Genomic DNA, 127,431 nt, shown 5'->3' with positions numbered 1-127,431 from the left:
ACACAAAGCTAGGTGGCGGTTTCCTTTACCTGTGTTAAGTGCACCCCCACTTCTTCATCATGTCTCCATAGCCATCTTCCATCCAATCATATCCTCACTAGTTGCCATGCAAGGTCATTCACATATAATAGCTCACACGGTAGTCATATGCACATCTTTACCCCAGCGCCTACATGATAAAATATTCAATGGAAGCGAGTTCCCCTCAAAAACCTTACTCTACCACCTAAAATATTTCTCACCACGGCGTCTATTCCCACTTTTTTAATTATAATAGTAATCCCTTCTTATATTCTAAATAGAATACTTAAATTATTGATGCTACTACAAACTATCAAAACATGTTAAATGTAAAAGTTATTTTTTAGCATATTAATTCAATTAAAGACCTTCCCACCTCATTTATGATGAATGCTTTTTTATAGTATATTGTCAGGAATATGAGTTATCTGATAGAATGTTCAACTCATTAATGTACATTAAAAAATTATGAAGAAATATATTTTTTTAAACTTTAATTGGGATATCATATTTTTGATTAAATATTTCCTGTCATCCTTGAGATAATTATAAAAAATTTGACATGTCGGGCCATAATTTTGTCAGACGATCAAATCCGTCTCCAGGGTAACTAGAGATAATTTATTGCCTTCCTCCAGTACTCATCAGGCTAAAAATTAGTTCTGATGAGATATTGAAAAAAATATTATTGCATATATTTTTAAGATACAATAATTATCATGAATTAATTTCACCTATTTTTCTTCTGCTCTCATTTCAATTTTTTTAAATGAGGGCACATTGGTCGTATCATTTACGGGAACAGTCGCCGAAGGATCCTCTAACCCTTGAGATCTGGTAAGGGTCATGATTAACTCAATATTAATTTTATTAAACCACAAATAGACTTTTATAAAACGCAATTAATTACAAACTATAAATATTTTATTAAACCATAAAAATAATAGATTTTATAAAACGCAATTATAAAAATTTATAAACATATATATAAGATGACGATAAACATAAAAATTAGTCCCTTTTATAGGGAAATAAAGTAATAAATAAAATTGGTGCAAAGCAGGGACGTTCTTGCAAATATGTTGTGTTCAGCGTCTACATGACAGGATTTTCATTGGGTGCAAACCCCCCTCAAAAACCTCTACCCCTTAAAAAATTCCCGCCGCCTTGAGGGCCATATTTTTACTTTATTACCCCTTTTTATTTTAATTATGGCACTCCATAAATTTTAGAAAGAATTTAAATTAGGTAACTACTATCAACCATCAAAATATTGTGAATATAAAAGTTATTTTTTAGATCATAAATTCAATTAAAAACCCTCTCATTTACAACGAATGCATTATAATAGTATATAGTTTGGCATAAATATGAGTTTGCTGAGAATGTCTAACCCTTTTAAATTTCATCTAAAGGGATGGCACAAAGTTTTATTTGGGAAATAATGTGTACGATTTTGTGCTATATATAGGTTTGGTTGGTGAATTAGCAATATCATTGTATTATTAAATAGGTCTACAATTTAATTTTTGCACCAATATATTTTGCCTTATTTCATCTAAAAATTTAATAGATAACACCCCATTAAATTTATCCTAACCCCCCGCCCATGTAAATACTGATTGTAAGTTTTATCTTACATAACTAAGGATAAAACCGGAACTCTAATTATACCTCCGAATTTAAGACGATCTCCGGAACGTAAATATCTAATTTATGATTAATGAACACCTTAAGGAATCTAAAAGTATGAAAAACCCTTAAAAGAAAAAGCGAATCAAAGGGACTTAAGAAAACTATATTTAATTTTTATGTATTTAAGGCCAAATATAAGAGGGATAAAAAATACTACTTTTAATTTATATGTATTTTTAAAATTTTATTTTGATAATATTGATATTGGTATAATTTTTTAAAAAAATGATAAAACTCTAAAATATTAAAACAACTATAAAAATATATAAAATTACTAAATAAAAATATATATTAAGAGTATCGAAGGCCCTAAAAATAGCTTAATTTAATAATTAAAATATACCTAAAAACAAGTATAAATTTCCAATTGAAGTTTTTGGTTTTAATATTATTTTAGTGTTTTATCATTTACCATATCAATATTATTTATATGTATTTAAGGCTAAACAAAAAAAAAGGAACTAGTTTAAAATAAGAGAAACCATATTTAACTGATACTAATTCTATTATTTTTTTAAATAGAATTTAATCGATATTCTGAATTTTAAAAGAATCAATTAAATCTGAGAAACCATCCATTGACGGTTTATTGTCAAAAGCCATAGATTAGATATAATCATTTATATCTCATTTTGAATCTAAATATAATTAAAGATTGTGCATCTTAATACATTTAATTTAGCAACTTTTTCTGTATAACCATAAAATTTAACCTTTATTTTCAACTTTAATAAAAGATGAAAGTTTGTTCGTTGTGTTATCCATATTCATAATAATAGCATCTTCTGATTAATTGCCCGAATTAGAATTGGAAATTGTCGTAATATTCACACCATTCCTAGTCACACCATCCGACTAATCCCTTTAATTCTTGTACTTTTTGTAGATGAATTAAATTAATTGAAACTTGTGCTTGCAAGTGGTTGGAGGGGGGGGGGGTCTATACAAGTTATAAAATATTAATTTTAAAAATTTTCAAATCTTTCACTTCTATTTTTTTTTCTTTGGGTTGTATTTCCCTTTAAAAGATTTCATTCGCCAGCGATGATTCCTTTTCCATATTTTGATATATGGGTCTTGAATCCTGAGGTCCATTAAATTCGACAAATTATTTACTCTTAAACTCGTTCGTTCATCTGCAATCTGCCATAATCAAACTCATAAGATAAAAGTCCTTTTCACACTCGATTTAAGATAAATTATCCACACAGCCAATGAATTTTAAAATAATTTATTAGTAATATCTTTGTTACATAATCGTAACGATTTATTTTTTTATTGTGTTAATATATTTTTTCGTTTTAGATAATGAAGGTTTAAGGCGATCAATTAAACTTTTATATTAGAATAAATTGGATATAGAAAACGTTATTTTTATATGGTATATACTTACATAATTGATTTACTTTTGATATAAAAGAGATTTTATATTATAAAAGATAATCAGTTTTACTTTAATCGCATTTGGTTTTATACTTGTTTTATTAAATAAATATACCATTTTTGCATGATTAATTCTTATTTAAATCCCTATATTTAAATTGAGCTAAATCCCTACAACTAATACCCAGTCTGTAAACCCATCCCCCTCAATACAACGACTATCGAAGCATTATCATTCCCAAATACCGACGAACTCAGGGTAAGACCTTTTCCGATTGTCTTTAATCTTCGTCAATATGTCGAAGCCCATCATATTCATTTAATTTGAAATATTGGCATAGTCATATATTTGTTGTTTTACCCCTTACAGCCTCTAGATTTTTAGGCCAATTTGTACTTATCAAAAATGAATTTCTAAAATAAATGATTTTAAATTTATTTAAGTAATTTACTTCCATTTTCAAAGCAATCCATTAGACGGGACTGCAATGATGCTTTCTAGAGAAATTATAAGTTGATCTATTTAAAATTTTACTAGTTTGGGAATTTATTATAATGGAATCATTTAAAATAAAAGGGGAATTTATGAATCAAGAAAAATCTGGAAATATTTACCTGCATACAACGTCTACATGAAAGAGAGGAAGGGCAGGATTGCAGGGTAGGAGCGATTTGCCTTTAAATTTTCAGGGGGTAGGGTAATGTATATCACTATTTATGGATTAAAGATAAAAATAACTGATAAGAAATTTTAATTTATTTATAAATATTTATTTCTCATTCATTCACAGATAAAATTTTAGTACGGTTTAATTTAAAGTAAAACACGCTTGTTGCTAATATTTGGAATAAGGTCAATAACAACTAATGGTAACTCACTGAATCACGGGGAAATTTTTAATATTATTTATTTTTTAATTTAAATTTTAAAAAAATAATAAATAAATCTAAATAATTAATCAATTTATTAGAATAAATTTTTTTTTTGTGAAAAAAGGTTGATATTTCAAAAACGAAATAGTTAATTATTAGATTTTATAAATTAAAAGTAAGCACTTGTTTAATTTGGTTATCGTTGGGTTTGAAATTGATAAAATTAAATTTAATTAATACTCATATATATATAATATTGTTTTCAGTTATTATAATTTTATTAAAATTGTATCGCTCAAATTATTCAAATACCAAATTAGAAAGTTTTAGCTAAATTTTTATAATTAAAATACGACTTCTCCCTAGCCATATAAACAAAATTTTTTTAAAAAATTTAAAAAATAAATAAATAAAAAAAATAATAATAAAAATTTTCCCGTGATTCAGTGAGTTTAAAATTTTTAATAATGATATGGTTAATCAAAATGGCGTCCCCAGCTGTTTTCATTGATTTACACTTTTAATGAATGCATTGTCAGTCTAGGTATTATTATATGTCTTCACCTCCACCCTCTCGCAAAGACCATCCCAAGTAAAGGGTTTATTATGACCTTTATACAATAAAAAATAAAGCCATACTATTTTTCTTTTTTAATATTTTGCATTCTGGTTTTCAAAAAGTTACTCATTTCATTTCTTGATTTATTACTTTTGGATTTATTAGAAGAAGAAGAAGAAAAAGCACTACCCACACCAGGTGGCTAGGTCACAGAATCTAATTCTTATATTTTATCCAACAGAATTCCAATAAAGTAATGAGGAAAGTTATTTATACCTTTCAAAAAAAGAAAAGAGCAATGGCTTTTGAGAGCCTCTAGACAAATTTATTTTAAAGCTCTCAAGTTCTTATAGTGTAGCAATTTTTTGCAACAGGATCCTACAATGAGACGTATCGATTCTCGCCCAACCAATGCTTTTTTGGAGTAAAACTAATCCCCCTCACCAAACCCAAAGAGAACTTAAATCCAATCCATAGGCACTCTCTTCAGGAGATTAGTATTAATACCACATTTCTTCAAATCATCTCATAAAAAAAACACCAAAAATACTTATAAAACCATAATACGGTCTACTTTCATTGAATTCTTTATTACTGGCTCTGCGTGATACTTTAGCCACATTATAATTCCTACGCTTACCCTTCTCGAAATACGAAGAACATAGACTCTCATCATCAAAGAGTAATCCAACAATTTTATTCAATCTTGGAATTCTCAATTTAGTAAACCAAATTAGAAGTATCTGTCAGCTGGATTAACATTGGTTCATAGATGACGGAATTGTGGTAGTCTCGAAAAATGTTGTTAATTTGCTTGGTCGTAAAATTTAAGACCCAATTATATGCTCAGGCCTGCTCTAAGGACGGCCAGGGGTTCAGATCTCGGGTGTTTGGGGTTCGCGCTCAGAGCTGGTTTGGTCAATTTTTTAAATCCAAATCCCGGATCTGGGTTTTACACAACTAACTAATTAACAACAGATCTCGAAGTGATAGCTAATGTCAAAGAAATTTTTCTAACGGATGGGCTAGATATAGACCTAACTCACAAATGACAATACAGAATTTTGTTATCTTACCTCTTAATCCCCTCCCCAAGCTATTAAGCCTTAAATGATGAATGTATGGATTTTATTAATAAATAAAATAAATACTATAAATTTTTGAAATAACTACCTTTTGTATATAAGTTTGGATTTTTATTTTCTTCTACTTCTTATTAAAGGTTTTTTACATATCGTATAATTATAGTTTCGATCAACAGTTTGGGTTCAGACGACTCCACAAATAGAAATGATTTTGGTTTTTTAAAAAAATAGTCTTCTATATTCAGATCAAGTTTATGAACCAAGTGGATTCTATTTATTTTGTCATCCAAACCGAAAATAAACCCAATTGGTTGTCAACATAATTAGAGTTCTAATGTTTCTAAAATCGATCTGAATGCAACCTGCGGTTTGTAGGGCAGTCATAACCCAGCCCACTTGACCTTAACTATTTACAAATATGAGTTTAAGATATACAATGACAAAAAGGTTTAATGCGATTAACTTCTGCAATAAGAGCGGATCTCGTAAGCGTCAAGCGCAGTGGCGTAGCTACGGGGGTGGTTTTCGAGTTTGGACCCCTCCCAGACCAAAAATTTATTTTAGTTTATACGTTCAAAAGACTTAAAAGTGATTTTATATCAATTATATTTTTCTGGTTTTGATGTTTGTGGAAGGATATTATATTACTATTGAAGTTATTCTGGATAGTATTATTATAAAGTCATTGAGAATTATATACTAAATTATAATAACATATTATTGATGCATTTAAAAAATATATTTATTATATATTATCGAAGATATAGTTATGATTTATAAGATAAACCCGGCCGAAAGCCGGGCAAAAGGGCCAAAAGCCCGTTAAAGGGGGTCTGGGGGGCGAAGCCCCCCAGCTTTTATATATATTGACCTCCTCTAAGGAAAATTCCTAGCTACGCCACTGGTCAAGCGGGAATATCATCTATATCTCTTTGAAAATATTGGATGCATTTTACTGATCAAATTCTAATGTCGCTTCGTATGCCGCTTGATTAGGTTAGAATTTAAATGCTAATACGAATCTTTTTAATAACTCGAATACTTTTGGCAGTTGAGTTTCATCGATGTCACTTATTTTGACTGCGACATTAACGCTCGTGTTTATGTTCAATACGGCCAGCATTTTGAGATCTTGTTCACTAGTCACATTATTATTTGTTACCAAAATGGCCTGAATTATGATAGCTAATTCCAATTCATCCACTAGTAAGATATTTTTGATATTTTTAATGGCTAAATCAACACCATATCTAATCAGCTTAGATATATACAAGGCATCTATATCGTTAGCATTACCAGAGATAGTTTTATTAGACACCTGTGGTGGAGCCGTTTTTATCCAATTGCACGGGCAGTATTCCGTGGATATGAAAGCTGATTCGCAAGTGCGATTCTTGGGTATCGGTTCCAGGAAACTAATACCCTTGGTAGTATCTCTTTCACGATCTGATACGGTTAGAGAATATTTGTTCTTACCCTTGGTAATCTCGTCGAATAAATTGAGCAACGTTTTATGGAAATCGAAAGCCGTTACTAGACGTTGGGTGTTGATTCTAAATATGGTATCATTTTGATCGACATCTGTGAAGAAGTTATCGGGTGGAATGGCTAGAAGGGAAAGCATGCGATCCTCTAACATTCCTAATTATATTTAATTAATATTTATAAAAAAATGTATATGGGTATAATTAATCTTACCATCCAAAGTCTGTTTTGGTGACCCATATCTTAAACCGTGATCACCGAATAGGAAAAGAAAAAAGTTCTTTAAACGACCATTTTGTATCAGGTCTTCAAAATAATCGTACAAAAGGTCATCTAGCACACCAGTCCTTGCATGTCGGAGTGCGTATAGCGAGTGATAAATTTGAAATTGAAATAGGGTAGATTCGATTTCTCCATTTCTTCCATCAATGCTTTGGAGTAGTCTAGTATCATTTCGACCTCATTTTTACCATATACAGAACAGTATTCTTGAGATGCTATCGATCTCATCAATCGTTTCCATTCCAGAGAAAATGGCCGGAAATAAAAATGGAAAGGTGGTTTATAAAATCCTTTTTTCCTAAAATTATAAATCGCATAATAGGGATCGTCTTCTAAGAAAATGCTGTAAACGGATTTCCTTACGAGAAGTCATTATCCATTTGATTTGATATTTCCTAATCAGAAGGTGGAGCATAATAATAGCCATTAAAATTGAAATACCACATGAATATGGTTGCGGTTATGATAAAAATCATAATCTTTTTTTAGATCGAATCCCAGAAATTTTGTTTAAATATTCATTTCCCCCCATAAAATATCGGAAGAAATTTACAATAATTTAAAAGATAAATATAAATATAGATTTATAATACTAATGTGGCCACAAAATTTTGATAAAAAAATATTTAAAGAATGGAACTAATAAAGTTTAGTGTTGTTAAACGGCTCATTTTGGCCGATTTTTTAAAAAAGGCTAGCTCAATATTTTAGCCAGGAAAATATTGCCTAAGCCTCGAGATTTCGTTTTTATATGTCTATACCTTTGTTCCTTCTATGATCAAAATTTTCAGGCTTGCTTAATATTTTTCTGGATAAAATATTGAGTTAGCCGTTTTTTAAAATTGGCTCAAAACGAGCCGTTTAACAACATTACTAAAGGCCTAAAGCCTTTCAAAAAAAAATATAAGTGAAATAAGTCATTCAATATGCCACCCTTCCACAAGCAAATTCTTCCCGACTCCTAAGATTCAGTATGGATTAATAACCCTATTATAAACTTCAGACAATTTTGCCTAAAAACTTGCTCCGTCTGAAATCCTTCTTTCCTTTTTAATTTTATATTAAAAAATTATGAAATAATTAGTGTGAGTAAAGTAAATCAAGAATAGTTTAAAGTTTAATGCAATATTGTGTATAGGTTTCCTATACATGCTTGAATACATTTCCAGTCTAATGATATTTTTTTATATTTAAAGATTGCTTTCAATAAAGATTATAAACCGAATATTTTAAAATTCTAATGGATTCCATATCCCCATATGTACATAAAATAATACATTTTTTAATTATGAATATGAACAAATAAATGGTATATAAAGTTGTATAAATATTTTTGTTTCACTTTTTAATTTTATTTTTATAGGCTATATATATTTTTAACAATATTTCGAAATATTTGTAAATAAAATGAATTTTTTATTATTTCATCAATCGATCATATGTTTTTTGTTTTTGTTTAAAAAATTATTGGATGAATAACAAAATAAAGACTTTTGTGTGCATGATTATGTTAATTTTTAATTTAATGATTGATATTAGAGAAATATTTTTAAGCTGAAAAATTATGGATTAATATTACACAATTTTTTCCTTTTTATTATTATTTTTCCTTTTTATTTTTTTAAATAACATTATTTAAGTAAATTTGGTGAGTCCGATTTATTAAAAGGCGATGTTATATGTATTTCTAGTCGATCCTGGCAAAATAATCACATTTGATATTAATTATGCCTTTCAACCGTAATCCAATAATATATTTATTAATTTCTGAAATATATATATATATATAATCATTTTTTTTAAACATTAAAAACTAATAGTCAAATCTTATTCAAATTTTTATAGGGTCAGGTCACTTAAAAAAGCAATATTTGAGGACTATAAAATACCTGAAGATAAACAGATTTTGATAGTCAGTGGTGGTATAAGTTTATCTGACAATGCAAAAATATGCACCTATTCTGCAGGAACAGTAATTATTTTATAAATATATATACCATAAATTGGATCAAATATTTCAGGATTCAAATCCTATATTTCTATTCAATAAAATATGCATTGATAATCCTATTTCTGCTGAAAATGATGATGAATCTGACAATGGTTTGTTATTACTATTTTATATTTTAAAATATTATCTTTATATTTGATAATTAATGGTTATGATTAGAAATTTTGGATATCAAAGAAAGAGTGCAGGGTTGCTTGTTGTTGGAACCTAGCTTTAATACTTTAACTGCCCGAACACAATTAGCTCAAGTATATTTTTATTTATAGATTATATCTTTGATTATTAATATATAGATATACAATTTCAATTTATATTTTAGAATATTGTAATGTTTAAAATATTTGTAAATTTTTTTTTTGACAATCTCATGGATGATTATACAGATATACACAGCCATAGCAGGGGGGGGGAAGGGGTAATCTACCCCACCCTTTTATATTTACTTTTTGTGAATATCATTTTAAACTAATAAAAAATATCCTCCTTACCCCCTGTCTCCCAAAAATGTATGCATATATCTTAAACAACAATTTGAAAGAAAAAATGGCTAAAAACATATTTGCAAAATACTACTTCACAAAATAGATTGAATTGTTTTGTGTTAAATATTCATTGGGAATTAACACCAGTTAGCTCTGAAATAATTAATGAATAATCAAATTATAAAAGAAAATTAGATCTAACATTATTACTACATTTTTGTATTAATATATATATATATATATATATTATTTTATTATATTTTTTACAATTTAATATAAATATATTTACTATTTGCCAGACTTAGCTTATTTCTTGATACCACCTCTTGGTGGTAACCTATTTTATACATTTTAAATTATGATAATAAATTCTATTTATTAGAATTAAACTCCTATCCTATAAAATAAAACTAAGTCAAGTTGAATATAATATTTGGTACATGACTTAGTAAAAGAGATTAAATTTTTAATAATCTAGGATATCCAATTTTTAGAATGTTTTTTCTCTTATTAGCTGATTACCCATTGTTCCCTGCAATAATTTGCATGACAAAGGACTATTTATAAAAATTAATGTAAATATTATATTTCAGAAAATAATGATGACATATATTTTAATTTTTTAATGTAGCCATAGTTTTTTTAACCATTTAAAACATCTAAAGGGGTCATTATCGATTTATGGGTAGCATCCATATAATTAATGATCATCAGAAGATAAATATTGCAAGAATAGGAAATCATCATAATAGTTTTTAACTTTTAACACTAGACATAACCTGATCTTATTACAAAAATTATAATTTTATATTCATTTATGCCAATTTCTTATTCAAATTATTGATTTAGTTTTTAATCAATAGCTAATTATCTTAAATTTACCAAAATATAAAAATGTCGTTTTTTGCTCTATTAACACCTAATATTCTTGGATAATATAAAAGCTAGTAAGTTCAAATCTGAGCTAGCGATAGCCCGTCTAATCCTCCTATACTAATTTTTATCAGAATTGCAAGGCTGAAAAATGCAGGATTTGATTTGAAATGGCCATTTATATGATGAAATGTAAAAATATACTAATAAATAATACCAATACCAAAAATAATAATATAGTATATTTATCGAAGAAAGCAAAAATAATTCATCAATATTGTAGGATTTTTTTACAAGACTGTTATCAAAGGAGGGAGAAAAAATATTTACATATTATTAAAACAATTTTTATACATTTATTATATTAATATGTATATCATTTTATAACGTAGGAAATTTTCTTGTCGACTGTTCCCTTTTAATATAATTTTTTTTTTCAAAATCGACTGGGATGCCCCATAAATTGCTATTAGCCAGCTCATGTAGTTAAATTATGATTTACATCTATTTTGATGTTTAATAAGCATGTCCGAGGAAACATCGTATATCAATATGATTTGTAAACTTTTAGTGTTTGTAATGGTGCTTAGGTATAGTTGGTGCAGAAAAGTTACAAATCGCGTTACTTTTCAGGAAGCGTTACATTATATAATTTAACACTCTTATAACCTTCCATTTTAAAAATTTAACTAAGAAGCCTCTGTAATCGTTATATTTGTTACATCCATATTTATTTCCTTAACTAATTGTTGGAATTCATACTTGTCAGTGTGATAATTAGGAATTACGACAAAATTCCATTTTAAAATTGAAATTTTATTTTTACATCTAATATATGTTGTTATAATAATTTTAAAAACTTTATTTATATTATTATATATATATTTTTTTTTATCTGAAATTAACAACGAATTTTCTCACCGAATTCATGAATTAATGTTATTACACATTAATTCCTAAATTCGTCGAGAAACTTGTTGCTATTATTAGTGAACTAGGACACGAAATTTTGGAATTAGATCTCTGTAAGCCTCCCGGATGCTTATCTCAGGCATAATTTAAAAATAAAAATTGGGCAGAGCATGAGCATAAAAATGGGCTTGGGCAAAGAGAAAAAATTGTATTCGTCAGCTGTGTGGGGGCGGGACAAGTAGGCCGACATGCCTAGACGATATAATCGAAAAATTCTACGTGACGTTTTCTATAATTCGAGTCATTTTATGAATCCCCTTAACTAGGATGGTTTTTTTTTAGGATGTTCATTCCAGAGACTTTTATCATGGGGGTGGGGAGGGGGACTATATGACAATAAGAGGAATTGAAATTGAAGAGGGGGTGGCTATAGGTATTGTTTTTTTTTGCTAATTTTAATTCGATCAAGTGCCTGGTTGCCTGGTTCGGTTTACAAATTTCTTAATTTTCTATCCCCCCCCCCCCCCCCACCGAATATTTTTTATATCATTTGGCTCCAAAAAAATGATTGGATAAGAAAAATGTTTTCTTTTCATTACTATTTTTTAAAAAATTATAAATTTTGACGTGCCAGCCAATACAAATAATCGATTCATACTAATCACGATTATATAATTTTAAAAAAATTTTTATTAAAAAAATATTTATTTCAGTAGCATATTTAGGGGGTTTGCTTTTGGGATAATTTTGTAGAGCGTTGAACGTTATTGATTTTCATTTAAAATATAAGCGTCATGATGTATTTTTTTTTAAATGGCGCTTGTGGTGCAGTGGGTGAGTGCATCATACATTACCTAACCATATAGATCTGTGTTCAAATACAGCAAAGCCAACTACTTGGGGTTTTTTGCTACGGGGTATAATATATAGAATATCTAAAGCAATTGCGTGATTCCGTTTATATATATTTAGATATAAAATAAATCTTATTGTTTAGTAAATGTGATCGTTGTTTAAGAGATTGCTATTTGATTACTAGAGGTAAGAGGTGTGATCTTAATGAATTTCTATCCCAATTTAAAGGAAATGTTGGTTAAATCAAAATTTAGCCCTTACCTAAGTATTGCAAGCCTTTTTTGCCATCCTATGATAGATGAGGTGTAGGTAGAATTAATCGAGTTAAATATCTTGAATTTAAATGTTTTCTAAATATGGACTAAATTGAGTTTTTTAACAACACTTGTAATAATCAAATCCATAACCTCTGCTTTGTAGTTTAATCTAGGATCACTATTTAATACTGATTTTTTTGCTATCGATTTTATATATATAGTATATATGTATATATATAAAAAGCCAAATTTAATTTGTTTTTATAATTATTTAACCAATTTAAAATTGAACCTTTAATAATATCTAATCTATCATTATTATCATATTTAAATAAATTAAAATTGATATAAAAAATATATTTCTACTTTTGTTCACAAACTAACTTATTATTTCATTTTTTAATCATTATTATCATTTTTTTGTATCAAAATTATTTAAAAAATTTTTTATTAATTAAATTTAAACGGAACGAAGAATTTCTTTCTTTCTTTCTTTCTTTCTTTCTTTCTTTCTTTCTTTCTTTCTTTCTTTCTTTCTTTCTTTCTTTCTTTCTTTCTTTCTTTCTTTCTTTCTTTCTTTCTTTCTTTCTTTCTTTCTTTCTTTCTTTCTTTCTTTCTTTCTTTCTTTCTTTCTTTCTTTCTTTCTTTCTTTCTTTCTTTCTTTCTTTCTTTCTTTCTTTCCTTCCTTCCTTCCTTCCTTCCTTCCTTCCTTCCTTTCCCCAATATATATTGTAAGGAGATAATAATCCCGAGGTGAAAATTCCCCAGAAGCGACAAATGGCACAGAATTCCCTCCCAACAAAATTTTTTTTCGAAATTGGGGAAAAGATAAATAACCCGTAGGAATTTATCTATCTTCGCCGTAAGATTTGGTTTAGAATGCCATTAAAATTTCTTATCCTTTAACTGGTTAGTTTTCTTTAGCCTTTAGAAAATTATTAAATATATTAATCGGGGATTAAAATGGTCTCTTCACATATTTTTTTTTTGTTTTATTCATTTTATTAAATATAAAAAGTATTTAATGTTGACATCAAATATCATATCGAATATGAATAATATAATAAAATTATGCAAATATTTAAAATTAAAAAGTAAAATGCTTCTTTCTTTTTTTTTTGACGAAGTTACATGTTTTTATAGTATATTTGCAAAATAAAAAATGAAAATAAGACAGAAGGAAAAAAATCACATAATAAAACTAAAGTAACTCCTCTTAGTATAAAAAATAATTAAGAGACCGCGATCCCCGAAAAAAGACCGGGTTGTTAACCGGTCTAGCCCTATTCCGGTCTAAGATCGAGAGGATTGGGCCGCTGACCTTCATTACTCTGCTCAGTATTATAAACACCATTATCAAATTTTTTAAAATGATATTTTATTAAATTTTAAAATTTATTGATTTAATTATTTTTTGGGGTAGAAAATGTCATGTATACCTTTTTTTTAGTCCATTTTCTCATTTATTTCTTTCCGTTTCTTTTAAACATTGATTAACAGAGGCTTCTGTAATTTTCATACTTAGAAGGTGCTAAAGGAAGTTTTTCTTTTAAAATATCGGGGTAAAATGATTTTTAATAAATATTGATAAAGAAAGAAGAAAAAAATAGATAGAATGGAAAGAAATAAAAATGAAAAGAGAAAGAAATAAAAAGAATGAAAGAAAGAAACTTATGTATATAATTTTTAAAGCAATTGTATAACAAAGGATTTTTTTAAATCATTTTTTTTCAAATTCTCATATTTATAATTAAAGTAGAAATAGTTTTATTTGATCGATGATATATTATTTTTTTTAAGGTTATCTTGATGCACTTCCTAAATCCTTGCTAAATACCTACACTTTTTGTCGGCTTTGCCGGCTTCGAAAACGGTTAAACCGAATTTATTAGTCGGGGTTGAGTTGGTATTAAATACGGTTGCCGAATTTATTATCCGGAATTTGACCACCTTCATAAAAAAATTAACCAAATTTTCTATCGACTCGAATTTTGAGACATGGAGGACTGGCAACCCCTATTCCCATTCGTTTGGCGGAGTCTTTGCACGCTAATTTTAGGGTTCTTAAATACACGAGAAGGAACGATAAAATATCAGGGTTTAAAAAAAATAAAATTATAGAATTAAATCTAATATTTGTTTTATAAAAAAAAAAAAGAAGAAAATTGACAAAAAAAGGTAGGGTAAAGTAGCTTTACTCTCAAAAATTATTTATTATAGAAAAAAATAAATGAAATGCACCCAATTTTATAAATATAAAACTTAACCTTAACCCAAATCTGGAGGGAAGGGGGGGGGGGGGTGGGGTGTACGTGAGTGCTCGAGTCATCGAGGTAAATCGAAATATGAGAATTGGGTTTAGCGATATTCATGGCTATAGTCGGAATAAAAATTTCTTACTTGCATGGACTGCTCATTTTCCCCCACTGTAATCTCGCCATTAAATTTTTGTGTATTTTTTATTTTTTACATAAATCAGTATTATATATTATACAACAAAAATACGAATCAAATATTTGCATTAGATTCATATGAGTGATCTGTATATAACCGGCCCGGCTCGTCCCGGCCGGATGTCCAACCCGGCCCGATCCCGAAAGAAAAATTATTTTATTCGTCCCGAAAAGCCCGAGACCGACCCGCCCGACTCGATTTAAAAAAAATATATTAGGCCCAACCCAGCCCCGACCGAAGTTTTTTAAAAAAATAGGCTCGGTCCAAAACCCCTTCGGGTCTGGTGCGGACCCGGTCGTGATTTGCTGATCTCTGATTCATATTCGATTCGTATATTAATAATTCATTTTAGGGTATAATTAAGTATGAATTAAGCGGTTAATGAAGATTTTTTTTTTTTTCAAAGATGTCTTTGTCTTAATCAAATGTTACCTTAAAATGCCAAAAAAATTTTTTATAGATTGGTCTTTTAAATAAGTAAATCCTTTGTAATTTTCGTGCATAAAAAAAAATCTTTTCAAAGATTGAAATCACAAATATATAAAAAAAAAGATAAAATTATCTGATAATCAGATACCGTTCCGCGCACGGTTTGTTTCTCTTTGAATCCGGCCGGATTTTTCTCTTTTAATTCGACCCGTTTTTTCTGATTAACTGTTTAATAATCCAGCTGGTTTTTTTTCTCGAAACAGCTGGTCCTTTAATATAATATATATTAACGTATTTATTTATTTTTGTTTTTTTAAAAAAAAAATAAAAATTTATAAAATTCAAACGGGGTCTGAATTTTTTCAAAAATGCAATAAAGGGAAGAAAATCTTAAATTTCAAAACTTTTTTATTTTTAATCTCTATTTTCAATGTTATTGCATTAAAATTTAAATAATATTCAAGCAATTTATTTTATTTTATTTATCACAAAATATTCCAAGAAAAAAAAATGAGTAGTCATGTGTCACCTGATATTGTTTTTTAAAAAAACATGTTTTTGAAATTGATGGCCAAAATACTTACGATTAGTTGTTGCTAAACGGGCTCCATTTGAGCAGATTTTTTTAAAAAAGGGCTAACTTAATATTTTAGCCAGAAAAATATTGCCTAAACATCGAGATTTCGCGAATAGATGTCCAAGACCTCTGTGCCCATCTATGACCAAAATCTTCAGGTTTGCGTAATATTTTCCTCTTTTTTCTTTCTTTCTTTTCTTTTTCTTTCTTCTTTCTTTTCTTTCTTCTTTCTTTCTTTTTTCTTTCTTCTTTCTTTTCTTTTCTTTCTTCTTTCTCTTTTTAGAGAAAAGGATAAAATTTTTGGTCATGATTGGCACAAAGGTGGCGATTTTAAAATTCGGCTCAAATCGAGAGCCGTCTACTTTACAACTAACCCAAAATTTGGCGCCAAAAATCTTTAAAGAAATTCAAAAAATGGAAGATTTTTTTGACAAAAAAAAACAGATTGAGCATTCCTCGAAAAAAATCTTTTAAGTTTTTTTTTTCTTTTTTTTTGATTTTGAAGATATTTCAAACTCTGACTGGCAACGGAAATTTTTATTTTTATATCTTAGACGAATAAAAATATTCAAATACTGGCGATTTATACTTTAAAATATATATATATTTTTTTATCGACTTAAATTTTACATCTACATAATTAGGTGTTGTTTAACGGTTCGGTTTGAGCCGATTTTTAAAAGCGGGGGCTAACTCGACATTTTATCCAGAAAAAATGGTTGGTTATGGATGGCACATAAGGTTTGGACATCTTTTAGCGAAATCTCCGGGCTTAAGCAATATTTTTCGGGCTAAAATATTGAGTTAGCCCCTCATTCGGAATATTAGAAAACATGAAAATTCGAAAGCATGTATACGCTTTTATATATTTAGACCCCGAAGTTCTTGTGAGCCTTGGGGTTTTCTTCTAGAGTACTCACCTCTAATGGTTACGCTACGCATAATTGAGTTTAAATTTTTTTTTATTATTATTATTTGATATATGAACCAATCGAATGCGAAGAACGCACTTATTATTCGTGTTCGTTTTTGAATGGACCTATCCTGGCTAATTAACACTAGAACGTATGCCCATTTTATTTTTAAAATATAAGCCAATTAAACGTAATCATTTATTTTTTTTTAAATAATGACTATTTTTTAAAGCTTCGAATCGATTTGATTTATCTAGCTTTTGTTCCAAATCAATAATTTTCCAAAAATAATAATTTAATATATTTTTTTTTTATCAATAATAAATTATACTTCTATAAATCCACCCTTTAAGGCTTTCTATTTAAAATAAAAAACATATTTATTATTTTCTTGTTTCGAAATACGTTTATCGTAATATCAAATAATATGATGAAAGAAAAGAGAGAAAAGAAAGAAAGAATAAAGAATAAAGAAAGAATGAAAGGAAGAGCAAAAAAAAACTTAAGAATTCAACTTTCCCATTTTAAATAACGTTTTCTTATTTAGATTTAAGGGCACAGAAGTCTTTGTTTCTCAATTTTAAGACTTCCCCACCTTTATAATTTTAAATAGCTTAAGCTTCTGCGCAGCCTTGCTATCCGCTTTTGAGGATATATGAAATATTGTAGGGAGAACGGAAAGATGTTACGCGTAGGCCTAACGGAGAAAGCTTCACTGATGGCTTATAAATGTAAGGGGGGCATCCAGAGTATTGTTATACGCCTCTCAACCTCAAATAATTAGTTGAGCGAAATTCGTGGAAAAAGGGATAAATGAAGTTAAGAAGAATGTTAGATAAAGAACTGAATAAATTTCCCCTAGACCCATCATTACATTTTTGCTAGGTTAACAATAGTGCTTTAACTCCGCTAAATTTTTTATCATTTTTTTAAAACCATTGCGAACACACAGTGCAACACTCCAATTATTGGTGGTGCATAATATTTTGGGTTCTTCTTTTTTTCTCATATCTAGCGATTCTATCACTTAAAAAATATTTTAATTGTCGTTCTGCGCATTTTTTGTAAGTATATCGACGAGATTTCAAAAACCTATTTGAAGAAGTGTCAATCAGCCGTGCACGATCAGCACTTGATGCAACAGGCTTGGGCCGCCGTACTGGCCAATCTCGAGGACAGTCTTTCAGCCTTTCGTCGGCGTTCCACATATTTTCTAGACGTCATTGCGAATGACGGATTCGGAGATGCGTCGCATTCTTCCCGCGACACTAATTTGCCCTGCGCCAAATCTGGTTAGTTTATTTTTCAAACATTTACTAAATAATTTATTTTGATACCTTTTCCATATTACTATAATTGTATTCAAAATACTCTAATACCCTTAAAGCTCGAATTTTCCGGCGATTTTTCAAGTCGCGTCTTGTCGAAAGAGCTATCAATGCGCTAGGAAAAATTCCGAAGAGCGAATCAATGACCATGCTGGAGTATGTGGAGCGGCGTCTGGCTGATGCCGGTGTCACGATCACGGCGACAAACGTTCAATTTCTTCGGCAAGGCACCGAAACCGCCAAGCAAAACAACTCTTCGCTCGATAAAAACGCCAAAGAATTGGACTTCCTTGACGATTTACCGAATAAGGAAAACGTCGAATTTTATTGTGACTCTGGCGGCGAGAGGATAAAAACTTTGCTAGCCAGCTGTCTCTCAGATTTGTCATCTATGAGCCTCGGGACTGACTCAGCCCAACTCAAGATGGAGATCACTCTAACTCTCGATTCGGCTGATAACGAGCCAATGAAACGGATCGGGGGGTTAGAAAATAGACTTTTTGGATTAGAGCGCTTAGTAGCCGAAGTGGAAAGACTTTACAAAGACCAGGCCGAACTAACAAGGGTTTATATACCATTATAAAAAAAAAGATTTTAATTTATTTTTTTATTGACAATATAAATTGAATGAATATCTTTAAAAAATAATTCGACTAAAAGGGCTTTATCCAGAATCAGTACAGAGCCAACAAGGAAAACGATCCTTCCATTTTGCCCGACCTTTGTTCTAGTCACAAAAGACAGTTATCCTTCATGCTTAAGCAATTCTCCCACGTCAAGGAACTCACGCATAAATCTTTCATGGCCAAACGCGAGCTAGCCAATAACATCCATTCCAGATTGAAGTACGTTTGAATGTATATATTCCTTCATTCCCGTAATTTATTATTCGAGGTACCACATGCCCCACCCGGATTTGTACAAAAAATGTTCGGCCCGGATTTCTAAATTTTCTGCGGGACCCGGATTTTTTAAAAATAAAATTTTAGGCCCGCCCAGGGTTTTAAAATATAGAAAGGGAGAAGTGAATGAATGGGATGTGTTATTCAATTAACACAACAATATTTTATTCTTTTTATTTCATCCATTTATTATATATATAAATATATATGTATATATAAATATATATGTATATATATAGTATATTATATTTGCGTCATCAATATGTTTTTTCCGGCGATGTGTTATTTTTTCAACTTAATTATTTTTTGAGCGCTTTTTAAATTTATAAATTCAAAAATTCGATCTTACCGTAAACGTGTTTCAGCATGTTTAGAATACCTATATTTTATGAATCGTAGACAACTTTGCCGTTAAGAGTCATAATCTACGGAAAAACTGATATAAATTATATTGGGTTCCAGAGTTCGTGGCAAAAATTGTATGGATCTCATAGAATAGGTATTCCAAACAGGATGGAATACATTTCTGGTAAAATCAGATTCGAGCTCAAAAAATGACTTATAAAGTTGAAAAAAAACAACGCATTGCCGCTAACATATAATAATCGCGACCTGAAATATTCGACCCGGGTTTATTTAAAAAAATTTTTTACCGCCCGGTTCATGTACTCGATCTTAGGCTCGGACCTAAAGGTCTCTGATTTCATTTCCCCCATTTGTAACCATCTTCCATTCTTTTTTTTTTCTTATTTCTTTCATTTTTTTTTTTGCTTTCTCTGTTGTAATTCTTCATTTGAATCGTATACTCCGATAATATAATTTCCAGTTTTTCGAAACTCAAATCTATTTTTCGTTGGTTTTAAGTTCTTTAATAGTATTTTTAAACTTTACGTCATAATTTTTTAAATTTATTGTTTTTTTTTAAAGATTAAGATCGTTTAAAATATTCTAGATTAGATTCAGATGTTTTTTTTTCTTGAAATGAGGTTAAACAATTTAAACAAAATGCGGGTTCGGTTTATTTTGCCCAAGTTTCTAATAACTTAGAATTCATATAAAATTTAATCTTATAGTTTAATAGTTTTTTTTAAAAAAATCTCTAAATCGCAAAATCTATTAGTTAAAATATTATTTTTTTTTTTTAAAAATGCTCCCTTATTGCCAGTAACATATTCAAATTAATATACTATTTATTTTTTTTAAAGTATTGGTTTTTTTTCTTCATTTAGACTGTTTTAAAATATTGTCTTAACCGTTCGGTTTGTTAAATAATTGATTAATTAGTTCTTTTAATGTTTTTTTCTCTATTGGAATAGGAATATGAAAATGTTATGTGTAATGTCCCATAAATATCTAGTTTAATTTTGCGTTATGAATGGTTTAAAGCAGGGTTGTGCATTTAACCGGTCAAATACGTTTCTGTCAATTGACCGATCGGTCAAATATGGTAAAATACGGTCAAATGTGGTCAAATTCAAATATATGTTTTTTTAAGTTAATATTAACTTTATTTTGAATATAAAGTAAAATGAATCTATAATATTAATTTTTTAAATTCATTGTCATTCAATAACTAACGTGTAGCTATCTGTAGCAGTGTTTTGTTCTGATTCATATTCAATATTATCATTTTCTTTAATATTTTTTAATCAATTTTCCTGATGTCTTAGATCTTCAATCGATTTCTATTTTCATAAGAATATTAAAACAAATCGAACCTATTTCTTTCTAAAGAAGTAGAACTAGGAATTGTTAGTCTCTTAATGAGCAGGGTGGACAAAGTTTAATCTATTAACTAGAGGTCGGAATAGGTTTCTGGAAATTACTACTTTCCACATAATTTGCTATATTAAACATGCTATTTTTGCTTCTGAAATTAATTCTATCACTTAAAATATTTTGGTCATCACTACCTTGTAAAATAGCTAATTCTTGAATTATATCATATACTTCATTAATTTCACTACTAGTGAGTTCTCCTCTTGATATTGTGGACACAAAAAATAAGCAAACATTGTGTTCACATGTATTTATATTTTATAAACATATTTTTAATTTATTTTTCCTTTAAAATTTTTTGAGTATTTGACGGTATTTGACAGGTCAAATACTTCTCAGGTCAAATACTTCTCAGGTCAATTGACCGGTCAATTGACCGAATTTGACTGGTCAATTGACCGACTTGCCAACCCTGGTTTAAAGCATTGTCCCGGGTAAATTTAAAATAAATTTATATGGCCCGGCCCGTATACCTGTGCAAATCTCTCGTACACATACATAAAACACTTTTCCTCTTCAAAAATAGATGGGTATGTTTTGCCTCACGCCAGTTGTGTTCGGTCGACGCAAAACTTTCCGCCATGTACGTGAAGCTCCGGACTTTTCGCGTGAAATGTCAGTTGTTGATGGATATTTGTCACTTGCCCGTTACTTGCCTCCTGTATTCGGCCGAACGCGATAGAAGGAAAATGTTCGACCGAACCTTGAATAGTGTCGAGAAATCGTTCTGGCAGGACGAGATGATTCCTATAACAGCCAAGGAACACGGGAAGAGGGAATACTTCGAGAAAATCATAAGTAAATTCTTATTGATAATACCTATATCTTCTTAGATATCATCCTTAAAATAATGTAAGAACATTCGAAATTCACCAAATTAAAGTTATTTTACGTTGACCAATTTTCTGCTAACCGTATGTTATTTAAAAATATATTTATATTTCTAAAATCTACCATTTAATTATCAAAGGTTTCGATTTTATTTAGGCTTTCAGGAAAAAAGTCCATTCGAATATTGGTTAATTTTCTAATTTTTCTAGTGGACTTTTTCCTTATACATTATAAGCAGAGTCGAAAAAGTCCCCCCCCCCTCCTTAAAAAAAATAATATAGCAGAGAAAAATGCTGTTTCGCCCAAAAGTTCCAAGGATAAAATTTAATTTAATAGTAATTGGCCAAATTTAGTGATAAATGAGCAATTGTAACAATAAATTAGAAAATGTTATAGTAAATTGAGCAAAATTATAAGCATAGATTAGCAAAATGGCGTTTCCCCTAAAAGCGCCCTAAAGAACGAAATTTAATAGTAAATAAGAAAAACTGCAATAGCAAATTAGCATAATGCCGTTTCGCCTAAAATCGCCGTATAGTGCCAAAAGGACTATTAATATTAAATAAATGAGCTATTGCAATATTTAATGTGACCCCAACTTATCCTAAATATTATCTAATGGTGGCATTCCATCACACAATTAACCCCACACTGGCTAAATGATAAATACAGCCCGAAATAAAATTCATGCACTATTGTTATAAATCCAAAAAAAAAATGGATGTCAATTACAACAATAAGTTGTCAATTTTCAAATTGATTTTTTTGTTGTACTTATAAATTTTACCGATATTTTTTAAAATGTGACGGTAGGAGAGAAAGAAAAATGAAATTAATATAAGAATCCACCAAAAAAAGAGGTTATTTATATGTGATTATTAAATATTAAATATAAAATAAGCATCTGTATCTTTCAAAAAAATGAAAAAAGATACAGGGTTCTTTTGAAAATAAGAATCCTAGATACACGTACTGCTCAACTCTGATTATAAGACTCATTGGGAAATTTTACTGGATTTTTTGATATATTAATCTAAGCAATGTAAATATTGACCAAATAAACTAGATGTATTTATTTTCCGGTCAGTTTTCAATATGCTATTGAACTCTATTCAATTATTTTATTGGAATTGATATCATATCAAGTTGTATATATACATCCGTTATTACAGAATAAAATTAACGATTTTATTAGGTTTTTGAAGACGATTAATTTTTTGAATGAAAAATTTGACGAATCGGATGATTATTTAGATCTGGTAAGGCCTATTAAAGCTAAAAATTTATTTGTATTTGGGCAAAACATATAAATTCAATTTTTTTGTTTCAGTGAATGACGCATTAACCCGTCAAATTTTTCCGCCTTTCCGTGATAGCAACACAGCTGTGCATTTCCACCGCGAACCACATTACCTCCCTCCTACTTATCCCCTGGCAACAAACCGCATCAAAACCGGATATTTGGGATCGGATTTGGATAACGAATACCTCAACCAACTTGACTTTGAGAAAGTTATGAGAAGTCTGAAAAGGGTGGACTTTGCCCCACTCTTAGTTTTTTACGTGGGGAATGATATACCCGACTACTTAAACGAGGTTGATGCTCAAAACCTAGAAAACGTATCACCGAATACAGATTCCCCGAATCGTCTCGATCACGACAAAATTCTGGAAACAACTCTCGTTTACCCCTTTAGCATTTTTCGATCTCTATTCTCTGCCGATTCTGCCTCCCGTTGCGCTATCATCACTGACCCGGTAGATCGTCGCCTACCTGCGCTCGCGCTAGCGCTCACTCGTTATAAATACCAAGCATTGCCCAAAAACACTTTCCCGAAAGGTCTATCACCCACTTTCTTAACAGCTGGGTTTAATAATGAGAGAGTTGGCTCGTGTAGAAGCTCGTCCTGGCCTCTCATTTATCGACGAGCAGAAGGTGGAAATATTCTTCGCTCCCTTTCGACGAGCTGTAGATCTAGTGCTAATGATAATTCTCCCGAGACTCTAAGAAAAATGCAGGCAACAAAGCAATCTCGTTCTTTTTCTCTAAATCAATTACATCGTCATTCACTCGTAGAGAACTTCGCTCAATCTAAAATCATAGAATTCAAACTGGCGTGTTGCCTGGCCAAGCTTAAACGATTGAAGAGCCAATGTTTCGCCGTCAAGCACGACTATTCCGATTGGTTGAAAGTAGTGACGGGACCTGAAATATCAAGGTTAACGGAGGAGGTTATGAGAGCAGTGAGCGGGTTAGGAGCCAAAATGGAGAATAATTTACAGGTGATTATTACTCGTGTTCTTTCTTGATATCAAATCTTTAATGAATATAAATATAATACTTGAAGATTTTATCACATTTCTTTTTTAACGGGTAGTGTTGTATTGTGATTATGTATTTTTTGAGAGAGTTAAACCCATTCTTATAGTGTCAATCACGAATTTTCGGATTGTATGATATACCACGATATAATGTTAATTTATGGTTGTCTAAAATCTAAAGGATTCTTTTGTTTTTTTTCTGAAAAGTAATCACATAATAACTTTTCTAAGTTACCTTATATAAACTCATCATTTTTATTTAGTGCTGTAAACATTTCTAAAAAAATCGAACGCGTTCAAGTTCATGTTCCAAAAAAGGAACGCGTTCACGTTCATAAAACCGTTCAAAATTTTATGATAAATTTTTTTAAAATTTAATTTAATATAAATAAACTTATATTTTTTAATACAATATATTTTAGCCATGTTAAAAAATAATATAGTTTTATTTTGATAATATAATTTATAAAAAAATTTTCTTATTAAATTTTAATAACAATTGTTTTCAAAATGTTTATCTGATAGACAGGAACACTTGGCAGTTAATACGGCATTAGCTAAACTAAAAACGCGCTCTACAGGGGCAGATAAGGGGATTGCTGTATTATACTTAATAAACTGCTCTTTTAACGTGGAGAATTAATTAAAAACATATTGTTTTGTTAATTGCAAAAAATTGAGATAAGTTTTCCTACTCCAATCCATTCTCTACTCTCGACAAAAAAAAAGGACATCTCGAAAATAACAGTTTTCAAGGGTTTTAAAAACTTTTTTTTCAATAACGCTATAAGTTTATTTTTAATAGGTTCGTTCTGTGGACGTTTTATCCATGGCCATTGAAGTTTGAATATTGGATGTATAATTGCAGAAAGAACATATTGATCTTTATATATATGTTCAAATCTTTAAAAAAATAAAATATATGTAATTAATTGAGAGTGATAGGTTTAATACCTTTTATTAATACGACGTCTATCAATGGTTGACCGTATTTGAGGCCACTAATTTTTTTAATTTTAAAATAACTATCGTTATTGTTGGGGTCAAATATCCCAAATGCATTATTTCTTCAAATTTAATGATTTAACTTAGTTATATCATATAAAATCATAATTAATATTAAAATCAAATGTCGTTTTAAATTGGAACCTGAAGATTTTGACAATATAATACCTTTTGGCCACATTTTAAACTTGGTAAGCATTGGATTAGTTTCTTCACTATAGGATGTTAATGTATAACATTTATCATATTTGGCCATAGTAATGATAATTCATCTGATTTTGGATTTTCAGAATCAGATGATAAGGATTAAATAATAATATCAATGCTAATGCTAATCTATTAAATTAAAATATAAACAATAATATTCAAATTAATGAACTATGTGTTAAAAAAATTGAAATGTGAAAAGGAAATACACAGCCAATTAAAAAATATAAATAATACATTTTTTAAAAAAAATTCTGAAATATTAAATTTTTCAAATAAATACAAATAAAAATATTTTTAAAATTGAACGAACGCTAAATTCGAACGCGTTCGTCATAAAAAAGGAACGCGTTCATCATTTTTTTCAAAAAAAACGAACTTCGTTAATGCGTTCAACAATATTTTTATTATACAAAATAATTTTACCATTTAAAAATTGTAATCAAAGGGATTTAAATATACACAATATAATATTTCCTTGAAGAAATATAACGCTTAAATATAAAGTTAAATTAGTATTTTATTAATTGAACATAAATAGGTTTTTTTTATGGATATAGAATAACCTAATTAAGAGGCCATATGTGAGATATGAAGGGCATGTTAGTTAGAGGAGGAATACATTATTTATTTTGTAAATATTAAGTATTGGCAACTGTCAAAATATATAAAAAAAATAGTCAGGGAATCAAATTGAGATAACAAAAGAAGAAATAAATATTTTTAATATAAGGTGATAATCTTAAATTACCTGAAATTTGGGAAAGGATTTTTTAATTATAAAATTCGCGTTTTAGCATTATGTCAACCATATATATATTATTCGAAAAATTCAGTAAAATATGTATTTTGTTTTTATATTTATTTTTATAATTTTATTTAAAATTGATTGAAAAAGATAACAAAATTATAGTTATGAAAATAATCTCAAAAAATAAAAAATTATACAAATTGACGAATTCTCAGTATAATAAAATTTGTATAAATTTTTTTTAAAAATAAATACTTTAATTAATCATATAAATAGTTAAAATTTGATGTTAAACTTTTTTTTTGTTGTTAATTTCAAATTTAACATAAATAATTATATCTAAAAAATAATATATACTAGTTAAAAGTGACCGACCTGAAAAAAGGTTACGAGCAATCTTTACACCAACGTACGATCGAGATGGAACTACGCGAGGCCGCTATAGAATATTCGGCTTCTGCACTCCACCGTCAAGATAAATGCGCCAAACCCGCTAATTCTTCTAATTCTTCAATCTCCAATGGCGAAATTCCTACACATAAGCAGCTGATTTTTCCCGCGCAAGTTATTTAAATTTTTTTTATGAATGAATCAGAAGATAAGGTAAACGTAGTTTTAAAAGGAGGTTTAATATAAAAATAATTTAAAAATTTAAATTAATTAACAACATCGATCAATTTTATCAGGTCGACGGACCCTCGGAAGAGGAAAATGGCGGTCGCGCGATGGAGGAAGAAGAAGATGGGGAAGGAGAGGGTTACTACTTCGAGGACGATTTCGATTACGGGGATGGATGCTTGATACACATAAAAAACAATAACCACAACATTTCTCATAACGAACAGCCTACTACTGGGTTATATACCTATAAGAATATCATTCTTATATTATTAAGCATCATTTAGCACGCTGCTTATAAAATTTTGGTTTGTAGGAAAGAGTTTTTTACTCACTTCGAATCAGGGACGCAGTTCAAGGGCATTTTCTTGCCCCCTCCCTCGTTCCAACCCTGAGATTAAAAATGTTTACCGAGGTTTGCATAACCAAATATGATTTTTTTTACGATGAACTGGAAGCTTGCGGGGTCTCTTTCCATTCCCTCGGTTCCTTTAAATAATGCCACTTTTGAAATTTATATATTTACGATTTTTTTGGATTGTAATTTTACGATGATTTTTATTTGTAGCAATTACCACCTACCTTTCACGATACCACATCTGAAGTCTCACAGTCACTCAGATTCGGAACCCGTCGATCATGGTTGGGACAAAGGTCGGGTAGGCCCGGAAAATCTCTACATCGAGGAGAGTGCTTCAAGTCGTATGGAAAGGAGTGCTGAACAGAAATTATTGGATTGTTCCACTGCCTCCCTCATGTTTATATCTTCCATGGAGGATCATCATCAAAAACAATCTTCTACTTATCCTGATTTTATAGGTATAAATATTTATTGCTCAACTTATGGTACTCCTTTTTCTATCAATTTGATTCTAATTATATAGGATAACTTTTATTGGTACATGAATTCCTCTTATGTTCTGTGGGGGATTTATATTTTGAAAATTCTTTGCATTCTCATATTTATTTGAATGATTTTAGAGGAAAACCCGAATAACCAACTGACGGATATACCGGATACGATTTCAACGGATATCGCCAATTTTTACGCCCTGCTACCTCAGTGTCCTCCGTATCTCTCATCCTCTTCCGACCCCGTCTTTTTAATAAACTCTTTCGCAGATGAAGAGGAGGAAGTTCGTATACATCCTAATCTCGTCACAATCTCGAACGTTCCCCTTAAGACATTTGACGATGACTTATTGAATACTAATGGCAATAACCTACATATCTCGTCCATAAATGAAGTCAATGCTTACCCATCTTTGACAGATGCCGCAGTAACTATGTGTCACGATTCAAGTGACATACGAAATGAAGGCAACGATACCGGCGAAATATACCTTGATTCCTCTCACTCTCTCAACGAAACTCACCATAATTCGGAAAATTTGTCACTCCGCGCAATTCAAAATTACGCGCATTTCTGGATGTCCACTCGTCTCAAAGACTATTTTAAGCCCGCCATGTTTTACGGGTGTGGTTTCGGGTTTTTGGACTGTTCCGAAATATCCTTATTCGATTCAATATCAGATTACGTAGAGCGCCACGTCGATTCTATGTTTCACTCTTCCATCTTGCTTCAAAACATGGACGTTTTAGACATTTTTACTAAGACAGTGAACGACGTGTTAGACATCGTTTTGACGATCGTTCAACATATTTTCGGTCACAAAGTGCCCCTCGCTGATTCTAAAGCTGTCGGTAAACTTATAAACATATATTTCTTTTTTTTAAAAAAATATTGACTATTATTTTCTTCCTCCATTTTTATTTATTATATATTGATCGAATTATAATACTTATTACATGGACAATAACACAAAAAGATGTAGAAAATGCCCAAAACATTGATTTTTTTGGGGTAGGTGAACCAATGATCTCACTCTCTTGGCACGATTTGGTACACACGGCAACAACTTTCTCCTCTCCTGCCATCACTGATATTTCGGGATTTTGTCGCGAAAAATTTCTCGCTCAACTCGCTAGCAACACTTCAAAGTCGGTTATATTACTTCCTCCGTTAGTAAATTTTCCATACTTTTATTCAACTTTAAAAATTTTTATTATCTTTTAATTTCTTTAAAAATACCTAAACCCCCCTCCCACCCCCCATTCCCTTATTTAATTGGAAAAAGTATCTATCAAAAATTATACCTTAAATATTTTGGATTTGAATATTTTTTTACATTTGTAAAAAAATGACGTTTTCGCGTTTTTACAGCATATCCCTCACCGACTCCTTGAATTCTAATAATTTATATTCTGAAATCAATGTCAACATGACCAGAAGTGAGATGAATTTGCTTCCTTCTATCGTAAAATCTTTGCACAGTCCGCCAACCACTAATTCTCAAGTTCACGCACGTTCTACTTTGCCCAAAATTATTATAAACAAGTTTGTAAATATATATATTTTTTTCCTCTTTATTACAAAAAAAAATTATATCCTTCATTTTTTCAAAATTCAAAGACAACGATAACTTAAGCTGTCTTCTGATTTCATTTATTCTCGATATTTATAGGATAAGCAGGTTTTTAACTAGGATATTCTATATTAGTTTTTTTTATTTCAATTCCTATTTTTTTTTTACCATCCCTAATAATATGTACGTCGTTTACTTTGTTGATATTTACAATTCTTTATTTATAAAATTAAATGAGTGGCATAATTAAATCTAACCTCTTACTTTTTTGAGCTGTTTAGTCGAAGATAGCTGGCTGTTTGGAAATAAGTGGTACCCGATGATGTATATTTACTACTACATTGGCGATTCATTCTTCAAAGGTATCCATACATATGAATCAACTGTTGCGCCATTTTGTGGTTTTACACGTCGACTAATTGTCCTCGAAGACTCGTGAAATTAATTATATATCATAAAAAGTATAATAGGGTTCACGCGAATCTCACTTATAATAATGTTAGTTTATAAATAAGTAGTATGAACTCATATATCATAATTGAAACTATAAAATAAAGATAGATTAAATAGCATCATTTTATTAAAGCACAACCACAAAATGTCGCTACTGCTGACTTCTATATTGGGATAATTTAAAATGCATTTAATTAATGAATCGCATATCAAATATATATATATACATCATTGGTCGAACTATGACACCGCCATAGTTATTTACCAAAAGTTATATAACTCGTATAAAATAAATTGAATGGGATGGATTTCAAATTCCGAATAATATAAATTTGAGGATGAAATAGGGGTACTAGGATTTACTCAACCATTTCAAATATTTGCCCAATGGATCGAGTTTTATTTGGGTAGGGACGGTTCGTTTGGCTGACAGGAACTTTCATTTTTAAAAATACTCTTATTTAAGAGTTGGGCTTAGAGAAAGCGGCCCAACCATTTTTTTTCGTCAAGATGAATGGAATAATTTAAACTTTCATTTGGAGTAACCACCCGTTAATTTACCTGGGAGTCTTGGAATTTCTTTTAAACCCGTGGAAAAGGTTAGAGTATGTTCAAAGGTGGTTTAATATAGCAAATTGATCTCGTGATCCAATATTAGCCATACTAGAGTCCACGAGATTCGGACTTCGTTAGGCATTTGATATAATGAAATCAATCGGGAGGGGAGGTCTTACCGGGAATTTTTAAAATTTAAGACGCGAAAGCCAAATATCGTTTTTATATGCAACACCTATTATCCGGCTTTATTGTTAAACCTTTTTTTTCTTCAATAATTATTAGTTTAAGCGCAGGAGACCATTGCCTATTTTATCGAGACAGGCGTCACAATAACCTGTACGTGGCACTTTGTCTGGATTCGCAGGTCTATTTCTTGCATTCCGATTCTCATCACTCCTTCGTTTATCCGTTGTCATCGCCACCCTCTGATGATAATTATGAATCTTCTACCCTTACCCCCCAAACTCTTCGAGGATTGGAGGATATCGTCCTGGGCAGGATCGAGAGCAAGGAGTACTGCTTAACTAAAAAATGTCCCAATAGATTCGGTTTGGATATCGGACAAAAATTTTACCGGATTAGGGCGACACCCGTCGATCATCACGCCGAGTTTTCCGAACTTTTCGATATGTTACATAGGTTGTTGAAAAGTGTGGGGGAAAGCTTTGAACCAGTCTAAAGAAAGAAAAATATCCTTCATTTTTTTTTCTTTTTCTTAAACTCACTTATACACCCTTAGAAAATAATTGGACCCAAGACCCAGTAAAAATAAACATAAGCTCACGGGTGTTAAATTGTAATCAAAAAATATTTTATTTTATCAAAATCGAAAACAATTTTTTTAAATAATAATTATAATACTTATTGTATATAATATAATAATTTACAAGCATACTTTTTTTTTAAAAAAAATATATAATATATTTTAAAAAATTTTAATATAATTTTTTACGTTTATATTTTTATTATATAAATTATGATTTATAATAATAAAATAAACTAATCTATTTTTTTTAGTTTTAAAAAAAAATATAAGAAAAAAATGATATAGAAATATGGGTAAAATATAAGTAATTTATACAAAAGATTTTCGGTAAATAGAGGACAATCGCTGCTACTCGCTTACCATTTTTTTGAATTAATGGGTAAACTTGGGTGGGAGAGGGGTTAAGGAAATTGCACGATAAAGGATAGGTGGATCTAGGACTATGGTAAAGTTTGGATTCCATTTTTTTAAAAGGGGGTGGGGGGGGGGGTCTGCTAACTTTTTATCACTCTTTTTTGTTTGGGGGTCTGCTAACTTTTTTTATCACTCTTTTTTGTTTAAAGCAAATTAGAAAAACGTAACAAACATGGAAAGATTTTTTTTAATGTAAAAAGAGGATTATCAAATAAATGATTGGATTGAATATTTTTTAATAAAAAATGAATAGGAAACAACTTTAAATACAATATTTATATTTTAATAAGGACTTGCATAATGGAGATGTGATTTTTTTAAAAAATTTGGATTATTAATTAACTATGAAGACGTCAGGATAATTTTTTTATATAAAAAAAAGAGGGAGGACTGGGCAAAAATTAGTAAAATATGATTCATTTGAAATGCGTTGTAAAGAGAGAAGGGATAGGGGGGGGGGGCGGGGGATTTAATAAAAAAATATAAATTCAATTTTTTTTATAGAAAAATAATAAATTACGATTTTAATATTATATTCATTCACTCATATAATAATTAATAATACTCGTCTAAGTAACATTGTTTATATAAAAAAAAAATAATTATTCGAATATGGAAAGACAAAAAAAAGTGATTAAGCGTGTTTTCTTTCTTTTAACTTTGAATTTTTCTCTATTCATTTCGGAGTTTTTTTTGATATATGTTCTAATTATACCCGCGATTTATCGGCTCATCTCTAAAAGCAATTTTTCGTAGTCTGGCTCAACTTCGCAGGGTATAACCTTTTTTTTAAAAAAAAATCAATTTAGATGTATGAAATAGAAATGATACCTCACTCGATTAGTAATTGGCAAATAATTTAAATCTATCTTTAGATGGTGAAAGAATTATAAAAGTAGTACACAGATTATGGCTTAAAAAAGTGCGCCCGACCTCCTGTCATGCATGATATTATTTACTAAATTAATGACTCAAAACTACAACTAGACCCCCTCCCCCTCCAACTTCAAAATTGATTTAACGTAATAAAATTTCTCCCCAAATGCTCTATCTCAAATACAGATAAAATATATCGAACCCAGGGGATTAACATTTTTTTAAACATAACAGTAAAAAAAGAAAAGAAAAATAAGTAGGAAAATCATTTGATATTTAAAAATTTTTCCCTCTATAAAAATTAATTTAATGACATGAATAACTTTTAAAATTTTTTGAGACGTTTCAGTGAAATTGACCATACAGCGACCGAGCAAATGCTTCCTGGCCCGGTTAAATTTTTCCTTGTGGATGAAAAGACGATAAACGACCGCACCCAAAAGGAGTAAAGCTAGTGTTATCAATCCCATAACGTAATTTTGATACAAGGGAACGAAGGTCATGAACAAGGACATGAGGAGAAATATTATGGGGAAAATTATCGGGAACTTAAAATAAATTATTTTAGTGATAAATATAATAAGTTTGTAATGATTGGCTTATCCCTCATTCATAGCTTGCGCAAAGAGGTGAAAGTATACAAAATATGCTTTATTTTTATGTATTTATATATAATTCACAAAAAAATTGCGCTAACACTGTGAATGCAGGGTTATGAGATAAAATGATATATATTATCGAGTCGTATCTTTACATCAATATTAGAATATAAATATTTCTATTGAGAATTTAATAAAGATAAATCCAAATTCAAAAAACATTTAAAACATTTTCTCGGATGTTAGGAGGACAAGTAAATGGCAAATTACGCAAAACCATAAATATCTTTAAATTTTCAAAATTATGCTAGTTGTCAATATTATAAAAAAATGGAAAAATTTAGTAACCTTTTTAGGTCTCATAAGCATAGGTCTTTTGTATCTTAACCAAAGCAGAGCGACCACGCCCGAAGCTAGAGCCGCGCTCCTCAGAAACCCGTAAAATTCTAACATTTTTGTAATATCGTTTCCGCTCAAGGCAAGCACGACTATGCTTGTTATGCACTATATGCATTTATAAAAAATTAGGTTATGATCTAACGCAAATGCGTGTAAAATATAAATTAGTGAGGGGGGGGTGTAAACTTTATCACCTTTATTTATGCACTATCAGGGAATTTGATAAAAATATGATTCATAAACCTAGACTTAACCGATTTCTAAAAAAAATAACAATTAAGATTTTACTTATAAAAAAAGGTATAAGCCTCGAGATTGGTTAAAAGAAGATCAAACTAGGGCTGTTAAACGGCTCGTTTAGAGCCGATTTTTAAAAACGGCTAACTCAATATTTTAGTCAGAAAAGCCTAAGTTTCGAGATTTAGCTAAAATGGATGTCCAAACCTTTGTTCCTCTCCAGGCTTGCGTAATACTATTCTGGATGAAATATTGAGTTAGCCGTTTTTAAAAATCGGCTCAAAACGAGCCGTTTAATAATACTAGGTCTTTCTATCATGGTAATATTCTTTGCTTGAAATTTTGATTTAACTTTTTTTAAAATTAGCAAAATCTTTGACAACAACTATATTCGTAATATATAAAGGTGTGAAAAATGTTACATCTAGAAGTAATGCCGGAATAGGTGTCATACTCTTGATGCTCAGCATACCGAAGAGAGTAGGCAAATGGCCCTCCCTGGCGGCCGAGAAATACATTCTTTATTTAAAATATAAATTGATAAATAAATAAGTTTATCAATTAATTTATGAAGTCATCCATCCTGGAATTAAAATTATTTCTATAAGTTTTCAGCTCAGGCGTTTTAACGAAAGAACAATATTTAAATGTTAATTATTCTGTACTGTTAAATATACAACGCTTATCAATCATGTAGTTTAGTTTAAGTTCAAATTTTTTTTGTTTTCTTATGATAAAATTTGTAACTTACTTTTTTTTGGAAAAGAAAATGTGACCTTAGTTACAAATTTTAAAGAAAATATAATAAATTTTAGGTATTATTAATTTTATAAGAATGAACCTTCCAGAATGAAACACGGTGGAATTTAAACTTCCCACGATTGAGCAAGTGACGAGAAAGGGCATGATATATCTCAAAACGGGCAAGGTGTGCTTAACGAAAGTCTGAAATTTAAAAAAAAAAATGGTTATAAATCATACGAATGCTGTTAAAAGTTACTTTTGAAGTGAGAGCTAGTTACAATGACAAAGAGGCGATTTCACTATTTTCCAAAAGTAATAATAGTGCGCACAAATTGAGCGTCTCAAACGATGCGTTACAAGCGCAAATAATCCATTTCAAAATGGCCTCGTGCAAATTGGTAAAATTTACCGTTTGGCGTTAGAAACCATTTTTTAAAAAAAAACGCAAATAGGTTTGCTTTTCATTACTTTTTCTTTGCAATATTATATATATATATATATATAATAATGTAATATAAATAACTTACTTATAATCCTAAAAAAGGAATAGAAAATTAAAGAAATAAGAACGCAGACGATAATATAAAAGACAAATCCTTTTTTTTTTTAGATATTTAAAATTTTGAATAGACGGATATTAATAAAAAGACAACCCCAATTTAAACAAGGGATGCGTTACTTATTTTTTTATTTAAAAATTACGGCAAAACGTAAACGCTCAAATTGTGCGCTGTAATTTGCGGAAAATAAATTTCACGATATTATTATTATGTACAAATCGGTAATATATTTATCACGTGATCATTTCACTCCACGAACTTTAAATAAATAATCTTTAAAAAAGTCTTTACCGCTAACTTAAGATGACCAAATTATTTAATTCCTGAAATCTCAACTTAAATTATTATTTCAATTGGAAGGGAACTTAGGTAAAATCGTGATACGTGAAAAGGAAAGGGAATGAAGATCCAGAGAACGTTCCCGGGATGTACTAGAAAGTTCCAAAAAATAATATTAAAAAAAATTTTTTTTTTAAAGTAATTATCGGAGAAGTTGCAAAGTAATCAATTAGCAAGGCCCAACCCTAATTTTATTTGAAAAAATTTTAAATCAAGTGAAATTAAATATTTTAATCAGAGTTGTTAAAAGATACTTTTTAAATGGATCTAGATACAGACACAACGTCTAAAATAATATCTAGATACAGATTATTTAATCAAAAATCTATCTACCACATTTTTATATCTAGATACAGGATCTAGATACTTGTATCGTATCTAGATCCTTTAACAACTCTGATTTTAATATAAAATTAGGATTTGTAATTAGTGATACAAACTCATCCCATTAAAGCAGAGTTTTAAAAACGGCAAACTTAATCTTTTTAGCCAGAAAAATATTAAACCTTTGTGCCCATCTACAAGTAAAATCTTCAGCCGTGTGCAATATTTTTTTCTGGATAAAATACTGAGTTAGGCCTTTTTAAAAGGCTTATCAAATTGAGCTATTTCGCAACACTAATGGTAATAAAAAAATGTTAAATTTGGGAAAGCAAAAGGTAAAATGTACTGAGCCAGTAGAACCTGTAGAAATGCAAATAAAAGTGGGTTTGGTTTGGATTCACACAATTTTTAAACATGGTTCAAGTTAGGTTTTAGATAATTTTTAGGGTCAGTTTTCTTAAAATGGGGAAAATTAAAATACTGATTATTAACATTTATACTGATTAAATAATTTCAAAAATATTGATAAGTAAAAATTTCGAGAATTTTTTTTTTAAAAAAGTGTGGTATAGGAAGGCCTTTTGCTCAAAGGTAGAAGGGGGGGGGGTATGATGCAAAATCATCAATATGGATTATGGGTAGTTTTGGTTAGGTAGAAGAGGAAGGGGGTATTATCTTCATTGGCCTAGGGGATATAGAATTCTCCCTATAGTTGGTGGAAAATAATATGAGACTTACGACAGCGACAATCTCGGAATCGATAATATCTTGACTACTAAGCACAGTGAAATAGGAAATATTAGCTAGCGTGTAGACGATGGTCACTATCCCTAGCGATATGTATATAGCGGCGGGTAAATTTCTTTTCGTTTTAAAAAAAATATAAAATAAGTATCAGAATTGAATATCTGAGTGCTTCAAGTCAACTATAATTTGAATTGAGATTGACATTTTGCCCGTAAAAATATATTTCGATTCTAAGAGTAAAAAATCAAGTGTGCTTATTTTGTTTTATTTGATTAAAATAATAATTTCTATGTATTTATGTTTATTTTGGATGATGATTGGAAATTGCATACATTTAATAAAGACATTTTAAATAATATTTGATTTATCTATGAATGGCATTTTTAATAATGGAATAAAATTTATATGACATTATTTATGATCTATATTTCTTTCTTCATAAAATATATACTTTATCTATGAATGGCATTTTTAATAAATAAAATTTATATGACATTATTTATGATCTATATTTCTTTCTTCATATAATATATATATATACACCTTATAAAAATTCGTAAAATATTCTTGAAATAAAACTGCAAAATGGATCTTAGTGATAAATAGAATGTAAGAGAGCATTTTATATTTCGAGGCTACCAATATCAGAGTAAAGTATATATATATTAAGGTGTATGGCGAGGGTTAATTGACTGATCTTATTATGGAGACGTCAATCAAAAATATCGAATTGACGCGATAATAAACGAATCACGTTCGTGAGTTTATACCTCCACTTATATCTCTCCAATATTAAACTACGATTTGAGTATATATACTTTTTATTAAATTGCTCTCATAAAAAAGGAAAATAAATTGGCGGGATAATTTAATGATATAAATTTGTTCTTATCATGTCTAAATCAGCTGTTCTTTCATTTTTTTAAAGAGCGCGTCACAATCTGTTCAAAGTTGCAAAAAAATGCAGAAGTTAATTTGGACGTCAAAAAAAAATATAAATTTGAATTATTCGTATTCGAATCGAATAATTCGTTAAAAAAATCGTCCGATTCGCAGATTGATTAATATTTTAACAAATAAATTTTTTTTTAAAAAAAGAAATTCCACAAGGAAAATGATACGCAAACTTAGAGAAAAAATTTAAAAATATTTTGGAATAAATAGGAATAGTTTTAGAATATTAATTTAAAAAAAAAAAAATTATTAATATAATTTGACAATTTCCACTGTCATTCCCATTAGTGATCTACATCGGGCCTTTCAAGCCCGGCCCAAATTTTTTTTTAAAAAAATTTTGCCAACCCGGCCCGAACCCTAAATTTTTTTAAAAAAATTTTACCCCGGCCCAAATTAATTTAAATTATAGAAATTTATTTTTATATTTACAAATAAAAGACAGCTGTTATATGTAGTTTAGTTTCAATAAATAAAATCTAATATTTTTATTTTACATAAAAAATTCAATATAATTTCCAAAGTCCGACCCGGCCCGAAATTTTTACAATATGAGGCCCGACCCGGCCCGGCTTGACCCGAACCATATTATTTTAAATAGAATTAGGCCCGATTTGGGCCGGGCCTAACTTTGCACATCTCTAATTCCCATTACGCAATCGTATATGCGAATAAAATGATATATCAAAATGTTTATTTACCTTTTGAGATTCTTGACTTCCTCGCAGGACATGTTAAGCGCTTCCCTGTTAATCGATTTAATAGTTTTTTTTAAATAATATAGTAAAAGATATCATTTTTCCAAAGTATTTTTTTTTTATCATTAATGTTGTTAAAAGTTACATTCGAAAGACAACTAATAACTTGTTAAAATTTTAAAAGTAACTAGATACATTGATAGATACCTTGAGAACAATTTGTATAACCCACATTTTTTAACATAATTTTTTTTTTAACGGGTTTTTAAAAATCTGAATTTCCCAGAAATGTATGCCGTCATGCTTGGAATACCTAACCTATAAATTTCACACGATTCTTCAATGAACTTCAAATACTTAATATAATTTTTATTAAATTTTCCATACATTTTTTTTTAAATTAAATAATAAATGACTCAAAAGGGTTAACAGTAAAATTGTCTACAATTCATAAGATAGGTATTCCAAACATGATAGAATATATTTCCGGTAAAATCCGATTTTAAAATTTAGAACAAAAACTAGCTCAAGAAATGATTTAAAGTTGTTGTGTCCTAAAGGCGCGCCGGATTTTCCTATAAATCAGAACCGACTCAAAAAATAATACAAACCCGAATAGCGAATAAACGAATCGAATAATTTATTATTCGTATTCGATTAGGACTATTCGAATAATTCATCTTTTTTTTTATTGCGCCTTTTAAACAAGTTATACCGATGACATAGTGTTGTTAACGACTGGATTTGAAACTTATTTCTAACTCAATTATTTTAGCCAGAAAAATATTGTCTAAGTGAGCCTCGAGATTTAGCTAACATATGTCCGAACCCTTTTAGACCAATCTATGAGCAAAATTTTCAAGCTCACTTGATATATCTATTTTTTAGGATAAAGTATTCGAGTTAGCCAGCCGTTTTTGGAATTCGGTTCATGAGACGTTCAACAAAACCAGACGACAAAGAAAGTGCGAACGAACGAGTGTTGTTAACGAAATTAAAAATACATAATAAAGTTAGTTTAAAATGCCAAAACCAATTTTTAAGGCGATAAAGTTTTTTTTTTAATCTTATTGATTTTTTTTATGAGAGAAAATTAGTTCCAACTAAGAAAAGCCTTTCATAAGTAGTTGAGGTACAACTTTGTCAATCACATCACTTGTCAGTAGTTTTGTTAAAAGGTCCATTTTTTAAAAAACGGCCCTGATTAAGATTACCCTCAAGATTTGAAAAATGGAGGTCCAAACCTTTCTTCCACGTATGAGCAGAATCTTTAGGCCTTAAATAATCGGCTAAAATCTTAGCCGTTTTTAAAAATCAACTCAAAGATTACCTGTCAGATTGATAGGTTATCAAAAAAATATGACAAATGATAGATTTAATTCGAAAATATATTAAATAATTATTTCGAATAATTCGAATATTCCATCAAATTATAAGAATTATTCGAAAATTTGTCGAATACACAAATTATTTAAATTTTGAATAATCGAATCGTATAATTTCTTTGCTCGCATTCGAAGAAAACTAATAAAAAAAACAGAAATGCACAGATCCAGCCGATATACAGTATCGGTTGTAGCAACGGTTGATGCCATATTAGTATCGGTATCGGCTAAAGAGTGGTATGAGTATTTTTCTGAAAAAAAATTAAGCTAAAGGACTTTGAAATTTCTCTTTTTTTCTAGTTCGCCAGTTAATTTAAAAACTTTAAATGAAATAATTTTTTTGTTTACCATCCGCTATAAGCGAAAAGACCAGAATAGAAGGCTAAACCGATTTTGACCGGGGACTCGGGTTTGAGGTATAGGCCTGCCTTCAACGTTTCCCTATGCCCTAGATTGTAATTTTTATTTTTTTGTTTAAAACAATATGAATGAATGAATGAAGAGTTAAATTATCTCCTGAAAAAAAATGTAAAAAATGGATACAAAGCACTATAACAGCTGATAATATTTAACTGGTCGGCAAATATGATAAATCTTTATTTCATTTACGCGCGAGAAATACACCTAAATAAGGCGTCGTCCTAGCTCGCTTCCTGTTAAAAGATGCTAAGATAAAAAATTTGCATGCTAGAAAGAGATACCACTGGTCATCTGATTACATTTTAAATGGTTGTGAGGGGGGGGGGGGGGTGATAATATAAAAGAGGTTGTAAAGTACCCAATAATAATATTTCGAACCCCAGCACAAATGCCGACCAAAATTAGATATGGTTAGAAAGCCCTTAAACAATACTTCTTTTTTTTAAAAGAAAAAGAGTTGGTTACCGTTGCTCAATTGAATCAATCCGATGAATATAATCATGGCCAGAGCTATGAGCTTGGTGTAGAAGAAGGAATCCTGGATTCTAACACCGAGTTTGACGCTTACAGAGTTGATGTAGGTTAGGAGGGCTAAATTAATAATCATAATTTATGAAAAATAAAATATTCATTTAAATTTTTTTTTCTTCTTATCATCTATTAATTTATTTCCGAAATATATATATATATATATTCTAAGTTTAAAAATCGATTTATTACCATCTTACCAAACCTAACCCTTTCCGCTTTATCCCCCTCCCTTCCCCCCATTAGTGAAAAATAATATATCAACTTGTAAATTATGTTCGACATGAAAAAAAAAATCAATATAACAAAATATTAAAAAAAGTAAAATTTAGAGCGATTTTTCCTCAAGCAATTTTCCTTTTCTTCACATATATGATAAAAATAATTTTTTAAAAAAAAAAATGTCGTAGGGGTAATATGGACCATTTCTATATTATGTTCCAAACTTAGTCATATACAAAAGGATATAATTAACGGGTAATTTTTTTTTAGCTAACATATTGAGGTAGCCGTTTTTAAAAAGTCGCTTCAAAACAGCCGTTTAACAACACATACTAATAAGTTAAGATTCTCAAACTCAAAATATTTATTTATTTATAATTTTAAATCAGAGCTGAGAACCCAAATTTTACTGAGACCGAACCCTCATTTTAAATGCAGGGTTCAAAAGAATGTATTTTTTTTTTGTGTGAATATCATTTTTCGTGGTATTATATTTTATGCAAAAAATTTTAAATTTTAAACTCATTTTCATGTTTTTATCATAGATAATATAATTTTGTGGAATATCTATTGTTGCTTATTTTTTTATATTTAACAAAACAAATATAATTAATTATATTAAAAGTTATAATAATATAAAAAATAAAGCATTAGACGCGTATGCAGGAATTTACTATGAGGGGGGGGGGTTGTAATTAAAAAAAAAATTTCTAGGAGTTATTGAAGGACATCTTAAACTTCAGAAATTTATTAGGATTAGCACTAGTGCCTATCGATAAAATAAAATGTATCGAAAAATAACCTGAAATTTAGATTAATGCACAAAAAAACTTTTAAGAAATATCATCAAAGGAAAAATAATTATTAAGAATCATATTACAAATTTATAATATGAAATTCAATCTTCTTTGGGATTGAGCTACTTTTTTAATGATATAGCGCATAACGTAAACTCCCTATGTTTATCTTCATAGGTAGTACTTCTGAGGTATGTTGTCATTTTTCTAAAAAAAAAGGAAGATGCTTTTAATGGTAGATAGTAAGTACTAAGGTAAATTTTAATTTATTAGAGTATAGTCTAAAATATGCACGAAATTATGCTAAGCAACCTATAACATTTTTTGGAACATTTACTATGTTAACCTTTTAAATCATAGTTTGCATTCAGCACGGTGATTTAGGTGTGGGCAGGAGGGACATATGAGTAGAGTATGCAGGAGTGGGGTAGAGATAAGGAATATAGAAGGCTTTCGTAGGTGTTTTAGATGTGGAGAGTCAGGAAAAATGTGGAACATGACTTCAGAAGGGAGTGGGGATAATACAAAATATTAGAATAAAGAAATATAATAATAACTATTATTATTTATATAAAATACACAGATACCGATTTTGTTTACTCGATACAATATATTCATATTTGATACAACATATTTGATACCTTAACGACCATTACAATCGATATGATTACTACGATTGGTGCCGAAACGGATCCTTAATTAAATGATCATCCTTTCCACATCTAAAACATCTTCCGAAACCTTTATTCCTTATCTCTACCTCACCCCTGCATACTCGACTCATATACCCTTCCTGCCCACACCTAAAACACCGTAATTCTTTCGCTACCCCCCTTCCACTACCTATACCTGCTATCTCAGTAATGCATCAAGAGATCCTTTAACATCCTCACAATAAAAATCGTCTGACAGAAATATTTAATTTTTTTTTTTTCGCTATCAAAATTGTAAAAATATTCCTGCGATAATAAAATTGGAAGATTTAATCAAGAACCTTTCATTGATTTGAGTTATAAAAGTATCCAGGAGGTGGATAAAGCGATTTATTTTATAGTATTCTTCTACTCACCCCTATATTGATATTCGAACGTTTGGCTGGTATACAAATATGAAATTAACAGCTCCGTTTTTGATTCGACAATAATCTATCGTCATCTACATTTGCCCTAATCTCCTTAAGTTCCAAAATAAGGCTCTCAAAGCCATTCCCAAAAGTCTAAAATCAAATAGATGCCATTTTTTTTTCCAATTATTTTTACATAATATACTTGAGCAATTATAATTCGTTAGCATAGATATTACAATGAAAAAAAAATTTGGTTGCCCTCAAAATAGAAAAAAAACGCGAACTTATTCTAAGGTTTCCTTGGGATTCCGCCGCAGCTTCAAGAAACGGAATACGGCAAAAAATATTATAAACGAAAAAGAATCGATGTAGTTTAGAGGGGAATAATTTTTTTTAGAGGGTTGGGGGGGGGGAGGTAATAAATTCGGTTACCCTATTAATAAAAGCTTGGTCCAACTAAAATTAGTTTCCTTTAGGCCGCCCGGCCTATAAAACCGGGTTGGATCAAAAATCGAAACCATCGATATTGATTATCAGTTGAAACAATAGAAAATTTATTGACCGATCATATTCTCAGTCTCTCACTGAAAACCCTTCACACAAAATAAAGAGCCGTCGGATTTTAAAAAAACTGTTGGTCTTTCGATTAAATGAGGCTTGCCAATCCAAAAAGTCTATATTTTTGTCGATCGTTCGTGCGGTTGTCAACCGCCCAAAACCAGAGGGTAGCTATATTTAATCTTAAAGGGTGAGGGGGAAGGGGGTGATTTCATAAATCTTTTTTAGGGGATTCCCCAAAGTTTTTAGATGGCTCTATGTACCCCATCTAATATCGACGTTATTAGTTCTTACCCTTTAAAATAACAAACCAATCAGAGGCCTTGTTTATAGTAAGCGCGAAATACCTCGATGTCGCTCAAACGATTCGTAAATTACAAAAAGTGATAAATTATACAATTATGCTTATAGTATAGCAATAAATTACGCATCGTATCAGAGATATCGCGTCGCGTTTACAATAAAGGAGGCCTTATATACTTTTTATTTAAACGTCTCGCCAAATGACGCAAAGAAACCATTCAACGGCAAAAATAATGACGTCTCTTAATTAAATAAAACGCGTCGTATATTTATCTATCTCTTTTACCCCATTTTAAACTACCCCACCTTCTTCCCCTATTTTAAATATAAAAAAAATTAATTTAATATTTCACCAGCTGCTCGTTCAAGTTTCGCTTACTTAACATCTCGATAAAATGTTTAAATTTTTTTTTAAAAAAATAATATATATATGTTTATTTTATAAAATATAATTATTATTCTTGTTTCTCGAAATATAAAATAGCATAAAACCGCGAAAAATTGTAACACCTAACCTGCTCGAATCTCGCGTCGAGCGAAAAAGAATTTAGGTCAATTGGGATACTGATTGACCCGAACCGGAATTTCGGATTAAAGAAAAGAATATAAGAGATCGATTAAATTTTCCGTATATTCGAATTCGAAAAAGCAAATATCAAATAACGATAGTTCCGCTAAAAGCCAACTTCATACGTAGAAGAAGAAAAAAACCAAATAAGAGGTAGCCCTAAGATCTGGTGTATAACAGAGACCTACAGACCTGAGCAAACCGCCAGGTCCAGGTATACAGGCCAGATCTAGAAAAATTTTTGACAACCAGGGTCGGACCGGCATTTTTTAAACACACTCGGACTTGTAAATGTTAGCCTTGCAGGTTACTGCCCTGGTATACATAAGTGATTGTTTTTTTAAAAAAAGAGATGTTTTAAGCAAAATACAATGTACTTTTAAAAAAAATAATAAATATGGTTGAATGAACGCGAAATAAATGTATTACATATTACATGATAGCTGTCATCAAATTTATTCTATTATAAAATATAGTTCTTAAATTGGGTGAGCAGAACGATTTTAAAGGGATGAGCAGACGAAAACGCATCCCGAACATTAATCCCCTAGAAATAAAAAAAAGTGATTTGTTGGGTTATAAAATATTTATTTCTTCTTTATTTGTAAAATTTTGGCCAGCTGTTGGTAAGGGAATCTATCTGTAGTTAATGTTTCGAACTAGGGCTGTTTATACTTTGCAAGAGTATAAAGTGAATAAGCGTTGTTCATTATGTTCAAGCGTTGCGTTATTTACAAAATCAAGCCAAAGTATATGATAAAATTTGAAAAACATATGTTGTAACTATTAACGTTATAAAAGAAAGAATCAGCTTACATTCTGCCATTTTAAAGTAAGTTCCCTAAACTTTTTCCTATAAGACTTATAATATAAAATTTCTTGATGGATTTATTAATATAATGACATCTCCAGATGCCAATTATAATATATTACTTACTTAAGTATCAAGAGCTTTCAATTTTGCTAGTACCTTCATTTTTGAAAGCATAAAAAAAATATATTGTTATGTTAATTATAAAGAGAATGGATTAATGATTGATGGAACTACTCTTTGTTCAAAATATATTGATTTTATATTGTTATTTATTTATTGCTTTTAAATTAAATAAATAATACATATCAATTTATATTATTTATTTTACCGAAATTATGATTTACAATCACCAGAAACTTAATTTCCTTTTTTATCCCCCTTTATAACAAAAAAAACTTCAATGACCCCTTCCTATATCAATTGCAACTATTTTATTGGGGTGGACACTTAAAAACATTTTGAAAGAGTAACCAAAAATGAATACACAAATATTTTTATACTTAATCTCTCATAGCATCTTATTTTAAGCATCCCAAACCGTTCCAGAGTCACTCCAGCTTATAAAAAAGTTCACATGCAACTGACAAAATTAATTCATTATTTTTTTTATACTCCTTTTACAAAAATGAAAATAATCTCAATCTAATATATTAAATTTAGTATTAAATTAGGTTTATTTTTCATCTTTAATTTAAAATAAAAATTATAAAATATTGAGCTCTCGTTGTTTCACCTTCCGACATTCCTAAACAATTTTTTAACTTATGAAACTCAAATTTTCGAACCCCATGCATTGGTCCGCTAAATTTTATCATTCAAATAGAGTCAATATCGGTTCAATCGGATCAGACAAACGGCTAAAAAACGGTATCTCTCTACTGACATCTAGCTAGTCTTTTATAGCAAATAAAGATTGAATTTCCATATAATCACATTTTTCCCATCTCCATTCACACTTTAATAAATAAATATATTATATTATTACTTTTTTTAAAAAATTTTTTAATAAAATAATTAATTATTTATTATAATGTGTAATGAATGTTTATGATTATTAAAAAATTTTGAAATTTTTATAAGATTTTTTATTTTTTAGAATAAATTTTCTCTTCAATTCAATAACCTTGATTTTTTTTTTCCTCTTTCCCTTTTCTTTTTTAATATGCTTTTTATGAATTTATGCGCCATGGTTTAGATTGGATAATTTTTGCAGGAATGGTTATACATTTGAAAGAATATTAGCAACCGTTCCTATCTAGACAATGGTTAAAATCTGAATTTAATTTGTGGATAAGTATTTCTTTCTCCTTATTTTTTTAATAGTTTGTTATTACTAACTTTCTACCCCCCCCCCGTGCTCTCTAGGACCCCAACCAATGACTGATGATCTTCCCTTGGTGATTAGAAAGAATGCGATACAATTATATAATTTGACTAACCACATGAGGTAGGTATATGAGATTTAATGACATAATATATTCTTATTACCCATATTAGAGAGCTTTGCTAACTCCTTTTCTTTCCTAAACTACTTACTTGAAAAGATCTGGTTTATGTTAGCGTCAATTTTTCCTGCACGTGTAATATTACCAAAAATGTATTCCATCATGTTTGGAATACCTTACCCTATGAATTTCAGACAATTTTCCCATGAAATTTTAAATTTAATATTAATTAATATTCCATATATTATCTAAGATAACATTGTTATTATTTTATTTTTTTTTAAAATTTAATATATAAAATATCCGATAATTAAATTGGTAAAAATTATGTAATTATGGTAAAAAATAGGTAAAATATTTATATAAATATATAAAGATATATATTTTTTTTAAAAACTGTATTAATATAAAAGAACAGTAGAGGGAAATACATCAAATTAGTAAATACAAAATCAAATAATTTAACATCATTATTTTAAAATATGTAGTATCAATTTTTCAAATAATTTGTCATTTAAGCCTAACGACGATTTTGGCCTATTTTTCATATTTGCAAAACTAACTAAACGTTCCAGATAATGGTAAAAAATAAACATTTAAATTTAATAAATATTTCTTATTTTTTTAAAAATTATTTAACATATCTCTTATATTACGCCTGTCTTTCATATAATTGGATACCTTTAAAATTCGAAAATAATTCGCTGCAATATTTGGGAATCAAACGTGCTTCCTTTTAATACAAAAATAAATTGTCATCTTCTTTTAATTAAAGAGATGGGTATTTTTTTTGTATATCATCTTCTAGATTTAATATAATTTTTCTTTTTATATTAAAATTTTAAAAAAAAGTTTCCAAATTTAACAAGATGATATAGAATTGGAATATGAATCTTTGGCTGAGCCGTATTTTTTTAAATCGCCATTATTAGCTTTTAAAACGGGCCGGGTGTGCAAATGGTATCTCTCTGCAGGTATCTGATATTTTTCATAATATACATTTAGATGCTTGGCACAAAATTGTAGTAAGAGAAAGTTTGTAAAGGAGCCATCTATAAATTTAGAGCATTCTTTACACTTAGCAAACTATTTTATTATTAGTTGAATGGAACATTTTATATTTGTATTTCACAGTGTGCCCTTGTAAATATCTGATTCACTTTCTTTCAGATCCCTATAATTTGTATCTTCTTGAACCTTCGTCTATATCAATATCAAATCATCCATGATGTTCGCGGTAAATAAAATCAAACGGAATAATAATAATAACCAATTAAAAATTCGGATAAAATTAAATCTATCAAGATTAAATTAAATTTTAAATCTATCAAGATTAAATTAAATTATTAGAAATTAGATACAAATATCTACGATACTTTTCATGGGTATTATAGTTAATTATGTAGAAAAAAAAGGAAGAAAACACAAAAACTGTTTTTTGAAATGAAAAAAATGTTTTTTTTTTCCTAATAGTAATTAACAAACCAAAGATCAACAAATTCAAAATGGGGTTAATTAAAAAAATAATAAAAAAATGCATATCGATCCACTGAGATAATAAAAACTCTAACTCAATTTAGATTTTTTTTCCTTCTTCTGTTATAAACTAATGAATGATGATGTGCTATTTTATTTTTTAATATATTTTTTTTAACGATTATTATATACTATTGATTGTTTTATAAAACAAATAAGGAATAATATTTTTTAAAATATTATATTAAAAGCTTTTTTTTAAGGGCCATTTTTAAGATCACGTTCGCGTCACCATTATTTCTAATTAGACGCGTTGGACCTGTCGACCCAACTTGTTAAAACCCGTCTCGACAAATCGAATAGGTGGATTTTTTTACGATTCTTAAATCCGCTAGATGATCCGGGATATTTGGCTCAACCAGAATAATTAACTATATACTATCCGGTACCGGTCAATATGAATATTAAAACCCGAACCGGTAAAAATGAGTCTTTTCCACCCCCCTCCCCCCACATCAGTTTTCCTTTAAATAGGTGGCATAAATGATTTGAGAATGGTCAAACATAATTTTTCAAAATTTTAACCTAAAATTCCAATTCTTGTAAAAAAAAGAAAAGAAGTTCAATTTTGTGATTTTCCAAATAATAAAATTTCTCAAAATTTTGAGCCAAAAAAATTATGTGCCTTAATTAAATCATCTAATTTTTTTTTAAAAAAATCCAATCTTAACATTTTACTTAAAATCAAATATATTTTATTAAAAACGTGACATCTTTATAAATATTAATACTAAGTTTAACACAAATAAATAAATTACTTAGATTAATCACATAAAAAAAAATTGGTTTATTTTTGATCCTTTTAGGATGCGGCATATCCGGTTTAAGGCAATCCAATCTTTGATTTCCCCTTTGATCTTTCATTTTATTTATTTGTCATAAATATTTCTTTCTTTTCTTCTTCTTCAAATAAACTTATTTTAACTCCACTTTTTATTGTTCCTCGATTAAAATCATCCACCCTTTCTTTAAGAATTCACTTGCCGAAACGGTATCCGTGAACCTGTGGATATCGGAACGGAACCAGAACCCGGTTATTTAGGTGAAACGAAACGAATAATTTGCTACATTATTCGTTTTTCTGTGAATAACGAAATTTTGCTATTCATGTTCGATACTCGGCCCGTATTCGCTTTTGTATCGGATCCATTTATTCGATGGCCATAAAGTTACATTTTTTGGGGGGCGTTGTTTTGGGAGAAAAGGGGTGGTGCAAAAAGCACTCACTATTAATGGTTAAAAAGCCCTATTTGGGTCGATTTTTCAAAATGGCTATTAAGATTTTAGCCAAAAAATAAAAGACCTAAGCATTGTTGCCAGCTATGAGCTTAAAATCTTTAGGCTTACATAATGTTATTTTTGGTCATAATCTTGATCGTTCCGTTATTGGATTTGTAAAAGAGATTTGAAAATTTATTTGCCCAAAAATCTTGAAGCAATAACTACAAAATATAAAATTTAGAAAATTTAATCTAAGGATTTCATTTATAATAAACTTAGTTTTAAAACAATTGGAATTTTATTTTGGGAAAAAAAAGGATGATATTAAAATTCATTATTTGAGAAGCATATTCTCAACAAAAAAAATCTTCCGAGATTAAAAAAAAAATCTTTTATTCATGATTTTTGGAATCTATTAAATTTTAAATATAATGTTTGACTTAAAAAAAAAATCAAGCATATTCATTATAAAATAAAATTTAATAAAAGATTATTTTATGTCGACATATTATACAGAGGAAAAAAAATTTTTTTTTTTATATATATAATGAAAATTATATTTATGTCCCCTCTGGGCTTATTTATATAAGATATTAATCAAAATTTATTATTTATTCAAAATATAAATTATATTTTTTTTAAAGAGGCATAAAAATAAATATACAAAAAAAAATATAAATGAATGGGGAAAGTTTTTATTTATTTTTTTATGTCTCTACCTAAAAAGTGATAAATTGTCAAAGTAATAATTACAAGTTTGGGTAATTAATTCTCCCCCCCCCCCAAAATTGATTGAAGAAGAAAGGAATCCCCCGGGGTTTTGAGGTGTTTAAATTAAAGTTCGGTTTTTAAAAATGGCGCGATTTTATCATAATTATTTTGCTCTGATTTGGTTCAATCGTTATTTTGGTCAGGAAGAAAGGAGTGGTGTGGGGGGGGGGGGGTAAAAACGTTTCAAATTAATGATATCCTCATGATCTTTGTCACGTGATGCTAAGATGACTTTTTTTAATGCTATTCTCTCGAAAATGCTATCGTGAGAAACTTTATGACATTTATTTTAGTGTTGTAAACGAAGTTCGTTTTTTGAAAAAAAATGATGAACGCGTTCGTGAACGAAGTTCGTTTTTTTTGAAAAAAATGATGAACGGCGTTCCTTTTATTTTTGACGAACTTTGAACGTGAACGCGTTCCTTTTTATGACGAACGCGTTCGAATTTAACGTTCGTTCAATTTTAAAAATATTTTTATTTGTATTTATTTGGAAAATTTAATATTTCCGATTTTTTTTAAAAAATGTATTAATATATTTTTTAATCGGCTGTGTATTTCCTTTTCACATTTCAATTTTTTTAACACATAGTTTATTAATTTGAATATTATTGTTTATATTTTAATTTAATTTATTAGCATAAGCATGGATATTATTATTTAATCCTCATCATCTGATTCTGAAAATCCAAAATCAGATGAATTATCATTACTATGGCCAAATATGATAAATGTTTTACATTAACATCCTATATTGAAGGAACTAATCCAATGCTTGCCAAGTGTAAAATGTGGACAAAAAGTATTATATTGTCAAAATCTTCAGATTCCAATTTAAAACGACATTTGATTTTAATATTAATTATTTGATTTTATATGATATAACTAAATTAAATCATTAAATTTGAAGAAATAATGCATTTGGGATATTTGACCCAACAATAACGATAGTTATTTTAAAATTAAAAAAATTAGTGGCCTCAAATACGGTCAACCATTGATAGACGTCGTATTAATAAAAGGTATTAAACCTATCACTCTCAATTAATTACATATATTTTATTTTTTTAAAGATTTGAACATATATATAAAGATCAATATGTTCTTTCTGCAATTATACATCCAATATTCAAACTTCAATGGCCATGGATAAAACGTCCACAGAACGAACCTATTAAAAATAAACTTATAGCGTTATTGAAAAAAAAGTTTTTAAAACCCTTGAAAACTGTTATTTTCGAGATGTCCTTTTTTTTTGTCGAGAGTAGAGAATGGATTGGAGTAGGAAAACTTATCTCAATTTTTTGCAATTAACAAAACAATATATTTTTAATTAACACGTCAAAAGAGCTGTTTATTAAGTATAATACCACAATCCCCTCATCTGCCCCTGTAGAGCGCGTTTTTAGTATAGCTAATGCCGTATTAACTGCCAAGTGTTCCTGTCTATCAGATAAACTATTTTGAAAACAATTTGTTATTAAAATTTAATAAGAAATTTTTTTTATAAAGCTATATTATATTATTATATTTTATTTATAATTATATTATCAAAATAAAACTACATTATTTTTTAACATGGCTAAAATATATTGTATTAAAAAATATATGTTTATTTATATTAAATTAAATTTAAAAAAATTTATCATAATATTTTGAACGGTATATGAACGTGAACGCGTTCCTTTTTTTTGAAATGTTTACAGCACTACATTTTTCTCGTTATATTAACGAAGTTCTTCGTAGAAAATGGCGATTTAATTTTTTTTAATGGTAATTTTATAGAAATGATTCGATTTAAATATTGCCCATGCCTTGAGATTTCGCGAATAGATGTCCAAACATCTGAGGAATTTAAATTACTTGAGTTACAATCACTCATTATTCTCAAGACAAAGGTCTAACTCCGTTTTTTTTTAAAAATCTAACTGTTATTACTGTGTGATACTTGCGTATATATTTTGTGTATCTCGAGGTAAGAAGAATATTTTCAATCATCCTTCTCAAGATCAATTACTCCTGTTTAGGCGAGGTCTTAGGAGTTTTAAAACATTATTAATTTTTTGTATTAGAGGTAAAATAAGGCACACGAGCAAAATCTTCAGGTTGGCCTAATATTTTTCTGTATAACATACAAAGGTCTTTTTTAAAATCTAACTGTTATTACTGTGTGATACTTGCGTATATATTTTGTGTATCTTGAGGTAAGAAGAATATTTTCAATCATCCTTCTCAAGATCAATTACTCCTGTTTAGGCGAGGTCTTAGGAGTTTTAAAACATTATTAATTTTTTGTATTAGAGGTAAAATAAGGCACACGAGCAAAATCTTCAGGTTGGCCTAATATTTTTCTGTATAACATACAAAGGTCGCCGTTCTTAAAAATCGACTCAAATCGGACGTGCAAGCAACCATCAGAAATTTGGCAATTTTATACAAAAATTTTAATTTTATAAAAAGATTTTGATAATCAAAAGAACTATAAATTTCTTTTGCCAAAAAAAAATTTAAAATGAGGGATTTTATTTTTAAGTATTATAGTTATATAAAATGATAAATGGATAAAATAAAATTATATATATAAATATATATATATAGAACCTGACTCATTTTTGTTTCAATCATTTTAAAAAAGAAATTCCAATCATAACTATATTTTAATAAATTAGTAAGGCGAACGATGTAGAATTTGAGGAATGAAAGAATAATTGGGAAGAGAGATGTAGGGAAAGAATGTAAGAAAGATTAGGGGAAAGATTGGATGAGAGATGAATTTTAACCGATTTGGGTCCACGTTAAACAAATGGGAACAAAAACTCAAATATTTTTTTTTATGCATTAAAATCACGGTACGCGCCGGACAAACAAAAGCGGAAGTCCTAAATAAATTTCCGCCAACCTTCAAAATGGATCTTTAAAAAATTGAAAACGAATTTTGGTTATAATTCTATAAACTCGAAATTTAAAAAAAAAACTTATGTTTTACGAATAACAGCAAAATTATAATAATATATGTATATTAAAGCGCATGCGCATAATTGAGTTTGTCCTTAATTTTATGAGATTACTATTTTTAATTATATTTTGTTGATTGATTTGTGATAGATATTAATTAATTTGAATTTATCATCTCTATTCTCTACTAACTAACATTCACAACAACAACACAAACTATTCTCACATGTTGCATTTTCGTCGTAACGATTTCGAAAAATTTGCGAAATTCCTATTTTTAATTTTAAAAATTAAATTTTTTTTGAGCTCGACATATCGAACCTATTTTTTCCAGACCGAAACTGGGGAAAAAATTACGAACACTGCTTTCTTTCTTCCTTTTTCAATCCAGTATTTCTATAGTCTTCGGACCGGTGGTAATTAAATTACTTTAGACTCGCTCATGGTCCGAGAGATAGGATAAATGGATTTCGGTGTCGATAGTATTTTGTGCAGAGATGTACTGATACTTGAGATCATGTAGCGATACTAAAGTATCGATAAGTATCGGCCAATACTTTTACCATTACCCATTATAAGTTTGCCAATACCTAATCCTCATTAAGTCATAAATTAATAAGAAAAAAAATGATTGATTTCCAAATTTTTAAACAGATAAGGCTAGGGCCAATGTTCAAGATAAGCGATCCAAAAAAAAATAGAGCGGTGCGAAATCAATTTCTCGATATTTTAATATTTTTAACGTGAAGCGCATTAAAAATTTATTTATCGTCTGCTTACTCGTTATAATTCTGAATAATTTCCATATTTTAAAGTAATAGTTGTGAATATATATATCATATATTTTTTTAAAAGCTATTTTTGTGGGAGTTGAGTGAGACTAAAGAAACATAATCTTATAATATTAAAATTTAAAAACTTTCTTATAAATAATTTATTTGTCAATTAAACGTGTTTTTATGGATTATATTCCTTTAAAAAAAACACTTGATATGTGGGTAGTTTCTCTGGTTATATATATCATATTGGGCAGTGTTGCTAAACCAGAAAAATATTATGCACGCCTAAAGATTTTTCTTCATAGATGACATCACAAAGGTTTAGATATCTATTAACTTAATTTTAATATTAAATATAAATATTAAGAACACAAAATATGTTGGCAAAAATATCTGAAATTTATAAGGTAAGGAACTACACACATTCTTGAATACATTTCTAATAATATTAGATTTATTTCAAACTTAAAAATGGCCCGAAGTGAAAAATTGAGAGATTCCAATATTTCGATACCATTTTTATAATATATTTTGATTATAAAATCATGGATAATTTGATTTAAGATGCCTTATTGTTTTCTATAAATATGTACAACTGACAAATATTAAGAACCCCTGTTTACAATTAAATATACCAACAATATCATACTTAAAAAAAATAAATAAAAGTCCCCTTGAAAATTTTTAATTCAATTTTTAAAGGAAATATTTGATGTTTATTGAAGGAAAAGTTGCTTGTATGAAATATTATTTTAAACAAGGCAAAAAAATTAGGAAAAAATGAATCGAATATTTTGGAATTTTTCATTTTAAGGATCTTATTTGTTATTATAAATCTAATGTAAGACCTCCTTTATAGTAAACATGTTGTATTCTGGCGTTGTGTTATTTAACACCTTGAGGCCTCATAAGTCACAATGAATGATCAAAAATGTTATATTAAAATTAACTACTATATTGAATTAATGTTGTCAATAAGACACTGTAAACCAATGGACTGATTCAGCTGGGCTAATTGGCTAGACCCAAATATCAAATATATCCAAAAAGATATATAACACAGATATTTATATTCTAGTTGTGTGGTCAGTATAGTTGGGTAATAGCTAAATTTTGGCTACATAGAAAATCTATTTACATTAAGGTGTTGTTTCTTTCAAATTCAAGCTGCTATAAACCCTCAAGGCAAAAGTGATAGTTTTTGGCCAGCTAAAAATTGGCTTAAATAGCTAAAAAATATAGTAATTACAAAGCTATAAGGTCAGACATACAGGATTTTGAGTTGGGTGGAGGGAGGCTTTTTTAATAATAAATTTTATTGGATAGTTTTAGATAGGCCCACTCTTTGAGTACATCTGGCCACAGATTACATTTAAAGATTCGTGGGTAATTTAATTTTTTATAAGGTTTATTAATGTATCCTTTTTTCAGAGAAGGGGAGTGGAAGCAGCATCTACATGACAGGATTTTCACTGGATGACCCCCTTCAAAAACCTTTGCCAACCCCCTAAACACGGCACCTTCGGCGGCGGTGTCTCTTTCTTATTATTTTTACCTATTTAATTTATTGATACTCTTATCAAAGAATTTATAAAGGATAACTTAAATTAATCTATCTCTACTACCAACTATTGATATTTTGTGTATATAAAGAATTTATTTTTTAGATAATAAATTTAATTAAAACCTCCATTATTTACAATGAATTAATTATTATGGCATTATGAGCTTGCTGAAATATCTAAACCTTTTAAATTACATTTAAAAGGATAGTTTATTTGGAAAACAATGTGTATGATTGTTTGCAATATATAGATTTTGTCGATGAATTCTATAATAAAAATATTTACAGCAATAAATTTTGTCCTATTTCATCTTAAAATTTAATAGATAATCCCCGAAAAAATTTATCCCACCCCCATTAAAGCAGCCCATCCCCTCAAAAAAATAGGATGCAAACTGTTCCTACCCCTCCTGCGCATGTAGACACTGTGGGGAAGTATAGGGAAAAATTTAATTTGCTTAAAAAATGAGAAATTTGTATAGGAATAGTTCCCTCTTCTATGTTACAAATTTGTATGCTATATTAAAAATTTAATCAAAAAAAAAAATAATTCAATATTTCATATCATATATATTAGTATAGAAAATTCAATATAATTTTAAAAAATATGACTCACTTAATGTACAAACTGCAATGATAACCTCACAAATGTAAGCTTGACTGTTATGGAAGAATGGTTCAATGAGGTATCTAGCAACAGCCAATGAGGTGACTGATTTTGCAATTGGTTCCTTGAGAATCAGGTCAATCCATAAAACTAAAAATGAAGGCAAAGGGCCAAAGGCTTCCATCACATATATATATTGGCTCCCTGATTTTGGAATAGTCAATCCCAACTCAACATAACAAACAGCTCCAAAAAAGCTAAATATCCCACACATAAACCATATGAGAAGTGCAAGTGCAGGAGTCCCGCTGTGCTCTAAAACAGATTTTGGAGATACAAATATACCTGAGCCAATGATAGAACCAGCAATTAGGCTTATACTATTCAAGAGTGTCAATCTTCGTTTTAATGATACCTTAAGATCTAATTTGTTGGCTTTGCCATTACTAATATGATCCATTTCTAAAAAATATAAATTAGAATTATACAAAAAGTATATAAAGTTAAACCTTTAAATTATGCAATTTCCATACATTCCAAAGTAAATTTAAAAAAATGTATAATTATGATTGTGATTGAATTTAGAATTTGAAGCTTTTTCCCTGATTTTTGGTGGCAAATAATCTCAATGGTCTTAATAGAATCAAATAATATAAAAATCTATTGGTACATTGATGCATATAGGTTGATTAAAATATAATAATTAAATCTTGAGCAAAGTTTTAAATAATATTGTCTAAATTTATTTGCTATAATTTTATGACAAACATGATCATGTTAATTCTAAATGAGTTGTGCATAAGTTAAAAATAGATTTAAAAAAATTTGCGATACATAAAAAAATTTAAAACAAAGATTATTGTTAATCAGCTGATTCTACGCTAAAACGTGAAAAGAGTTTCATTTTAAATATTTTAATAATCAAGTCATGAAAATTCAGTTACTTAATATAATTAATAACAAAATTTAAATTATACTAATATCTATATGATTAATATCTTAAGAAAGCAATAATATACAATAACGAGATCTGTGATATAGAGGAAACAATGAATATAAGGGGGGAAAAGTCATAGCAAATTTTCTATTGTCTTCCTCTCTAAAATTTTTTCTTTTTTTAGTTAACACTATTTTAAATTACCTTTTTTTTTCCTTTTAGCTAACTTACACATTTTTTAGGGGGCTCAAGCCAATGCCTCCCTCCTCTAAGACGCTACTGCTGAGTAATATAAATAAAACGTATCTCAAGTTAAGGATGTTATTAAGATTATGTTTTATATTTATTTATCCTGTATCACATTATGATTAAAGGTATAATTTGTTTATCAACTATAATATATAAATGATTAAATTTTTAATCATTTTCATAAGCAAGTTATATTTAACTATGTATAGAATTTAATGAAGGACATACCATGCAGGAGGCTGCAGTCAAACCTATTCGTCATCAATTTTAAGGTCTCCATGGCAGACTTGGTAAAGTTTTGAAAAAGAATTGAGCACCACTTTATTTTTTAAATTTTTAAAAAAATTTGAGTTGCTTAATAACATTTGTATAAAATTTTTTTTAGATTTATTATCGATTTCTATTTTAAAGCTATAATTTACAATTGGTATATTTCCTATAATATTTCAATTAAATTTTAAAACCTAGTCCTAACAAAATTGACTAACTCTAGCATTATGAATAAATTCACAATATTTTGCTAACGCGAAAAATAGTCTTTTTTAAGGTATATAAATCTTTTTAATAAAATATAGTTTCTATTGATTTAGAAAATCTATACCTAACGTTATATGAATAATTTAAATTAAAGAAATTTCAAAGAATTATGCCTTTATATATTTTTATATTTGTTTATACCAGCGTCTACATGAGCGGGAGGGGTAGGAACAGTTTGCATCCTATTTTTTTTGAGGGGGTAAGGGGTAAGCTGCATGGGGGTAAGATAAAATTTTTTAGGGGGTTATCTATTAAATTTTGAGATGAAATAAGACAAAATTTATTGCTGTAAAAATTAATACTTTTAAGTATTATTATAATATAATTCATCGACCAAATCTATATATTGCAACCAATCATACACATTGTTTTCCAAATAAACTATCCTTTTAAATATAATTTAAAAGGTTTAGATATTTCAGCAAGCTTATAATGCCATAATAATTAATTCATTGTAAATAATGGAGGTTTTAATTAAATTTATTATCTAAAAAATAAATTCTTTATATTCACAAAATATCGATAGTTATTAATTTAAGTTATCCTTTATAAATTATTTGAAAAGAGTATCAATAAATAAATAGGTGAAAATAATGATAAAGAGACATCACCGCCGAAGGCGGCGGGAATTTTTTAGGGGGGTAGGCAAAGGTTTTTGAAGGGGGTTTGCATCCAGTGAAAATCCTGTCATGTAGACGCTGGTTTATACCAACATATAAATCTAATAAAATGTTCCATTGACATAAGCGTCACTCGCTTCAAAATTACGACTTTTTGACCTAACATTTTCAAAATTAGTTTTCTTTTTTTTAAGCCAACATTATCAAATTATATTTGGTAAAAAAATCAAAATTTTGAGGGGGCTCTCTTGAAATTATTCAGGGAACTCAAGCCCCCCCTAGAGATGATACTGACCTGATTACATACTAGAGCCAAGTCCGGAAGCTAGTCCTGACAACTTACCTTAGTTTATATTTGCTCAAAATATTTTTACGGGGTGAAGTTTGGAAATTTTTAAAGTTGATAATTAAGCAAATATATACCATTTTGTTGCAAAGAAGATTATTAGGGAATCAAGTAGAACAACTTGGCAAAAAATATATTTTTTAACCAGTACTGGAAAAGTCATTACGGATTAGACTGAAAAAATCATGCTAAATAATCATTTTCATACATGCGCCTCTTTCTAACCTTTCCCAAATGCCATATTTTTAGAAAGGATACACATTTTTAAATCCAAAAATTAGGTTTTAGCAATGTCTACACGACAGAATACTCCCTGTAGACAAAACCCTCTCATAGACTTTTACCTACCCCCACCCCCCTCGCCCATCTTGTTATCTTTGGCGGCGATAACATAACCTTATTAATTACAGTTTTAAATTTAATGGTAATCAATCTTTATATATTAAAAAAAAATTTTATTATCAATACTCTACTACAAACTATAAAAAAATTTGTAAATATAAAAAAAGTTATTAATATTTGGCATGAATATGAATTTGTTGATAGAATTTGTATATAAAAGTAGTAGAAAATTATTCAGAAATACGTTTATTTTAATAATGACTGATTTGCCATAATTTTTAAAGGGAACAGACCTATCAGGAATCATCATATGGATTTTAAAGGATAACTAAAAATTAGGGTTTTAAGTTAAGGAATGATAAAACGGTATTATCATGTTGTAATGACGATAGAGGAATTTTATTATAAATTACGAGCGTTTCGCTTTTTTAAATATTATTATTTATTTTCAAAATTGTTTCTTTTAGCCTTAGAAAGTAGATATGTGGAATATAGGGTATCAATCGATAAGCATTCAAAAGATCTAATCTCAGCCAGATACTCAACCTTAATGGGCGAATCTCTATTTAATATACGTGTTATTTTTAAATAGAAATGTAATTTTTTTGTTTTTATGGTAGAAGAGCTTTAAATCACTTACCTACAAATCCACATCCACAAGGTGGCATTCAAGACTATTATAATTTAAACAACCATAAAAGTCAGCTTGTGATTAAGCAATATAAATGATGTTTTCTTATAAATGTATTGTTTGGGATACTCAACTATTATATGTTAGATTTATATTTATCATAAGTTTTAAATTATTAATGTTTCATTACTAAATTAAATTACAATGAAAACATTTTTTCACAATCTCGAAAAATTATTTGATAAAAACAAGAAGATCGGATTCATCAGTGTGAATATCCATTTTATTAGATATCTCTAATTGACTGTTTGCTTAATTCCAGGGATGTGAACCCTTCGACCAAAAAAAAAGAATCCAGGTAAAATTTGAAAGGACCCGGTTACAGGGTTCGGTTTCAGGGAACATAAAAATAATAACTCAAAATAAGATTTTCTTTTTCATTCATTTATTTTTATATTTCAATATATACATATTCATAATTTACAAATGAAAAATTTTAAAATGAAATAATTTATATTTTAAATGTTTTATTCTCGCACAATCATAATATCTTCTAAAATATCATCCTTGAGATTTCCACTTAAAGTAGACAATATATATTTCAAAGATTAAAATTCACGTTCGTTATCTTTATAAAATTATTGTACTTGTGTTGCCGGTACAGCCATGAAGATTCTAGATTAGATATATAATTCTGGATATATTGAAGAATTTTCTTTCCAGAATTTTAAAATATTTATAATATCCTTATATATTCTATAGCTTCTGATATAATATTAAAGATGCAATAGGCATTTTTTGATCCTCCTTTCTATCTGATGAAGATTTGATTTTTTTTTCTCTATTTAAAGTAAAATTTCAAGATCATCAATGTTGCTATCATTATTATTATAATCACTACAACCAGTAGGTATTGCCGTAACCTCCAATATATTGTATGGAATTTTGCGTATGCCATAAATCCTTAAGATGGTCTTTGGCCATTTGTTTTTGCTCAATACTCAATAAAATTTTAAATGTATAAAAGCATATACAGCACTATTTCGCAAATATTGTTGCTCTCGAATTTCATGTTTTGCTAATGTTTCGTATAAAAAGGACTGTAAATTTTCCTAATCTAATTGACATCTAATCCATATGCCTTAAAATTAAATAAACATAATTGTTCTGATTGTAATCTTAATATTGTTATTTTTAAAGGAACTAATACACTAGTAAGGTTCTTTATTTGGCACCAATCATCTTCCGACAAAATGACCTCACATGCTCCTATAATAAAATCATTACAAAATCTTTCTAACTTAATAATCGTTCTAGCATCATACAAATTAAGGACCAACGTTTTGTGCATTATCATTAACTTAAAATATTATTACTTGTACTACAAAATAATTCACTTTCAAAATAATCAACATATTTCTATAACATAGCATATTTCTATAACATAGCATATTAATAAATATTTACATTAAAATATTATTACACTGGAAAATAATTTATGATATATGGAAGTCCAGGAAGAAAATTAAAAGAAAAACGCGAAGATAAAATAAATGTTTCCACAAAAAAAGTTAATAAAATTTATATTATTTTTTTAAAAAAATTTTTATTTTTAAAATTTTTTATGACACCTAGAACCCTTGGACCTCCACTTTTAAAAAGGGTCCGGGTTCAGCCAAAATAAGAGGGTTCAGGGTCCGGGTTCACATCCCTGATTAATTCTTGATGTTGAAGATGCGATTTGGTCTTTCCTCAAAAGATAGACACAATCGAAATTAAGTCAGTTGACACATTGATAGTCTACATCAAAAAAAATAATATTGCATGGTAAAATTTTTTATAAATAAAATTTCCACATTTTTCATTTGTTTTTCGTTATTACCTGTTTTTATCCATAGATTTCCCTTTATGACTTACAAGGAGATTTACATTCCTAATTATTGATAAGTTTAATATTATTACCAGAGACCTGCAGGCCCGGCCCTAAGTCCGGATACCAGGGCCGGGCCGCATTTTAAATTTTTAAAAATACAGGGCCGGGCCGTATTTTTTTTAAAAATTTATACAACTTGAATTATTATATTCGTCAATTAGATATGGTTATAATGATTATATATAGTTATGATTAATATAATGTTTGGTGAGAGTTAACACTAGCTAACACTCATAGTATCTATTACATAATAAAATTATAGTTTTCCTGCCATGTAATAAATACGCAAAGGATTAAATACATTATTATATAATATATAATATGTTATATTTTTTATTAAAAATATCATTTTTATTTTTTTTATAAATACATAGTATATTCTCAAAATTTTATTTACACAAATTTTTTATAGTATCAATTTGTAATATACTAAATATCTGTTTAGAATAAAAATAAAATAAAGTATTTAGTGTTGTTAAACGGCTCGTTTTGAGCCGATATTTAAAAACGGCTAACTCAGTGTTTTATCCAGAAAAATATTATGCAAGCCTGAAAATTTTGCTCATAGAAGGAGCAAAGGTCTAGACATATAGTATCGGACGTTTTTAAAAATCGGCCCAAAACGAGCCGTTTAACAATATTAGCTAATATACTTGCTTATTAAATGATAATACTCGCCGAAAAATATGATAAAACACGAAATAATGAATTCTTTGAATATACCAGGTCGAATATATTTTTAAAAATTCCGAGCCGGGCCTAAAAATTTAAAATATTCGGGCCGGGCCTAAAATTTTTAAACCCTGGCCGGGCCGTAAAAAATTTTTGGAAAAAAATCCGGACCGGGCCGAAAACTTTTTAATCTGGGCCGGGCCGGGCAGTACAAATGGTACAGGTCTCTGATTATAACTATGTTTGATAAGAGAATTAATAGGTTATAGATTAATGGAATGAGACAAACAGTAGTGTTGCTAAAAGGCTAGATTCGAGCTGATTTTTAAAAACGGCTAATTCAATATTTTATCCAGAAAAATATTAGACAAGCCTGAAGATTTTGCTTATAGTTCAAGAAGTTTGGACATCTATTAGCGAAATCTCGAGACTTAGGCAATGTTTTTCTGGCTAAAATATTGAGTTAACCGTTTTTGAAAATCGGCTAAAATCGAGCCGTTTAACAACACCAGTTAAAGTATCGAATTTTTCAGATCTTTTTAAGTCTATTATGATATTAGATTATTATCATATTTAGGTTCAGCCACATAATTGCGGCAGAAGAATGATTTATCAATTTTATATCTATATAATTCCGACCTAAATTAAAAATTTAAATATTCCACAACTTATATCGCCAATTAATTCATCGGTTACATCCGATACTCATTTATAGAATACAGCACTGCTAAGCTAATCATGTCAAATCAAGCTCATATACTGAAAATCTAAAAATAAGACTACTGAGATTTTCCTTTGCTTCCATTTTTTTTAATACTTTAGACCTTATATATATTTTTTTATTCTTAGTTTACCATAAAAAAAACAGAAGAATATTTATTCATGTGTTTTCGTCGGACGACGCTTTTGATACCATTATTATTATTATACTATTCATTTCTAATGAGCAAAAAAATATTATATTCGTTAAGATAACTTTATAAAAAAATAATAATCATGTCTTTAATGTACAAATATGGTACAAACGTGATAAAAACATCATTTAAGCGATTTTTATAAATTATACGATTTGTATAAAAATATAATTTTTTTTTTGCTAAGTAAAATAATTAGCTAAAAAAAATTTGGTAAAAAAAAATTTCCAGCGAATAAAAATTGGTCACAAAAAATAAAATAATTCAGAGTTTTTAAAATGAAAATTGGAATTTACCAAATTTGATTTTAAAATAATTATGGTTTTTGATATTTTCCAATCTGTAATTTGAATACATAAATGCCATATTTTTTAATTACAAACTAAAAATATTTGCGCGAATAATAATTTTGGATTTTTCTTTGCACATGTGGAAAAAGATCATTGTATAAAAAAAAAATTAAGAAAAGAAGAGAAAAAGATAGATTATTTTAGATGTTAAAAAAAATAATGTTTCGTCTCAAAAAAATATGAAGTCAAGATTTAGGTATTTGCAAGGAATTTATGTATTGCGACGCCGTGTTAAGCATCCTATGTAGCTCGCAAAACGACTTTTGATAACTGGTCGATATTTTTAAATAGAGGTCTTTCGGCAGATTCAATTTGGATAGATGTTCGGGCTTTACATGGTTATATAATTGTATTTATAAATTAACTAACGCGTAATGCATTAATATATAAAATATATCAATAGGGATGCACTGAATCTAAAATCCGTATACCGGGTCCGGATATCCCCTATTCGGATCATTTCGTTATCGGATCCCGCCGGGTAACTAAAAAATTTTAAAATCCGGTTACTAGGAAAAATTGGATTCGCTACAACTCCAGAATATAAATAATTGTTTATTAGCTTGGTTGCATAATAAATGATGATAAAAAAAGATTGACTTATAAGCAATATGATTGTTTTCAAAGCAGCCTCCTTAATGAGAGAAAATAATTTGGAGGTAACACGCCATAATTTATCACCTCTTTTATTTTTAAATATATTAATTGTGGAATCGGTACAATTTTTAGCATCCATTATGTATCTACTGACTGTAGATACTTATTTAGTAGATCTATTGTTAATAATACCTCGAGATAAGAGACCAGAGGCTCCGATAGAATCATGATTTCATCATTTGAATTAGAAGTTCCATTAGAGAAGTAAACTAATACTTCACCAATAGCCTAAAAATTCTTATCAATGATACGAGCTGTTTCTAAATGACCAGTCCACCTCTGGTCTAAAAGTCTCTTAAGAGTATGGTCTGAATATTTAAAGGATACGTTAAAACGCCTAGAAAAATTATACAATGTATTAGCTAAATCAAATATGATAACAATATTATTATACCAATTTTGAACCAAGCAACTTGTGGTTGTAGAAATGTATATAAGGCCCTTATTTATTAATTTTTTTATAGGAGGATTTGTACTCCTCCATTTCAGCCAGATTTATTATATTCGATAAATTATTATTTAATTCATCAAGTTGCTTTGAAATACAATTAGTAATGCTTTCAGCAGAAAGACATTGTAAATTAATGATTCCTAGTAAATTTTCTTGGATCTCCACAAAAAATATAACGAATAATTATGCTCAGATTTCACAACTTGTTTATTAATTTGTATAAATTAAATAAATAATATTTTTCTAAAATTTTTTTTGCATATTTAAAATGGTGAGTTAAAAAATTATTTTCCCCATGCCCCTCCCTATCCCCAAAGCAGGGTTGCCATGTCAAAATTTTCAAATTGCGGGAGAAATTTGGTATTATGCGGGAGAAATATAATAATTGCTAAAAAATTTTTAATTGACTTAATTATCCGCCTTTTATTATTTATTTAGTTTATATAAATACAAAGTCGGTAACTATTTTTCAAAAAAAAATAACATCTTTGATTTATTAAAATATATAAAAAAACCAACGATCTTTTTTAAATATAAAAGAATGTAAACAAGATAAAATTTTATAAAAAAAAACGATTTTAATTTTACAATTAAAAATATATTTTATGCGAATGTCCCGCAAAACGACCGCAATTGGAAATCTACCGTGTGTGTGGCTTAATTATCACGTTTAAATACATAATAAGGTACTCCTAAAATAAGAAATAATACAGATGAAACTACAGTTGCGGCAATTGTAATCACTTATCTTGTAGTACAACATTCACAGAGATACTTAACATTACAATGTTGGTAAAATCTTTTCCCCATAATATTTAACGACTCTAATATTAATGAAAACTATACTTGTAGAACAAAAATGAGCAAGGCTATCATCAATGTTTTAGGACCTAAATCAAGGAGGTCAATTCCTGTCGATTTGAAAAATGGGCATGCATATGCAATTCTAACAGATGCATCTAATAAGCTCCGCTATTTCATCTAAATTAAGGGTTTCAATAAAACTATTAAATTTTTTCCCCTCAAATAGTAAAAAATCCAAAGACATAGCTAACCATATAATGGTAAATATAGCAGATTCGAGATTATAAATAAATTGCATGTCAGCTTTCTGATCTGATAATGCCTCAGTGAATTTGGTAAAAACAGAGTGTATTTACAGAATTGAGTCAGCACAATGTTGGTTGCGATATGTTCCTAATACCCGCCATCGATAAAATTTTAAAATTTTATAAACATTTAAAAAAATATTTCTTAAATAAAGATTATAAAAGCTGTCCTAATATTTTAAAAAAATTTTCAATAATGAATGGCAGAGGTATATTTAGGAATGATTTCACATGTAGGAAATCTACTACATGCTGTTAATGTGTAGTTGCAATCAGAAGAATCTTTACAAAGATTCACAAAATTATGCTGCAGATGTGTTCATCTTTACAGTTAAAAATTGACAATAAATTTTATGGCGCCATTGCTAAAACTTAATTATATTTTATTTGAGATTTTAATAATAGAACTAAATGTTTACCGATTGAGATATTTATAAAATTCCTGGCATGACATATTGTATATTTATGTAACCATTAGCTCGGCCTCTAATGTTGTTAAAGCAATCTCCCCTTTTTCCCGGCAGTCCTCATCAGGCTAAAAAAGCGCTCGGATGAGGCATTAGAATGGGATAAGGAGAATACATACTCGCATATTTTTTCCAAGCATGGGGATTTATCGTTATTACGAAAAAATTCTACCCATTTATCCTCTGCTTTTAGACCATCTAATTTTAAGTATTTTGGCGAATCATAAAAAATAGAGAAAATTCAATCTCCTAAAACAAGAAATCAATGTCTTTCTGTATTTTTAATATATTTATTAAATTATAAAAACCATCCATTGATGGTTTTTGTTCCAAGGTCATAATATTTAAACAATTGTATATTAAAATCAAATTTTGATTGTAAATATTCTAAAAGTGTCTTAATAAAAATATCTGCTTTATTTAAAAATATATTAATTTGAACATTTTAATATAATATTTTAGCAATAGCGCCATAAAATTTATTATTAATTTTTAACAGTAGAGATGAACAGAGCTATATCATGATTTTGTGAATTTTTTAAAAAATATTCTGATTGCAACTAAATATTAACTGCATGAAGTAGATTTCCTACATGTGAAACGAATCCCAAATATGCTTCTGCCATTTCATACTCGAAAAAAATTTTCAAAATTTTAGGACAGCTTTTAAAATTTCTATTTAAGAAGTATTTTTTTAAGGGTTAATTTTAAAATTCTATCGATGGCAGGTATTAATGACAACCATCTGATAGGTATATATCGCAACAACTCGCACCATTCCAAGTCAGACCACTTCACCAACTCTTTTAATTCATTAACTCTTTTAGTTGATGACTAAATTCATTAAAACATTTCATCACAATTATTTCGACATCCACAGATAGTACATTTATTGCCTTGTAAGAATTATGTAGTATATGGCATATACAGCCAATTGGTATTAATTCATTATTGTGCTGCCTCAATTCGGTAGTTTTTGCCAAAATTTACAGAGGCATTATCAGCGCAGAAAGCTGACATGTAAATCATTGATAACCCTGAATCAGCTATATTTACCATTATGAGGCTAGCTACATCGTTAGATTTTTCACTATCCGTGGAAAAATTTTTAAGAGTTTTATTGAAATGTTCTTAATCTTGTTGAAATGGCGAAGGATCTAGGGAAATGTTTTAATATTTCCCTTATTAGTTGTATCTGTTAGAATTGCATATGGATGCCCATCTTTCAAATAGTCTAGAATTGACCCCTAGGATTCGGGTACTAAAACACTTGTGATAGCCTTGCTCATTTTTGTTCTGCCACAAGTAAGGTTTGTATTTATAAAATATCATAAGAAAAAGATTCGACCCACATTGTGATGATATAGCTCTGTGAATGTTGAACTACATGATAGATGTATACGATTTCCGCAAATGTAGTTGCATCTGTATTATTTATTATTTATTATTTGAGAATATTTTTGTATTGCAATCGATGTTGATATACTCCCCTGTACTGACTTATATTAATGAAATAATGGTAATTTATTATTGGATAAAAATAAAACAGGATAAAAATAAATTTACAAACTAGACATGTTTTTCGAATAAATATTTTAAAAAAAATATAAAAATAATCAATTAATATCTCAAAATTATTATTTATCTATTAAAAATGTTAAAATACTAAAAAAAAAAATTGCGGTAGATTTCCAATTACGGTAGTTTTGCGGGAGAGAGATGTCTGCGTATAAACTAAAAAATTGCGGGAGTCTCCCAATGATGGGTGGAGACATGGAAACCCTGCCCCAAAGGTATATCCCTCATGGAAAATAAAATGAGGTTAAAAATATACGCAACAAAATTCTCAATAATCGATTTAATAGAGTGGACAGTGATTTTGACACCACGTGGTCTTTCAGACCAAAAACTGGGACAAGTATGACCAGGAGCACCGATTAAATGGAATCAGCCGAGTCCATTCAATAGAAAGGGAGCCATATAAAATCCACTAATCATTTTAATTTATACAACCAAAGAGGATCCAATAATATGAGATGAGCCAAATATTACCTCTAGAATATTCCCCAAACTTCCTAATTCAAACGCGTTCACTATTTCGTTAAGTGGTTCTTCGGCGGAAGGGGAGGATGGATGATCGGGATGCGCGAAACTTTGATTTTGTTCTAAGTAAGTATTTATATCGAAAGCAATCATTTTTATCGCGCAGGATAGGTCTGTATAAACGCGTACGTTAAGATGGACTAGAAGTACGCGAATGTCTTCGTACAATTGGTTCTGTTTCGGAAAAGAGTAGGTACAAAGAAAATTAATGAGGAGAAATGAGAGAGTGGTTATATACACCCATACTATATTTCTAAGTTTAGGCAATTTGATTTCAAGTAAATGTCCTATTTAACTATTAAAGGGGAGTGTGAGCGTATGAACAAATAAATTTAATTTTTGGTGGACACTATAGTTGGATATTGGCTAAAAATCGGCTAATTTAACCTAATCTATGGCTGTACGCCGAAGAAAATTCGTTAAGTATTGAGTGATTAATATCTGCTCTCTTCAAAGTTGAACTAAATTTTAAGTAGAAACCTCGAGGCTGAGGTGACAGTTCGGCTAAAATTTCGATTAGCCTCAGCCGGTAGAGCTTTTACCCAACTATAAGTGGTTACCGTTGAAAAAAAAATTTATAATATTTATTTTTTTAACTATCATTTCGGAATCTTCGAAGTAATTAGCGCCATCTTTATCGGCTTTGTTGGAACCGTGAGGGATTTGTTTTTTTTTTGATTGCATCTTTTTGTTGGCACGAATTTTGACTGGTTGTAATAGTCGGTATATGGAACCAAGGTAGAGGCAAGTCAGACCGTAAGTCTTATTTCGGTTGTTTTTAATTTATTTTTAAATATAAATATCATATACATTATATTTTCCGTAACGCTTTCTTTTTGAAGCGGAATTCGGGATAGTAAGCTCGGCTGTTTATTCACCACCCTCGCTCTCTCCCCCAACTAAATTAAGTCTGCTCTATTTTCTTTATTTATTTATTATTCCTTTTTTTCTTCTGATTTTATCTTCAATTCTTTTATGTTTTTTTTTCTTTTTACTGTATTTTATTCTATTATTTATTAGAGATCCTAGATCAACGCGCAAAATGAAGTCAGAACCTAAACTAAATTTAACTATAGTAACAAAAGTATATAACGCGAAATCTTCTCTAGCAAAGGGATAAATTTACCTCTACAACGAACCTAAGATGATAGATTTTGGATGCCGTTTCCAGGATGAAATTATCGGAATCGATTTTGTTAGTGGAGGATTTTAGATTGTTGCAATGATTATGATTAGACAATGTGGCGGCGTGGTTTGAACGTTGATTGTAATTGAAATATGTGGGGAATCCCTGAGATATTTCGTGTAAACGAGGTAAACTAGAAACAGACGAAAATTGAATTTTGTCCTTGTAATCGTCTGTTATGAATTTGGTGATAGCTTATTTATTTTTTAAAAATGTCCGTTAGAAATAAAATAAAATTAAAACAAATATAAATTCGATCAAAGTAACCTATATAACCCAACCCGTATGATGAATTCGAATCAAATCAATATATTCATATCATTATATTATAAGAACTAACATTATCTTTTTGCCCATATGCGAATCAGATCAATAATACATACCCTCAAATTACAAATTAAAGTAGATCAATAATAAATCATTCATTAAAACTTTGGAAGGAAGATTTGATGTGCTCAATATTCTGCTTGTAAATGGCCCTGATATTTTTATCTTGTCTTTTCAGATTTAAATCTCCAATCTCTTTTGAGTTAATAATGGCGGCATTATTATCGTTTGGAAACATCATTTTTTCGATGATCTCGTATAGCCTGTTGTTGTCAGTGTCCAATAGTTCAGTCGGTTGAGAATTTTTTGTTTCGAGATTCTGGTCCTCATTACTAGCCAACTTGGTATCGTCCTTGGAGAACGAGACCAAACGGACCCCCTTAAAATTCCTCAACAAATCGATCATCTGATTGTCGGAATTATTTTCGCATTCTGGATTTCATTGTTTAGCAGTAAAAGAAACAAAAATTTAACTGGCATTTACTTTGCTATAAAAGGTTACATTTGACTAATTTACGGCAAATTCTTTCAAAAAATGGGGGATATTTTTTTAATAAAGCTAATGTTAAAATAGATTTATTCAAATGAGGAAGATTAATAAATGGGATATTATCATATTCCCATACTCTTCGATCAAAATGGTAAGGCAGAGATTCGAACCCTTTAAAAGTATGGGCCGGTTCACAAACCCTCTTTAAAATATAGAATTCTAGAATCAAACCGGTTACTTCGATCTCGGTTCGAATTTACGGGGTGAAGGATATCAAAAATCTTTATAACATCTCGTTACACTGAGTGCTATCCCAAATATCGCATCATCGTTCCTCTTTCTCTCTGTAGAAAAAATGCTCCTAATTTATAGTAGGCCTATTCAAATATTATTTCGTTATGTTTCGATTCCAACATTGCCAATAACGAATTTCTTATTCGATGTTGGCTTATCTGTAAGAAAGGCCATTTAAAAACTTGGGTCAAATTTATGTATTATAAACGTTTGTCTTCAATATAATGAGTTAGGCAATTAAATTAAAATTTAGTTAACCAACCATCTTTCGGGCGATCCACGTGATCTGGCGTAGTGTGATTTGACGATGGATTGTACAGGATAAAATTGATGACGATAGCCAGCGAAACGCAATTGATAATGGGATTCAGGTAAAGACCATCACTGAAATGGTAGATTGGGAGGTTGGAAGGGAAGGGTCCGTAAAGCCTGTATTTCTGAATGAAGAAAAAAAAAGTAAAGTATTAAAACAGGCGGGAAAAAAGTGATTATAGAATTAGGCCTCATTTATAGTAATCGCGAAATACCATAATGTCTCTCACGCGATACGTAAATTCATGGCTAAACTATGGTATAGCCGTATAATTTAACATTATGTATTTGATAATTTAAAACATCCATATTTTTTTTCCTTCAAAAAATATCGTTTTTTAAGCAGGATAACCTGGAGTGCTGCGGCTGATTCTTAAATATGCGGTAACACCTTGGAATGGAAATTAGGGCCGATTATGTCTATTCATACAACATAATGATGCCTAATAAAAAATTAAATATAAAATATTGGTAGATTTGATTTTCCATAAGATTGTAGTAGTAAAATAAAAAAAATCTAAAATCATTATTTTTTTTCCATCCCTACTACTATAGTCACCATCACAGATTTTTCTGTATGTCTAGCGATGATTTAACGGCTATGTTCAAACCTTATTTTTTTAAAAATAATTAGTAAATTCAAACTGAGTCTATTTACAAGTTTAACGTTTTCTGCATTTTTTTTTATTTCAAGATAACATACTTTAATTAGATGTAGAGGGTGAAAATAATCTAACTGTTTTTAAAGAAGAAATGTGTTTTTTAATTTAAAAAAAAACTTCCCTTTTTTTCAAATTTTTTATTACTGCTATAATCTTACGGGAAATATAATCCAGCAATATTTTAATGTAAATTATTTTTATCTACCAATATTTTTCTGGAAATTTCATATAATTTCATAATCAATTATAATATTCGCTCATTTTGTAATATTAAATTTTTATATAAAAATAATTAACTTTGCCATTTTTTTTCTATAATAGAAATATTCACTTTATTAATTTAATGTGTATTTCAAAATTACGTTAAAATAATAAGCATTTTTGAATTGTTTTTCTTTCGCTGTTTTTATATTTAAAAAAAAATTGTCTTTTTTATACATAATTAGAGTCAAATAATTAAGCTAAAAACTCAAGATTTTATTTAGTTATTAAAAGAAATATATACTATTGCGCATCAAGGGGACCAAAATTCCGCAAAAATACCTAGAACGGTTTCATACCTCTCAACAATTCAAAAAAAATGTGGCTGAACGATTTTGGCGGGGAAAATCTCTAGATTCCAAAATAATCTCTAAAGCTTGATTATAAATGTAGGGGACAACTTTGAAAATTAATTTCCCCCCCTCCCCCCGATTGTAGAGTGCTATGAACCCGTCCTAGTTGACATATTTCTTTTTTAACTTGAAATTTCAAATCTTCGTTTCTGCTGTTAGGCGTTTGATTCGCGCTAGGATGGCTGTCATCCCGATCAGATTCTTTGTCCGTGTTATCTTTGGAATGAGCGAAATAAAGGGCCATCTCGCGCCGCTGGATTAAGATATCCACGAAAGTTATGACGAGCGATTTGAAAATGCACTCTTTTTTGTAGTGCGCTAAAAATTCGGGCGTTTCCCCAAATTTTGGGTCGTTTTTCGGGTAGGGTAATGGACGCGTGGGTCGACCGGGTTGATGGGATAGGTTTGATGATTGACGCGTTTGCGACGCGTATTTGTCGGAACCCATGACAGTGCATATGGTCAGGGTGTGGAGGATACGGTTACGAAGAGTTATCCATTGTTTCTTTCAAAAAAAAAATACCGTATATTCTTATATAAAAATTTCAGAAATAAAAATATAAATCAAATTATTCAAATCCAAAAATAAATATTGTTGAAGGTCACCGTTCTGTCAGGAACCGATTTTCAAAAACAGAACAAAATCACAGAAGCGATTCTAAAGGCCAAAACGCCCCTAATTATTGTTTTAATTCAAACATTTTATTATTCTGAGGTTTGAAGGGCCTTTTCAATGATTATTTTGAAAATCAAATTTCTACTCGAGAAATTTTTTTTTAAAAAAAACACAAATTTATGAAAAATTGTATTTAAATAAAACCTCCTGGTAGCCATTTTCCTCTATGACCTTTTCGTAATCCAATCTAAAATCAACAAATTGTATTATAGCATTTATGAGAAAACAAAATAAAACCATCCATATGAATTGACCATTTAAATTCTGTCTTATTGACTGATTTATTTGGTCCCCCTCCCTTCTTTTTTTCTTACTTTTCATTCATTTCCTTCTTTATTTTTTTTCCTCTCCACATACTATATCATATTCTAATCTCTATTTCTTTTGCCCGAACAAAATTTCCCAATCAAACTTCTGATTGGATTGGTAATTGTCCAATATGTAATAATCGGTATTGTCACAAAATCGATCAATTTCCAAATCTTGCAAATTTTTGAGCGGAACAGAATCGAGAATCTCTTCCACCAATTCGTAACTGAATGTTAAGCAAAAAATATTCATATAACTCCATTAAAAATAAAGAATTATTTAAAAACAAAATTTAATATCATCCATGTTTAGTAAAAAAAAAGGGAAAGCCCAGTCCTGTCGTGCATGAAGCATAATTTGACTCAGATGCCTTCTGGTCAAGATGAGGCGAGTAGGCGAACAGATAAATGGACTCCTAAGTGAGAAGATATTTAGCATTCGCGTTATTTATTTACTTTTGACCGTACCAACTCAAGAGTTCATTTAAATTATTTACTTTGTTAGTCCGTAACAAAATGTTAAACAGACAAAATGGATAATTTAATGTTTTGTCTCAAAAAAAAGAAAGAAAGTATTATCACTTGTCGGCCTCCGTCAAAAGATCTAACAAAATGGATTCCACACTTATAAAATGGCGAGTTAAGGAATGGGTCAGGTGTCGTTTAAAGTCCACAAAGTCGTAAATCTGTTTATATATTTCAAATTAATTACAATATAATATATATATATATATAATAATAATACTATCGCTAAAAAATAAGAATTTCCAATTTCCATTTTTTTTTTGGAGGAGGAATAGAAATTCTATTGTTTCATTCGTTAAGCTTTTATTTCGTAGCTTAATAATTTTTTAAAAAAAATTTCAATGAATATTATTAACGCAAGAGAGTTCTAGAAAACAACAAGAGTGGAGAGAAAATCCCAAGTTAGAGATTTTCCTGGGATCCCAGGTTGGCACAGACTTGAAAAAGTCAGAGAGAAACAAAAAACAAGTTTTGGCCCCCAATTGTTTTGTTCACCTATGGACATTTTTCAATTCAAAATAAAAATCATAATGGAAAACAAGAGAGAAGACTTTGTTTTTTTTTAGCAATGAACCAAGATAATTCTTTCTTATTCCCCCTTTGCCAAAAATATATGTAAATCGATAACTTTCTTATCAGGGAAACCTCCAGATCTTTTCCAAAAAAAAACAAGCAGATCCTTTGGTAAGTTTTTTTTTCCAAAACAAAATGTCGAAGTTCAAGGAAATTGATTCATTGTGTTTTTTTAATCATCATTTAATATGTGACCAATAATGTACATCAGAGATGTGCCGATACAAAATTATTTTGAATTTTTTTTTCACCAATCGATATTTCCTAATAACTCGATATCGATTACCAAATTAATTTTTATAAATTTTCTTAAAATAAAGGTATTGATGGTACAATATCTTTCTTTCTCTCTACCTTCCTTCCTTCTCTTTCACTCTTTCATCTCTCTCTCGAGATCCGGGTATCTGTTCTAAAAAAGATTGTATTGGGTGTTTTCTCTGGTTTACATTAAATGCCAAAAAAAATCTATATTATATAAATAAATAAATTCGTGTTTTGAAAACGAAACTAAACTAAAAAAAACTTGATGAAAAAAAAAATCATGAAAATAAAAAGAAAACTTGAAAAAAATTGACTTTGACCACTGTAACGCTATAATCCCAAATCTGTGAAAATAAATAAAATCGTTCAAACAATTAATACAAATTTAATGAAATTTAAAAATAAATTATTCTAAAAAAAACTTAATTTTTTTTAAAAAAATTGGCGCCATTACTGACCTTCTATAAAGTGACAAGGGAAAGTGATCATTTAGATCTTTCTTCCTCCTACTTTTTATTTCATTCTTTCTTTCTAAAAAAAAATAGGTAAAACGCTTAAATTTATAATTATAAATAAATTGTATTATCTTATAAAATTTGTCTTCGAAATTTTACATTTTTGTAAGAATTTTCGTAAAATTTGATGATATTTTCGAAGCAAGTTTTGAGGGAAGAAAAATGGGCAAACGCGAAAGCGGGGTAGATAACGAAATTTCTTATTTTTTTTTTTTAAAAAAGATAAATAAAATAAAATAGCAATGGTTTAAAAGATTCTCTTTTATTTCGTGGGTTATAAAAAGAGAGAACAATTGAACAGTGAAAATTCTTGCAGTTATTTCGTCAGCTGCTCCACTTGCGCAACTGTTTAAAATGAGAAAATCTAGCATTAAAGTCTAAAAATTGAATAAAGGAAAAACCTTATTGATGAATTTTGACAATGCTATATAACTTTGGAAAAGATTAATATTTTTTTAATCTAGTTAATAAGTTGTTATCCACTTATAACTCAAAAATTTAAATGTCGAGTGCGATTAAGATTAAGAAAAAATATTTAAATTGTTACGCGATTATTTTCAGTTTGATAAAAACAAAACAAAAAAAACTTTCAAAATAGTTGAGCAAAAATCTTTGAAGATTATTATTTTTGAAGAACAGGGATTTTTGATCAAATTTTACCTAAAGTAAATCTTTTTTTTTGTAATTTTCATGCATAAAAATATTTTTTTTAAATATTAATGAAGATATTTGGCAGTTTTTTCAGGATGACATAATGATTGTCTTTTTAGAAAAAGAAAATTACTTAATATCATTCTTAACCCTCATCGAAAAAAAATTTGGTTCTATATTACTTTCTAAATCTTATAAGGTGAAATTATGTAAAAATTCTTTTCTATAAAAGGTCACAACTTTATTGCTTTTCAAAAATAAGTTTATAAATATTTTTTTAATAAAAAAAGATTATAGGTTATTTTTAAGCAAATAAATTTATTCATAAATTTTTGAAATAATTTTATAGAGATATTCCGCTGATTTTTATTGGATAAATTATAAGTTCAGGTGTAAAAAATTATATTTTTTAAAATAATTGCTCGTTTTAAATGGGAATTTGTTGGAAAGAATGGGTAAAAAAAGGAATATAATTACATTTCTTTTATTATTCTTTTTATATAATGTTCGAATTGAATGGGAACAAGATATAAAAAAAATGTTGTTTACGCAGTTTGTGCTCTCTTAATTATTCTTTTTATATGATGTTCGAATTGAATGGGAACAAGATATAAAAAAAATGTTGTTTACGCAGTTTGTGCTCTCTTAATTATTCTTTTTATATAATGTTCGAATTGAATGGGAACAAGATATAAAAAAAATGTTGTTTACGCAGTTTGTGCTCTCTTAATTATTCTTTTTATATGATGTTCGAATTGAATGGGAACAAGATATAAAAAAAATGTTGTTTACGCAGTTTGTGCTCTCTTAATTATTCTTTTTATATGATGTTCGAATTGAATGGGAACAAGATATAAAAAAAATGTTGTTTACGCAGTTTGTGCTCTCTTAATATGAGTCTCTGTTCTAAAACAATGGCAAACCCTGTAACATTTGAATTCGGTTCTATTTCTTCTTATTTAATAAAAAAAAACTAAAACGGTGAAGCAAGATTGACCTGTTATTCACTTTTTTTTCTACAATTCCCGTGAACGCATCTCAGAAAGATGAATGGTATTGTAATTATTAAGTGATATAGTTGTAAGTTTGAATTAGAAATGATAAAACAATAATAAGTCAACGAAAAGCTAAAAAAAATATGATTTTTTAAAAAAAATTTGCTCTTACCCTAAGGTATCGTATTGAATAAATTTAGCGTCTATACTGTGAAAATGTTCTAGGCACATGGAAGGAACGCCTAAAATTTTGATTTTTTTATTATTATTTAAAAGTTAATAAGTGGAGAGAGAAAAAAAACAATAATAAATTCTGTTAATAAAAAATAATGATAATATAAACCAAAGCAAATTAATCGTTTATCGTGATATAGGATTAATTAGAACATGCTCTACTGAGATTCAGAATTATCAGAGATTGCGCTAAATAGGAAGTAGAAAGTAAAAGAACGTGTTCCATTGAGATATAAAGCTATTAGAGCCCGCTCCACCCTGGGATATTGGGTTGTACTTTCGCCAATTGAACTTATTCTGGGTGAAATACTTTCTTTTTAATAATTATGACCTTAGGAAAATTCGGGACAAAATATTGAAGAAAAAAAATATACATTTAATATTAATCGAACAAACCGATAAGGTAGTAAAGCTTGATGAGTGCCAATCTAATCTGGGCTTCCGATGACGACGTGTCACACATGCCGGTATCCTTGTACTCGTTGACGGCACCATTCCCCGTAATATCGTTGATTTGTGATTTGTCGGCTTCGAGGGAGGTGTTCGCCTGAGCCTTGAATAACAATTATACGAGAAATATTAATAATGATTGGCATTTTATCGAATTACATAATTTCCTATTCATTTTTTTCTTTCATTCCTCATATTCTTTCTTTGATTTTATGATACATAGCGAATATTAATCAATAAAACTTCTGAGGATGAAAAAATACGGGAAAATTATAATTCAAAAAAAAATTAACATTAAATATTTCATATTTTATAAAAATTAATAAAATTTCCAAAAAAAAAAAGAGAAATTGGTAAAATATTTTAATCTTTACAAAACCCTAATCTTTTGGAACCAAGGTATACTCCCTGCTTGGGATTAATTACACTTTCACAGATCGTTTTGCCAGAATACCAAGTCGTCCTATCATGAGAAGCAGAAAATTCGAGAAGAAGAAGAAAAAATGCGGCCCACCTAAAGAATTCTATTGTTCGTTTCGGTGGTTTTGACTTCAAGCCCCAAAATTATTCAAAGGGCAAGAAAGTTAGGCTTAATCATGCACCGGTGATCCAAAAGAAGATTATTTTTTTAAGGAACTATATTTCTATCATGGACAGGGTTGCCAGGTTTCCCTCCATTAGCGGGAGACTCCCGCTTTTTTAAGGTTTATACACAGAGATCTCCCGCGATTTTAACACTTTTAGCATTTAGACGTGTTTGATTTATTAATAATATTTTTTTTTCTTTTTTTCAAAAACATTTTCCTTCTTACTAACATGTTTTATCCAATGATAAGAGGACATTCTTATAACCATATGTTTATGTTATTAAATTTTAGGAATTCGAATAGTAACATTTTATCTGGATTGGACTATATTCCCCTTTGAGAATGAATCTCTTTTCTTTTCTTTTCTTTTATTTTCTTTTAATTAAATTATCATTATTCATTTAAATACATAACATATTTAAATACATAACATATTTAAATACATAACATATAATATATATTATATCGGACTTTATTTCATAAGATAATCATTTTATTTATTATAGTTCACTTTGAGCAGGAACAATTCATTTCAATTATAACCAATTATTTAAAACATAGCATAACTCCTTCATATTTTCGAATTATGCAGAAACAATCATTAATTAATTTCCTATTTCAACAAATGTCAAGCACCCACAGCCTCTACCTACTACTACAACTACTACTACAAAAAATCTTCCTTTATATAGTACAAATTTATATTACAATTTTTTATTTTATATTGTTATCTTAGCTAAGAAATTCAAAATTTTATATATAAATTATTGACAAAAAAATCCTAAATTTATTTGTACAGAAGTTAAAATGCTCAAATCACCCAACATATTCGTCATCGATGTCAAATTTAGATGACAATCTTCCTGGAAATAGTATAGATTTCTAATAATATTTGATAAAATAAAGATACCACCAAGAAAGAGACTAGTTTTTTTTTTAAACTTCTCATTAATCATTTTTTTTTAATTTAAAATATACAAACAAAATTAATTAGCTTTTATTATTTTATATGCTTTATAATCCTAAACCAAGAACTGACAAAGAAACAAAAAGGAAAATACTGCTATAAATATGATAAGCTATGAGAACGAAAATATATCGAGTTAATGAAGCCATAACTGTGAGTCGCGCCAAATGAAGGTTATGTTCTGCGGTCTTTAATTATAACATTGGGAAAGAATATGATGTTGTGAGACATTATAAATCATCAAAGCACGAGTCAGTGCGATAATAAATCTTTATCAAATGCTACAGATGTACGTCCACAAAATTACATATAATGCAAATGTAACTAAGGTTGCGAAAGTAGTATACAAGTAACCATTCAACATTCTTAAAGCTCTTTGTCATCAGATGGGTCTAATACTTTCCCAGTAATCACTAATGACTCTAAGATCAGTAAAAACTTTAATTGTGGTAGAACAATGATGAACAATGATATCTATTACCAATGTTTTAGGGCCTGAATTCAAGGTGTCTATTTTTGAAAATTTAAAAGGTGATCATCATCCGCACCATTCCAAATCATACCACTCGACTAAATATTTTTATCAACTCTTTTATAGATGAGCTAAATTCATTAAAATATTTTATGACTATTATTTCATTATCAAAGGCTAATATATTCATTACCTTTTTAAGCGTTACTAACTTTGTTCATTGTCTATATAAAATTAATTATAAGAATTAATGAAAGGGGGGGGGGGAGAACTAAGCCATTTAAAAAATCGGGCCCACCAAATTTTTTATAGAAAAATTTCCATATCTCCTGCAAAATAAATAATTCTTACCAAAATTTTTTCCCGCAAATGCTTTTTAAAATAATCATTTCTAATCTTTAAAAAAAAAATCTCTCTCATTTTGTACCGTATTTTCGTTTTGAAGGGCGTGCTCCATGAGGATAAGGGCTTGCTTTAGGTAGTCGAAATTAGTGGTAGTAGTTATGGGAGAATTGGGGATGCGGTCATCTTTAGGTGATTTGTCGTTAACGGCGATATTTTGGGGGAAGGGGGGGGGTGGGTATATAAAGCAAAATAAATGATATACAAATTGTGCCGAATAATTAATTAAAACAATCCAGTCTACTTTTATGAAATACTGTATAGTTCATACATTTTATATCACATTCTATTTGGATTATATTATGATGATTATCACATGTTTTTATGATTGACAGCGATAACATATTTTTCGTTATGTGGAACAACTATTAGAAACCCCCCTCTCCCCCTCCTTTTTATACGAGTATAAAATTAATATTTAGTTAGTTTATGTTATATATCATGGGTGTATCGATATTTTATATCGGATCGAGTGGATATTTCGTACCGATATTTTATATCGGATCGAGCGGATATTTCATCTTTTTATCGAATATTATAAAATTTTCTGATCCGATAAAATGGCGTCTTAATTTTTTTTATTTTAATTTTTTTATTTCTAACACTTATAATGTATAAATAGATTTAATGTTATTATATAAATAAAATTAGTGATTTATCAATTTTTTTTTTAAAAAAAAAAGAAATTTTATATATATACTTTTATAGATTCGCGAATATAAGCTACATAATGAAGTGATCATTTTAATATATTTAAATGAGTTATGTTATGGTATAGTAAATTATAGAAGTTATACTATTTTGTATATAAACTTGAAAATATTCAGAATTGTTTAGATATTTTATGAAATAAACATAAGTAAAGCCCCCAGAATTTATTTTAATCTTAGATTTTTTTTTTCCTAAAAAAAATTGGTTGGGTTAGATGACCAAAGTTTTAAATGTAGGGATTTATGTAGAGGAAATGCACATTTTAAACAATAGGTCTCATTACAAAATTTTTTTAAAAAATTTCAATTGCACAGTTGCAAGATATGTTATTGATAAATGCATAAAACGTGTTGAATATGAGGAATTATTACTTCATTATAAAAAAAATGATAATTTTAGAAATAGTTTGATTCATAGAAGGGCTTCTCATTATATCTAATATTCTTCCATAATTTAGTGATAAAGAGTGTAAAGGAACAAATATTGGATATTTTTGAATAATCAATTTTGCGCTCTGTTGTAAATTAGACATTAAATTTAATCTCAATTAAATGATTTTACATTTTAATATTATATGCATTCCTTAATTATAATTTAATGGTTATGTGTGTATAATATAATACCTAGTAAAGGCTAGCCATCGAACATTTGTGATTTGTTTGGTGTGGTTTTATGAATAAATGATTATGATATGAATTTATCATTATTACTCACTCTAAAGGATTATTGTGAGAGTACATAGAAATGTGTTAACAGATAGTAAGCATCCGAGCATATTTAAGTCAATGGCAAATACTGTGTGTGAAGAAACCGGAAAAAAAATGTTTAGATCTACTAAAAAAAAATTATAAATATCATCTGTAAAAAAAAGCTTTTAAAGGATACTCATTTCAATTACAAAATTATTGGATATATTGCAAAATAAAAGTATCGAACATATCAGATTTGTGCGGAACAATAAGCAGCACACCCTGGAATAATTAAATACCAAACCCTCTATTGCACTTTGTAAGCCGGAGTCAACGCATCAAATATTTTACTACATACATATATATATACTGCAATAAATGATTTGATGTTTTAATGAGAATTGTGTAATCCAACGTTAGACAAAAGATGACTGGGTAAAGAGATGCACCTTGATGGAAGTAGGAGGATCAAGACCTAGAGGAAGGCCCGAGATGAGGAGGCTAAATGTAGCGGCGGATATGAGAAAAATGGATCTTACAAATATTGATGCTCAGGAGTCAGGACCCCGTCAAAAATGGAAAATAAAAATCAGAGGGAATACTGGCCAACTAAACCTTGGAAATCGCCATTAAACGGAAAGGAAGAAGAAGTTGACATACTGTAAAAAAACATAGAAATATCTGGCAATTTCCATCTTTATTGGTATAGAAGCGTGCGATATAGAGGGTTAAATAATACATCGCATTAGTGTTGCTAAACGGCTCGTTTTGAGCCAATTTTTAAAATGGATAACTCAATATTTCACCCAGAATAATATTACGCGATCCTGAAGATTTTGTCTGTAGAAGGAACAAAGTTTTGGATATCTATTAGCAAAATCGAGGCTTAGGCAATATTTTTCTGGCTAAAATATTGAATGAGCCGTTTTTAAATATGGGCTCAAAATGAGCGGTTTAACAATACTACATGGCATCGCAAGAGGTGAAGAACCTAAAATATATTAATTTATTTATTTATGTGATAATGCAAATGATTCCAATCTGGCTGAAATAAAAATTATTCCCATCCTTGGCCTTGTCTAATCCAAATTTGGGAGCAGGTTTGGATATTAGTTTTTCATTTTTAAGTATTTTTTTTTATGGATAAAATCTTTTACATTTAAATTTGCCTATTGTAAAAAATTTACATTTATTTTTTAAAAAAAATGAACCAAATAATTTTACGCTTATTCAAACTGCTATATTCGCGTGATAATGCAAATAAGTTCAATCTAGCTGAAGGGTCATTCCATGACAAATCAACCACGATTCGGCCGACCCCCTTCGATTTTTTTAAAATTTGGTAAGCAAAGAAAGGTCAATGTAACTAAGAAATAGCCATAATTTTAGCCTCCTAACATTTATATTTTTGAAGATATTAGAGTTCAAAGTGGCAAAAATGACGTATTTTTACCATTATCTGCCTTCATTCAATTAAGCATATCTTAAAAACTACATAATTGTAAATAACAAATTTAATATCAAAATTACGTACAAAGATTCTACTTTTAGATAAAAAAAAAATTTTATTTTTTTTTCCAATTTCCGGTCATTTTATTTAATATATAAGGACTAAAAACGATTTTTTGGAAATAATACGACCTTCAATTTTTTTTAAAAATTTAGTAGACATTATTAAACTCTTCCTTTATATTTATAAAAAAAAATTGGTATGGGACGCGGCCATCTTCATTCTCAAAATCGATAAAAATGTTTAGAAAAGTGTATAAATATTTCCCCGAAAGGGGGCGTCTTTGTATAAAATTATATATTAATCAGTTTTTAATGGTTTTTCTTGGACTATTTATCTTGTAAGTGAAAATAACAATAAATGGGGCTTTCTTTCAATTATAGAAATTGTCTATCGATAAAAGAAATTCAATTTATTACTTTATTATAAAATTTTTTGCATGAATATTAATAAAATATATTCAACCAAGTTTATAGTTCTTGAATATATGAATCAGAATCTTATCCATTTCATAGACGCCAAAAATAATATCAAAATTTTCTCTACTCAATTTTTTAAAATAATTTGATTTTTTTTAAATATTACAAATATTAATTTATTATTATTATGAAATTATATACAAAATCAAAGTATTTTCATAAAATTACCCAAAACAATATAAATATTGAATCGGATTTTCTAAAATCGGCATAGCTTTACTAAATTAGAATAAAAATAAATAAGTGTTTCAATCAATAAAATAAATAAAAAAATTTAAAATTGATTAACCCTTTCGCGCCCAGCGAGATCATTTGTCATTAAAAATTTTAATCAATTAATTTTTATATTTAAAGAAACTAATTGTTGGTACTTAGAGATAATAATTTATAAAACAATATTTATTATTTCATATTTTATCATTAACCTGTCAAAATCATTATTTTATTATGTCAAAATGATTATTTTATTATATCAAAGTACAAGTATTTTTTGTTCATGGGAAATATTTCGGGCGCGAAAGGGTTTTAATCATTCAATAACACATGCTCACTATATTAATAGATTTTTTAATAATTTCTTGGTATTTTGATTTCTATCAACACCTAACCCCAAGCCTGGAAAAACTATAGACGAATATACAGTTAAAATTGCACAAGAATTTTATTGTATGGACGAAATAAGCAGAATCATGCCAGGCAAGAAAGATTGCGTTTCGATTTTGACCAAAGACGGAAAAAAGAATACCATACATAAGAGATTAATTTTAGATAATTTAAAAAAATTTTATATATTTTTTAAAGAAATGAGGCCTGATGTTAAAATTGGTTTTTCGAAATTCGCAAGCATTCGCCCAAAAATTGTATACTCGTTGAAGGTAGTGGTACACATGTACGTGATTGCAGCTACCACCAAAATTTAAATTAATGATCATTGGATCAAATTTAACCAATGATATGTTGCCCTTTAAAACATTCAAACATATTTTACACTTAATAATTTGTAATTCGCCTCAACCATCCAGTTATATGGGCAAATGTGATAATTGTTTAGGGTCAACACATTTACGCGATCAAATAGAAATATTGTTTCGTTCTAAGGACATCGAATTTATAACATACAAACAATGGCTATCCATAGATAGAACCACGACGAAGACCAATATTTAATTTTGTGATTTTTAAGAAAACTATAGCTTTATACTTTAGGATGAAGTACAATATTATCATTGGAATAGGGCTCAATCCACTGTTCACCCTATTGTTATATATTATAAAGATAATTTTGCCAATATTTGTTGCCTAAATTATGTAATGATATCCGAATCTTTGCAACACAATACAATAGCAGTACATAACTTTAAAAAAACATTGCTAAATTTTTTAATTAATAAAATTTTTTATTTTCCGGTGGATCCGCTGCACAGTATAAAAATCGTAAAAATTTTATTAATATTTGCCATCATGAGATGGATTTCGAGGTACAGGCGAAATGGCATTTTTCTGCTACAGCACACGGGAAAAGTGTTTGTGATGGGATTGGTGGCACTGTTAAAAGATTAGCCGCTAGAGCTAGTTTACAAGGCCTTACTCAAAGTACACATCATATGAATTGTACGAGTTAGCTAAAGAAAATATTAATGTCATATATTTTGAATAGATGACCAAAATAAATTATGATTACGAAGATCTATTACTCAGGAAAAGATTTTCAAAAACTAGATCTATACCTGGAACACACAAAATACACACCTTGATTCCAACAGATCTACATAATTTAAAAGTAAAATGTATTCCAATTCAATAGAAAGTACTTTAGAATAGTTATCATATAATGATGAAAGTATAATTATCGAAGAAATATCAGGATACCTAACGTATCCTTATGATTCTAATTGGTGGTTAGCTTTGTTTTAGTGAAAAATTAAAAGCAGGAAGAAATATATATAAAGTTTCTACACCCATCCGGACCTTCTAATTCCTTTACATTTCTAAGTATAGACGACACTCTTTGCTTGCCCAAATGTCATATGTTAACATTAGTTTCACTGTTAAATGCTACTGGCCGTAGTTATACTACATTGTCGTCACAAGAAAGTACATGCGCTACCGAAAAATTAGAATCTTTTAAAAGTGAGTTTAAATTTAAATTATATCAATTTTTTATAATATTTAGGGCGTCATATATGAAATGCACAAGATTCTGATTCATATATTCAAGAACTCGAAACTTAATTGAACATATTTTATTAATATTTATTAAATATATGTTATATGGGCAAAAATTTTTATAAAATTATAAATAAAGTAATAAATTGAATTTTTTTTATCGATAAACAATTTCTATAATTGAATGAAAGCCCCATTTATTGTTATTTTCACTTACAAGATGAATAATCCTTTTAATTATATCAAATAGTTCAAGAAAAACCATTAAAAACTTATTAATATATAATTTTATACAAAGACGCCCCCTTTCGGGAAAATATTTATACACTTTTCTAAACATTTTTATCGATTTTGAGATAGAAGATGGCCGCGTCCCAGACCAATTTTTTTTTATAAATATAAAGGAAGAGTTTAATAATGTCTACTAAATTTTTTAAAAAAATTGAAGGTCGTATTATTTCCAAAAAATCGTTTTTAGTCCTTATATATTAAATAAAATGACCGAAAATTGGAAAAAAAAATAAAAAAATTTTTTTATCTAAAAGTAGAATCTTTGTACGTAATTTTGATATTAAATTTGTTATTTACAATTATGTAGTTTTTAAGATATGCTTAATTGAATGAAGGCAGATATTGGTAAAAATACGTCATTTTTGCCACTTTGAACTCTAATATCTTCAAAAATATAAATGTTAGGAGGCTAAAATTATGGCTATATCTTAGTTACATTGACCTTTCTTTGCTTACCAAATTTTAAAAAAATCGAAGGGGGTCGGCCGAAAATCTCATTTTTTTTGCTCATTTGACGTGGAATGACCCTGAAATAAAAATTATTTCCATCCTTGGCCTTGTCCAATCCAAATTTGGGAGCAGGTTTGGATATTAGTTTTTCATTTTTAAGTATTTTTTTATGGATAAAATCTTTTACATTTAAATTTGCTTATTGTAAAAATTTACATTTCACATAATTTACGCTTATTCAAAACTGCTATATTAGCGAGGTAATTTGGTGTAAAATATAAAGCGATTTTTTAAACGATGAATCTTGTTAACAATTATATTTAGTTGAATCAAGTGATTTTTTTCTAAAAATACTCATTGATTTAAATCAAACTTATTTTTTATTCACACACTTTGGTAAAACCCAAAACCGGGGACATCACTAGAGAGTGCGACGTGAATCCCCACCTATCCTTCAAAGATCATCATAATTTACTAAAACTAAACTCACTACCCTTCGAAGTTCGGGTGAAATAAAAAAATATATATTCTTGTAAACATAATTTAAATAAATATATTTTTATTTTCTGTCAAAAATAATTAAACGGGGAATTTTATTTTGTTTTAACCAACAAAGAATCAAAATGAAGGTCAAAAAACAATATTGTCTCAAAATTCCGAATAAAATATTGGGGAAAAAAAATCACATTAATTTGAATGCTATAAAATTTAGTCAATTCAAATTTTTAAAATAGTAAAGTGACAATGACAATTAGTGTTGTTAAACGGCTCGTTTTGAGCCGATTTTAAAATGGCTAACTCAATATTTCATCCAGAAAAATATGACGCAAACCAGAAGATTTTGCACATAGAAGGAACAAAGGTCTAGACATATATTATCGAGATCTCGAGGCCCAGGAAATATTTTTCTGGCTAAAATATTGAGTTAGCCGTTACAAAAAAAATCGGCTCAAAACGAGCCGTTTAACAACACCAGTGACAATGAGTTGGAAAAAAAAATATTTCTTGTTTTGTCGCATTTCCTTTGGGTTCGGGAATTAATCCGAAATATTAACAAAAAAATCATCTATTATTTCAAAAAATCGATCAAAAAGGGGGCATTTTCGTGGACCTCTTTCAAGTAGAATGAAACTTTTTTTCGTGATTCATATTACATATTGTGAGAACCTATACAATTTAATTTTTTTTTAAAGCTCTAATTTAATTAGTTCCGGAGATATGGCGGGTTAAAGTTTTAAAAAAATAAATAGCGACCATCCTAATTGGCTTTTCCGGAAATGAAAAAACACCTGATAATTTCCGGAAATGAAAAAATACCTGAAATTTTCCGGAAATGAAAAAATTAAATTAAATTATTTTTAAGAAAGGTACTCGAGGGCTATCTAACGCTATCAAATATAGGTTTCTATCATTAAAGTTCTTGGGTGATCTTTATTTTTTAACGGTTTTTTCCAAAGTAGAAAGAACTTCATTTTTTATAGCTTTGATGCATCATATCTTCGGGTCTTATAGATCTTAAAAAAAAAATTGCATAGGTCCTCACAAATAGCGATGCAAAATGGCTCCACTTGAGCCGATTTTATAAAAATGTCTAACTCAATATTTTAATCCGGAAAAATTATTAAGCAAACCCGAAGATTATTGCTCAAGTGATTTTGCATCACTCACATCAGCATATATAATAATCATGCAGAGTTACATTAGATTTGAAAGAAGTCTACGAAACCTGTCCAATTTCAAGTGGGATGACCTAGATGATCGTCTCGTGACTCAGTTCATAAAAGGTTAAAATTTGGCTAACCATCTTTCGGGGTCGTAATTTCGGTCCAAATGTCAAACAAGCAATCGCAAGCGGATAAAAGAAGAAAATTTCGGTTATCTACCGTCGAAACCTGTTCCCGCGTAGCGTTGAAATAGAGAGATACCAATCGTTTGCAGATATCCAGCCTCGGCGTAGTATTTTCCGAATTCATTATTACGCCGGGGTTAAGAGAAACGGGGTCGTCGAAGTACCCCATATACTTTCCCAGTTTGTAGAAGGTATAGAGGATGTTCAAGCGTTTGCTAATAGCTTTAGACTCCTATACAAACAAATCGATAAATAATTTTTTTTAAGTTCTAAAGTAGGTTTCAAAAAAAATATGAGGTGAAGAATACTGTGACTTCTTCAAATGTTATTAATACCAGACATCTGTAAGAGAGACTTTTTTATTGGTCTGGCCCGGCGTTTAAGAAGAAATTGATATAGAACTATAAAGTACAAGTATAACATCTTTCGCATACTTTCTTCCTTATAAATATGTTTAATTACTTCAGAGAACAAAAATACGTTTGCCATTACAAATTTTATCGATTCAAAAAAATATCAGTCATTCATGAAATATTTCATCTTCATAAGATATAGGCTGAATTCTAAGAAAAAAAGGAACATTTTTTTTCTATTTCAGTGATTAATATTGATGTTCCTGTCGGACCGGGCTTCTAACTTAAATACTGATCAAATGCAGGGATCCTTTAAAAAAAAAATTATTATATTTTTAATTTGAACTTCTTGATTGTTGGATACCAAATCATGAAACGTTGATTCCATCTTGGTCACGAAAACCTGTTTTTATTTTAAAAAAAAACACATTATTTATTTCTTTTTTTGCCAACTTAATAAATGGATTTGAAAATATAAATCAGCGAAGATAATTTGCAATTAAATAATTATTTTCCTATCATAAATTTCATCTTTTCATCTAAATTTTATAAGGAATTATTATTTTTGGTAGGAGTCGATTTTTTAAAAAAATGGCCCAATTAAAATTTTAGCCAAAGCAATATTAATGTAAGCCTCGAGATTAGATAGAGGTTCAAACCCTTCTTCCATCTAAGAGCAAATTCTCCAGCCCTAGATAAATTTTGAGCTGAAATCTTAATCGGGCCGTTTTTAGAAATCGACCCAAATCGGACCCTTTAACAAACACTAGTTTTCTTGCAATAATAAACATCGTAACGTTCTTTCTTTCTCCCATTTCCAAATTTCCTTAACATTTTCTTCTAATTGGTTACGAGAATTCTATTCACCAAATTCATATTTTTTTTTAAAAAAAAGGGGGAATTAGAAAGGCTAAACAGATTTTTCCCAAAAAATTTGGGCGGGGAATCCAGATTCGAACTTAGGATTCGTCAGGTTGGTTAGCCAATAACGTTGCGCAGTTGGCTCCTCATTGGCTCCTCAATCTAGAGGCGGGGGCGTAAAAAAATCGCGAAGCCGCCTTGAGGCATGAGCAAATTTTCCTACTACAGCTTCCCTGATTGAGTTATGAGGGGAAACCCCCAAGGTATAGGTGATAGATTTCCTGGGTAATCGGTTATAAAAAAAATGGGGGTGATTTGCCAATATTATGTAGCGTTTGCGTCAGAAATGATGAACGAAGAAACATACTTAATAAATTGTATTTTTTTAACGAAAACCTCTTTAAAAAGAACGAGGGATTTGAAGGCCGGAACGCATAAAAAGTATTCCAGGTCCCAAAAGCAACAAGGCTTTGACCCGAACATGTCGATATATTCGATGACTAAGGCGGTGGGATCGGCTTGATCTTAAAAGAAGAAGAAAAAAACGCAAAATCTAAAATGGTGGAGAAAATAAATAAATTACTCTTAAATTCACATTTTCTCGTGTCCCTTTACGTATGTATCCTTTTTATTTTTTTTTCTACCTTTCATTTCCTTCAATTTAATTCTTATCTCGATTCTATTTTTTTTTTCCTTTCCATTTAATTCCTACTTTTTATCTATTTCATTTCCTCTATCCTCTCCGGCTTCAAATTTATCTTTTTATTCCTTCCCTCCAAAATTTGAAACCTAAATGTTCCATTTGACCCCCTCTCCCGTTAACGACACAACACCGTAAGGCCAGGTCTAGTTTAGCCATATGGGGCGCTCTTCTCCTTTTGACGCTTCGCGTAACGGACCACGCTATGACCCCGTTGAGAAATTGGCCGGCGGTTTGAAGGGCAGAAGAGGAAGGTAGACGGGAAGCCTGGGTAGTTTTAAGAATTTTGTGCCTTTTTAATAATGAGGAGTAAATAGTAAGAAGAAAATAAATATGGGAAAATAAATAATAAATTTACAATTTAATAATCGTTTTCTTTCTTTCGGAGAAGTAAAGTGCATGTTATTTATTTTTTTCAATTTTTTTCTAAATTTTTCATATTTTATTTTGATATCGAAATTATATCGCGATTGTTTCTTTTTAATTGAAAGATGTTTAAAAAACATTTCAGATCCAATGTTAGGTAAGACTTTTGCAAGCTTTGGCACGATTAATTAGCTAAATTTTAATTACACCTTCCTCAACCATACATAAAACACGATTACAAAAAAGTACTAAACTGCCCAAAAAAAATAATCAAGCAATTTATTCGTGTAAATTGAATAGTTATATTATTTGTATTCCGTATAAGAGACCAGGTTAATCTCCCCCACCCCTTTAACCGGAACCACGAGAACGCGGTTCCAAAAATAATATATATCTTAAAAACTTTTGGACAATGGTTTTCTTGTGGCGCAAGGTGCCAAGGCAATCTTTGAACATTTCATCATCCGCGATGAAAAACAAGGTGTCCAAGTATTTTTCGTAAAAATTCCAATTGTCCGGCCTTTTTAAATATTACCATTTAATTTAAAGTGTATACAAAGTAAAGTGCATAAGAGTATAAATTTTGTATTGTATTTAGCCTTTCTTTCCTTTCCTCTTTCCTTTCTACTAAATTTTATTTTTTTTTTAAAATTATTTCTAATTCTCATTGTAGGATTCTAGCTCGTAATATAAGATCTTAAGATGCCTATATATAATAGTAAAAAAAAACATACTGTTCTTTGATGAGTTCTTGATAACATTGGTTGGCCATTTCGAAATTCTCCATTTTGTGGTAAATTTGGGCAATCTTTTCTTTCGCCGTTATGTCCCCGTACCTGATTTTGCCTTTGATAATAAAAGTATTTTTAGATATATATATAACAATAAGTTTATTGAGACATAATATTTTTAAGAAAATAAAATGCATTAAATAAATAATATAAAGTTATGGTTTGCTCGCTCAATATCTAATCGCGCCAATATTAGTCTAAAGATGAGATTGGTTATCCTCACATATATATTTTGGATCTCATTTTAATTAGTTTACCAATTGGGTCCAATAGATCTATTTGCCATACTCGATTGTTTATCGCTTTCAGGTTTATTTTCTTGAGATGAAATTTTATGAATGAGCCAATAATATATTATGGGATAGTTTTCCTAAAATTTTATCCGAAAATTCCACTGTGAACATGGCAAAAAACGAACATCTGGCTTTCTGCCGTGACATTAAATGATAATAGTTTTTTTTTTTAAATTCTTTTTAGATTTCATTTTCCGATTTTTTTAATTATTATCACAATATGCTACATGCCAAAATATTCTCTTTGCTAAAATATATTCTTTTATAGTTAGATCTCATGTATATGAATAAAATCCTCTAGAAAGGCAGGGATTCTGAATATCATGTCAATTTAATTTAGCTGGGTGAGGTGTCATTTCATTCCTTCGAAAGATCCGACGATTCAGGCTAAATTCTTTGTATATAAAGATGGAAATGAAAAATGGCAATTAAACCCGTATTTTAGAAAACAACAAAATGACTTTTTTTTTTAAAAAAATGTCATTCATAAAAATTTAAGTTCAACTTGATTGGCTGATCGAGAATGTAATTCTTAAGCCTCCTCATTCTGTGTTCATGCAGATAGTAGAATAAAGATGAATTCTACCAAATAGTGTGAAATAAATTTCAACGTTGAAAAATGTCATTTAGGCATTAATAATAGGTAACTAAACCCTCTTAGAATCTAAAAATATATCTAATAAAAAAAAAAAGCTCGTTGAACAAACATGCCTTATTTTAAAAATGCAAAAAAAAATTTATCAAGATTGTAAAAAAAATTATTTATTTTTTTTCATTATTTTAAAATTACGTTAATAATGCATAATAATGTGAAATGAAAAGTAAAAAGTATTTTATTTTATATAAAGAGTCAACTGGACCTGTTTGGTATTTTTTTGTTTCGTAAGCTGAGGGTTAAAGAATTTTATATAAAATTCTCTTCTTATTTCTAGATTATGCATCAGAGCAAAGGGCAGGATATACAGCCTTTCGTTCATCAATTTTTGGGGAATGAAACATAATATATATACTCTTTTAAAATGGCGACCACGTTAGACTTTTTGGGAGTAGGTTCAGTATATATATATATATATATAAAGGTTGGGATAGTATTTTGCCCATATTTAAACATCGCTATTTAACTATTTTTTTTAAAAAAAATAAAGGAATATTATATAAATTAACTTCCGGTCGGGCTGGTGAATAAGTCCATAGCTTCCTGCCAATTCGAAGACATCTCCAAAATTATGGACAACAAATCTAGTTCTATTATCAAATATAAACGATTCACAAAAATAAATAATTAGTTTAAGAGAGAGAGAGAGAAGATAATATTATAATTAGCAGAGTTGTTAAACCCAACTTTTAAGAGTAGCGCGCTACCTTTATTTGTCAAAAAAGGTAGCAAAATATTTAATAAATTTGTTTTATCTTTTGCTTATAATGTAAATGTATAGTATAAAATACATAAAAATCAACATTTATAAATATTTAAATATAGTTAGTCATTGATTATAAAAAATTTGATTGATGTAACAAGACTAAAATTATTGTAATTAAAATAACTAATTATGGTATTTTTTATTATTACATTTTAATAATAAGATCATTTCTATACCATCATCCCTAACAATCAGTAAGTATAAGTTATGCTTTACTAAATAATCTCTCAACACTAGCACTTAAGGGCAAGGTAGTTTTTTAATTTTATATACATATTTTTATATAAGAAAAATCATCAAAAATATTCATTTTAGATTTAAAAACGCGTCTTGGGGATTTTCTATTATATTAAGTATCCTTTATTTCATATGGGATAGGTTCTAAATCGCTAAAACAAAAATCGCTAATAATTGGGAACCTGGCTTATATCTCCAAGAAAATTTTCAAAGTAAATTTGAAATTAATATTAATAGATACTTGGAGACTAAACACATGTATTTAAATTGAAAATTTTAAAAAAATCGCCAAAATGGAAGAAATATCATCCAAAATCCCAGTTTTGGGAATCAAATTAGAAATTGGATGATATTTCTTCCATTTTAGCGATTTTTTTAAAATTTTCAATTTAAATACAAGTGTTTAGTCCCCTAGTATCTATTAATATTAATTTCAAATTTACTTGAAAATTTTCTTGGAGATATAAGCCAGGTTCCCAATTATTAGCGATTTTTGTTTTAACGATTTAGAACGGGATATCTAACAACTCTGCTATTAGAGTATCTTTCATCACTTCAAAGTTATCTGCTATCTTAATCATTAGTGTCGACGACAAAAAATGTTGCACCCGGAAATAGAATTTTAATCATCTTGGTAAATAATGGATTATTAACCAATGACATTAGCTGAACTATATCAATTATAAAATTCGACAATGACTTTAAGCAAGTTTCTGAGAAATATTGGCATGAACATTTTTACAAAATAAAAATATTATTAGAATTTAAAAATGACAATTACCTTGAGATGTTTTTTTGAGGTTACAGCTACTAGATAATATTTAATTATATATTTTTTCCTATAAATTTGTAGCCACACCTCATGTTTTTACATTAATTTGAAAATATTTTATAAAATTTCGGAAATGGAAAATTTGTATTATTGTTATCAAGAACATTTTCTTTCAGGGTACCTTCCACTTCATTAATATTATCATTGTGTCTGACTCACTTACATCAATTTCGATATCCATTTGGGACGACAATTTACACTAGAATGATTTAAGTTTGTAATACAGATCGAAAATATAAATTTCAAAATTATAACATTATATTTAAATTTTCATGTTTATAGTTACATTCACTATATTTTTTGAAAGTAGTTAAAAGTAGAAAAGGAGCGCACTAACAAAATTAATATATGGGAAAAAAGTAACGCGCCATTAGATATCGTTACCGTAGCGTGCTACTTTAACAACTCTGAATCTCTGAATTTGATTCAATTAAGTATTTTTAAAAAAATTAAATTTTACATGATATTTTTATAATTTTATAACAAACATTATGAATACATGATTAATTATCATTATATTTATTAGATTCTTTAATTTTCAAAAAAAAAAAATCATATTTCTGACCTCTAACCCGACTATGTCCTGCTTCCTTATGCGCTTCTTTTGTCCCTAACTCCTAGGTCTCGCTTAATTTCATCTACAACTAGTCATTAAAACCCTTTATAATCTAAACTGACAGGGATTAATTGGTGTCTACATGCCATAGATAAGGATTAAAATCAAAAACATGACACAATAATTTATGAACCGATATCCGAAAGGGATTTTTGGTCAACGGTGGCATTGAGAAGATTGGATTTGGGATTAATGGCTGAGGCGGATTTGGTCAACAACATTTTATGAGCCAGAGGCAGGTAAATGCTTTTGGCTTTCACCGGATCTGCCAGAGCCTTAATTTATTATAATATGTATATTTTTTTTTAAAATCATGAATCGTATGTAATCGAAAAAAAAAACCTGCAATACCAACGAGACAACGGCCCATTGCAGGTAAACCCTTTTAGCCTTGCCAGGCCCATCTTGGCCAAATCCTTTGTGCCCTGACCCGACCTGCCCCGGCCCGTTGGAGGCCGATTTGTAGAGAGCCAGCGCCACTTTGTATTGGGCCTTGAAATCTTGGGTTCGAACGTAAGCGAAATACAGATTGGTCCATAATTCCTCCACGCCGGGACACTTCTGGGTAGCGTGCTCCAGTATTCGAGCAAGGTCCGAAGCTAAATAATTATATTCGTAAAATGTCAGCCGCAAACGTTTAATATGTCAATCAAATTATCTCCCAAAATTTTTTGGAAAAATAAATATTCTTGAACCGGTGGGGAGGGGGGGGGGGTCAAATAAAAGATATCGTGTTATTAGAAGAAAAAAATTTAAATCTTAAAAAAGCGTCATTTATATATATATATATGTATTTTATTTAAGAAATAATATATATGAAGCATAATATGCTCAAATTCTTTGAAAATTTGATTGTATCGGCTTTTAGCTAATTAAGATATATATAAAAATATGCTAAAATTTGAGAATAAATAACTCAAATGTCGGCTTTTAGCTAATTAAGATATATACAATAAAATGCTAAAATTTGAGAATAACTCAAAAAAAAAGTCAATTTTTTTTTCTCCCTAAAACGGTTGGGCTATAGCCGGATTCGCTAATTTTTTTCAAAATTGTTCCCTATATGACGTAAAATATTCAGGTTATCAGGCAAAATCTTGTTTATTAAAAGTCTTTCATGAACACTCCCCCTCTCCCTATTCCCCCCCCCCATCCATATCATAAGAAAAATCTCATTAAAATCATGCCTTATAAGGAGCAAAAAATTAGAATGCGCCTTGATTCGAAAAATTCCCGGAAAAAGTGAAATATTCGCTGCGTTGCAACGAGCTTTTAAAGGCGACTTCTAAATATGGGATTCATATTCCGGAAACAAGACCCCTCCCCTTTCTTCGAATCTTTAGACAAAACTTGAAGAAAAAAAATTGGCGATGTATAACCCACTCCCACTCTCCCCCCCCCCCCAATTCGGCAACAACAACAACAAAAAAAAATCAAATTGGTGTTCGATCATTGGAAGATGAGATTGTTAGGCGTTGTTAACGCGACAACAACAAAAAATGGCTAGAAACGATTCGCCAACATATATCTATCGATTAATCACATTTTATATATCGCGATAATTTTACAAATCGGTTGTAATCTATGGAAAAAAAATTTGAGAAAAAGGGCGAAACGTCCAGCTACAGTCTAACATAATGACAATGAGAACCCATTTAGCCCCACATACCAACATAATGGGAACCCATTTAGCCCCATATAATAATTGAGGGTCTTGAGTTCAATTTCTTATAAAAAAAAATTGACTCAACAAGTAACGCGTACGGAGTTACGAAGATTTCAAAATGCGACATTTTTTTTGAACCATCTGGTATGCGTATATACTTTTTTTTTTAAAAACTTGCACGTGTTATTAGGAATAATATATATATTTTTTTTTAAAAATCATTTTTGATTTAAATCAAAATATTTTAAATAATGAATAAATCATAATAAAATTTAATGTTCATATAATCGTGTGCTAAAAAAAAAGGAGTAGAAAACTCAGAAATAGGACGATAATTCTGATTTTACTATCCTAGATACTGGTTTCATTGGTGCGTTATTCATTAATAGAATCCAAATATGTATGGCTGCTAGGCAACTCCATCTCGTTAGTGTAGTAAAATGGCTCGTTTTGAGCCGTTTTTTAAAAATGGCTAACTCAATATTTCATCTAGAATTAGGCAAGTCCGAAGATTTAATTTGTAGAAAGGAACAAAGGTTTTGACATTTATTAGCGAAATCTCGGCTTCGGCAATATTTTTCTGGCTAAAATATTGAGTTGGCCGTTTTTAAAAATCGCCTCAAAACGAGCCGTTTAACAACACTCCATCTTATATATTGAATTGATATCATTTTTTTTTAATATACAGTTTTATTTATGAAATCGAATGTTATCATCATCGATAGATAAACTAGTTCCAAGAATTATTGATCGATTTTTGATATGTGTCATAATATATGGCGTCTTATTTTAAATACGATAAACTAGATTGAAAAAGGACAGTACGTGAATATTAAAAAATAAATGAAATGTTAGCGATACTCTTATTTCAGAAGAAATGTAGAAAATTATTTGAATTAACAGTTTTTTTTCTCGAGAAACATGATTTAAATTAGGACTTGTGCCGATCCAAAAATTTTCACCCATCCGATCCGAATCGATATTTTCCGATATTAACTTTGAAACCGATCAGAAAACCGATATTTGCGCCGATTATATTTTTACCGTTTATATTTTATTTTATTTTTTTTTCTCTTTTAGCTTTCACCTTTTCTGGTGGTAAGCTCCTTCAACATCTCTCTCCACTTTATGTTATTAATACAATCTCTTTTATCTAATTTATACTTCTTTATATTGGCTCTAACTTTATGGCCCCATTGAAGTTTTGGCCTTCCTCTTTTACGTTTTACCATCATTTCCAAACTTTTAACTTTATTTCCTATGTAGTTCATAGGCCTTCTCATTGTGTGCCCATACCACCTAAGTCTGTTTACCATTAACTTAGTCTTAATAGGCACTACCTTTAAACTACTTAGTATTCTTGTACTGCGCACTTTATCCTTTCTTGTTACCCCAGCAATCATCCTCAGCATTCTCATTTCCATGGTTTGTAGACTTCTCTCGTCTGATTCTTTGGTTGGCCATGTTTCCGAACTGTATAGAATAGTTGGTGTACTATGGAACTGTAAATTTTTCCCTTTAATTTGTGTGGGATTCTTTTATCAAATAGCACTCCAGATAAAGATCTCCACTTTAGCCACCCTTGATTAATCTTACTCTTTATCTCTTTTTCTATTGTGCCGTTTGTTTGTATAGTGGAGCCCAAATATTTGCAGCTTTCAATTGCCGATATCTGCCATTCATTTATATCAATACTCTCTGTTCCATCTCCTCCTATGACCATATACTCCGTCTTTTCTCTATTTACTTTTAATCCGTGCGTTTCTATTTATCCAACTCACTAGTCTTTCTTTCATTTCATCCTTAGATTCAGCAATTATCACAATATCATCTGCAAATATCATATTCTACGGGACTGTTTGAGGTATAGACTGTGCTAATACATCTATTACTGAAATGAAGAGAAGTGGGCTGAGAGCCGACCCTTGATGAACTCCTTCGGCTATTGTGAAGCCTGCTGAAGTACCTGTTGTGCTACGGACCATTGTTGTATGGCCCATATAATATCCTGTATTATTCTTATATATTTTTCGGGAACATTTTTGTGGCATAGCGTCCACCAGACAAGTTTTCTTGGGATTCTATCAAAGACCTTTTCTAGATCGAGAAAGATCATGTGTAGCTTTTTGTTCTTTTCCCTGTATTTTTCACTCATTTGCCTAATTGCGTGGATAGCATCGGTTGTTGATCTTCCAGGCATAAAGCCAAACCGAGTCTCTCCTATTTCGATTATATCTCTAATCTTTTTTCAATTATTTTTTCGTATAGTTTTAGACAGTGTGACATTAGTTTTATGCCCCTGTAATTTTGACAATTATGTGGATCCCCTTTATTTTTGAAGATAGGAACTAGATAGCTCTGCTTCCATTTTTGGGGAACCTCTTCTTTCCAAGTATCTTATTGTATAGATTTGTGAGGAGATGTATTCCATCATCTCCTAGTGCCCTAAGGCTTTCTATTGGAATATCGTCTGGACCCCTAGCTTTGTTATTTTTCATATGCTTGAGGCATGTGATTATTTCTTGTTGTGTTATAGGTTGTACAAGGTTTTGACAAGGGGAGTGTTCGTCTAGATGCAGTATGTGCGGATTAAAGTTGAGAAGCTCCTGAAAATATTCTCTCCATCTACTCATTATTTCTTTTTCCTTTATTATCAATTTCCCATCTTTATTTTTGATTACTTTCGGAGCTCCGTTTATATCCCTAGAGTTCTTTTCTCGCTGTTTGGCTAATCTGTATATTTTATTTTGCCCTTCTTTGGTATGTAGATCTTCGTACATGTCATCGTATGCCATAGATTTGGCTCTAGCCACCGCCTTTGTATCTAATCTCTTGGATTTTTTGTATCTTGTCTTGTCATCTGCGTTTTTGGATTTGTACCATATTTTATAAAGGGCTTTCTTCTCCTGTATAGTGGTTTGTACCTCTTCATTCCACCACCATAGTTCTTTGTATGGTTTGTTGCCTCCTCTTGTCAAGCCTAGTGTCGATTTGGCATTGTCTATTAATCTGGATGAAAGGTCTGTCCACATTTTTTCACTGACTTGTTAGGAATCTATTGTTTCAATGTTTGCATTGATTGCAAAGGCACCTGTCATTGTTTTTAATTTGTCCCATTTGATGCATGGTTCCAGTTTTATCTTGTTTTGAGTGGATTTATTTGAGATGTGTAAATCCATGACTAGTAGCTTGTGTTGTGCGGCGATATCTTCTCCTGGAATGACTTTGCAGTCTATTACATCTTTTAATCTTCTGCGAGAGATTAGTATGTAATCTATCTGTGTTTTCCTTGTACCACTTTCGTATCTTATTAAATGACTGTCCTTTTTCCTATAGTAGGTGTTGGTTAAGGCAAGGTAGAAGGCTTGCGCAAATTTCAGTATATGCTCTCCTTCATCATTTCTTTCTCCATATCCAAAACCACCATGATGCCTTTTGTAGCTATCTCTTGCTTTCCCCACATGCGCATTTAAGTCACCACCAATTATGAATAGGTCATCCTTAGGGTTTCCATTACAGCTTCATCGAGGATAGCTCTAAAATCATCTTTCTCTTCTTCCTTGCAACCCGTTTGAGGAGCATATACTGAAAGGATGTGTAGTATTGTGACCAATGCAGAGTTTTATCTTCATTAGTCTATCAGAGATCCTGTTGACTTCTACAACTGAGGAGGTTAGATCTTGACTGAGGATGATGCCGACACCGTTCCTATTGCTAACAAATTCCATTATAGTAGAATTTATACCCATCTCCAATCATCAAAGTCTTCTGTCCTTTCCATTTCGTCTCTTGTATGCACGCTATATCAACTTTTCTCTTGTTCAACATTGATGCCAATTCTCTCGTCTTACCTTTAAGCGTCCCAATATTCAAACTTGATAATCTTGTTTTTTTTTCTTTGCTTTGACCTTTACTTTACTTTTCACAGGTTGAAGGTCTACACCCTGCGCGTCGCTTGGAGGGAACGCCCTAGCTTTCATATTCATATTTCCATTTGTTTTCTTCATTTTGTTTATTGGATAGGTATCCTTAGCACCCGGCTGTCCAGGCCTCTCGGTGACCGGGGTGTCATCTCTAAGCTCCGAAATTCATCATACCATATGTCTTTACACATCAGTCATCGAAGAAAAACTTGAAAGTTTTTATGGTTCTTACCAGGATTGAACCTGCGTCCTTGTTCATACTAGTGTTTCCAAGCGTACATCTTACCCATTAGGCCACTGTAAAGACATATGGTATGATGAATTTGGGAGCTTAGAGATGACACCCCGGTCACCGACAGGCCTGGACAGCCGGGTGCTAAGGATACCTATCCAATAAACAAAATGAAGAAAACAAATGGAAATATGAATATGAAAGCTAGGGCGTTCCCTCCAAGCGACGCGCAGGGTGTAGACCTTCAACCTGTGAAAAGTAAAGTAAAGGTCAAAGCAAAGAAAAAAAAACAAGATTATCAAGTTTGAATATTGGGACGCTTAAAGGTAAGACGAGAGAATTGGCATCAATGTTGAACAAGAGAAAAGTTGATATAGCGTGCATACAAGAGACGAAATGGAAAGGACAGAAGACTTTGATGATTGGAGATGGGTATAAATTCTACTATAATGGAATTTGTTAGCAATAGGAACGGTGTCGGCATCATCCTCAGTCAAGATCTAACCTCCTCAGTTGTAGAAGTCAACAGGATCTCTGATAGACTAATGAAGATAAAACTCTGCATTGGTCACAATACTACACATCCTTTCAGTATATGCTCCTCAAACGGGTTGCAAGGAAGAAGAGAAAGATGATTTTAGAGCTATCCTCGATGAAGCTGTAATGGAAACCCTAAGGATGACCTATTCATAATTGGTGGTGACTTAAATGCGCATGTGGGGAAAGCAAGAGATAGCTACAAAAGGCATCATGGTGGTTTTGGATATGGAGAAAGAAATGATGAAGGAGAGCATATACTGAAATTTGCGCAAGCCTTCTACCTTGCCTTAACCAACACCTACTATAGGAAAAAGGACAGTCATTTAATAAGATACGAAAGTGGTACAAGGAAAACACAGATAGATTACATACTAATCTCTCGCAGAAGATTAAAAGATGTAATAGACTGCAAAGTCATTCCAGGAGAAGATATCGCCGCACAACACAAGCTACTAGTCATGGATTTACACATCTCAAATAAATCCACTCAAAACAAGATAAAACTGGAACCATGCATCAAATGGGACAAATTAAAAACAATGACAGGTGCCTTTGCAATCAATGCAAACATTGAAACAATAGATTCCTAACAAGTCAGTGAAAAAATGTGGACAGACCTTTCATCCAGATTAATAGACAATGCCAAATCGACACTAGGCTTGACAAGAGGAGGCAACAAACCATACAAAGAACTATGGTGGTGGAATGAAGAGGTACAAACCACTATACAGGAGAAGAAAGCCCTTTATAAAATATGGTACAAATCCAAAAACGCAGATGACAAGACAAGATACAAAAAATCCAAGAGATTAGATACAAAGGCGGTGGCTAGAGCCAAATCTATGGCATACGATGACATGTACGAAGATCTACATACCAAAGAAGGGCAAAATAAAATATACAGATTAGCCAAACAGCGAGAAAAGAACTCTAGGGATATAAACGGAGCTCCGAAAGTAATCAAAAATAAAGATGGGAAATTGATAATAAAGGAAAAAGAAATAATGAGTAGATGGAGAGAATATTTTCAGGAGCTTCTCAACTTTAATCTGCACATACTGCATCTAGACGAACACTCCCCTTGTCAAAACCTTGTACAACCTATAACACAACAAGAAATAATCACATGCCTCAAGCATATGAAAAATAACAAAGCTAGGGGTCCAGACGATATTCCAATAGAAAGCCTTAGGGCACTAGGAGATGATGGAATACATCTCCTCACAAATCTATACAATAAGATACTTGGAAAGAAGAGGTTCCCCAAAAATGGAAGCAGAGCTATCTAGTTCCTATCTTCAAAAATAAAGGGGATCCACATAATTGTCAAAATTACAGGGGCATAAAACTAATGTCACACTGTCTAAAACTATACGAAAAAATAATTGAAAAAAGATTAGAGATATAATCGAAATAGGAGAGACTCGGTTTGGCTTTATGCCTGGAAGATCAACAACCGATGCTATCCACGCAATTAGGCAAATGAGTGAAAAATACAGGGAAAAGAACAAAAAGTTACACATGATCTTTCTCGATCTAGAAAAGGTCTTTGATAGAATCCCAAGAAAACTTGTCTGGTGGACGCTATGCCACAAAAATGTTCCCGAAAAATATATAAGAATAATACAGGATATTATATGGGCCATACAACAATGGTCCGTAGCACAACAGGTACTTCAGCAGGTTTCACAATAGCCAAAGGAGTTCATCAAGGGTCGGCTCTCAGCCCACTTCTCTTCATTTCAGTAATAGATGTATTAGCACAGTCTATACCTCAAACAGTCCCGTAGAATATGATATTTGCAGATGATATTGTGATAATTGCTGAATCTAAGGATGAAATGAAAGAAAGACTAGTGAGTTGGATAAATAGAAACGCACGGATTAAAAGTAAATAGAGAAAAGACGGAGTATATGGTCATAGGAGGAGATGGAACAGAGAGTATTGATATAAATGAATGGCAGATATCGGCAATTGAAAGCTGCAAATATTTGGGCTCCACTATACAAACAAACGGCACAATAGAAAAAGAGATAAAGAGTAAGATTAATCAAGGGTGGCTAAAGTGGAGATCTTTATCTGGAGTGCTATTTGATAAAAGAATCCCACACAAATTAAAGGGAAAAATTTACAGTTCCATAGTACACCAACTATTCTATACAGTTCGGAAACATGGCCAACCAAAGAATCAGACGAGAGAAGTCTACAAACCATGGAAATGAGAATGCTGAGGATGATTGCTGGGGTAACAAGAAAGGATAAAGTGCGCAGTACAAGAATACTAAGTAGTTTAAAGGTAGTGCCTATTAAGACTAAGTTAATGGTAAACAGACTTAGGTGGTATGGGCACACAATGAGAAGGCCTATGAACTACATAGGAAATAAAGTTAAGAGTTTGGAAGTGATGGGCAAACGTAAAAGAGGAAGGCCAAAACTTCAATGGGGCCATAAAGTTAGAGCCAATATAAAGAAGTATAAATTAGATAAAAGAGATTGTATTAATAACATAAAGTGGAGAGAGATGTTGAAGGAGCTTACCACCAGAAAAGGTGAAAGCTAAAGAGAAGGAAAAAAAAATATTTGAACCAAAGTCATAAAAAAAAAAATTCATTAAAAAAAACCGACCAACTTCGAATGATTTAGAGTAATGGTCAGTGTTTATGGTTGAATGTATTCGTTGTTCAACGGCTCGATTTAGCTAAACCATTGTTTCATAAGGCCTCAAAATCTTGCCAATAGATTGTTCAGACCTTTTTGTCATCTCTTAGGCAGAATTTCCAAGCTTGGATAATTTACTTTTGACTAAAATCTTGAGATTATGATATCCTTTTCTTGTTGAAATTACAGATAATATAAATTTTTTTTAGCTACTCTATCTTTTAAAATAATTAGATTTTTTAAAAACATTACAAATAATTTGAATCTTATGTATAAAATAAATAATAACTATATATACAATCATAAAGTAACGAAAAAGTATCGAATCGGCTTTTTTAAAAAATATATTTTCTAAAAAAAATAAAATATCGGCACAGCCCTAAAGGAAGGAAGGAAGTAAAAAAAAGAAAGAAAGAAATTTTGTTTTGAAACATTTAAAGCTAAATCAGTTATAGCATTGGAAAAGGTGTATATCCAAGAAAACTTATCATATATAAGATATTTTCCTCTGTCCTCTTTCATTATTCAAAAAAAACGAGTGATAAGTTGAACCAAAAATTTTTTGCAACACATTTGAGGCTGAGCATTTGACAAATGATTATCTTTAAAAAAAATACCGAAACATTTGTTCCCCCATATTTCGAGCTGCGCAAATCCGCTCGATCCGTTATTCACTCGATCCGATATCCGCTAATCAATATTGGTTAATTGGATCGGGAGAAAAATATAATTTGTGGATCGGAAACAATTCTAATCAATATTTTTAATCTTCTAAGACTTCTCGATAGTGTTATCGAAGGTCTAAATTTTTTTTCATTAAAAACGGTAAACCCAATATTTTAGCCAAAAAAAATTACACAACCATGGAGATTTGCTCATAGATAGTAAGAAATGTTTAGGACATCTATTAAGGAAATCACGACGTTCATAATATTTTTTTGGAGGCTAAAATATTGGGTTAGCGGTTTAATGAAAAATTCAGCTGTTTAACAACACTTAATCTTGGAGATGAACTGAATAGCCATTAAGTAATAATGTTTTTTTTTCTTTTTAAAAGACCTAGAAGCCATCAATTATTTAACGAATTTCTGCATGCATATTAGCAGCATTGATGTAGAATAATAAAACTGGTAATTGATTGTTTTTTTTACTAGATTTGATTACGAGTGATCCACTTCTGAAGTATTAAATTTCATGATGCAGAATAAGATCTCCAAAACTGGAAGCCAAATTTGCGGCTTAACCTATTGATTTATATTGTACGTTTTGGTCATCAATTGGCATTGATACGTAAACACCAATTGTGTTGAAAAGGCATCTATTTATATATGATTATATATATATATTTCCTCTCATAAATACGACGATCAATAAAATGTCTCGTATGTGGCGTGTTGACTGGTCTAAACATAATTACAACTCTGTTTTAATGGTTTCTACCAGGTATTATTATTCGTATTTACATTTTTTTATTCTTGATTTCAAAAAAATAATTAGATTGATGGTATTGAATGAATGAATATAATCCTTTCTATAAATATATGCCATATCCATATTATTTAATATTTAAAAAAAAGTAATTAATTGAATTTTAAATGCAATAGGGGCTTTATAATAAAAATTATTTTTTTTATTTACAGTAAAATGTCAGATTTAAATCAATAAAAATTAACCCTTTTTTGTAATATTATTTTTATCCATTTTTGTTCATAAATAACCTTCTATGAAATTATTTAAAAAATAAATAAAATGCAATAAATTTTAAATAAAAGTAGTCAATCAAATGAATTTCTAGGGGAAAATTAATTAGAAAATATTGTGAGTCAAGATATTAGAATTGGGATTAGGGATCTAAAGGTGTCAAAAAAATTTTGACCCTACCCAGCCCATGAAAAGAAAAGCCTTTTTTCCCATGATCCCAAAAATTTTAATTCCCACCTATCATAACTAGAACAAATTAATTTTATATTCACAGCCTAACAAGATCAAAAAATCAAAATATTAAAAAATTTTTTACTTATTTTTTGAGTATATTGTAGAAACCTATAGACCTGGTCTGGCCTAGGCTGTAAAATTTTTGAATAAACCCTTTAAAAAAAATTTTCCCTATAAATTTAGGGCAGGCTTAAATCATGATTATTGTATATTATTAATAAATAGATTAAATAAAATATATTTTAAAATTGTTGTACAATTGAATAATGCATCACATTCATTCACTTCCCATATTTCCTATATTATCATAACCCAACAGACTGGGTTGAAAATTTTATTTTTAAAAACATCCAGGTCTAGCCAAAATTTTTTTGACAAATGTGGGTTGGCAATGCAATTGGCACCTTTGCAGGTCTTTGGTATGTTATAAGAAAATAATCTAAAATTAAAAAATAATATAAAATTGGACCATTTTGTATTGTTATCACTGATTAATTCAAAATTTCCAAACAAAAAATCATTTCCAGATATGCCCCAAACCAAAATAAAAAATAATCTCCATTTCCTGACCTATTGGATTTTTGGACGGGGTTAAGTTTTGAAGACATTTAATTGGAATGAACTAAAAAGAATAAAAAATTACATCAATAAAAATTTGATGTAAAATATAATTTTCATTAAATTTATCGAAGATTGGATGTATAATAAAATGTGTTAGAAAGGTATATTTCCAAAACCTTACAATTATTATGATTAGAAAATATGGAATCAAACCTAATTTAATTCAATTTTAAACAATTATTTTAAAAAAATATATGCAGTAAGCAATACGTTTATTAAGTTCCCTGAAACATAGACTTAATGCATGAAGAGTGGAGTCTTCTGTGGGTTTATCAGCTTCAAGCTCATTTAGGATTTCTGTGCACTCCTTGAATTTGCACAATCTAATGTAAGCTAAAGCCTTGAGTGCCTATTGTGCATCAAAATTCATACAAAATAAAGGTATGATTATAGATTATAAATATATTAATAAATTATTTTTGCAATTTTTCCTAATTAAAAATTAGATATCTAAATTATTAAATGGTGTAAATAATAAAAAGGTTTAATTTCATATAAATTCTTTAAAAAATATATATATTTATATTAACGAATAGAATAGACATTGTAATATTAAAACTTTAAATTAAAATAATTTATAATATAACCTTAGCATCTAATGCGTCTTTTTGTTTTTTTAATAATTTATCTGCCTCTTGAATCGCTTTCTTTGGATTACCACTATCCAAACTATCTAAAATAAATGTTTTCAAAATGATAATGTATTGATTAAATAAGCTATTTAGATTTACATATAAAACTAATAACTACTAAACATAAATTATTTTGTAAATTAAAAGGAATTAAAGCTTTTAAGATAAGATATTCGTAAAATAGATATACCATAGATCTGTCGAACTCTCCTTTCATGGGTTGAATTATTTTGAAATGTCATAAAAACGTGAAATGAAAGAAAAACCTTTAAAAAAAATTTTTGTCGTAGGAAGATTATATATACAAAAGGTGTTAGGTAATAAAAAAAAATATTTTTAAGCAAAGCGAAATTTTTTGAAAAGGGTAGTGATCGATTTAAGAAGGAGTTTGCCTTCAATAAATTTAATGTAATATAGCAGTTCAGCCATGTTTGCATGGAAGATAGGCTTGGAGCCACGATTTATCTGAAAATTTTATAAGCATGAGGATATGCAACTCAGGCTTGGACGATCTTGTAGTTGTAATAAAAAATTGGAGCAAATCTCATAGTATATTAATAATTCATTTAAAATTAGTTGTATTTCTACTCGATTTAGAATATGTTTTTCCTAAAAAGATCTTAATTGCTGTCCCAGGCAGCATCTACATGAACGGAGGGAAGGGGGGGTGTAGCAACAGTTTGCACGGAATTTTTATAAAGGGGAAGGGTTAGGTAGGCGCATTTAAAAGGGGTAGTATAAATTTATTGGGGGGTTTTCTATTAAATTTTTAAATGAAATAGGACAAAATATATTGCTGTAAAAATTAATCATTTTATTATAGACCATTATAATACAATGATTTGTTTTTTATCGACCAAAAATATGTGTTGCAAATAATCATAGACATTATTTTCGAAATAAAAATTTTGCTCTCTTTTTTATTTTAAAAGGTTAGACATTCTCGGTGTTGTAAATTATAACATTTTTTTTATGTATATTAAAAAAATGTCAATCATTAAAACTTTGATTTTTGATATATATTTTTTTTACATATCATTATTTTTTTATACGATGATAAATTCTTTTTTCAAATAAAAAAATGATTTTTATGATTTTAAATAATTTGAATCTTTTAAATAAAAACCGTTTGTAATCATCTGTTGTGGAAATTTTACCAAGTCTAAGAGTTAGTAAGAAGGTCTTTCTGTAAGTTAGGGAGTTTTTTTTTATATATATATTTGATTGGGGGTAAGTTTTCTTTGTTTCGTTTTCGTAGTTCATTTTTGAGACACTCAGCTCATATTATCAAACAATATGCTCTAATAATGCATTTATTGTAAAAGAGGTGGTTTTTAATTGAATTCATGTTTTAAATAATAACTCTTTTATATTTGCAATATTTCGATAGTTATAATTTATGTTATTCTTTTTAAAATTTATGAAATGAATATCAGTATAATTAAAAACATGTAATTAGTAACGGGAACGCATTTTTAGGGGGGTAGACATAGAGTTTTGAGGGTTGCATTCAGTAAACATCTTGTCATGTAGACGTTGCTCGCACTACTAATTGGAGAACCAAGATAAGTAGGTTCCTAGATGGAATACCATTTAAAAGAGAGGATTGATATAATTGAATTGGTGGAAGAAAATTACGACTTTGACATGTTATGAGATAAACCTGTAAGGGGTATAAGATTATTAATAGCTAGCGGTGGATTCAATGGGTTACCTTGTTGTATATCATCACAAGAAAGATTAATTTTGTCAGGTAATTTTAAATAGATAGGCTGGGAGCAGCTTTGCAGAATATGTGAATAATTTATTTTTAAAAGTTAATAAAAGCATTATTAAGATCAATTTTAAGGAAAAATAAACTTGGATCTGCAGTAGCTAGCAACATTCAGGTCGCCTTGCATTGCAGCCTCTGCTCCTCTATTCATATCAAACCCTAATTGATTAAAATGGGGATGATGTTGCTGATTTTAAATGCCTGACTATGATTTTAGAAAACGGAAATGATGAATCAACAGCAATGCAATCCCACCATATTTTTTTAGGAATTAACTGAGCCCCAAAGATTAAAGGAATGATAGGTTTAAGGATTGGAACTTCTAGCAGCAGATTTAAAATTATGTGATACAAAAAATTAATATTAGATAATTTATGTTAATACTATCATGGAGGAAAATTGCTTTAATGCCATTACTGCCAGATGATGTTTTGATATAGACTCAATGGCTTGTTGAGATTCAAAAACGATATTATCACTAGGTTTATGTTTGGTATGATATGATGTGGAAAACTCTAACTGGAATGTTAATTAACCTATACGGCAAAAGTATAAAACAGAGTAAGGGTGGGGAAAAATATTTTTCAAAATGTTTAATAATCAAGGTTATAATAGCAATAAAATATTTGACGTTTTTGGGAGATTTTCTTCTCAGCACCTCTAAAACTTTGGGAGAAGTAGGTGAGATATTTGTAACAAGAAATTATTTATCCATTAATTTATTGGGCAGAGGAGGAGACTTGTTATAATATCTAAGGAGCTGAAACTCTTTTCAAAGATATTTTTAAAACTTGAAGGAAAATTTTAATTTTAATTGTAGAAAAAAAATAGAATAAAGGCTTGTAATTTTGATATTTTGTGAATGATATAATATAAGTTTTATCACATCTAAATCAAGTTCTTTTACTTCTTCTTTATTAACTTTTAAAATTGCGATATGATTTAGGCATGGCTGTTTCACCGTAGAACGTTAATAAGATTTAAGAGACATGTTATATTTGAAAACGTTGGTCTTGCAGAACAAGTATTTGCGAGAATTGTTGATAGCATTTTAATAAATTTTACATACTCTGAAAAAATCGAAATAATTTCCTTCTTACTTTGTGCTTTTAATATGGTTACGATATCCTCTAAAGAATTATATGATCAAAAATTTTATAATAAATTTGTTAATAATATTCATTAACTGACCCAAAATGGTAAGATAAATTCTAGCCTCCCTCGAATCTTAAAGGCATTTTTTCGTTATCTTTAAAATGGGGTCCTCTAAATTTAATTTCTATGGCTTCTAATTAACTTCTCTTCAAAAATTTTGAAACATTCTCCTTGTCTTGTTTTATCAATAATTTTTATCAAGATTTCTATTTTATATTTAGCATTTTAAAAATATAATGAAAAATTTTGGATTTCAACATTTCAACTTTTACCTACTCAAATAATGATATCGTTCTTTTAAGAAATAAATAATTTTTATTTTGTGTAATGAATATTATGCTCTTGTAGCAACCTCACTGCGAAGTATTTATAATTTCTAATAAATATTTTATGATTTTTATTGATTATTATTTCATAATTTCTTTCTCTTGATTTTAGCGATATTATTCGTTACCCGAATGCGTAAGGCAAAGTGCCCTTAAAAATTGACCTACCATTTTAATCTTGGATGTAACGAAAATTTTAAATGAGTTTAGGAGAATCTCAAATAAAAAATAATTAATGTTTCACTATAAAGTCACCAATTTTTACTATAGTATTAAATTAATCTTCCTGCAAAATGTTCATAGATTGCTCTAAATTTTGTTTTTCAGTATGAAGACATGTTTTTAAACCATATATCTTTCCATTTCATCATAGCATTGACATATGCGTTTAATAATGTCTAGAATATCTAAGTAAATATATCCTTGATTACAATAAATGGATGATCAGAATTTGTTTTTCATCTGCGATTATTGAGAAAATGCCGCTGATTATAAAAGTTTCACAAGTCCCCTTTGAAACTCGTAAGACATTATGGTGAGAATTTCATTTAATATTTATTTGTAGTTACTACGATCAACTATTTTTTTTTACAAATTTTGAATTTGTATAATATTATATTTCATTCGACTAGCATTTATGGAGCCAGATAATTATACTATATTACCTTTTTGATTATTATAGAGCTAGAAATCCTTTCTTCAAACGTTACCTAAGTAGTTTTTCATTAAAAAGACAATGAATTATTTGAAGGCTAGTAGAAATCTAAATATAACTAAAGAAATATTGATTAAAAAACTTTTAAGATTTTCATAGAATCAAAAATGACTGACGCGAGCAGTCCCGCTTTTATGTTTCTAAATCCTCATTTCTTTCTAACAGATGCTGAAAAAAAAAGATTTAGGATAATGTATCTTTAAAGATTCCGTATCCCTACGACATATATATTTTTTTAAATATTTTTTAATGAATAAATTGTCAATCTAATCCTAAATTCACAGTTAGCTAATTGGCGATGAAGTATATAAAATATGCTGTATTTTTCTATACTTAGCCGGGATGTGAATTGGGGGGGGGGAGCTACTATTGACGTCATAGTTATATAATACAATGAAAACATTAATATTTTAATTTAATTTTGAAATTCAACCAAAAGTGTTTAAAAAAACAAGTTTTAATAACATCAATTAAAATGGAAATCAATATCCGGGTCGCCTCAGAGGGAGTAGATGCAGATGCTTGATTTATAGCGTTCCTCCTAGAGATCTCTATATCCCCTTAAGTCAATACCTTCCTGTCCTCTTATCAAATCAGAGTTCGCAACAAAAAAGGGAAATCATAATTAAAACTGCTCCTATTTACTGCCCTCTCTAATTTTATTGAAATAACAATAATGCCTTCGTAACTCCTTACCCCGTCTAATTTCAATTACTGTTTCCTTAGGGGTTTTCAGCAACATTGGTTTAAGGGGGAGGACACTGAGGTATAAAATAAATATGATTGAAAATTCTTTAAAAATTAATATAAGGCTTAATCTTGTAAAAAAAAAATTCTAAAGTAAAAAAAAAGGACTTATAAATAAAACACGATCTTACCATTAACATATGTATTATTATTTTTTTTAGAACTACCAATCCAAAACATGGTTGAATTATTTATTTTGACAATTACCATCGCATCTACTGACTAGTCTTGTTAAACGGTGATTTTTTAAAAACGGCTAATTTTCCCAAAAAATATTATGCAACTTGAGAATTTTGCTTATAGGTGGCAAGATTGGTTTGGCCATCTATTAACGAAATCTCGAGTTCATTCATTATATTATTTTGGGTAGAATCTTATTTAAAAATTGGCTAAGTCCAGCAGCTTAGTAACACTACCATTGACACAGTTATACCCATAAAAATGCAAGTCAGATTCCTGAAATGTGAATGACAAATACGAAAAATATTAACTGGGTAAAAAGTGGCCTAAATGTTTAACAAAGTGAAGATAGTTTAACTTTAGACATCTGTTCCGCACTCAGATATGTTACAACCTGTTAAAAATTGGAATTTCTATGTAAAGATACCACTTAATGTTGCTTAGGAAAATAGAATGGTTATAAAAAAAAATTGTTTTTAAATAATCAATCAGAAATCAGATTTAACATAAGGAATATTCATATTAAATTCTCCTGGAAGATTAAATAATGGTTTTAAAAAAAATCTAAAAATTGTAATAAATTATTTTCAAATAATAAGCAAAAAAATAGTTATGATTAGTATAATAAGGATGATTAAATTACTTGTTTTTTTTTAAAAAAAGAATATTATGAAAGAAATCAAATCAGGTGTTTTATAATAAAGATTAGCGCTCTAAATCAACATTTGCTAAAATTGATTTAATCCTTTAAAATAAGGTTATATTGATATTTTTATATAAATAAAATATATTATTATATCTTAATAGATTGAAATTTCAGGGATTTTTTTAAATACTTGACCCGATTTTAACAATTCTTCAAGGCCTCCTAAGACAAAAACAATTCCTTCTATATTTAGTTTATTTTTTTAAATATATCTCCAAAAAAAAAATGTAGAAATTAATTTAATCTTTTCTTATTCGAGATTTCAGAATGAACCTTAAATTTATAAATATTTTACCTATAATTTTTTTAACAGCTTGGAACGTAGGATTGGGTGAATTATGTCTACCCCAATTCTCGGAAAATAAAATATTTAGAATAATATGGAACTCTCCGACACAAATATGTAAGGACACCTTCGATATCTCTTTGAATCTGCACAAATACGGTATAGAAGCTAATCCGGAAGACAGATGGTTCGGTTCTTTGATCAATATATTTTACGATACAAAATTTGGCGAATGGCCTATGATATTGCCTGTCGGCGGTCATAGCGAAAAGATGATAAATGGCGGCATTCCGCAAAGGGCCAATTTGAGTGTTCATTTAGAAAGAGTGAGAAAATCGGTGGAAGAGATTATTCCAGATGTCAATTTCAAGGTAGGATATAATTCTTCTATATAATAACACATTTTAATTTTTTTTTTAAAAGCTATTTATATTTCAGTTGAAATTTGTCTAAGCAGTAATTTCGGTATAAAACATTTCCTTGAGAATGACTAAATTTTAAAAAAAACATGACTTTTTTTGTCATAATTGATTAAACTCTTTGGTTCTTTCCCTAAAATACTCTTCAAAAATCTCATTGTAAACATTTCCACTTTTTCTTCCCATCATTTATTAAATAAAATATTATGCTTAATCGAAATAAAGGTTTGTATTCTTTTTATCTCTCCGTCTTTTCCTGGAGGATTAAAAAGAGGCTTCTGATGTTACCAAAAATAAATAGAATGCTGGTACAATACCAGTCCTGTGCAGGGACTTCTGATACGAAGGAAGGGTCAAGATTATGATGACATTGCTGTCTATTTAATAAAATGTAGGTGGGAAGTTTTGATTTGGAATGCCTATTTTTTCTTAATGATTTGGATTACCTTTCCCTTGATTTGTTAGGGAGGACGTAGATAGGTAATATTTAGTGGAGAGTATGGAAAGGGGGATTAAAATTTTTGATGGGGGTAAAATCGTCAATGGCTTATTGATTTTGAAGACTTTAGACCTGTTTAGAAAAATATTAACTCCTTTTTTTTAAAATAGTTAAATGTAACAATCATTAAACCCCGTATCTTATTTTTAAGACTTCTATCTTTAAAAAATAAATTATATATATAATATTTTATAACATTCATAAATTTAAAATTATATATAATTTATGTTTTTTTAAAAAAAAAAAAATAGCCAAACTCTATTACAAAAATAGCACGCGACACTTTTAACTAATATTTGAATTTATTTTTTTCAACAAAAACTTCATATCGAATTTTAGGGTTTTGGAGTTTTGGATATTCAGAGATACAGAACCAGATGGGAAGATATTCAATGGCACCCATATAATATATACAGGGTAAATAAATAAAAAATCAATATCATATGCTTCCAAATGAGTTTATTTTAGAAAATAAAGCTTATTTTTTTTCAAAGCCACCCCTCCCTCACTTACTTTTATATAACCTGCATGTTTATAATAATGTGCTTAATTCAAATATAGGTATAGTTTCCGAATTCTGATGTTAAATCTCTTCCATTAAAAAAAAAGATCCCATTCCTTATTGATAAGTCATAATTTTTTTTAATTATTGTTTTTTGTTAGGAAGAAATTCTTAAGTATCACAATGAAAAGGGGAAGGATAAAAATGTCTCCATTGGGATAAATAAAAATTTGGTAAAGGAAGAATATAATTCAGCGACTCGGCAATTTTTCGAGAGAACCTTGGAGCTTCTCACTCAGCTCAGACCCAAGGCAAAATGGGGCTTCTACAGCTATCCCAGAGGATCCAGGTAATTGATTTAATAGTGGAAACTTTCTAATAATTTGAAAGAATTCTTTATTCATTCTAAAAAAACATCGCATTTTTTTTGAAAAAATATTTTCACATTTCTCAATATTTTTATTAAACCCTGTGTGCCATATTTAACTCCAATATTTATATATTTTCAAGAAAATGGAATTCTCCTAACGAGGATAAAATTATAACAAATCAAACTAGAGAATTATCATGGCTTTATGAAGCCAGTAGCGCGCTTTACCCGAGTGTGTATCCTAATCGCCTATCATTACCTGACATGACGGAACGATTGTTGTACAATCTTAAAGGTTATTTTTTTTTTAAATAATGCAATTTTCAATCTTTTATGTTTCATTTTTTTTTAAAATTTAACCATAATAAATCCCTTCTCCCATCCCATCTTATATAAATCCCGGCAACCTAGGATTAAAAGATAGGGATGTTTTTCGAATATTTCAGTTGATTTTAAGGATTGTAGATATTCCAACCCAATTATTTAACGCTAAATAAGATATGAACGTCTCGAAATCCTCAGCTCTACTATTGAACTTCTTCTCTTAGAAGAAGAAAAAACGATAATTTCTAATACCTCCTCCTCCATTCCCTAAGATTCTCAATAACAAAATTCCCAATATTATCTTATAAACCATTTCACCAAATTGCTGGATCACGTCAATGATTGTTTGGAAAACACTTGTTAGTATCACTCTCAATACACTGGGCCAATCGTATAATCCCATCTCACAATTACATCCGCTGCATAAAATTTTAGCAGGAACGGGGGGGGGGGGGGGGTAGGAAAAATTTCATCTCTATATATCTTAAAGGGGTGGAATAGGTGGCTATTAAAGATATTTTTTAAAAAATGGGAGAGAAGCACCCGGTCTCTTACCTTTAAATATTGTGTTTTCATATAAATGATGTCTGCCAAGTTCTCCCAGGCGAAAGCTTCAAATAAATAACTGGATTGTATGGCAATTATAATCTTATCTCCTTTACACACTAGAACTCCTCTCTTGGTAGTTGTTTCGGTAAAATGAAGCAATTAAACAAATATAAAAAATTGATACTTATAGGTTTTTTATAGAGGCAAAGGAAAATTGTATCTACTTTAAATTAAAAATTTTTATAGGGGAGGGGGCTCTATGATATTATGGACACAATGTGTCAAAATAAAACTATATACATAGCTCAGAAAAGTTGCGAAAATTCGGATCGACAAGTTTATTTTATTTTTTGCTATATGTATGTTATATTGATCAATTATTTATTAGCAATGCACGAGGCTTTAAAAGTGTCTAATAACAGACAAAAGGGAGAAATTCCGGTTTTCCCATATTCCCGATATCATTACACCCATGAAAAATTTCCGTCTTTCGTCTCTCCCAACGAGTATGGAATACTTATGAGAATGGCGTTCGATATGGGAACCGATGGAATGGTATTTACAGAATCTATTATTTTATCTTAATTTAAAAACTAATATTTCCTCTAATTATTCTCGATTATTATATTTATTTAGAAAACGATATAAATGATATTGCTGTTGACACTTTACAGTTAAACCAATATTTAGTTATGTCAATATAAATATCTATTTTTTTTCTCGAAGATCATCTGGGATTCCTCAGACAACATCGGAAATTGTTCATTAGTTAATAAATACGTTAAGTCTGTAATAGGACCTACAGCAATGAATATCATTAAATACGCTAAAAGTAAGCCTAAGATTTTAAGTATAATAAATACATCATTTTTACAATTTAGGTTGTAGCGATATAAATTGTAACGGTAATGGTAAATGTATCTTAGATCATTTCTATGATAATCGACATTTGACGGAAGAACAATTGAGACAATATATTACCAGTTTAAATGATAAAAATTATTGGCAAATTAGGATTTATTCTTCCCGTTATAAATGCCGCTGCAAAACCGCTTGGCGAGGGAAAAATTGTGACGAAAATAATTAAATTATAAAATGTAGGTATATAATATAACTATATGGATAATTTATGTAACGTGCTTCATTTAAAATTACAAAATACATTATTAATTTTTTTATGTATATGATATATTATCGTCTCAATGACCATTATAATTAATACGGTTAATTAATGCATTTTAATGAAGGTTTCCATTGGCATGTATATACCTAGGTGAAAAATAATAACGTTTTTTCGATCAAACAGCGTTTTCTTTTTCTTTTTAATATTTAGTCAAAAAAAGATACAGAATTGTTACAACACCACATTTTCTTTCTTTCATTCTCTTCTTTCTTTCCTTCCTTCCTCAATTAGCCAAGAATTTTCTCATCAAGTTTTTGAAATTAGTATTAATTAACGCAAATTAGTTTTTTATCCAGTAATGTTTCTTGGACCAATACATTTAATACATTCATTCCCGAGATATAGCTAGAAATTTCGTAGGTAACTTCATGGAGCTAGAACAGGGCATTATGAAGATTAGAGGAAAAGGCATAAAATGAGTAAAATGAAAAATTTGTTTTTTAGAATATTGTATATAAAATTAGTTTAGAATTTATTAATAATTTGAAATTTTTTGAATTATTAAATAAATAAATCAAATAAAAAATATATATTAAAGGTATAAAATGTCATGAACGTCTCATTAAATAGCTCGAGAAAAGTTTATTTACATGAAGTGATTCAGCTAATTTTATTACATTTCTCTCATGTTGTCATATCTTGTAAAAATTTAAATGTATGAGTGAAGCAAAGAATGATATAATATAGAAAATACCATAAAAATATCCTCTTCATAATTTTTGATAAATTCAAAAATAAAATCAAGTCTTCAACTATTTGATTTGACAATATGAAATTTCTACTGCAATATACTGGACTTAATTCTTAAAATTCTTTGAGCCTTCCCAATATTATTTTATATTTGTAATATTTAAAATAAAATTCATTTTATAAAGAAAATTTGATCAAAAAAAAATTAAATGTGGCTATAATATTTATTTATTCGTTAGAATTTTAGGATTTTATTTTCATGCACTTTTTATAAAAAAGAATTTGTGAAATGATTTTATAAAATAAAAATTAAATGGGTGTGAGGGGGGGCGGGGGGAGAGGGGTTATCAGTTTTATGGGAAAAAAATTATCAATAAAAATGTTTTTATGAAGAAACAAAAATTTTTGCGAATCATATTTTCCATGATGGGAAATATATTGTTGTTTTAAATTATTTGAACGTTATAAATGTGTCTTAAAGTATACCATTCTATTTACTATTTTTGGTACACTATTTTTAAGTTGTTTTAAAAAATATCCGCTTGAATTTTCTTTAAAATTTGCATTTTATTTATAATTTTATTTATTAGGAACAGTGGCGTAGCTAGGAATTTTCCTTAGAGGGGGTCCGGGTTTATCTTAAAAATCATATTTGTTTTTCTTATAATATAAAATTCATAGAATTATTGATCATCCTAATTAGTGTTGTTTAACGGCTCAATTTGAGCCGATTTTTATAAACAGCTAACTCAATATTTTAGCCAAAAATATTGCTCAAGCCTAGAGATTTCGCGAATAATGTCTGAACCTTTGTATCATCCATGGGCAAAATTTTCAGGCTTGCATAATTTTCTGGCTAATATATTGAGTTAGCCATATCGGCTCAAATTGATTAACAACACTAATTTTAATTAAAATAACACATTTCGACATAACTTTTTTCAATTTATTATACTTTTATAGAATCAATTTACAAATAAAAAGCGATTAATTAAAATATAAATATTATATTGCTTTAAATATTATATTGCTTTAAATATTATATTGCTTTAAATATTATATTGCCTTAATTATAAATTATCCCCATCGTTCGTAGTGCTCGCATATTGGGTCCCAAAATCAGATATTAATTGATATTTTCTTTATAATATAAAAAAAAGGGCCAATTAAGTGAAATGGAGATATTCCTAATCAGTGGCTTAGTTAAAATTTAAAAACACTTTTAATAACATTAGCAACACTTCCCATAACTACTTACACCAATGAGCGATCATTTTCGACATTGACTAGAATTAAAAATTATTTAAGGGCAACCTCGGCCAGGTGAGAACCAATGGATTGGTTCTTCTGAATATATAGAGATCTTAACTTAATCCTACCCCAAATGAGGTCATAGAGGAAATGGCTAAAGGGCCACTAAGAATTAAGTTAAATATATAAAATATAAAATTTTTAAACATAGTATTTATCGTTTTTTCTAATCAAAAGCAATCGAAATATTTTTTCAAATAAGCACTTATTAATATAAATTTGTTTAGTTTACATAAAATTATATTTTGTTATTTATAAATTATTTTACAATAGTTTATATAAAATTTGTTTTGTTATATATATAAATTTTTTTAACATTTATTTTATTATATATAACACTTATAATATTTTAATCTATAATTTAAATGTGTTATATAATACTACTGATTATAAAATATATCATTTAGCAATTTATATCATTTATAATCAGCAATTTATATTATAATACTAATAGTATTTATAAATAACAAAATATAATTTTATGTAAACTACAAATTTATAATAATAAATTCTAAAAAATATTTCGATTGCTTTTGATTAAAAAAAGATAAAAACTATGTTTAAAAATTTTATATTTTATATATTTAACAATTCTTAGTGGCCCTTTAGCCATTTCCTTTATGACCTCATTTGGGGTAGGATTAAGTTAAGATCTCTATATATTCAGAAGAACCTATCCATTGGTTCTCACCTGGTCGAGGTTGCCCTTAAATAATTTTTAATTCGAGTCAATGTCGAAAATGATCGCTCATTGGTGTAAGTAGTTATGGGAAGTGTTGCTAATGTTATTAAAAGTGTTTTTAAATTTTAACTAAGCCACTGATTAGGAATATCTCCATTTCACTTAATTGGCCCTTTTTTTTATATTTTAAAGAAAATATCAATTAATATCTGATTTTGGGACCCAATATGCGAGCACTACGAACGATGTGGTAGAAAAATTTTCAATGACTATGATATTTCTGGGATCGGGCCATGGGGAATCGGTTTTTTTGGTCTTTAACCATCGTGCTAGAATCTAAAATACCGAAAAAATGGAAAGGGCGAATTAGCAAGGAATGACTGGAGCTGTACCAATGAGCAATCCCATGTTTTGGGAGTTATGTATAATTATTTTCACTTTTTGTCATAACAAAAACTGAGGATCACAAGGTGCACCAATGGGCAATCAGTGGTTTTTGGGGCTACATTTATTATCACTGTTAATCATAGCAAAGCAGTTTTCGCAAGGAACGGCTGGAGCCGCACCACTGAACAATCCGTGGCTTGGGGGGTATATTTATTTTAATGGTGGACATATTTAACACATTAAAATTTCTTTATATCATCTTCAAAATCAGTCGTTAAAAATAATAATATAAAACAAGAGTGGTTACACTTAAATAAATCTCTTCGACAATAACTAAACTTTTCAAAATAAAATGAAAATGAATAATAGACCAAAGTAAAATTTAATATTGCCCCCCTTGGATATCGCCGTCTTGACCAGAAAAAAGAAATTATTTATTTAAATTATTACGAGAACAAAGCGTTTAAACAAAAAAAAATTATCACAATTGGTTTGATCTGGGATTTTTTTTTATCGTAAAATAAAAAATAATACATTTTAGTCAAATAAAACATTTAAACATAACAATATCTTGTGACTCAAAGGCATATTTTCTTTACCAAAAACTGATAAGGTTAAATAATTATATATAAAATTATGACAGCACCATATTGTAGCTGAACTTGGGTGGTAAAATTTGAAGATAAACTTTATTTTATATGTAAGGATTTATTTCAGAATAGTGTGTAGGGATTTAAAGTATCGTGTTTTTATTTATTTGATACAAATAATAATAATAATCCTTTTTGTAATTTTACTTTTTTTGTATAACAAAAAAATACTAATTATCTATCACGTACATAGCCTCATAAAGTAAAAATAAACATTTATATATTAAATGAACATATTATATCAAGATATACATAATAATATATATAATCATTTAATAATAATATAAGAATTTTAGATTTTAAATCTCATTTTAACAGGAAAATTTTCTGTTTATATATATTTCCTGTCTCCTAATATGATATACGTTAGTTAAGTAATTAAAAATAATTTTAAATTTAAGGCAAAATAAATTTAAAACAAACTATCTATATTGCGTATAAGAGGTAACAAAAAAATAGTTAAAGCTAGTTTAAGGATATAAAAAATTTGAAACAATATAACAATGATGCAGTAGTAGTATTGCAAAATAAACATAATAAAAATCAATAATATAAACAATAAATTAAATAATCAATCAAATAATCAATCAAATATTTATTAATATTTAAAATATAATATATAGAGTTTCTTAATATATTGTTAATATTTAATTTGATAATCAAGTTTTATTTTTAAAACTGCTAAATATTTTATCAAGTTGGTTATGGTTTAGCATAAAAAGTATTGCATTAAACATATTTTCACCCATATGTTTTAAAAATGAATTTATCAGAAGGAAATACTAAAGTATGGCTATTATCCCATCCAACAATGAAAGAAATGGCTCTAAATATAATAAAAGATTGTGATACAAACATGAAAATTTTGCATTTGGTTTTTACAATTTTTTATTTTATAATACTTAGAATATAGAAGGATGAATCCCAAAGAGGTGGATGTGGCACACCAATACGAAGTATTGAATACAAGAATATTATAAACTGGAAAAAATTTCCTGATAATTGGCCTAATTTGTTTATTGAAAATGTGAAAAGTGTGGCTGGAAAAGATAGTATTTGATATTATCATATGCCAGTTTTTTTAAAATAAATATATCAGTAATATTTTTGGCAAGTTTCCACTCACCTGAAGTTATTTTTGAACAACTATCTATAATTTATACCCTGCCAAAATATTTAGTGAGGTCTTTTACTTTGATTTTACCCTATTTTCCAACTGCCACAATGGAAAGGGTTGATACAGAGGGACAAATTGCTACAGCTAAAGTGATTAAATCTAAGAATTATAATAATCTATATTTTACTAATTAATAAAATTTATTTATAACTTCTATAAATATCAAAATCTATTTTAGTAATTATATTATTTGTTTAGACTTTAGCAATTCTAGTTTCTGCAATACCTTTGACATCTAGAGGCCCAGCCAAGATTATCATTTATGACATTCATGCTCTTCAAGAAAGATTCTATTTTTCTGATAAAGTTATTCCTAGGTATGTAATTACTAAAATATTCATAAACTATATATATTATCAGAGTTGTTAATGTCTAGATACAATGTTGTATCTCTATATGTATCTAGATATATTTTTATAAAAAGTTTGGTATCTAAATCCTACTTTAGAGGTATCTGTTTCTAATACCTTTAAAATACATTTTGATATACTTTAACATTTTTTATTTTAAAAATATTTAAATGCAATATTCATTTTATCTCATATGAGCATATGATTTAAGTAAATATTATATTAAAATATATAAATATTAAAACATATATAAATATTAAAACATAAATATTCATTAAATATTATTTCTTTTCCTAATTATTAAAATATTAGCATTGCTGCACAAAATTATTTTAAGAAAATAAATTTATTTCGAATTTTTTATATTATTTTTTAGATATTCCTCTAACTTTTTTTAAATAGATAAATTATAAGTTTAATTTTAAAAATTTATTTGATTAAATGCTTGTTTTAATTAAGAATTTGTTTGAAAAAACAATAAAAATAGAGTTGTTGACATTTTTATTATTTATTTATATGGTGTAAGAGTTTCTGTTCAAGAACAACGTGAACGCTGTTAAGATACGTTTTCAGATGACACATTTATCTCTGTATTTATATCCACAAAGTATCATTTAACAACTCTGTATATTATTATATAACTATCAATATTGAGAATTCATGATAATCATTCAGAGTTCACACATCCACACTTGGAACTCATTTTTCAATTAAATGAAATAAATAAGTTTGACAGCCATTCCTCCTGGGATCATAAAATATCTACCCTTTTTATATTTATAATAAACTTCATCACGCAGACGATATTTAAACTCTATTGGTTACCCGTTTCCCCTGTGATAGTTATTGATAATCCGAAAATCACGATTATTATTTTACCAAAATTAAAGGAGATAATTGATTATTTATTTTTTGTGAACTTTTCGATTTAAAGACTCGAAACCGCCATACCACTCTTACTCAGGGCAATTAAAGGGATAGATAATTTATGCATTGTTTTTCCGGATGAAGGAGCTTACAAAAGGTTTAATTTATTTGCAATCACATGATCTATCTAGGCATCATTTTTTTTAAAGGGGGGGGGGGAATTATTATTTTGCAACCAAAAGTGATGTATATAACCATAAGGCCATTCCTATAAATCGAAATGTACCGGAATCAGGGCTCGTTTATTGTAAGCGCATAAGGCTCACGCGATGCGAGTCGAGCTACGCGATCGCAATAGCAGACTATTTTGCAAAAGTGAGCAAATAAATGGGTCGAATTTATAATCCATTAGCGATATAAAGCATTTCTTGACCATTATATCATTTGCTTGCTTTTGAAAGACACTCAACGAAGCAGTGTCGCATTGCCTGAGCGATACGCGATTACTTTAAACGAGTAATTCGGCCAGATTTCCATTGATAAAATATATTTTTATTTATTTTAGTTTTTATCATCTTTCTATAATACCTTGTCTTAGCTTGACTCTATTAGTTATGAATTTAGTATAACCTAAATAATTCGTAGGTCCTAAGAGTGCCAAACTAATTTTTTTAAAATTATTTACGTCCGTCATTTTTTATCCCCCCCCCCCCACCCATCTCCTCCTGTTGTTTTGTAGCCTTTTTTTATTAAGGCTATTATCCAAAATCTTTTATTTCGAAAATTGTTTATTAAATCATGAAAGTTTCGAAAGTTTGTCAATTTAATTATTTTTTTTTGAAAGTTTTGGAAACAGCATTAAAAACATTAACCCCCCCTTATCTCTCCCTCCCTGCCACGTTGCATTAATTGAGAATCAAGTAACGTATACTTCTATTGTTGTTTAAACGGCCCGATTTTTTAAAGATGGCTAACCCAATATTTTTGGGTAAAACAAATAAATAAATTTAACGTAAGCCTCGAGATTTTGTTAATATGTCCATACCCTTTCTGCCATCTGTATCTCCATACATGCTGCGTAAAATTCTTTTTGGTTAAAAAAAAAATCGAACCGTTTAACATTGACCAAAATTGGTTATTAAATTTAAAAGTTACATTGGACACATTACATTCGATAACATTAAATAACAAATCTGTTTGATTAAAACGAATTTAGTTGAGCCCAAGACAAGATTATTACATTTTTTTTAAAAAAAAAAGATTATTATTTTCGTAAATTAATAAAATTAATATTATTTTTTTGTCGTTTATTATTAATGTTATATTATAATATTCTTTGTTTCCGATAACGTCCAATTGTAATAAAAAAAATTTTTTGCTGGTAACCGGTTCCGACTATGTCGGCCGGTATCATACGAATGCTGGGTTAGTATCCGTATCCGCTAAAAATGGTGTATCGTGTCCCAGATTAATATTTTATTTCGAATCATAATTATCTTTGATCAAGAATTCGAAAATGACAGGCGCAGAATTTTGATATATGCCCTTGGGATTTGCATATGTATATCAAATTCCGCAATTTCGATATCTTAAAAGATGTAATATGATGCCTATATATTTAAATCGTAATTTTATATTAGATTTTTAAATAAAAAAATTATTATTATTGCAAAATAATATAAATAACTTGTTACATTTGCAAGTTACTTTTTTAAAATTAAAAGTAACTTGTTTCAGAACATTTTATTTTTTTATAATATAACACCTTCTTATCCAATTTTCGATAAATAACCGTAGATTTCATCTGTGTTTTCCTTCTTCTCAATTCGCGGACGACATGTTCGTTACATGTATTAAGGTGAGGTTCGGAGATTCGGTGCGGAGAGTCACGATCAAAGAAGGTTCGGTTAATGGGGGGGGGGGGGTGTGTGAAGATATATTTATCGTTATAATAATATCAGAGACCTACAGGCCAACCTAAGCCGGGGCTGCAGGCCGGGCCGTATTTTATTTTTTTTGAATATACCTAGCCGGGTCGGGTTTGGAAATTTTTTTTAAAAAAAACCGGGCCGGACCTGAAAATATAAAACCCGGGCCGGGCCGAAAATAATTTTTGAAAAAAAATCTAGGCCGGGTCGGTTACCTCTGCAGGTCTCTGAATAATATAATTTTCGATTATATTAATTCCTCTCCTATAATTTTAGGTGATCCTGTGGGAAAGCATTGCGTTATAATTGACGACTTAGTTATGACCGGAGGTACACTCCTAGAATGCGCTAAGGTTTATAAAAATTTATTAAGATCCATTAGAAAAAAAATATACATTAAACAAATTGAATAAAACAATTACGTTTTTTTAAAAAAAAAACTTTCAAAAATATAATTGAGAAAATTTGGCCAGAAAATATATTTATTTATTAGGTCTTCTAATTCAAAAACGAATATCAATCGAATGGTGCAATAAACGTAATCTTATTCACGCGAAAAATAAAAATATACTTTATATATACAAGATTCGCGAATAATTTTATTTTTATAAAAGTATTTTAAATAATAATTTATACTAAAAAATAACAAAATTGTATTTATTTTGACAGTATATTCACCACATGAATTCCAGATAATTGTCCATAAAATTTTTATGATTTTCTTAAAATTTATAATGAAAAAAAAAATATAAATTAATCCAAAACGAATCGAATAGTCTAATAATTTGTATTCGATTCGAATAATTCTTTGTTTAAACATAATTATAAAATAATTTATGTTATAAATATATTTAAGATTTTTTATTTAAAAAACATTGAAAAAAATAAATAAATATAATTATCTGGCGATAAAGTTATTAAACGAAATTTAAAATGCTTATTAATTTAAATTATAATGGCAAGCCAATTTTTTAGGGCATAGAGTTTTATCTTACTGCTTCTTTTTTTAATTATAAGACACGTAATATTAACTGAGACAGACACAAGCAGTTGATATAATGATCTGATGCGATAAAGTTATTAAACGAAATTTAAAAGGCTTATTAATTTAAATTATAATGGCAAACCAATTTTTTAGGGCATAGAGTTTTATCTTATTGTGTCTTTATTTTTTTGTTATAAGACACGTAGTATTAACTGAGACAGACACAAGCAGTTCATGTATACCTATTTAATCACATCACATGTCAGGTTGATTGGTTGTCGATAAGAAAATGACCAGTGATTAAATTTTATTAGAAAACATATTTGTTATTATTTCATTCGATCAAATTATTCGCATGAAACTAATTATTCAAATAATTCTTCCAATATTCATTTTGTTTGAATCGAATCTTTATTCGTATTCTAACAAGGCAAAATTGTCTGAAATTCACATGGTACACGCATACTCATTCTATTACACACTGGTATTTGATTCCGGTAAAATGAGATGTGTAAATGATCTAAGGTACAACATTTTTCTAAAAATTCAAATTAGCTACCTCCCTCCCCTCCACACCCTTCTACGACAAGTACTAGGATATTTCAAAATAAAAAATATTATTGAATGGACACATTCAAAATATAAAAAATAAATGAAATTATATTGGTTTTGATACCCCCTTCCCCATGATTCTGGTATTTACAATATAATTATTTTGCCTATAAAAGTTCGATAGGTATTTTAATAGTTGATATTCTATGCCACGAGGGCTAAAAATCGAAAAATTTGGATTTAAAAAAATGATATATATATAATATCCAAATGAAACAAAAAATGTAGCTTCTTATAAGTAACGGAGCCAAGGATGTTAGCGCGTACGTAACCCATGCGGTTTTCCCTAACGAGTCCTGGAAGCTCTTTACTCCGGCCTACACTAATTCCGAACAGGATTCGAGCGAAAACGCAAGCTCAAGCGCGAATTCACGACAGGGGATTATAGAAAACCACACTTCGCCCGATAAAATGGGGGGTGATGAAGATTTCGACTCTCGAAATGGTCCCGTATTAAGGTTTAGCCGTTTTTGGATAACGGACTCCCTACCGAATTCCCTCACGATAGCCAAAAACAAGCCTTTCGTCCTGTTGTCGTTAGCCAATGTAATCGCGGATACTCTGCTCGGTTACGATTTATGTGTATCATGATTCATGAAACCCTTTTAAAATTATTGTAAACTCCCAATTTTTTTTTTTTGAAAAAATGACTCAAAAATGCAAATTATCTTCAAAATTTATAATTTATTTTTTTGGTGCTAAAATAGTTTAAATAATTTTAATATATATCAGAGTTTGAAAAAAAATCTTCAAAATAATTTGATCAAAGATTATTGAATAAAGAACAGAGATTTTTGAATTTTTTTCAAACTTTGATTTTATTTTTAAAAAATAATTAATTATGTCATATAATTTCTCCATATATAAACAATAATTCAATATAGTAAAATGATTTTTAAATTTTTTTAAAAAATACATTTATACCGTTTGATAATTTATAATACTCTTCTTACTTTTTTAAAAATATTATTATTCAAAAATATATTCATATTAAATTTTATATAGTTTTTAAAATATTGAAACAAATATTAAAATTGCTCTCAATACGACCGACGTAAAATACTTAGTTTTATAGAGAATCTAATCTAATTTGATTTCTATTTTTTTTTATCTATCAGTGAAATGTTGAATAGAACATTCCAGTTTTAATCAATCATAAAAACAAATAATATTTATTATAATTAATACTCAATCAATATATTCATTTAATCATTATTCCTCCAAAAAAAATCGATATTGTATTTATATTATAATATTTTTATTTATAAAAATACACCCAGCTCAGACTCAGGCAATAAAAATATTTATTTATTAATGCAAAATAAATAATATATCATGTGTTAACAAAAAAATATTTGTAATCTTTATAAAGATATATGCATATATATCTAGAAAAATTTATACTCATAAAAGATTTGGATGAGAATATGGTTCAGACTGATCTTATCATATATATCAGAGACAGTGGCGTAGCCAGAATGGTGGGTCTTAAATGCCCCCATCACCCAAACTTTCCATTTTCTATGAACACTCTCAATTGCTTATATCTTAGATTATGTTAACATTATTTTTAATATTTGCATATAAAATTTTATAGATTTTATTTATTATATAAAAATACTTTAGCATAAATAAAATTCCTTTATTTAATCATATATTTATTTTAATTATTTAAAATAAATTTCAAAATGTAGATATACAGATTATAATTTAAAATTTTTTTGTATAAAAACTCAATGTAACTTATACATAAAACATAATTATATGCGAATTATGGCAGGGATTTAAACCGAAACGAATATCGGTTCGGATTCAGGTTCGGATAAAAATAACGATTCAGGTTCGGTTCGTAAAAATTAAAATATCGGTTCTGTTCGAACCTCTAAAAACCG

The 127,431-nt window shown here is 29.0% G+C and overlaps 5 protein-coding genes across 7 annotated transcripts; 3 read left to right on the top strand and 2 right to left on the bottom strand.

Moving 5' to 3' along the window:
- Positions 1 to 8,943: 8,943 nt before the first annotated feature.
- Positions 8,944 to 31,213, top strand: LOC135929993 (uncharacterized). The gene is made up of 16 exons (XM_065466750.1): positions 8,944 to 9,123; positions 9,229 to 9,355; positions 9,405 to 9,486; positions 9,554 to 9,642; positions 18,217 to 18,439; positions 18,535 to 19,040; positions 19,136 to 19,320; positions 21,683 to 21,954; positions 23,318 to 24,270; positions 26,633 to 26,836; positions 26,959 to 27,128; positions 27,459 to 27,709; positions 27,872 to 28,594; positions 28,720 to 28,912; positions 29,115 to 29,288; positions 30,610 to 31,213. The coding sequence occupies exons 1-16, from the start codon at positions 9,056 to 9,058 to the stop codon at positions 31,004 to 31,006; spliced, it is 4,617 nt and encodes a 1,538-aa protein (XP_065322822.1). The 5' UTR covers positions 8,944 to 9,055; the 3' UTR covers positions 31,007 to 31,213.
- A 124-nt stretch (positions 31,214 to 31,337) lies between these two features.
- LOC135929994 (Y+L amino acid transporter 2-like) lies at positions 31,338 to 56,321 on the bottom strand. Its single transcript, XM_065466751.1, has 11 exons — positions 56,033 to 56,321; positions 55,533 to 55,985; positions 40,255 to 40,380; positions 39,718 to 39,817; positions 37,988 to 38,032; positions 36,324 to 36,447; positions 34,460 to 34,563; positions 34,041 to 34,137; positions 33,331 to 33,486; positions 32,707 to 32,931; positions 31,338 to 32,289 (listed from the first exon to the last, which is right to left on the bottom strand). The coding sequence occupies exons 2-11, from the start codon at positions 55,981 to 55,983 to the stop codon at positions 32,230 to 32,232; spliced, it is 1,488 nt and encodes a 495-aa protein (XP_065322823.1). The 5' UTR covers positions 55,984 to 55,985; positions 56,033 to 56,321; the 3' UTR covers positions 31,338 to 32,229.
- Positions 56,322 to 62,956: 6,635 nt separating this feature from the next.
- On the bottom strand, positions 62,957 to 106,472 carry LOC135930467 (N-alpha-acetyltransferase 25, NatB auxiliary subunit-like). Of its 2 annotated transcripts, XM_065467268.1 has the most exons (27): positions 106,356 to 106,472; positions 106,121 to 106,206; positions 105,744 to 105,882; positions 94,300 to 94,556; positions 94,091 to 94,232; positions 92,016 to 92,096; positions 90,502 to 90,613; positions 90,171 to 90,287; positions 89,491 to 89,693; positions 89,098 to 89,225; positions 88,187 to 88,243; positions 87,440 to 87,719; positions 79,368 to 79,468; positions 76,861 to 77,017; positions 76,403 to 76,472; positions 74,684 to 74,783; positions 74,369 to 74,413; positions 73,293 to 73,396; positions 72,815 to 72,937; positions 72,547 to 72,589; positions 71,854 to 72,231; positions 70,401 to 70,575; positions 69,460 to 69,786; positions 68,968 to 69,221; positions 68,439 to 68,603; positions 67,791 to 68,015; positions 62,957 to 63,383 (listed from the first exon to the last, which is right to left on the bottom strand). In XM_065467268.1, exons 1-27 carry the CDS (start codon positions 106,405 to 106,407, stop codon positions 63,240 to 63,242), a joined length of 4,065 nt encoding a protein of 1,354 aa, XP_065323340.1. In that variant the 5' UTR covers positions 106,408 to 106,472; the 3' UTR covers positions 62,957 to 63,239. The 2 variants fall into 2 exon arrangements, with proteins under 2 accessions (XP_065323340.1, XP_065323342.1); XM_065467270.1 differs by lacking the exons at positions 62,957 to 63,383; positions 67,791 to 68,015 and having other exon boundaries at positions 68,445 to 68,603; positions 68,981 to 69,221.
- A 1,967-nt stretch (positions 106,473 to 108,439) lies between these two features.
- On the top strand, positions 108,440 to 115,817 carry LOC135930318 (hyaluronidase-like). The gene is made up of 8 exons (XM_065467099.1): positions 108,440 to 108,488; positions 112,082 to 112,425; positions 113,312 to 113,389; positions 113,636 to 113,823; positions 113,985 to 114,139; positions 115,106 to 115,272; positions 115,444 to 115,549; positions 115,599 to 115,817. The coding sequence occupies exons 1-8, from the start codon at positions 108,440 to 108,442 to the stop codon at positions 115,802 to 115,804; spliced, it is 1,293 nt and encodes a 430-aa protein (XP_065323171.1). The 3' UTR covers positions 115,805 to 115,817.
- A 4,541-nt stretch (positions 115,818 to 120,358) lies between these two features.
- LOC135929673 (uncharacterized) lies at positions 120,359 to 126,261 on the top strand. Of its 2 annotated transcripts, XM_065466359.1 has the most exons (8): positions 120,365 to 120,494; positions 120,534 to 120,672; positions 120,720 to 120,886; positions 120,996 to 121,114; positions 122,082 to 122,171; positions 123,812 to 123,915; positions 124,219 to 124,295; positions 125,768 to 126,261. In XM_065466359.1, exons 1-8 carry the CDS (start codon positions 120,381 to 120,383, stop codon positions 126,128 to 126,130), a joined length of 1,173 nt encoding a protein of 390 aa, XP_065322431.1. In that variant the 5' UTR covers positions 120,365 to 120,380; the 3' UTR covers positions 126,131 to 126,261. The 2 variants fall into 2 exon arrangements, with proteins under 2 accessions (XP_065322432.1, XP_065322431.1); XM_065466360.1 differs by lacking the exon at positions 120,720 to 120,886 and having other exon boundaries at positions 120,359 to 120,494; positions 120,534 to 120,576.
- Positions 126,262 to 127,431: the final 1,170 nt, after the last annotated feature.

This window comes from Gordionus sp. m RMFG-2023, chromosome 5, assembly GCF_954871325.1.
Source record: "Gordionus sp. m RMFG-2023 chromosome 5, tfGorSpeb1-WG-v2, whole genome shotgun sequence".
In the NCBI taxonomy this organism is placed as follows: domain Eukaryota; kingdom Metazoa; phylum Nematomorpha; class Gordioida; order Chordodea; family Parachordodidae; genus Gordionus; species Gordionus sp. m RMFG-2023.
The sequence above is the reverse complement of the archived record's forward strand: the minus strand, read 5'-3'. Positions and strand labels throughout refer to the sequence as shown.

Coding starts and splice junctions, on each gene's coding strand:
- LOC135929993 (XM_065466750.1), top strand. CDS start 9,056: ATGTTATATGTATTTCTAGTCGATCCTGGCAAAATAATCACATTTGAT. Junction 18,440..18,534: donor TTTGCCCTGCGCCAAATCTG/GTTAGTTTATTT, acceptor ATACCCTTAAAG/CTCGAATTTTCCGGCGATTT. Junction 27,710..27,871: donor TACTTATCCTGATTTTATAG/GTATAAATATTT, acceptor GAATGATTTTAG/AGGAAAACCCGAATAACCAA.
- LOC135929994 (XM_065466751.1), bottom strand. CDS start 55,983: ATGGATCATATTAGTAATGGCAAAGCCAACAAATTAGATCTTAAGGTA. Junction 39,818..40,254: donor ATTGATTCAATTGAGCAACG/GTAACCAACTCT, acceptor ATTACAATCTAG/GGCATAGGGAAACGTTGAAG. Junction 38,033..39,717: donor CTTTTCGCTTATAGCGGATG/GTAAACAAAAAA, acceptor ATCGATTAACAG/GGAAGCGCTTAACATGTCCT.
- LOC135930467 (XM_065467268.1), bottom strand. CDS start 106,407: ATGACATTTCAAAATAATTCAACCCATGAAAGGAGAGTTCGACAGATC. Junction 74,784..76,402: donor ATTCAATACGATACCTTAGG/GTAAGAGCAAAT, acceptor AAAAAAAATAAG/AAATTTCGTTATCTACCCCG. Junction 74,414..74,683: donor ACGAAAATTCTTACAAAAAT/GTAAAATTTCGA, acceptor TTATTTTCACAG/ATTTGGGATTATAGCGTTAC.
- LOC135930318 (XM_065467099.1), top strand. CDS start 108,440: ATGATGTGGAAAACTCTAACTGGAATGTTAATTAACCTATACGGCAAA. Junction 113,390..113,635: donor ACCCATATAATATATACAGG/GTAAATAAATAA, acceptor GTTTTTTGTTAG/GAAGAAATTCTTAAGTATCA. Junction 114,140..115,105: donor ATTGTTGTACAATCTTAAAG/GTTATTTTTTTT, acceptor ATTATTTATTAG/CAATGCACGAGGCTTTAAAA.
- LOC135929673 (XM_065466359.1), top strand. CDS start 120,381: ATGAATTTATCAGAAGGAAATACTAAAGTATGGCTATTATCCCATCCA. Junction 120,673..120,719: donor AAGTGTGGCTGGAAAAGATA/GTATTTGATATT, acceptor TAAATATATCAG/TAATATTTTTGGCAAGTTTC. Junction 122,172..123,811: donor GATGAAGGAGCTTACAAAAG/GTTTAATTTATT, acceptor AAATAACCGTAG/ATTTCATCTGTGTTTTCCTT.